The following is a 144179-nucleotide window of genomic DNA, read 5'->3' on the forward strand; positions in this document are numbered from 1 at the left end:
CTACTATACACTATGGAGAGTGGCAAGCAAAGTGCCTCTGCACACTCTTTCAGTACCCATGGCGAGATCCCGTCTGGACCAACAGCCTTTCTAACATCCAGGTCCAGCAGGTGTCACTTGACCTCCTCTCTCGTAATTTCAAACTCTTCCAAGGCCGCCTTGTTTACTTCCCTTTCTCCTAGCACAGTGACCTCACCTTGTTCTGTTGTGAAGACCTCTTGGAACCTCTTGTTGAGTTCATCACATACCTCTTTGTCATTCTCTGTATACCTGTCCTCGCCTGTTCTAAGTTTCACTACCTGTTCTTTCACTGTTGTTTTCCTTCTGATATGACTGTGGAGTAGCTTGGTTCGGTCTTGGCTTTGTTTGCTATATCATTTTCATAACTTTTCTCTGCTTTTCTTCTCACCCTGACATACTCATTCCTGGTTCTCTGGTATCTCTCTCTGCTTTCTGGTGTTCTGTTATTCCGGAAGTTCCTCCACGCCATTTTGTTCAGTACCTTTGCTTCCATACATGCCCTATTATACCATGGATTCTTCTTTTGCTTCTCGGATTTTTCCTTTTGGGCCGGGATGTATCTGCTTACTGCCTCCTGACACTTTTGGGTGACATAGTCCATCATATCTTGTACAGACTTAGCTCTGAGGTCTGTGTCCCAAGGTAGTTCCCTTAGGAAGCTTCTCATCTCCTCATAATTTCCCTTTCGGTATGCCAGCCTTTTGTTTCCTAGTTCTTTTTTTTTTGGGGGGGGGGGATAATTCCTAGCTCTACCAGGTACTCAAAGTTCAAAACACTGTGATCACTCATTCCCAAGGGCGCTTCCATCTTGACTTCCCTTATATCCCACTCATTTAGGGTAAATATCAGATCAAGCATTGCTGGTTCATCCTCTCCTCTCATTCTTGTTGGATCCTTGACGTGCTGGCTTAGAAAGTTTCTTGTTGCCACGTCCAGCAGCTTAGCTCTCCATGTTTCTGGTCCTCCATGCGGGTCTCTGCTCTCCCAATCTATCTTCCCATGGTTGAAGTCTCCCATGATTAGTAGTCCAGATCCATTCCTGCTCGCAACAGAAGCTGCTCTCTCCATTATGTTAATGGTGGCCATATTGTTTCTATCATATTCCTGTCTGGGTCTTTTGTCATTTGGTGGTGGATTATATATGACTACGACTATAATTTTTTGCCCTCCAGTTGTTATTGTTCCTATTATGTAGTCACTGAAACCTTCACATCCCTGAACAACCAACTCCTCGAAATCCTAGACTTTTCTTACCAGCAGAGCTACACCACCCCCACCTCTTCCTTCTCTCTCTTTCCTCATAACATAATAGTCCTGTGGGAACACTGCATTTGTTATTGGTCTCGTCAGCTTTGTTTCTGTGAGAGCTATTATGTCTGGGTTTTCCTCTAGTACCCATTCTCCAAGTTCATTTGCTTTATTTGTAATACCGTCTATGTTAGTGTACATTGCCTTGAGGCTCACTTTCCTCTGTCCCTTCTCAAATCTCCTCCTTGGTGAATGTTCTGCTGGTGGAGGAGAAACAAATAGATGATTGAAAATGAAGTATTTAAGGTTATTATCTAATCAATTATGTGTTTGCATCATTTTTATCGTATATATAATGAATTAATACCCATAGACTGAAAATTCACAAAAACGTGGAAAAACGGCAAAATATTGCCTAATTCGATGATATTTTGTTTAAATCACATAAAGGAAAAAGAGATGATAAACGTCAAAATATTGCTAAATTCGATGATTTTTCGTACGAAACAAAATACAAGAAAACTTGCTTAAAATGCAATATTATGCGAAATTCTGAGATTTGAAGGCCAAATCACATATCGTGATACTACATGAAATAGTATCGAAATATTGGTAAAAATGAATATATTTACGTAATATCAAACTCCATGATTAACGTGAAAAAGTCACTATTTTACCATATTTGAGGATTTTAGCTTCAAATCATAGAGCGAGGTTTTATTATTAAGATCAAAGAAAAGACATATGACAATGTTGTTTCCAATACAAATGATAAAAAACAATGTGTTTTCATTAGAATTAACTAAAATGATTTTGATTTTCCGTTTATATTACCGATGGAAGATGTACACGTAAAACCGCTCTAATCCGGCTGAAACGTCGATATATGCAATAAAAACCGAACTTCTCCCCTTTTCAATATCTTACTCAGTATTTTAACGAGAAACAAATGGTTGATTGAAAATGAAGTATTTAAGGTTAATTTCTAATCAATTATGTGTTTGCATCATTTTTATCGTATATTTATATTCGCAGTTTGAAATTACGAATTTTATACCGAAAATAAGCCAATTACTGAGAGCGGCGATGGGTCACAGTTTGCACAAACCCACCCTGCAGTTTTGAAAATATCCCAAACATCCCAAATTCGACTTTGAACCATATTTTGGAGCTAAATTCTGGCTCCCTGCACGTATTCGCATTTTGAAATTACAACTTTTAATACCGAAAATATGCCAATTACTGAAAGCGTCGATGGGTCACATTTTGCCCAAACCCCTCTGCAGTTTTCGAAATATCCCAAACATCCCAAATTCGACGCTTGAACCATATTTTGGAGCCAAATTCTGGATCTCTGCACGTATTCGCAGTAAGAAATTACGACTTTTTATACCGAAAATATGCCAGTTACTGAAGCGGCGATGGATGACATTTTGCCCGAGCCCTCTCTGCAGTTATCAAAATATCCAAACGTCCCAAATTCGACGCTTGAGCCATATTTTGGAGCCAGATTCTAGCTCTCGGCACGTTTTTGCAGTTTGAAATTACGAATTTTATACCGAAAATATGCCAATTACTGAGAGCGGCGATGGGTCACAGTTTGCCCAAATTCACCCTGCAGTTTTGAAAATATCTCAAACATCCCAAATTCGACTCTTGAGCCATATTTGGAGCCAAATTCTGGCTCTGCACGTTTTCGCAGTTTGAAATTACGAATTTTATACCGAAAAATGCCAATTACTGAGACAGCGATGGGTCACATTTGCCCAAATTCCCTGCAGTTTTGAAAATATCCAAACATCCCAAATTCGACGCTTGAGCCAATTTTGGAGCAAATTCTGGCTCTCTGCACGTATTCGCAGTTTGAAATTACGACTTTTTATACCAGAATATGCCAATTACTGGGATCAGCGATGGTCACATTTTGCCCAAACCCTCCCTGCAGTTTAAAAATATCAAAACATCCCAAATTCGACTCTTGAACCATATTTTGGAGCCAAATTCTGGCTCTCAGCACTTATTCGCAGTTTGAAATTACGACTTTTTATACAGAAAAAATGCCAATTACTGAAAGCGGCGATGGATCACATTTTGCGCAAACCTCCCTGAAGTTTTCAAAATATCCCAAACATCCCAAATTCGACGCTTGGGCCATATTAGGGACCCAAATTCTGACTCTCTGCACGTATTCGCAGTTTGAAATTACGAATTTTATACCGAAAATATGCCAATTACTGAGCGGCGATGGGTCACATTTGCCCAAACCCACCCTGCAGTTTTGAAAATATCCCAAACATCCCAAATTCGACGCTTGGCCATATTTTGGAGCCAAATTCTGGCTCTTGCACGTATTCGCAGTTTGAAATTACGACTTTTATACCGAAAATATGCCAATTACTGAACGCGCGATGAGTCACATTTGCCAAACCCTCCCTGCAGTTTTCAAAATATCCCAAACATCCCAAATTGACTATTGAGCATATTTTGGAGCCAAATTCTGGCTCTTGCACGTATTCGCAGTTTGAAATTACGACTTTTTATACCGAAAATACCAATTACTGAAAGCGCATGGGTCACATTTTGCCCAAACCCTCTGCAGTTTTCAAAATATCCAAACATCCCAAATTCGACCTTGAGGCCATATTTTGGAGCCAAATTCTGGCTCTCGGCACGTTTCGCAGTTTGAAATTACGATTTTATACCGAAAATATGCCAATTACTGAAGCAGCGATGGGTCACATTTTGCCCAAATTCACCCTGCAGTTTTGAAAATATCCAAACATCCCAAATTCGACTTTGAGCCATATTGGAACCAAACTCTGGCTCTCTGCACGTATTCGCAGTTTGAAATTACGACTTTTTATACGAAAAAATGCAATTACTGAAAGCGGCGATGGATCAAATTTTGCGCAAATCTCCCTGCAGTTTTCAAAATATCCCAAACATCCCAAATTCGACGCTTGGCCATATTGGAGCCAAATTCTGGCTCTCTGCACGTATTCGCAGTTTGAAATTACGACTTTTTATATCGAAAATATGCCAATTATTAACGCGCCGATGAGTCACATTTTGCCCAAACCCTCCCTGCAGTTTTCAAAATATCCCAAACATCCCAAATTCGACTATTGAGCAATATTTTGGAGCCAAATTCTGGCTCTCTGCACGTTTCGCAGTTTGAAATTACGACTTTTTATACCGAAAATATGCCAATTACTGGGATCAGCGATGGTCACGTTTTGCCCAAACCCTCCCTGCAGTTTTCAAAATATAACAAACATCCCAAATTACGCTTGAGCATATTTTGGAGCCAAATTCTAGCTCTCGGCACGTTTTTGCAGTTTGAAATTACGAATTTTATACCGAAAATATGCCAATTACTGAGAGCGGCGATGGGTCACAGTTTGCCCAAATTCACCCTGCTGTTTTGAAAATATCTCAAACATCCCAAATTCGACTCTTGAGCCATATTTTGGAGCTAAATTCTGGCTCTTTGCACGTTTCGCAGTTTGAAATTACAAATTTTATACCGAAAAGATGCCAATTAATGAGAACAGCGATGGGTCACAGTTTGCCCAAATTAACCCTGCAGTTTTGAAAATATCTCAAACATCCCAAATTCGACTCTTGAGCCACATTTTGGAACAAATTCTGGCTCTCTGCACTTATTCGCATTTGAAATTACGACTTTTTATATTGAATATATGCCAATTCCTGGGATCAGCGATGGATCACATTTTGCCCAAACCCTCATTGCAGATTTAAAATATCAGAAACATCCCAAATTCGACTCTTGAACCATATTTTGGAGCCAAATTCTGGCTCTCAGCACTTATTCGCAGTTTGAAATTACGACTTTTTATACAGAAAAAATGCCAATTACTGAAAGCGGCGATGGATCACATTTTGCGCAAAACCTCCCTGAAGTTTTCAAAATATCCCAAACATCCCAAATTCGACGCTTGGGCCATATTAGGGACCCAAATTCTGACTCTCTGCATGTATTCGCAGTTTGAAGTTACGAATTTTATACCGAAAATATGCCAATTACTGAGAGCGGCGATGGGTCACAGTTTGCCCAAACCCACCCTGCAGTTTTGAAAATATCCCAAACATCCCAAGTTCGACGCTTGGCCCATATTTTGGGGCCAAATTCTGGCTCTATGCACGTATTCGCAGTTTGAAATTACGACCTTTTATATCGAAAATATGCCAATTACTGAACGCGCCGATGAGTCACATTATGCACAAACCCTCCCTGCAGTTTTCAAAATATCCCAAACATCCCAAATTTGACTATTGAGCAATATTTTGGAGCCAAATTCTGGCTCTTTTCACGTATTCGCAGTTTGAAATTACGACTTTTTATACCGAAAATATACCAATTACTGAAAGCGTCAATGGGTCACATTTTGTCCAAACCCCTCTGCAGTTTTCGAAATATCCCAAACATCCCAAATACGACCCTTGAGGAATATTTTGGAGCCAAATTCTGGCTCTCGGCACGTTTTCGCAGTTTGAAATTACGAATTTTATACCGAAAATATGCCAATTACTGAGAGCAGCAATGGGTCACAGTTTGCCCAAATTCACCCTGCAGTTTTGAAAATATCTCAAACATCCCAAATTCGACTTTGAGCCGTATGTTGGAACCAAACTCTGGCTCTCTGCACGTATTCGCAGTTTGAAATTACGACTTTTTATACAGAAAAAATGCTAATTACTGAAAGCGGCGATGGATCAAATTTTGCGCAAAATCTCCCTGAAGTTTTCAAAATATCCCAAACATCCCAAATTCGACGCTTGGGCCATATTAAGGAGCCAAATTCTGGCTCTCTGCACGTATTCGCAGTTTGAAATTACGACTTTTTATATCGAAAATATGCCAATTACTTAACGCGCCGATGAGTCACATTTTGCCCAAACCCTCCCTGCAGTTTTCAAAATATCCCAAACATCCCAAATTCGACTATTGAGCAATATTTTGGAGCCAAATTCTGGCTCTCTGCACGTTTTCGCAGTTTGAAATTACGACTTTTTATACCGAATATATGCCAATTACTGGGATCAGCGATGGGTCACGTTTTGCCCAAACCCTCCCGGCAGTTTTCAAAATATAACAAACATCCCAAATTTTACGCTTGAGCAATATTTTGGAGCCAAATTCTAGCTCTCGGCACGTTTTGCAGTTTGAAATTACGATTTTATACCGAAATATGCCAATTACTGAGAGCGGCGATGGGTCACAGTTTGCCCAAATTCACCCTGCTGTTTTGAAAATATCTCAAACATCCCAAATTCGACTCTTGAGCCATATTTTGGAGCTAAATTCTGGCTCTTTGCACGTTTTCGCAGTTTGAAATTACAAATTTTATACCGAAAAGATGCCAATTAATGAGACAGCGATGGGTCACAGTTTGCCCAAATTAACCCTGCAGTTTTGAAAATATCTCAAACATCCCAAATTCGACTCTTAGCCACATTTTGGAACAAAATTCTGGCTCTCTGCACTTATTCGCAATTTGAAATTACGACTTTTTATATTGAATATATGCCAATTCCTGGGATCAGCGATGGATCACATTTTGCCCAAACCCTCATTGCAGATTTAAAAATATCAGAAACATCCCAAATTCGACTCTTGAACCATATTTTGGAGCCAAATTCTGGCTCTCAGCACTTATTCGCAGTTTGAAATTACGACTTTTTATACAGAAAAAATGCCAATTACTGAAAGCGGCGATGGATCACATTTTGCGCAAAACCTCCCTGAAGTTTTCAAAATATCCCAAACATCCCAAATTCGACGCTTGGGCCATATTAGGGACCCAAATTCTGACTCTCTGCATGTATTCGCAGTTTGAAGTTACGAATTTTATACCGAAAATATGCCAATTACTGAGAGCGGCGATGGGTCACAGTTTGCCCAAACCCACCCTGCAGTTTTGAAAATATCCCAAACATCCCAAGTTCGACGCTTGGCCCATATTTTGGGGCCAAATTCTGGCTCTATGCACGTATTCGCAGTTTGAAATTACGACCTTTTATATCGAAAATATGCCAATTACTGAACGCGCCGATGAGTCACATTATGCACAAACCCTCCCTGCAGTTTTCAAAATATCCCAAACATCCCAAATTTGACTATTGAGCAATATTTTGGAGCCAAATTCTGGCTCTTTTCACGTATTCGCAGTTTGAAATTACGACTTTTTATACCGAAAATATACCAATTACTGAAAGCGTCAATGGGTCACATTTTGTCCAAACCCCTCTGCAGTTTTCGAAATATCCCAAACATCCCAAATACGACCCTTGAGGAATATTTTGGAGCCAAATTCTGGCTCTCGGCACGTTTTCGCAGTTTGAAATTACGAATTTTATACCGAAAATATGCCAATTACTGAGAGCAGCAATGGGTCACAGTTTGCCCAAATTCACCCTGCAGTTTTGAAAATATCTCAAACATCCCAAATTCGACTTTTGAGCCGTATGTTGGAACCAAACTCTGGCTCTCTGCACGTATTCGCAGTTTGAAATTACGACTTTTTATACAGAAAAAATGCTAATTACTGAAAGCGGCGATGGATCAAATTTTGCGCAAAATCTCCCTGAAGTTTTCAAAATATCCCAAACATCCCAAATTCGACGCTTGGGCCATATTAAGGAGCCAAATTCTGGCTCTCTGCACGTATTCGCAGTTTGAAATTACGACTTTTTATATCGAAAATATGCCAATTACTTAACGCGCCGATGAGTCACATTTTGCCCAAACCCTCCCTGCAGTTTTCAAAATATCCCAAACATCCCAAATTCGACTATTGAGCAATATTTTGGAGCCAAATTCTGGCTCTCTGCACGTTTTCGCAGTTTGAAATTACGACTTTTTATACCGAATATATGCCAATTACTGGGATCAGCGATGGGTCACGTTTTGCCCAAACCCTCCCGGCAGTTTTCAAAATATAACAAACATCCCAAATTTTACGCTTGAGCAATATTTTGGAGCCAAATTCTCGCTCTCTGCACGTATTCGCAGTTTGAAATTACGACCTTTTTGTACCGAATATATGCCAATTACTGGGATCAGTGATGTGTCACATTTTGCCAAAACCCTCCCTGCAGTTTTAAAAATATCACAAACATCCCAAATTCTGCTCTTGAACCATATTTTCGAACCAAATTCTGGCTTTCTGCTCGTATTCGCAGTTTGAAATTACGACTTTTTATACAGAAAAAATGCCAATTACTGAAAGCGGCGATGGATCACATTTTGCCGAAACCCTCCCTGCAGTTTTCAAAATATTTCAAACATCCCAAATTCGACGCTTGGGCCATATTAAGGAGCCAAATTCTGGCTCTCTGTATGTATTCGCAGTTTGAAATTACAAATTTTATACCGAAAATATGCCAATTACTGATTGCGGCGATGGGTCACTGTTTGCCCAAACCCACCCTGCAGTTTTGAAATTATCCCAAACATCCCAAATTCGACGCTTGAACCATATTTTGGAGCCAAGTTCTGGCTCTCTGCACGTATTCGCTTTTTGAAATTACGAATTTTTATACCGAAAATATGCCAATTACTGAGCGCGCCGATGAGTCACATTGTGCCCAAGTCCTCCGTTGCAGTTTTCAAAATATCCCAAATATCCCAAATTCGACACTTGAACCATATTTTGAAGCCAAATTCTGGCTCTCGACACGTATTCGCAGTTTGAAATTACGACTTTTTATACCGAAAATATGCCGGTTACTGAAAGCAGCGATGGATCACATTTTGCCCAAGCTCTCCCTGCAGTTTTCCAAATATCCCAAACGTCCCAAATTCGACTCTTGAGCCGTATTTTGGCGCCAAATTCTGTCTCTGGACGTATTCGCAGTTTGAAATTACGACTTTTTTTTACCGAATATATGCCAATTCCTGGCATCAGCGATGGGTCACATTTTGCACAAACCCTCCCTGCAGTTTTAAAAATATCACAAACATTCCAAATTCGACGCTTGAACCATACTTTGTAGCCAAATTCTGGCTTTTGGCACTTATTCGCAGTTTGAAATTACGACTTTTTATACCAAAATATGCCAATTAACTAACGCCCTGATGAGTCACATTTTGCCCAAGTCTTCCCTGCAGTTTTCAAAATATCCCAAACATCCCAAATTCGACACTTGAACAATATTTTGAAGCCAAATTCTGGCTCTCTGCACGTATTCGCAGTTTGAAATTACTACTTTTTATACCGAAAATATGCCAAATACTGAAAGCAGCGATGGATCTCATTTTGGCCAAACCCCCCCTGCAGTTTCAAAAATATCCCAAACATCCCAAATACGACCCTTGAAGCATAACTTGGAGTCAAATTCTGGCTTTCTGCACGTATTCGCAGTATGAAATTACGACTTTTTATACAGAAGAAATGCCAATTACTGAAAGCGGAGATGGATCACATTTTGCCCAAAACATCCCTGAAGTTTTCAAAATATCCCAAACATCCCAAATTCGACGCTTGAGCCATATTAAGGAGCCAAATTCTGGCTCTCTTCATGTATTCGCAGTTTGAAATTACGAATTTTATACCAAAAATATGCCAATTACTGAGATCGGCGATGGGTCACAGTTTGCCCAAACCCACCATGCAGTTTTGAAAATATCCCAAACATCCCAAGTTCGACGCTTGAGCCATATTTTGGCGCCAATTCTTGCTCTCTGCATTTATTCGCAGTTTGAAATTAAGAATTTTTATACCGAAAATATGCCAATTACTGAGCGCGCCGATGAGCCACATTTTGCCCAAACCCTCCCTGCAGTTTTCAAAATATCCCAAAGATCCCAAATTCGACTATTGAGCAATATTTTGGAGCCAAATTCTGGCTCTCTGCATGTATTCGCAGTTTGAAATTACGACTTACGAAAATATGGTTCAAGAGTCGAATTTGGGATGTTTGTGATATTTTTAAAACTGCAAAGAGGGTTTTTGCAAAATGTGACACATCGCTGATCCCAGTAATTGGCATATATTCGGTATAAAAACTCGTAATTTCAAACTGCGAATACGTGCAGAGAGCGAGAATTTGGGTCCAAAATATTGCTCAAGCGTCAAATTTGGGATGTTTGGGATATTTTGAAAACTGCAGGGAGGGTTTGGGCAAAAGGTGACTCATCGGCGCGCTCAGTAATTGGCATATTTTCGGTATAAAAATTCGCAATTTCAAAAAGCGAATACTTGCAGAGAGCCAGAACGTGGCTCCAAAATATTGCTCAAGCGTCAAATTTGGGATGTTTGGGATATTTTGAAAACTGCAGGGAGGGTTTGGGCAAAATGTGACTCAGCGGGGCGTTAAGTAATTGGCATATTTTGGTATAAAAAGTCGTAATTTCAAACTGCGAATACGGGCAAAGAGCCAGAATTTGTCTACAAAATATGGTTCAAGCGTCGAATTTAGGATGTCTGTGATATTTTTAAAACTGCAGGGAGGGTTTGGGCAAAATGTGACCCATCGCTGATCCCAGGAATTGGCATATATTCGGTAAAAAAATCGTAATTTCAAACTGCGAATACGTGCAGAGAGCCAGAGTTTGGTTCCAAAATATGGCTCAAGAGTCGAATTTGGGATGTTTGAGATATTTTGAAAACTGCAGAGAGGGCTCGGCCAAAATGTGACCCCTCGCCGCTTTTAGTAATTGGCATATTTTCGGCATAAAAAGTTGTAATTTCAAACTGCGAATAAGTGCAGAGAGCCAGAATTTGGCTCCAAAATATGGTTCAAAGGTCGAAATTGGGATTTTTGGGATATTTTGAAAACTGCAGACAGGGTTTCGGCAAAATGTGATCCATCGCCGCTTTCAGTAATTGGCATTTTTTCTGTATAAAAAGTAGTAATATCAAACTGCGAATACGTGCAGAGAGCCAGAATTTGGCTCCAAAATATGGTTCAAGCGTCGAATTTGGGATGTTTGTGATATTTTTAAAACTGCAGAGGGGTTGGGCAAAATGTGACCCATCGCTGGTCCCAGTAATTGACATATATTCGGTATAAAAAGTCGTAATTTCAAACTGCGAATACGAGCAGAGAGCCAGAATTTGGCTCCAAAATATTGCTCAATTGTCGAATTTGGGATGTTTGGGATATTTTTAAAACTGCAGGGAGGGTTTGGGCAAAATGTAACTCATCGCCGCTTTCAGTATTTGGCATATTGTCGGTATAAAAAGTCGTAATTTCAAACTGCGAATACGTGCAAAGAGCCAGAATTTGGCTACAAAATATGGTTCAAGCGTCGAATTTGGGATATTTGTGATATTTTTAAAACTGCAGGGAGGGTTTGGGCAAAATGTGACCCATCGCTGATACCAGTAATTGGCATATATTCGGTATAAAAAGTTGTAATTTCAAACTGCGAATACGTGCAGAGAGCCAGAGTTTGGTTCCAAAATATAGCTCATGAGTCGAATTTGCGATGTTTGAGATATTTTTAAAACTGAAGGGTGAATTTGGGCAAACTGTGACCCATCGCCGCTCTCAGTAATTGGCATATTTTCGGTATAAAATTCTTAATTTCAAACTGCGATAACGTGCCGAGAGCCAGAATTTGGCTCCTAAATATGGATCAAGCGTCAAATTTGGGACGTTTGAGATATTTTGAAAACTGCAGAGAGGTCTTGGGCAAAATGTGATCCATCGCCGCTTTCAGTAACTGGCATATTTTCGGTATAAAAAGTCGTAATTTCAAACTGCGAATACGTGCAGAGAGCCAGAAATTGGCTCCAAAATATTCTCCAAGGGTCGTATTTGGGATGTTTGGGATATTTCGAAAACTGCAGAGAGGGTTTGGGCAAAATGTGACCCATCGCCGCTTTCAATAATTGGTATATTTTCGGTATAAAAAGTCGTAATATCAAACTGCGAATACGTGCAGAGAGCCAGAATTTGGCTCCAAAATATGGTTCAAGCGTCGAATTTGGGATGTTTGTGATATTTTTATAACTGCAGGGAGTGTTTGTGCAAAATATGACCCATCGTTGTTCCCAGTAATTGGCATAAATTCGGTATAAAAAGTCGTAATTTCAAACTGCGAATACGTGCAGAGAGCCAGAATTTTGCTCCAAAATATTGCTCAATAGTCGAATTTGGGATGTTTGGGATATTTTGAAAACTGCAGGGAGAGTTTAGGCAAAATGTGATTCATCGGCGCGTTCAGTAATTGGCATATTTTCGGTATAAAAAGTCGTAATTTCAAACTGCGAATACATGCAGAGAGCCAGAATTTGGCGTCAAAATATGTCTCAAGCGTCGAACGTGGGATGTTTGGGTTATTTTCAAAACTGAAGGGTGGGTTTGGGCAAACTGTGACCCATCGCCGCTCTCAGTAATTGGCATATTTTCGGTATAAAATTCGTAATTTCAAACTGCGAATACATGAATAGCGCCAGAATTTGGCTCCTTAATATGGCTCAAGCGTAGAATTTGGGATGTTTGGGATATTTTGAAAACTTCAGGGAGGTTTTGGGCAAAATGTGAGCCATCTCCGCTTTCAGTAATTGGCATTTTTTCTGTATAAAAAGTCGTAATTTCAAACTGCGAATACGTGCAGAGAGCCAGAATTTGGCTCCAAAATATGGTTCAAGAGTCGAATTAGGGATTTTCTGATATTTTTAAAACTGCAGGGAGGGTTTGGCAAAATGTGTCCCATCGCTGATCCCAGTAATTGGCATATATTCGGCATAAAAAGGCGTAATTCAAACTGCGAATACGGGCAGAGAGCCAGAGTTCTGGTTCCAAAATATTGTTCAAGAGTCGAATTTCGGATGTTTGAGATATTTTCAAAACTGCAGGGTGAATTTGGGCAAACTGTGACCCATCGCTGCTCTCAGTAATTGGCATAGTTTTCGTTATAAAATTCGTTATTTCAAACTGCGAAAACGTGCCGAGAGCCAGAATTTGGCTCCAAAAATATGGCTCAAGCGTCCAATTTGGGACGTTTGGGATATCCTTCCTTCAAATATCCCAAACATCCCAAGATTCGACGCTTGGGCCATATTAAGGAGCCAAATTCTGGCTCTCTGCATGTATTCGCAGTTTGAATTTACGAATTTCACGATATGTGAAAATCACGATATGTGATTTGGCCTTCAAATCTCAGAATTTCGAATAATATTGCCTTTTAAGCAAGTTTTCTTGCATTATGTTTCAACCGAAAAATCATCGAATTTAGCGATATTTTGACGTTTATCATCCCCTTTTCCTTCATGTGATATTAACAAAATATCATCGAATTAGGCAACATTTTCCCGTTTTTCCACGTTTTTTGTGAATTTTCAGTTTATTGTTATTATTTCATTATATATACGATAAAAATGATGCAAACACATAATTGATTAGAAATTAACCTCAAATACTTCATTTTCAATCAACCATTTGTTTCTCGTTAAAATACTGAGTAGGATATTGAAAAGGGGAGAGAAGTTCGGTTTTTATTGCATATATCGACGTTTCAGCAGGATTAGAGCGATTTTACGGTGTAACATCTTCCATCGGTAATATAAACGGAAAATCAAGAACAGTTTTAGTTAGTTCTAATGAAAACACATTGTTTTTATCATTTGTATGGAAAGGCAACAGTGTCTTATATTGTCTTTTCTTGGATCTAAATAATACGAAACCTCGCTCTATGATTGAAGTTAAAATCCTCAAATAACTGTTAAATAGTGACTTTTTTCACGTTTTTTCCTGAAGTTAAAATCCTCGTATATGGTAAAATAGTGACTTTTTCACGTTTTTCCTGTAGCTTGATATTACGTAAATATATTCATTTTTACCAATATTTCGATACTATTTCATGTAGTATCACGATACGTGATTTGGCCTTCAAATCTCAGAATTTTGCATTATATTGCATTTTAAGCAAGTTTTCTTGCATTTTGTTTCGTACGAAAAATCATCAAATTTAGGAATATTTTGACGTTTATCATCTCTTTTTCCTTTATGTGATTAAACAAAATATCATCGAATTAGGCAATATTTTGCCTTTTCCACGTTTTTGTGAATTGTTCAGTCTATGGGTATTAATTCATTATATTATACGATAAAAATGATGCAAAACACATAATTGATTAGATAATAACCTTAATACTTCATTTTGAATCAACTATTTGTTTCTCGTTAAAATACTGAGTAAGATATTGAAAAGGAGAAGAAGTTCTGTTTTTATTGCATATATCAACGTTTCAGCCGGAATAGAGCGGTTTTCGTGTACATCTTCCATCGGTAATATAAACGGAAAATCAGGAACATTTTAGTTAATTCAAATGAAAACACAATGATTTTTTTCATTTGTATTGAAAACAACATTGCCATATGTCTTTTCTTGGATCTAAATAATACGAAACCTCGCTCTATGATATGAAACTAAAATTCCTCAAATATGGTTAAATAGTGATTTTTCACGTTTTTCATGTAGTTTGATATTACGTAAATATATTCATTTTTACCAATATTTCGATACTATTTCATATAGTATCACGATATGTGATTTGGACTTCAAATCTCAGAATTTCGCATAATATTGCATTTTTAAGCAAGTTGTCTTGCATTTGTTTCGTACGAAAAATCATCAAATTTAGGAATATTTTGGACTTTATCATGCCCTTTTCCTTATGTGATTTAAACATAATATCATCGAATTAGGCAATATTTATGCCGTTTTCACACGTTTTTTGTGAATTTTCAGTTTATTGTTATTATTCATTATATATACGATAAAAATGATGCAAACACATAATTGATTAGAAATTTACCTCAAATACTTCATTTTCAATCAACATTTGTTTCTCGTATAAAATACTGAGTAGGATATTGAAAAGGGTGAGAATTCGGTTTTATTGCATATATCGACGATTCAGCAGGATTAGAGCGGGTTTACGTGTACATCTTCCATCGGTAATAATGAACGAAAATCAAGAACATTTTAGTTAGTTCTAATGAAAACACATTGTTTTTTATCATTTGTATTGGAAACAACATTGTCATATGTCTTTTCTTGGATCTAAAAATACGAAACGCTCGCTCTATGATTTGAAGTTAAAATCCTCATATATGGTAAAAATAGTGACTTTTTCACGTTAATCATGTAGTTTGATATTCACGTAAATATATTCATTTTTACCAATATTTCGATACTATTTCATGTAGTATCACGATATGTGATTTGGCTTCAAATCACAGAATTTCGCATAATATTGTATTTTAAGCAAGTTTTCTTGCATTTGTTTCATACGAAAAAAACATCGAATTTAGCAATATTTGACGTTCATCATCCCTTTTTCCTTATGATTTAAACAAAATATCATCGAATTAGGCAAAATATTTCCGTTTTTTCCCACGTTTTTGTGAATTTTCAGTTATGGGTATTTATTCATTATATATAGCGATAAAAATGATGCAAACAGATAATTAATTAGATAATAACCTTAAATACTTCATTTTCAATCAACTATTTGTTTCTCGGTAAAATACTGAGTAAGATATTAAAAGGGGAGAAGTTCTATTTTTATTGCATATATCGACGTTTCAGCTGGAATAGAGATGTTTTTCGTGTACAATCTTCCATCGGTAATATAAACGGAAAATCAAGAACATTTAGTTAATTCTAATGAAAACACATTGTTTTTTATCATTTGTATTGGAAAGAACATTGTCATATATCTTTTCTTGGATCTAAATAATACGAAACCTCGCTCTATGATTTGAAGTTAAAATCCTCAAATATGGTAAAATGAGTGACTTTTTCACGTTAATCATGTAGTTTGATAATTACGTAAATATATTCATTTTTACCAATATTTCGATACTATTCATGTAGTATCACGCATATGTGATTGGCCTTCAAATCTACTCAATTCGCATATTATTGCATTTTTAAGCAAGTTTTCTTGCATTTTGTTTCGTACGAAAAATCATCGAATTTAGCAATATTTTGACGTTTATCATCTATTTTCCTTTATGTGATTTAAACAAAATATCATCGAATTAGGCAATATTTAGCCGTATTTCCACGTTTTTGTGAATTTTCAGTTCATGGGCATTAATTCATTATATATACGATATAAATGATGCAAACACATAATTGATTAGAAATTAATCTTAAATACTTTATTTTCAATCAACCATTTGTTTCTCGTTAAAATACTAAGTAGGATATTGAAAAAGGGAGAAGTTCTGTTTTTATTGCATATATCGACGTTTCAGCCGGAATACAGATGTTTTCGTGTACATCTTCCATCGGTAATACTAACAGAAAATCAGGAACATTTTAGTTAATTCTATTGAAAACACATTGATTTTTATCGTTTGTATTGGAAACAACATTGTCAAATGTCTTTTTTTGGATCAAAATAATACGAAACCTCGCTCTATGATTTGAAGTTAAAATCCTCATATATGGTAAAATAGTGACTTTTTCACGTTAATCATGCAGTTTGATATTACGTATATATATTCATTTTTACCAATATTTCGATACTATTTCATGTAGTATCACGTATTCGCTTTTTGAAATTAGGATATTTTATACCGAAAATATGCCAAATACTGAGCGCGCCGATGAGTCACATTCTGCCCAAATCCTCCCTGCAGTTTTCAAAATATACCAAACATCCCAAATTCGACACTTGAACCATATTTTGAAGCCAAATTCTGGCTCTCTGCACGTATTCGCAGTTTGAAATTACGACATTTTATACTGAAATTATGCCAGTTACTGAAAGCAGCGATGGATCACATTTTGCCTAAGCCCTCCCTGCAGTTTTCCAAATTTCCCAAACGTCCCAAATTCGACTCTTGAGCCATATTTTGGGGCCAAATTCTGTCTCTCTGTACGTATTCGCAGTTCGAAATTACGAATTTTTATACCAAAATATGCCAATTACTGAACGCGCCGATGAGTCACATTTTGCCCAAACCCTCCCTGCAGTTTTCAAAATATCCAAAACATCCCAAACTTGACGCTTGAGCAATATTTTGGAGCAAAATTCTCGCTGTCAGCACGTAATCGCAGTTTGAAATTATGACTTTTTTTTACCGAATATATGCCAATTACTGGGATCAGCGATGGGTCACATTTTGCCCAAACCCTCCCTGCAGTTTTAATAATATCACAATCATCCCAATTTCGACTCTTGAACCATATTTTGGAGCCAAATTCTGGCTCTTTGCACGTATTTGCAGTTTTAAATTACGACTTTTTATACAGAAAAAATGCCAATTACTGAAAGCGGCGATGGATCACATTTTGCCCAAACCCTCCCTGCAGTTTTTAAAATATCCCAAACATCCCAAATTCGACGCTTGGGTCATATTAAGGAACCAAATTCTGGCTCTCTGCATGTATTCGCAGTTTGAAATTACGAATTTTATACCAAAAATATGCCAATTACTGAGAGCGGCGACGGGTCACAGTTTGCCCAAACCCACCTTGCAGTTTTGAAATTATCCCAAACATCCCAAATTCGATGCTTGAGCCATATTTTGGCGCCATATTTTGGCTCTCTGCACGTATTCGCAGTATGAAATTACGACTTTTTATACCGAAAATATGCCATTTACTGAAAGCAGCGATGGATCACATTTTGCCCAAGCCCTCTCTGAAGTTTTCAAAATATCCCAAAAGTCCCAAATTCGACTCTTGAGCCATATTTTGGAGCCAAATTCGGCCTCTATGCCCGTTTCCTCAGTTTGAAATTACGAATTTTATACCGAAAATATTCCAATTACTGAGAGCGGCGATGGGTCACAGTTTGCCCAAATTCACCCTGTAGTTTTGAAAATATCTCAAACATTCCAAATTCGACTCTTGAGCCATATTTTGGAACCAAACTCTGGCTCTCTGCACGTATTCGCAGTTTGAAATTTCGACTTTTTATACCGAATATATGCCAATTACTGGGATCAGCGATGGGTCACATTTTGCCCAAACCCTCCCTGCAGTTTTAAAAAATATCACAAACATCCGAAATTCGACGCTTGAACCATATTTTGTAGCCAATTCTCGCTCTTTGCACGTATTCGCAGTTTGAAATTACGACTTTTTATACCGACAATATGCCAAATACTGAAAGCGGCGATGAGTCACATTTTGCCCAAACCCCCCCTGCAGTTTTTAAAATATCCCCAACATCCCAAACTCGACCCTTGAGCCATATTTTGGAGCCAAATTCTGGCTCTCTGCACGTATTCACAGTTTGAAATTACGACTTTTTATACCAAAATATGCCCATTACTGAATGCGCCGATGAGTCACATTTTGCCCAAAACCCTCTCTGCAGTTTTCAAAATATCCCAAAAATCCCAAATTTGACCCTAGAGCAATATTTTGGAGCCAAATTCTCGCTCTCTGCACGTATTCGCAGTTTGAAATTATGACTTTTTATACCGAATATATGCCAATTACTGAAAGCAGCGATGGATCACATTTTGCCCAAGCCCTCCCTGCAGTTTTCCAAATATCCCAAACGTCAAAAATTCGACTCTTGAACCACATTTTGGCGCTAAATTCTGTCTCTCTGCACGTATTCGCAGTTTGAAATTACGAATTTTTATACCAAAATATGCCAATAACTGAACGCGCCGATGAGTCACATTTTGCCCAACCCTCCCTGCAGTTTTCAAAATATCCAAAACATCCCAAATTTGACGCTTGAGCAATATTTGGAGCAAAATTCCCGCTCTCTGCACGTATTCGCAGTTTGAAATTATGACTTTTTATACCGAATATATATGCCAATTACTGGGATCAGCGATGGTTCACATTTTGCCCAAACCCTCCGTGCAGTTTTAAAAATATCAGAAACATCCCAAATTCGACTCTTGAACCATATTTTGGAGCCAAATTCTGGCTCTCTGCACGTATTCGCAGTTTGAAATTACGACTTTTTATACAGAAAAAATGCCAATTACTGAAAGCGGCGATGGTTCACATTTTGCCCAAAACCTTCCTGATGTTTTCAAAATTTCGAAAACTTCCCAAATTCGACGCTAGGGATATTAAGGAGCCAAATTCTGGCTCTCTGCATGTATTCGCAATTTGAAATTACGAATTTTATACCGAAAATATGCCAATTACTGAGAGCGGCGATGGGTCTCAGTTTGCCCAAACCCACCCTGCAGTTTTGAAAATATCCCAAACATCCCAAGTTCGACGCTTCAGCCATATTTTGGCGCCAAATTCTGGCTCTTTGCACGTATTCGCAGTTTGAAATTACGACTTTTTATACCGAATATATGCCAATTACTGGGATCAGCGATGGGTCACATTTTGCCCAAACCCTCCCTGCAGTTTTAAAAATATCAGAAACATCCCAAATTCGACTCTTGAACCATATTTTGGAGCCAAATTCTGGCTCTCTGCACGAATTCGCAGTTTGAAATTACGAATTTTTATTTAGAAAAAATGCCAATTACTGAAAACGGCGATGGTTCACATTTTGCCCAAACCTTCCTGATGTTTTCAAAATTTTCGAAACTTCCCAAATTCGACGCTAGGGATATTAAGGAGCCAAATTCTGGCTCTCTGCATGTATTCGCAATTTGAAATTACGAATTTTATACCGAAAATATGCCAATTACTGAGAGCGGCGATGGGTCACAGTTTGCCCAAACCCACCCTGCAGTTTTGAAAATATCCCAACCATCCCAAGTTCGACGCTTCAGCCATATTTTGGCGCCAAATTCTGGCTCTTTGCACGTATTCGCAGTTTGAAATTACGACTTTTTATACCGAATATATGCCAATTACTGGGATCAGCGATGGGTCACATTTTGCCCAAACCCTCCCTGCAGTTTTAAAAATATCACAAACATCCCAAATTCAACGCTTGAACCATATTTTGGAGCCAAATTCTGGCTCTTTGCACGTATTCGCAGTGTGAAATTACAACTTTTTATACCAAAATATGCCAATTACTGAACACGCTGATGAGTCACATTTTGCCCAAACCCTCTCTCCAGTTTTCAAAATATCCCAAACATCCCAAATTTGACGCCTGAGCAATATTTTGGAGCCAAATTCTCGCTCTCTGCACGTATTCGCAGTGTGAAATTACGACATTTTATACCGAATATATGCCAAATACTGGGACCAGCGATGTGTCACATTTTGCCCAAACCTTCCCTGCAGTTTTAAAAATATCCCAAACATCCCAAATTCGACGCTTGGGCCATATTAAGGAGCCAAATTCTGGCTCTCTGCATGTATTCGCAGTTTGAAATTACGAATTTTATGCCGAAAATATGCCAATTACTGAGAGCGGCGATGGGTCACAGTTTGCTCAAACCCACCCTGCAGTTTTGAAAATATCCCAAACATCCCAAATTCGACGCTTGAGCCATATTTTGGAGCCAAGTTCTGGCTCTCTGCACGCATTCGCTTTTTGAAATTACGAATTTTTATACCGAAAATATGCAAATTACTGAGCGAGCCGTTGAGTCACATTTTGCCCAAGTCCTCCCTGCAGTTTTCGAAACATCCCAAAGAACCCAAATTCGACACTTGAACCATATTTTGAAGGCAAATTCTGGCTCTCTGCACGTATTCGAATTTTGAAATTACTACTTTTTATACCGAAAAAATGCCAAATACTGAAAGCAGCGATGGGTCACATTTTGCCCAAACCCCCCCTGCAGTTTTAAAAATATCCCAAACATCCCAAATACGACCCTTGAGGCATTGTTTGGAGCCAAATTCTGGCTTTCTGCACGTATTCGCAGTATAAAATAACGACATTTTATACCGAAAATATGCGTCAATGAAAGCGGGGATGGATCACATTTTGCCCAAGCCCTTCCCTGCAGTTTTCAAAATATCCAAACGTCCCAAATTCGATGCTTGATCCATATTTTGGGGCCAAATTCTGGCTCTCGGCACGTTTTCGCAGTTTGAAATTTCGACTTTTATACCGAAAATAAGCCAATTACTGAGAGCGGCGATGGGTCACAGTTTGCCGAAAACCTCCCTGCAGTTTTAAAAATATCCCAAACATCCCAAATTCGACTCTTGAGCCATATTTTGGAGCTAAATTCTGGCTCTCTGCACGTATTCGTATTTTGAAATTACAACTTTTTGTACCGAAAATATGCCAATTACTGAACGCGCCGATGAGTCACATTTTGCCCTAACCCTCCCCTGCAGTTTTCAAAATATCCCAAACATCCCAAATTTCACGCTTGAGCAATATTTTGGAGCAAAATTCTCGCTCACTGAACGTATTCGCAGTTTGAAATTACGAAATTTTATACCGACTATATGCCAATTAATGGGATCAGCGATGGGTTACATTTTGCCCAATCCCTCCCTGCAGTTTTAAAAATATCACAAACATCAAAAATTCGACGCTTGAACCATAATTTGGAGCCAAATTCTGGCTGGTTTTAGCACGTATTCGCAGTTTGAAATTACGACTTTTTATACAGAAAAAATGCCAATTACTGAAAGCGGCGATGGATCACGTTTTGCCCAAACCCTCTCTGCAGTTTTCAAAATATCCCAAATGTCCAAAATTCGACGCTTGAGCCATATTTTGAAGCCAAATTCTGGCTCTCGGCACGTTTTCGCTGTTTGAAATTACGAATTTTATACCGAAAATATCCAATTACTGAGACCAGCGATATGTCACAGTTTGCCCAAACCAACTCTGCAGTTTTGAAAATATCCCAAACATCCCAAATTCGACTATTAAACCATAATTTGGAGCCAAATTCTGGCTCTCTGCAAGTATTCGCAGTTTGAAATTACGACTTTTTATAACGGAAATATGCCAATTACTGAACGCGCAGATGAGTCACATTTTGCCCAAGTCCTCCCTGCAGTTTTCAAAATATCTAAAACATCCCAAATTCGACGCTTGAACCATAATTTGGAGTCAAATTCTGGCTCTCTGCACGTATTCGCAGTTTGAAATTACGACTTTTATACAGAATAAATGCCAATTACTGAAAGCGGCGATGGATCACGTTTTGCCCAAACCCTCCCTGCAGTTTTCAAAATATCCCAAACGTCCAAAATTCGACGCTTGAGCCATATTTTGGAGCCAAATTCTGGATCTCGGCACGATTTCGCTGTTTGAAATTACGAATTTTATACCGAAAATATCCAATTACTGAGACCAGCGATATGTCACAGTTTGCCCAAACCCACCCTGCAGTTTTGAAAATATCCCAAACATCCCAAATTCGACTATTGAACCATAATTTGGAGCCAAATTCTGGCTCTCTGCACGTATTCGCAGTTTGAAATTACGACGTTTTATACCAAAATATGCCAATTATTGAACGCGCCGATGAGTCACATTTTGCCCAAACCCTTCCTGCAGTTTTCAAAATATCCAAAACATCCCAAATTTGACGCTTGAGCAATATTTTGGAGCAAAATTCTCGCTCTCTGCCCGTATTCGCAGTGTGAAATTATGACTTTTTATACCGAATATATGCCAATAACTGGGATCAGCGATGGGTCATTTTGCCTAAACCCTCCCTGCAGTTTTCAAAAATATCACAAACATCCCAAATTCGACTCTTGAACCATATTTTGGAGCCAAATTCTAGCTCTCTGCACGTATTCGCAGTTTGAAATTACGACATTTTATACAGAAAAAATGCCAATTACTGAAAGCAGCGATGGATCACATTTTGCCGAAACCCTCTCTGCAGTTTTCAAAATATCCCAAACATCCCAAATTCGACGCTTGGGCCATATTAACGAGCCAAATTCTGGCTCTCTGCATGTATTCGCAGTTTGAAATTACGAATTTTATACCGAAAATATGCCAATTACTGAGAGCGGCGATGGGTCGCAGTTTGACCAAACCCACCCTGCAGTTTTGAAAATATCCCAAACATACCAAATTCGACTCTTGAACCATATTTTGGAGCCAAATTCTGGCTCTCTGCACGTATTCGCAGTTTGAAATTACGACTTTTTATACCGAAAATATACCAATAACTGAACGCGCCGATGAGTCACATTTTGCCCAAACCCCACTGCAGTTTTCGAAATAACAAAAACATCCCAAATACGACCCTTGAAGAAAATTTTGGAGCCAATTTCTGGTTCTCTGCACGTATTCGCAGTATGAAATTACGACTTTTTATACCGAAAATATGCCAGTTACTGAAAGCGGCGATGAATCACATTTTGCCCAAGCCCTCTTTGCAGTTTTCAAAATATCCCAAACGTCCCAAATTCGACGTTTGAGCCATATTTTGGAGCCAAATTCTGGCTCTCGGCACGTTTTCGCAGTTTGAAATTACGAATTTTATACCGAAAATATGCCAATTACTGAGAGCAGCGATGGAACACAGTTTTCCCAAATTCACCCTGCAGTTTTGAAAATATCTCAAACATCCCAAATTCGACTCTTGATGCCATATTTTGGAACCAAACTCTGGCTCTCTGCACGTATTCGCAGTTTGAAAATACGACTTTTTATACCGAATATATGCCAATTTCTGGGATCAGCGATGGGTCACATTTTGCCCAAACCCTCCCTGCAGTTTTAAAAATATCACAAACATCCCAAATTCGACTCTTGAACCATATTTCGTAGCCAAATTCTGGCTCTCTGCACGTATTCGCAGTTTGAAATTACGACTTTTTATACAGAAAAAATGCCAATTACTGAAAGCGGCGATGGATCACATTTTGCCCAAACCCTCCCTGCATTTTTCAAAATATCCCAAACATCCCAAATTCAACGTTTGGGCCATATTAAGGAGCCAAATTCTGGCTCTCTGCATGTATTCGCAGTTTGAAATTACGAATTTTATACCGAAAATATGCCAATTACTGAGAGCAGCGATGGGTCACAGTTTGACCAAACCAACCCTGCAGTTTTGAAAATATCCCAAACATCCCAAATTCGACACTTGAGCCATATATTGGCGCCAAATTCTGGCTCTCTGCACGTATTCGCAGTTTGGAATTATGACTTTTTATACCAAAAATATGCCAATTACTGAACGCACCGATGAGTCACATTTTGCCCAAACCCTCCCTGCAGTTTTGAAAATATCCCAAACATCCCAAATTCGACGCTTGAGCCATATATTGGCGCCAAATTCTGGCTCTCTACACGTATTCGCAGTTTGAAATTACGACTTTTTATACCGAAAATATGCCAGTTACTGAAAACGTCGATGGATCACATTTTGCCCAAGCCCTCTCTGCAGTTTTCAAAATATCCCAAACGTCCCAAATTCGACGCTTGAACCATATTTTGGAGCCAAATTCTGGCTCTCGGCGCGTTTTCGCAGTTTGAAATTACGACTTTTTATAACAAAATATGACAATTACTGAACGCGCCGAGGAGTCACATTTTGCCCAAACCCTCCCTGCAGTTTTCAAAATATCCCAAACATCCAAAATTCGACTATTGAGCAATACTTTTGAGCCAAATTCTGGCTCTCTGCACGTATTCGCAGTTTGAAATTACGACTTTTTATACCGAAAATATGCCAATTACTGAACGCGCCGATGAGTCACATTTTGCCCAAACCATCCCTGCAGTTTTCAAAATATCCCAAACATCCCAAATACGACCCTTGAGTAATATTTTGGAGCCAATTTCTGGCTCACTGCACGTATTCGCAGTATGAAATTACGACTTTTTATACCGAAAATATGTCAGTTACTGAAAGCTGCGATGGATCACATTTTGCCCAAGCCCTCTCTGAAGTTTTCAAAATATCCCAAAAGTCCCAAATTCGAATCTTGAGCCATATTTTGGAGCCAAATTCGGCCTCTCGGCCCGTTTTCGCAGTTCGAAATTATGAATTTTATACCGAAAATATGCCAATTACTGAGAGCGGCGATGGGTCACAGTTTGCCCAAATTCACCCTGCAGTTTTGAAAATATCTCAAACATCCCAAATTCGACTCTTGAGCCATATTTTGGAACCAAACTCTGGCTCTTTGCACGTATTCGCAGTTTGAAATTACGACTTTTTATACCGATTATATGCCAATTACTGGGATCAGCGATGGGTCACATTTTGCCCAAACCCTCCCTGCAGTTTTAAAAAATATCACAAACATCCCAAATTCGACGCTTGAACCATATTTTGTAGCCAAATTCTGGCTCTTTGCACGTATTCGCAGTTTGAAATTACGACTTTTTATATCGACAATATGCCAAATACTGAAAGCGGCGATGAGTCACATTTTGCCCAAACCCCCCCTGCAGTTTTCAAAATATCTCCAACATCCCAAATTCGACCCTTGAGCCATATTTTGGAGCCAAATTCTGGCTCTCTGCACGTATTCGCAGTTTGAAATTACAACTTTTTATACCAAAATATGCCAATTACTGAACATGCCGATGAGTCACATTTTGCCCAAGCCCTCTCTGCAGTTTTCAAAATATCCCAAACATCCCAAATTTGACGCCTGAGCAATATTTTGGAGCCAAATTCTCGCTCTCTGCACGTATTCGCAGTTTGAAATTACGACTTTTTATACCGAATATATGCCAAATACTGGGATCAGCGATGTGTCACATTTTGCCCAAACCTTCCCTGCAGTTTTAAAAATATCCCAAATATCCCAAATTCGACGCTTGTGCCATATTAAGGAGCCAAGTTCTGGCTCTCTTCATGTATTCGCAGTTTGAAATTACGAATTTTATGCCGAAAATATGCCAATTACTGAGAGCGGCGATGGGTCACAGTTTGCTCAAACCCACCCTGCAGTTTTGAAAATATCCCAAACATCCCAAATTCGACGCTTGAGCCATATTTTGGAGCCAAGTTCTGGCTCTCTGCACGCATTCGCTTTTTGAAATTACGAATTTTTATACCGAAAATATGCCAATTACTGAGCGAGCCGTTGAGTCACATTTTGCCCAAGTCCTCCCTGCAGTTTTCGAAACATCCCAAAGAACCCAAATTCGACACTTGAACCATATTTTGAAGCCAAATTCTGGCTCTCTGCACGTATTCGAATTTTGAAATTACTACTTTTTATACCGAAAAAATGCCAAATACTGAAAGCAGCGATGGGTCACATTTTGCCCAAACCCCCCCTGCAGTTTTAAAAATATCACAAACATCCCAAATACGACCCTTGAGGCATAGTTTGGAGCCAAATTCTGGCTTTCTGCACGTATTCGCAGTATAAAATAACGACATTTTATACCGAAAATATGCGTCAATGAAAGCGGGGATGGATCACATTTTGCCCAAGCCCTTCCCTGCAGTTTTCAAAATATCCAAACGTCCCAAATTCGATGCTTGAGCCATATTTTGGAGCCAAATTCTGGCTCTCGGCACGTTTTCGCAGTTTGAAATTTCGAATTTTATACCGAAAATAAGCCAATTACTGAGAGCGGCGATGGGTCACAGTTTGCCGAAAACCTCCCTGCAGTTTTAAAAATATCCCAAACATCCCAAATTCGACTCTTGATCCATATTTTGGAGCTAAATTCTGGCTCTCTGCACGTATTCGAATTTTGAAATTACAACTTTTTGTACCGAAAATATGCCAATTACTGAACGCGCCGATGAGTCACATTTTGCCCTAACCCTCCCTGCAGTTTTCAAAATATCCCAAACATCCCAAATTTCACGCTTGAGCAATATTTTGGAGCAAAATTCTCGCTCACTGCACGTATTCGCAGTTTGAAATTACGAAATTTTAAACCGACTATATGCCAATTAATGGGATCAGCGATGGGTTACATTTTGCCCAATCCCTCCCTGCAGTTTTAAAAATATCACAAACATCAAAAATTCGACGCTTGAACCATAATTTGGAGCCAAATTCTGGCTGGTTTTAGCACGTATTCGCAGTTTGAAATTACGACTTTTTATACAGAAAAAATGCCAATTACTGAAAGCGGCGATGGATCACGTTTTGCCCAAACCCTCTCTGCAGTTTTCAAAATATCCCAAATGTCCAAAATTCGACGCTTGAGCCATATTTTGAAGCCAAATTCTGGCTCTCGGCACGTTTTCGCTGTTTGAAATTACGAATTTTATACCGAAAATATCCAATTACTGAGACCAGCGATATGTCACAGTTTGCCCAAACCAACTCTGCAGTTTTGAAAATATCCCAAACATCCCAAATTCGACTATTAAACCATAATTTGGAGCCAAATTCTGGCTCTCTGCAAGTATTCGCAGTTTGAAATTACGACTTTTTATAACGGAAATATGCCAATTACTGAACGCGCAGATGAGTCACATTTTGCCCAAGTCCTCCCTGCAGTTTTCAAAATATCTAAAACATCCCAAATTCGACGCTTGAACCATAATTTGGAGTCAAATTCTGGCTCTCTGCACGTATTCGCAGTTTGAAATTACGACTTTTTATACAGAATAAATGCCAATTACTGAAAGCGGCGATGGATCACGTTTTGCCCAAACCCTCCCTGCAGTTTCCAAAATATCCCAAACGTCCAAAATTCGACGCTTGAGCCATATTTTGGAGCCAAATTCTGGATCTCGGCACGATTTCGCTGTTTGAAATTACGAATTTTATACCGAAAATATCCAATTACTTAGACCAGCGATATGTCACAGTTTGCCCAAACCCACCCTGCAGTTTTGAAAATATCCCAAACATCCCAAATTCGACTATTGAACCATAATTTGGAGCCAAATTCTGGCTCTCTGCACGTATTCGCAGTTTGAAATTACGACGTTTTATACCAAAATATGCCAATTATTGAACGCGCCGATGAGTCACATTTTGCCCAAACCCTTCCTGCAGTTTTCAAAATATCCAAAACATCCCAAATTTGACGCTTGAGCAATATTTTGGAGCAAAATTCTCGCTCTCTGCCCGTATTCGCAGTGTGAAATTATGACTTTTTATACCGAATATATGCCAATAACTGGGATCAGCGATGGGTCATTTTGCCTAAACCCTCCCTGCAGTTTCAAAAATATCACAAACATCCCAAATTCGACTCTTGAACCATATTTTGGAGCCAAATTCTAGCTCTCTGCACGTATTCGCAGTTTGAAATTACGACATTTTATACAGAAAAAATGCCAATTACTGAAAGCAGCGATGGATCACATTTTGCCGAAACCCTCTCTGCAGTTTTCAAAATATCCCAAACATCCCAAATTCGACGCTTGGGCCATATTAACGAGCCAAATTCTGACTCTCTGCATGTATTCGCAGTTTGAAATTACGAATTTTATACCGAAAATATGCCAATTACTGAGAGCGGCGATGGGTCGCAGTTTGACCAAACCCACCCTGCAGTTTTGAAAATATCCCAAACATACCAAATTCGACTCTTGAACCATATTTTGGAGCCAAATTCTGTCTCTCTGCACGTATTCGCAGTTTGAAATTACGACTTTTTATAACGAAAATATACCAATAACTGAACGCGCCGATGAGTCACATTTTGCCCAAACCCCTCTGCAGTTTTCGAAATATCAAAAACATCCCAAATACGACCCTTGAAGAAAATTTTGGAGCCAATTTCTGGTTCTCTGCACGTATTCGCTGTATGAAATTACGACTTTTTATACCGAAAATATGCCAGTTACTGAAAGCGGCGATGAATCACATTTTGCCCAAGCCCTCTTTGCAGTTTTCAAAATATCCCAAACGTCCCAAATTCGACGTTTGAGCCATATTTTGGAGCCAAATTCTGGCTCTCGGCACGTTTTCGCAGTTTGAAATTACGAATTTTATACCGAAAATATGCCAATTACTGAGAGCAGCGATGGAACACAGTTTTCCCAAATTCACCCTGCAGTTTTGAAAATATCTCAAACATCCCAAATTCGATTCTTGAGCCATATTTTGGAACCAAACTCTGGCTCTCTGCACGTATTCGCAGTTTGAAAATACGACTTTTTATACCGAATATATGCCAATTTCTGGGATCAGCGATGGGTCACATTTTGCCCAAACCCTCCCTGCAGTTTTAAAAATATCACAAACATCCCAAATTCGACTCTTGAACCATATTTCGTAGCAAAATTCTGGCTCTCTGCACGTATTCGCAGTTTGAAATTACTACTTTTTATACAGAAAAAATGCCAATTACTGAAAGCGGCGATGGATCACATTTTGCCCAAACCCTCCCTGCAGTTTTCAAAATATCCCAAACATCCCAAATTCGACACTTGAGCCATATATTGGCGCCAAATTCTGGCTCTCTGCACGCATTCGCAGTTTGGAATTATGACTTTTTATACCAAAAATATGCCAATTACTGAACGCACCGATGAGTCACATTTTGCCCAAACCCTCCCTGCAGTTTTGAAAATATCCCAAACATCCCAAATTCAACGCTTGAGCCATATATTGGCGCCAAATTCTGGCTCTCTGCACGTATTCGCAGTTTGAAATTACGACTTTTTATACCGAAAATATGCCAGTTACTGAAAACGGCGATGGATCACATTTTGCCCAAGCCCTCTCTGCAGTTTTCAAAATATCCCAAACGTCCCAAATTCGACGCTTGAACCATATTTTGGAGCCAAATTCTGGCTCTCGGCACGTTTTCGCAGTTTGAAATTACGACTTTTTATAACAAAATATGCCAATTACTGAACGCGCCGAGGAGTCACATTTTGCCCAAACCCTCCCTGCAGTTTTCAAAATATCCCAAACATCCAAAATTCGACTATTGAGCAATACTTTGGAGCCAAATTCTGGCTCTCTGCACGTATTCGCAGTTTGAAATTACGACTTTTTATACCGAATATATGCCAATTACTGGGATCTGCGATGGGTCACATTTTGGCCAAACACTCTCTGCAGTTCTAAAAATATCACTAACATCCCAAATTCGACGCTTGAACCATATTTTGGAGCCAAATTCTGGCTCTCTGCACGTATTCGCAGTTTGAAATTACTAATTTTATACCGAAAATATACCAATTACTGAAAGCGGCGATGGGTCACATTTTGCCCAAACCCCTCTGCAGTTTTCGAAATATCCCAAACATCCCAAATACGACCCTTGAAGAATATTTTGGAGCCAATTTCTGGCTCTCTGCACGTATTTGCAGTATGAAATTACGACATTTTATACCGAAAATATGCCAGTTACTGAAAGCGGCGATGGATCACATTTTGCCCAAGCCCTCTCTGCAGTTTTCAAAATATCCCAAAAGTCCCAAATTCGACGCTTGAGCCATATTCTGGAGCCAAATTCTGCCTCTCGGCACGTTTTCGCAGTTTGAAATTACGAATTTTATACCGAAAATATACTAATTACTGAGAGCGGCGATGGGTCACAGTTTGCCCAAATTCACCCTGCAGTTTTGAAAATATCTCAAACATCCCGAATTCGACTCCTGAGCCATATTTTGGAACCAAACTCTAGCTCTCTGCACTTATTCGCAGTTTGAAATTACGTCTTTTTATACCGAATATATGCCAATTACTGGGATCAGCGATGGGTCACATTTTGCGCAAACCCTCCCTGCAGTTTTAAAAAATATCACAAACATCCCAAATTCGACGCTTGAACCATATTTTGTAGTCAAATTCTGGCTCTTTGCACGTATTCGCAGTTTGAAATTATGACTTTTCATGAGTGATGCAGAGGTTTAAGAGAGGGATGCAGAGGCTCAAGAGAGGGATGCAGAGACTCAAGAGAGGGATGCAGAGGCTCAAGAGAGGGATGCAGAGGCTCAAGTGAGGGATGCAGAGGCACAAGAGAAAGATGCAGAGACACTTGAGAACGATGCAAAGGCTCAAAAGAGGGATGCAGACGCGTAAGAGAGTGATGCAAAGGCTCAAGAGAGGGATGCAGAGGCTCAAGAGAATGATGTAGAGGCTCAAGAGAGGGATGCAGAGGCTCAAGAGAATGATGCAGAGGCTCAAGAGAGTGATGCAGAGGATCAAGAGAGTGATGCAGAGACTGAAGAGAGAGATAAAGAGGCTTAAGTTAGTGATGCAGAGGCTCAAGAGAGTGATGCATGGGCTCAAGAGAATGATGTAGAGGCTTAAGAGAGTGATGTAGAAGCTCAAGAAATAGTCAAGGTACAAATAGTTGATTGAGAATCATGTATTTAAGGGTAATTTGCAATTCATTACGTGTGTGCATCATATTTATCGTAAATATCATGAATTAATGGCTTTAAACCGAAAAGGCTGGAAAACGTGGAAAAACGGTAAAATATTGCATAAATCGTTGATATTTGGTTTAAATCTCATACAGGAAACAAGGATGAAAAACCCCAAAATATTGCTAAATTCGATGATTTTAAGTACAAAGCACAATGCAAGAAAACTTGCTTGAAAAACGCCATATTATGTGAAATTCTGAGATTTGTAGGCCAAATCACATATATTTGGACAACATGAAGCAGTATCAAAAAATGAGTAAATTCAAACATTTTAACCTGATATCACTCAACATGAAAAACGTGAAAAAAGTCACTATAATACCATATTCGAGGACTTTTACATAGAATCATAGAGCGAGGATGCGTATTATTTTGATCAATAAAAAGGCATATGAAAACGTTGTTTCCAATTCAAATGATAAAAACCAATGTGTTTTCTATAGAATTACCTAAAGTGTTCCTGAATTTCTGTTTATATCATCGTAAGAAGAGGTACTCATAAAACTGCTTTACTCCGGCTGAAACTTCGAAATATGCAATAAAAACAGAAAATCTCCCCTAATCAATATCCTACTCACTATTTTAACGAGATACAAATAGTTGATTTAAAATCAAGTATTTAATTTTAATTTGCAATTAATTACGTGTTTGCATCATATTTATCGTAAATTTATTGAATTAATGGCAATAAACCGAAAAGGCTTGAAAACGCGGAAAAATGGCAAAATATTGCCTAAATCGTTGATATTTGGTTTAAATCATAAAGAAAACCAGGATGAAAAACCTCAAAATATTGCTAAATTCGATGATATTATGTACAAAGCACAATGCATGAAAACGCAATAAATATTGCTTAAAACGCAATATTATGCGAAATTCTGAGAATTGTAGGCTAAATTACCTTTTGCGAGACAACATGAAGTAGTATCAAAATATTAGTAAAATCGAACATATTTACCTAAAATTACTCTACATGAAAAACGTGAAAAAGTCACTAAAAATACAAAATTTGACGATTTTTACATCAAATCATATTTATTTCGATACTATTTCATGTAGTATCACGATATGTGATTTGGCCTTCAAATCTCAGAATTTCGCATCATATTGCTTTTTAAGCAAGTTTTCTTGCATTTTGTTTCGTACGAAAAAACATCGAATTTAGCAATATTTTGACGTTTATAATCTCTTGTTCCTTTATGTGATTTAAACAAAATATCATCGAATTAGGCAAAATTTTGCCGTTTTTCCACGTTTTTGTGAATTTTCAGTTTATTTGTATTAATTCATTATATATACGATAAAAATGATGCAAACACATAATTGATTAGATAATATCCTTAAATACTTAATTTTCAAACAACTATTTGTTTCTCGTTAAAATACTGAGTAGGATATTGAAAAGGGGAGAAGTTCTATTTTTATTGCATATATCGACGTTTCAGCTGGAATAGAGATGTTTTCGTGTACATCTTCCATCGGTTATATAAACGGAAAATCAAGAACATTTTAGTTAATTCTAATGAAAACACATTGTTTTTTATCATTTGTATTGGAAAGAACATTGTCATATGTCTTTTCTTTGATGTAAATAATACGAAACCTCGCTCTATGATTTGAAGTTAAAATTCTCAAATATGGTAAAATAGTGACTTTTTCACGTTAATCATGTAGGTTGATATTACGTAAATATATTCATTTTTACCAATATTTCGATACTATTTCATTTAGTATCACGATATGTGATTTGGCCTTCAGATCTCAGAATTTCGCATAATATTGCATTTTAAGCAAGTTTTCTTGCATTTTGTTTCGTACGAAAAAACATCGAATATAGCAATATTTTGACGTTTATCATACCCTTTTCCTTTATGTGATTTAAACAAAATATCATCGAATTAGGCAACATTTTCCCGTTTTTCCACGCTTTTGTGAATTTTCAGTTTATTGTTATTAATTCATTACATATACGATAAAAATGATGCAAACACATAATTGATTACAAATTAATCTTAAATACTTCATTTTCAATCAACCATTTGTTTCTCGTTAAAATACTGAGTAGGATATTTAAAAGGGGAGAAGTTCTGTTTTTATTGCATATATCGACGTTTCAGCCGGAATAGAGATGTTTTCGTGTACGTCTTCCATCGGTAAAATAAACGGAAAATCAGGAACATTTTAGTTAATTCTATTGAAAACACATTGATTTTTATCGTTTGTATTGGATAAAACATTGTCAAATGTCTTTTCTTGGATCTAAATAATACGAAACCTCGCTCTATGATTTGAAGGTAAAATCCTCATATATGGTAAAATAGTGACTTTTTCACGTTAATCATGTAGTTTGATATTACGTAAATATATTCATTTTTACCAATATTTCGATACTATTTCATGTAGTATCACGATATGTGATTTGGCCTTCAAATCTCAGAATTTCGAATAATATTGCATTTTAAGCAAGTTTTCTTGCATTATGTTTCGTACGAAAAATCATCGAAATTAGCAATATTTTGACGTTTATCATCCCCTTTTCCTTTATGTGATTTAAACAAAATATCATCGAATTAGGCAACATTTTGCCGTTTTTCCACGTTTTTGTGAATTATCAGTTTATTGTTAATAATTCATTATATATACGATAAAAATGATGCAAACACATAATTGATTAGAAATTAACCTAAAATACTTCGTTTTCAATCAACCATTTGTTTCTCGTTAAAATACTGAGTAGGATATTGAAAAGGAGAGAAGTTTTATTTTTATTGCATATATCGACGTTTCAGCTGGATTAGAGCGATTTTTTTTTTTTTTTTTTTTGAGATATATACAAGAGTTGTTACATTCTTGTACAGCCACTAGTACGCGTAGCGTTTCGGGCAAGTCCTTAATCCTATGGTCCCTGGAATACGATCCCCTGCCGTGATGAATCGTTTTTTTACGTGTACATCTTCCATCGGTAATATAAACGGAAAATCAAGAACATTTTAGTTAGTTCTAATGAAAACACATTGTTTTTTATCATTTGTATTGGAAAAAACATTGTCATATGTCTTTTCTTGGATCTAAATAATACGAAACCTCGCTCTATGATTTGAAGTTAAAATCCTCAAATATGGTAAAATAGTGACTTTTTCACGTTAATCATGTAGTTTCATATTACGTAAATATATTCATTTTTACCAATATTTCGATACTATTTCATGTAGTATCACGATATGTGATTTGGCGTTCAGATCTCAGAATTTCGCATAATATTGCATTTAAAACAAGTTTTCTTGCATTTTGTTTCGTACGAAAAATCATCGAATTTAGCAATATTTTGACGTTTATCATCCCCATTTTCTTTATGTGATTTAAACAAAATATCATCGAATTAGGCAATATTTTGCCGTATTTCCACGTTTTTGTGAATTTTCTGTTTATGGGTATTTATTCATTATATATAAGATAAAAATGATGCAAACACATAATTGATTAGATAATAACCTTAAATACTTCATTTTCAATCAACAATTTGTTTCTCGTTAAAATACTGAGTAAGATTTTGAAAAGGAGAGAAGTTTTATTTTTATTGCATATATCGACGTTTCAGCTGGAATAGAGATGTGTTCGTGTACATCTTCCATCGGTAATATAAACTGAAAATCAGGAACATTTTAGTTAATTCTATTGAAAACACATTGATTTTTATCGTTTTTATTGGAAACAACATTGTCAAATGTCTTTTCTTGGATCTAAATAATACGAAACCTCGCCCTATGATATGAAGTTAAAATCCTCAAATATGGTTAAATAGTGACTTTTTTAACGTTTTTCCTGTAGCTTGATATTACGTAAATATATTCATTTTTACCAATATTTCGATACTGTTTCATGTAGTATCAAGATATGTGATTTGGCCTTCAAATCTCAGAATTTTGCATTATATTGCATTTTAAGCAAGTTTTCTTGCATTTTGTTTCGTACGAAAAATCATCGAATTTAGCAATATTTTGTGGTATTTTCAAAACTGCAGGGTGAATTTGGGGAAACTGTGACCCATCGCCGCTCTCAGTAATTGGCATATTTTCGGTATGAAATTCGTAATTTCAAACTGCGAATACGTGCAAAGAGCCAGAGTTTGGCTACAAAATATGGTTCAAGCGTCGAATTTGGGATGTTTGTGATATTTTGAAAACTGCAGAGATGGCTTGGGCAAAATGTGATCTATCGCCGCTTTCAGTAACTGGCATATTTTCGGTATAAAAAGTCGGAATTTCATACTGCGAATACGTGCAGAGAGCCAGAAATTGGCTCCCAAAAATTCCTCAAGGGTTGTATTTGGGATGTTTGGGATATTTCGAAAACTGCACAGGGGTTTGGGCAAAATGTGACCCATCGCTGATCCCAGTAATTGGCATATATTCTTTATAAAAATTCGTAATTTCAAACTGCGAATACGTGCAGAGAGCCAGAGTTTTGCTCCAAAATATGGCTCAATTGTCGAATTTGGGATGTTTGGGATATTTTGAAAACTGCAGGGAGGATTGGGCAGAATGTGACTCTTCGGCGCGTTCAGTAATTGGCATATTTTCGGTATAAAAAGTCGTAATTTCAAACTGCGAATACGTGCAGAGAGCCAGAATTTTGCGCCAAAATATGGCTCAAGCGTCGAATTTGGGATGTTTGGGATAATTTCAAAACTGCAAGGTGGGTTTGGGCAAACTGTGACCTATCGCCGCTCTCAGTAATTGGCATATTTTCGGTATAAAATTCGTAATTTCAAACTGCGAATACATGCAGAGAACCAGAATTTGGTTCCTTAATATGACCCAAGCGTCGAACTTGGGTTGTTTGGGATATTTTAAAAACTGCAGGGAGGGTTTGGGCAAAATGTGATCCATCGCCGCTTTCAGTAATTGGCATTTTTTCTGTATAAAAAGTCGTAATTTCAAACTGCGAATACATGCAAAGAGCCAGAATTTGGCTCCAAAATATGGTTCAAGAGTCGAAATTGGGATGATTGTGATATTTTAAAAACTGCAGAGAGGGTTTGGGCAAAATGTGACCCATCGCTGTTCCCAGTAACTGGCATATATTCGGTAAAAAAAGTCATAATTTCAAACTGCGAATACGTGCTGACAGCTAGAATTTTGTTCCAAAATATTGCTCAAGCGTCAAATTTGGGAGGTTTTGGATATTTTGAAAACTGCAGGGAGGGTTTGGGCAAAATGTGACTCATCGGCGCGTTCAGTAATTGGCATATTTTGGTATAAAAATTCGTAATTTCAAACTGCGAATACGTTTAGAGAGACAGAATTTGGCGCCAAAATATGGCTCAAGAGTTGAATTTGGGACGTTTGGGAAATTTGGAAAACTGCAGGGAGGGCTTGGGCAAAATGTGATCCATCGCTGCTTTCAGTAACTGGCATAATTTCAGTATAAAAAGTCATATTTTCAAACTGCGAATACGTGCAGAGAGCCAGAATTTTGCTTCAAAATATGTTTCAAGTGTCGAATTTGGGATGTTTGGTATATTTTGAAAACTGCAGGGAGGATTTGGGCAGAATGTGACTCATCGGCGCGGTCAGTAATTGGCATATTTTCGGTATAAAATATCGTAATTTCAAAAAGCGAATACGTGATACTACATGAAATAGTATCGAAATATTGGTAAAAATGAATATATTTACGTAATATCAAACTGCATGATTAACGTGAAAAAGTAACTATTTTACCATATATGAGGATTTTAACTTCAAATCATAGAGCGAGGTTTCGTATTATTTTGATCCAAAATAAGACATTTGACAATGTTGTTTCCAATACAAACGATAAAAATCAATGTGTTTTCAATAGAATTAACTAAAATGTTCCTGATTTTCCGTTAGTATTACCGATGGAAGATGTTCACGAAAACATCTCTATTCCGGCTGAAACGTTGATATATGCAATAAAAACAGAACTTCTCCCCTTTTCAATATCCAACTCAGTATTTTAACGAGAAACAAATGGTTGATTGAAAATGAAGTATTTAAGATTAATTTCTAATCAATTATGTGTTTGCATCATTTTTATCGTATATTTAATGAATTAATAACAATAAACTGAAAATTCACAAAAACGTGGAAAAACGGCTAAATATTGCCTAATTCGATGATATTTTGTTTAAATCACATAAAGGAAAAAGAGATGATAAACGTCAAAATATTGCTAAATTCGATGATTTTTCGTACGAAATAAAATGCAAGAAAACTTGCCTAAAATGCAATATTATGCAAAATTCTGAGATTTGAAGGCCAAATCACATATCGTGATACTTCATGAAATAGTTTCGAAATATTGGTAAAAATGAATATATTTACGTATTATCAAACTACATGAAAAACGTGAAAAAGGTCACTATTTAACCATATTTGAGGATTTTAACTTCAAATCATAGGGCGAGGTTTCGTATTATTTAGATCCAAGAAAAGACATTTGACAATGTTGCTTCCAATACAAACGATAAAAATCAATGTGTTTTCAATAGAATTAACTAAAATGTTCCTGATTTTCCGTTTATATTACCGATGGAAAATGTACACGAACACATCTCTATTCCAGCTGAAACGTCGATATATGCAATAAAAATAGAACTTCCCCCCATTTAAATATCTTACTCAGTATTTTAACGAGAAACAAATAGTTGATTCAAAATGAAGTATTTAAGGTGATAATCTAATCAATTATGTGTTTGCATCATTTTTATCGTATATATAATGAATTAATAACAATAAACTGAAAATTCACAAAAACTTGGAAAAACGGCAAAATTTTGCCTAATTCGATGATATTTTGTTTAAATCACAAAGGAAAAAGGGATGATAAACATCAAAATATTGCTAAATTCGATGATTTTTCGTACGAAACATAATGCAAGAAAACTTGCTTAAAATGCAATATTATTCGAAATTCTGAGATTTGAAGGCCAAATCACATATCGTGATACTACATGAAATAGTATCGAAATATTGGTAAAAATGAATATATTTACGTAATATCAAACTACATGATTAACGTAAAAAAGTCACTACTTTACCATATTTGAGGATTTTAACTTCAAATCATAGAGCGAGGTTTCGTATTATTTAGATCCAAGAAAAGACATATGACAATGCTGTTTCCAATATAAATGATAAAAAACAATGTGTTTTCATTAGAATTAACTAAAATGTTCTTGATTTTCCGTTTATATTACCGATGGAAGACGTACACGAAAACATCTCTATTCCGGCTGAAACGTCGATATATGCAATAAAAACAGAACTTCTCCGCTTTTAAATATCCTACTCAGTATTTTAACGAGAAACAAGTGGTTGATTGAAAATGAAGTATTTAAGATTAATTTCTAATCAATTATGTGTTTGCATCCTTTTTATTGTTTATATAATGAATTAATAACAATAAACTGAAAATTCTCAAAAACGTGGAAAAACGGGAAAATGTTGCCAAATTCGATGATATTTTGTTTAAATCACATAAAGGAAAAGGGGATGATAAACGTCAAAATATTGCTAAATTCGATGTTTTTTCGTACGAAACAAAATGCAAGAAAACTTGCTTAAAATGCAATATTATGCGAATTTCTAAGATTTGAAGGCCAAATCACATATCGTGATACTACATAAAATAGTATCGAAATATTGGTAAAAATGAATATATTTACGTAATATCAAACTACATGATTAACGTGAAAAAGTCAATATTTTACCATATATGAGGATTTTAACTTCAAATCATACAGCGAGGTTCCGTATTATTTAGATCCAAAGAAAAGACATATGACAATGTTGTTTCTAATACAAATAATAAAAAACAATGTGATTTCATTAGAACTAACTAAAATGTTCTTGATTTTCCGTTTATTTTACCGATGGAAGATGTACACGTAAAACCGCTCTAATCCTGCTGAATCGTCTATATGCAATAAAAACCGAATTTCTCCCCTTTTCAATATCCTACTCAGTATTTTAACGAGAAACAAATGGTTGGTTGAAAATGAAGTATTTGAGGTTAATTTCTAATCAATTATGTGTTTGCATCATTTTTATCGTATATATAATGAATTAATAACAATAAACTGAAAATTCACAAAAACGTGGAAAACGGCAAAATATTGCCTGATTCGATGATATTATGTTTAAATCACATAAAGGAAAAGGGCATGTTAAACGTCAAAATATTCCTAAATTTGATGATTTTTCGTACGAAACAAAATGCAAGAAAACTTGCTTAAAATGAAATATTATGCGAAATTCTGAGATTTGAAGGCCAAATCACATATCGTGATACTACATGAAATAGTATCGAAATATTGGTAAAAATGAATATATTTACGTAATATCAAACTACATGATTAACGTAAAAAAGTCACTACTTTACCATATTTGAGGATTTTAACTTCAAATCATAGAGCGAGGTTTCGTATTATTTAGATCCAAGAAAAGACATATGACAATGCTGTTTCCAATATAAATGATAAAAAACAATGTGTTTTCATTAGAATTAACTAAAATGTTCTTGATTTTCCGTTTATATTACCGATGGAAGACGTACACGAAAACATCTCTATTCCGGCTGAAACGTCGATATATGCAATAAAAACAGAACTTCTCCGCTTTTAAATATCCTACTCAGTATTTTAACGAGAAACAAGTGGTTGATTGAAAATGAAGTATTTAAGATTAATTTCTAATCAATTATGTGTTTGCATCCTTTTTATTGTTTATATAATGAATTAATAACAATAAACTGAAAATTCTCAAAAACGTGGAAAAACGGGAAAATGTTGCCAAATTCGATGATATTTTGTTTAAATCACATAAAGGAAAAGGGGATGATAAACGTCAAAATATTGCTAAATTCGATGTTTTTTCGTACGAAACAAAATGCAAGAAAACTTGCTTAAAATGCAATATTATGCGAATTTCTAAGATTTGAAGGCCAAATCACATATCGTGATACTACATAAAATAGTATCGAAATATTGGTAAAAATGAATATATTTACGTAATATCAAACTACATGATTAACGTGAAAAAGTCAATATTTTACCATATATGAGGATTTTAACTTCAAATCATACAGCGAGGTTCCGTATTATTTAGATCCAAAGAAAAGACATATGACAATGTTGTTTCTAATACAAATAATAAAAAACAATGTGATTTCATTAGAACTAACTAAAATGTTCTTGATTTTCCGTTTATTTTACCGATGGAAGATGTACACGTAAAACCGCTCTAATCCTGCTGAATCGTCAATATGCAATAAAAACCGAATTTCTCCCCTTTTCAATATCCTACTCAGTATTTTAACGAGAAACAAATGGTTGGTTGAAAATGAAGTATTTGAGGTTAATTTCTAATCAATTATGTGTTTGCATCATTTTTATCGTATATATAATGAATTAATAACAATAAACTGAAAATTCACAAAAACGTGGAAAACGGCAAAATATTGCCTGATTCGATGATATTATGTTTAAATCACATAAAGGAAAAGGGCATGTTAAACGTCAAAATATTCCTAAATTTGATGATTTTTCGTACGAAACAAAATGCAAGAAAACTTGCTTAAAATGAAATATTATGCGAAATTCTGAGATTTGAAGGCCAAATCACATATCGTGATACTACATGAAATAGTATCGAAATATTAGTAAAAATGAATATATTTACGTAATATCAAACTACATGAAAAACGTGAAAAAAGTCACTATTTAACCATATTTGAGGATTTTAACTTCATATCATAGAGCGAGGTTTCGTATTATTTAGATCCAAGAAAAGACATATGACAATGTTGTTTCCAATACAAATGATAAAAATCAATGTGTTTTCATTAGAATTAACTAAAATGTTCCTGATTTTCCGTTTATATTACCGATGGAAGATGTACACGAAAACCGCTCTATTCCGGCTGAAACGTTGATATATGCAATAAAAACAGAACTTCTTCCCTTTTCAATATCTTACTCAGTATTTTAACGAGAAACAAATAGTTGATTCAAATTGAAGTATTTAAGGTTATTATCTAATCAATTATGTGTTTGCATCATTTTTATCGTATATATAATGAATAAATACCCATAAACTGAAAATTCACAAAAACATGGAAATACGGCAAAATATTGCCAAATTCTATGATATTTTGTTTAAATCACAAAGGAAATGGGGATGATAAACGTCAAAATATCGATAAATTCGATGATTTTTCGTACGAAATAAAATGCAAGAAAACTTGTTTTAAATGCAATATTATGCAAAATTCTGAGATCTGAAGGCCAAATCACATATCGTGATACTACATGAAATAGTATCGATATATTGGTAAAAATGAATATATTTACGTAATATGAAAATAAATGATTTACGTGAAAAAGTAATATTACCATATTTTACCATATACGAGGTATGTACCATATACGAAATTTTACCATATACGAGGATTTTAACTTCAAATCATAGAGCGAGGTTTCGTATTATTTAGATCCAAGAAAAGACATTTGACAATGTTTTATCCAATACAAACGATAAAATTCAATGTATTTTCAATAGAATTAACTAAAATGTTCCTGATTTTCCGTTTATTTTACCGATGGAAGACGTACACGAAAACATCTCTATTCCGGCTGAAACGTCGATATATGCAATAAAAACAGAACTTCTCCCCTTTTCAATATCCTACTCAGTTTTTTAACGAGAAACAAATGTTTGATTGAAAATGAAGTATTTAAGACTAATTTCTAATCAATTATGTGTTTGCATCATTTTTATCGTATATATAATGAATTAATAACAATAAACTGAAAATTCACAAAAACGTGGAAAAACGGGAAAATGTTGCCTAATTCGATGATATTATGTTTAAATCACATAAAGGAAAAGGGCATGATAAACGTCAAAATATTCCTAAATTTGATGATTTTTCGTACGAAACAAAATGCAAGAAAACTTGCTTAAAATGCAATATAATGCAAAATTCTGAGATTTGAAGGCCAAATCACATATCGTGATACTACATGAAATAGTATCGAAATATTGGTAAAAATGAATATATTTACGTAATATCAAGCTACAGGAAAAACGTGAAAAAAGTCACTATTTAACCATATTTGAGGATTTTAACTTTAAATCATAGGGCGAGGTTTCGTATTATTTAGATCCTACAAAAGACATTTGACAATGTTGTTTCCAATACAAATGATAAAAATCAATGTGTTTTCATTAGAATTAACTAAAATGTTCCTGATTTTCCGTTTATATTACCGATGGAAGATGTACACGAAACACAGCTCTATTCCAGGCTGAAACGTTGATATATGCAATAAAAACAGAACTTCTTCCCCTTTTCTAATATCTTACTCAGTATTTTAACGAGAAACAAATAGTTGATTCAAATTGAAGTATTTAAGGTTATTATCTAATCAATTATGTGTTTGCATCATTTTTATCGTATATATAATGAATAAATACCCATAAACTGAAAATTCACAAAAACATGGAAATACGGCAAAATATTGCCAAATTCTATGATATTTTGTTTAAATCACAAAGGAAATGGGGATGATAAACGTCAAAATATTGATAAATTCGATGATTTTTCGTACGAAACAAACTGCAAGAAAACTTGTTTTAAATGCAATATTATGCAAAATTCTGAGATCTGAAGGCCAAATCACATATCGTGATACTACATGAAATAGTATCGATATATTGGTAAAAATGAATATATTTACGTAATATGAAAATACATGATTTACGTGAAAAAGTAATATTACCATATTTTACCATATACGAGGTATATACTATATACGAAATTTTACCATATACGAGGATTTTAACTTCAAATCATAGAGCGAGGTTTCGTATTATTTAGATCCAAGAAAAGACATATGACAATGTTGTTTCCAATACAAATGATAAAAAACAATGTGTTTTCATTAGAACTAACTAAAATGTTCTTGATTTTCCGTTTATATTACCGATGGAAGATGTACACGCAAAATCGCTCTAATCCTGCTGAAACGTCGATATATGCAATAAAAACCGAACTTCTCCCCATTTCAATATCCTACTCAGTATTTTAACGAGAAACAAATGGTTGATTGAAAATGAAGTATTTGAGGTTAATTTCTAATCAATTATGTGTTTGCATCATTTTTATCGTATATATAATGAATTAATAACAATAAACTGAAAATTCACAAGGACGTGGAAAAACGGGAAAATGTTGCCTAATTCGATGATAATTTGTTTAAATCACATAAAGGAAAAGGGGATGATAAACGTCAAAATATTGCTAAATTCGATGATTTTTCGTACGAAACATAATGCAAGAAAACTTGCTTAAAATGCAATATTATTCGAAATTCTGAGATTTGAAGGCCAAATCACATATCGTGATACAACATGAAATAGTATCGAAATTTTGGTAAAAATGAATATATTTACGTAATATGAAACTACATGATTAACGTGAAAAAGTCACTATTTTACCATATATGAGGATTTTAACTTCAAATCATAGAGCGAGGTTTCGTATTATTTAGATCCAAGAAAAGACATTTGACAATGTTTTATCCAATACAAACGATAAAATTCAATGTATTTTCAATAGAATTAACTAAAATGTTCCTGATTTTCCGTTTATTTTACCGATGGAAGACGTACACGAAAACATCTCTATTCCGGCTGAAACGTCGATATATGCAATAAAAACAGAACTTCTCCCCTTTTCAATATCCTACTCAGTTTTTTAACGAGAAACAAATGTTTGATTGAAAATTAAATATTTAAGACTAATTTCTAATCAATTATGTGTTTGCATCATTTTTATCGTATATATAATGAATTAATAACAATAAACTGAAAATTCACAAAAACGTGGAAAAACGGGAAAATGTTGCCTAATTCGATGATATTATGTTTAAATCACATAAAGGAAAAGGGCATGATAAACGTCAAAATATTCCTAAATTTGATGATTTTTCGTACGAAACAAAATGCAAGAAAACTTGCTTAAAATGCAATATAATGCAAAATTCTGAGATTTGAAGGCCAAATCACATATCGTGATACTACATGAAATAGTATCGAAATATTGTTAAACATGAATATATTTACGTAATATCAAGCTACAGGAAAAACGTGAAAAAAGTCACTATTTAACCATATTTGAGGATTTTAACTTTAAATCATAGGGCGAGGTTTCGTATTATTTAGATCCTACAAAAGACATTTGACAATGTTGTTTCCAATACAAACGTTAAAAATCAATGTGTTTTCAATAAAATTAACTAAAATGTTCCTGATTTTCAGTTTACATTACCGATGGAAGATGTACACAAACACATCTCTATTCCAGCTGAAACGTCGATATATGCAATAAAAATATAACTTCTCCCCTTTTCTATATCTTACTCAGTATTTTAACGAGAAACAAATTGTTGATTGAAAATGAAGTATTTAAGGTTATTATCTAATCAATTATGTGTTTGCATCATTTTTATCGTATATATAATGAATAAACACCCATAAACTGAAAATTCACAAAAACATGGAAATACGGCAAAATATTGCCAAATTCTATGATATTTTGTTTAAATCACAAAGGAAATGGGGATGATAAACGTCAAAATATTGATAAATTCGATGATTTTTCGTACGAAACAAAATGCAAGAAAACTTGTTTTAAATGCAATATTATGCAAAATTCTGAGATCTGAAGGCCAAATCACATATCGTGATACTACATGAAATAGTATCGATATATTGGTAAAAATGAATATATTTACGTAATATGAAAATACATGATTTACGTGAAAAAGTAATATTACCATATTTTACCATATACGAGGTATATACTATATACGAAATTTTACCATATACGAGGATTTTAACTTCAAATCATAGAGCGAGGTTTCGTATTATTTAGATCCAAGAAAAGACATATGACAATGTTGTTTCCAATACAAATGATAAAAAACAATGTGTTTTCATTAGAACTAACTAAAATGTTCTTGATTTTCCGTTTATATTACCGATGGAAGATGTACACGCAAAATCGCTCTAATCCTGCTGAAACGTCGATATATGCAATAAAAACCGAACTTCTCCCCATTTCAATATCCTACTCAGTATTTTAACGAGAAACAAATGGTTGATTGAAAATGAAGTATTTGAGGTTAATTTCTAATCAATTATGTGTTTGCATCATTTTTATCATATATATAATGAATTAATAACAATAAACTGAAAATTCACAAGGACGTGGAAAAACGGGAAAATGTTGCCTAATTCGATGATAATTTGTTTAAATCACATAAAGGAAAAGGGGATGATAAACGTCAAAATATTGCTAAATTCGATGATTTTTCGTACGAAACATAATGCAAGAAAACTTGCTTAAAATGCAATATTATTCGAAATTCTGAGATTTGAAGGCCAAATCACATATCGTGATACAACATGAAATAATATCGAAATTTTGGTAAAAATGAATATATTTACGTAATATGAAACTACATGATTAACGTGAAAAAGTCACTATTTTACCATATATGAGGATTTTAACTTCAAATCATAGAGCGAGGTTTCGTATTATTTAGATCCAAGAAAAGACATTTGACAATGTTTTATCCAATACAAACGATAAAATTCAATGTATTTTCAATAGAATTAACTAAAATGTTCCTGATTTTCCGTTTATTTTACCGATGGAAGACGTACACGAAAACATCTCTATTCCGGCTGAAACGTCGATATATGCAATAAAAACAGAACTTCTCCCCTTTTCAATATCCTACTCAGTTTTTTAACGAGAAACAAATGTTTGATTGAAAATGAAATATTTAAGACTAATTTCTAATCAATTATGTGTTTGCATCATTTTTATCGTATATATAATGAATTAATAACAATAAACTGAAAATTCACAAAAACGTGGAAAAACGGGAAAATGTTGCCTAATTCGATGATATTATGTTTAAATCACATAAAGGAAAAGGGCATGATAAACGTCAAAATATTCCTAAATTTGATGATTTTTCGTACGAAACAAAATGCAAGAAAACTTGCTTAAAATGCAATATAATGCAAAATTCTGAGATTTGAAGGCCAAATCACATATCGTGATACTACATGAAATAGTATCGAAATATTGGTAAAAATGAATATTTTACGTAATATCAAGCTACAGCAAAAACGTGAAAAAAGTCACTATTTAACCATATTTGAGGATTTTAACTTTAAATCATAGGGCGAGGTTTCGTATTATTTAGATCCTACAAAAGACATTTGACAATGTTGTTTCCAATACAAACGTTAAAAATCAATGTGTTTTCAATAAAATTAACTAAAATGTTCCTGATTTTCAGTTTACATTACCGATGGAAGATGTACACGAACACATCTCTATTCCAGCTGAAACGTCGATATATGCAATAAAAATATAACTTCTCCCCTTTTCTATATCTTACTCAGTATTTTAACGAGAAACAAATTGTTGATTGAAAATGAAGTATTTAAGGTTATTATCTAATCAATTATGTGTTTGCATCATTTTTATCGTATATATAATGAATAAATACCCATAAACTGAAAATTCACAAAAACATGGAAATACGGCAAAATATTGCCAAATTCTATGATATTTTGTTTAAATCACAAAGGAAATGGGGATGATAAACGTCAAAATATTGATAAATTCGATGATTTTTCGTACGAAACAAAATGCAAGAAAACTTGTTTTAAATGCAATATTATGCAAAATTCTGAGATCTGAAGGCCAAATCACATATCGTGATACTACATGAAATAGTATCGATATATTGGTAAAAATGAATATATTTACGTAATATGAAAATACATGATTTACGTGAAAAAGTAATATTACCATATTTTACCATATACGAGGTATATACCATATACGAAATTTTACCATATACGAGGATTTTAACTTCAAATCATAGAGCGAGGTTTCGTATTATTTAGATCCAAGAAAAGACATATGACAATGTTGTTTCCAATACAAATGATAAAAAACAATGTGTTTTCATTAGAACTAACTAAAATGTTCTTGATTTTCCGTTTATATTACCGATGGAAGATGTACACGCAAAATCGCTCTAATCCTGCTGAAACGTCGATATATGCAATAAAAACCGAACTTCTCCCCTTTTCAATATCCTACTCAGTATTTTAACGAGAAACAAATAGTTGATTGAAAATGAAGTATTTGAGGTTAATTTCTAATCAATTATGTGTTTGCATCATTTTTATCGTATATATAATGAATTAATAACAATAAACTGAAAATTCACAAAGACGTGGAAAAACGGGAAAATGTTGCCTAATTCGATGATAATTTGTTTAAATCACATAAAGGAAAAGGGGATGATAAACGTCAAAATATTGCTAAATTCGATGATTTTTCGTACGAAACATAATGCAAGAAAACTTGCTTAAAATGCAATATTATTCGAAATTCTGAGATTTGAAGGCCAAATCACATATCGTGATACAACATGAAATAGTATCGAAATTTTGGTAAAAATGAATATATTTACGTAATATGAAACTACATGATTAACGTGAAAAAGTCACTATTTTACCATATATGAGGATTTTAACTTCATATCATAGGGCGAGGTTTCGTATTATTTAGATCCAAGAAAAGACATATGACAATGTTGTTTCCAATACAAATGATAAAAAACAATGTGTTTTCATTAGAATTAACTAAAATGTTCCTGATTTTCCGTTTATATTACCGATGGAAGATGTACACGAAAATCGCTCTATTCCGGCTGAAACGTTGATATATGCAATTAAAACAGAACTTCTTCCCTTTTTAATATCTTACTCAGTATTTTAACGAGAAACAAATAGTTGATTCAAAATGAAGTATTTAAGGTTATTATCTAATCAATTATGTGTTTGCATCATTTTTATCGTATATATAGTGAATTAATAACAATAAACTGAAAATTCACAAAAAACGTGGAAAAACGGCAAAATTTTGCCTAATTCGATGATATTTTGTTTAAATCACAAAGGAAAAGGGGATGATAAACGTCAAAATATTCCTAAATTTGATGATTTTTCGTACGAAACAAAATGCAAGAAAACTTGCTTAAAATGCAATATTATGCAAAATTCTGAGATTTGAAGGCCAAATCACATATCGTGATACTACATGAAATAGTATCGAAATATTAGTAAAAATGAATATATATACGTAATATCAAACTACATGAAAAACGTGAAAAAAGTCACTATTTAACCATATTTGAGGATTTTAACTTCATATCATAGGGCGAGGTTTCGTATTATTTAGATCCAAGAAAAGACATATGACAATGTTGTTTCCAATACAAATGATAAAAAACAATGTGTTTTCATTAGAATTAACTAAAATGTTCCTGATTTTCCGTTTATATTACCGATGGAAGATGTACACGAAAACCGCTCTATTCCGGCTGAAACGTTGATATATGCAATAAAAACAGAACTTCTTCCCTTATTAATATCTTACTCAGTATTTTAACGAGAAACAAATAGTTGATTCAAAATGAAGTATTTAAGGTTATTATCTAATCAATTATGTGTTTGCATCATTTTTATCGTATATATAATGAATACCATAGACTGAATACCCATAGACTGAAAATTCACAAAAACGTGGAAAAACGGCTAAATATTGCCTAATTCGATGATATTTTGTTTAAATCACATAAAGGAAAAAGAGATGATAAACGTCAAAATATTGCTAAATTCGATGTTTTTTCGTATGAAACAAAATGCAAGAAAACTTGCTTAAAATGTAATATTATGCAAAATTCTGAGATTTGAAGGCCAAATCACATATCGTGATACTACATGAAATAGTATCGAAATATTTTTAAAAATGAATATATTTGCGTAATATCAAACTACATGATTAACGTGAAAAAGTCACTATTTTACCATATTTCAGGATTTTAACTTCAAATCATAGAGCGAGGTTTCGTATTATTTAGATCCAAGAAAAGACAAATGATAATGCTGTTTCCAATACAAATGATAAAAAACAATGTGTTTTCCTTAGAATTAACTAAAATGTTCTTGATTTTCCGTTTATATTACCGATGGAAGATGTACACGTAAAACCGCTCTAATCCGGCTGAAACGTCGATATATGCAATAAAACCGAACTTCTCCCCTTTTCAATATCTTACTCAGTATTTTAAGGAGAAAAAAATAGATAATTGAAAATGAAATATTTAAGGTTATTATCTAATCAATTATGTGTTTGCATCATTTTTATCGTATATATAATGAATTAATACCCATAGACTGAAAATTCACAAAAACGTGGAAAAACGGCTAAATATTGCCTAATTCGATGATATTTTGTTTAAATCACATAAAGGACAAAGAGATGATAAACGTCAAAATATTGCTAAATTCGATGATTTTTCGTACGAAATAAAATGCAAGAAAACTTGCTTAAAATGCAATATAATGCAAAATCCTGAGATTTGAAGGCCAAATCACATATCGTGATACTACATGAAATAGTATCGAAATATTTTTAAAAATGAATATATTTACGTAATATCAAGCTACAGGAAAAACGTGAAAAAAGTCACTATTTAACCATATTTGAGGATTTTAACTTCAAATCATAGGGCGAGGTTTCGTATTATTTAGATCCAAGAAAAGACATATGACAATGTTGTTTCCAAATCAAATGATAAAAAACAATGTGTTTTCAATAGAATTAACTAAAAGGTTCCTGATTTTCAGTTTATATTACCGATGGAAAATGTACACGAACACATCTCTATTCCAGCTGAAACGTCGATATATGCAATAAAAATAGAACTTCTCCCCTTTTAAATATCTTACTCAGTATTTTAGCGACAAACAAATAGTTGATTCAAAATGAAGTATTTAAGGTTATTATCTAATCAATTATGTGTTTGCATTATTTTTATCGTATATATAATGAATTAATAACAATAAATTGAAAATTCACAAAAACGTGGAAAACGGCAAAATATTGCCTGATTCGATGATATTATGTTTAAATCACATAAAGGAAAAGGGCATGATAAACGTCAAAATATTCCTAAATTTGATGATTTTTCGTACGAAACAAAATGCAAGAAAACTTGCTTAAAATGAAATATTATGCGAAATTCTGAGATTTGAAGGCCAAATCACATATCGTGATACTACATGAAATAGTATCGAAATATTAGTAAAAATGAATATATTTACGTAATATCAAACTACATGAAAAACGTGAAAAAAGTCACTATTTAACCATATTTGAGGATTTTAACTTCATATCATAGAGCGAGGTTTCGTATTATTTAGATCCTAGAAAAGACATATGACGATGTTGTTTCCAATACAAATGATAAAAATCAATGTATTTTCATTAGAATTAATTAAAATGTTCCTGATTTTCCGTTTATATTACCGATGGAAGATGTACACGAAAACCGCTCTATTCCGGCTGAAACGTTGATATATGCAATAAAAACAGAACTTCTTCCCTTTTCAATATCTTACTCAGTATTTTAACGAGAAACAAATAGTTGATTCAAATTGAAGTATTTAAGGTTATTATCTAATCAATTATGTGTTTGCATCATTTTTATCGTATATATAATGAATTAATACCCATAGACTGAAAATTCACAAAAACGTGGAAAAACGGCAAAATATTGCCTAATTCGATGATATTTTGTTTAATTCACATAAAGGAAAAAGAGATGATAAACGTCAAAATATTCCTAAATTTGATGATTTTTCGTACGAAACAAAATGCAAGAAAACTTGCTTAAAATGCAATATAATGCAAAATTCTGAGATTTGAAGGCCAAATCACATATCGTGATACTACATGAAATAGTATCGAAATATTGGTAAAAATGAATATATTTACGTAATATCAAGCTACAGGAAAAACGTGGAAAAAGTCACTATTTACCCATATTTGAGGATTTTAACTTTAAATCACAGGGCGAGGTTTCGTATTATTTAGATCCTACAAAAGACATTTGACAATGTTGTTTCCAATACAAACGTTAAAAATCAATGTGTTTTCAATAAAATTAACTAAAATGTTCCTGATTTTCAGTTTACATTACCGATGGAAGATGTACACGAACACATCTCTATTCCAGCTGAAACGTCGATATATGCAATAAAAATATAACTTCTCCCCTTTTCTATATCTTACTCAGTATTTTAACGAGAAACAAATTGTTGATTGAAAATGAAGTATTTAAGGTTATTATCTAATCAATTATGTGTTTGCATCATTTTTATCGTATATATAATGAATAAATACCCATAAACTGAAAATTCACAAAAACATGGAAATACGGCAAAATATTGCTAAATTCTATGATATTTTGTTTAAATCACAAAGGAAATGGGGATGATAAACGTCAAAATATTGATAAATTCGATGATTTTTCGTACGAAACAAAATGCAAGAAAACTTGTTTTAAATGCAATATTATGCAAAATTCTGAGATCTGAAGGCCAAATCACATATCGTGATACTACATGAAATAGTATCGATATATTGGTAAAAATGAATATATTTACGTAATATGAAAATACATGATTTACGTGAAAAAGTAATATTACCATATTTTACCATATACGAGGTATATACCTTATACGAAATTTTACCATATACGTGGATTTTAACTTCAAATCATAGAGCGAGGTTTCGTATTATTTAGATCCAAGAAAAGACATATGACAATGTTGTTTCCAATACAAATGATAAAAAACAATGTGTTTTCATTAGAACTAACTAAAATGTTCTTGATTTTCCGTTTATATTACCGATGGAAGATGTACACGTAAAATCGCTCTAATCCTGCTGAAACGTCGATATATGCAATAAAAACCGAACTACTCCCCTTTTCAATATCATACTCAGTATTTTAACGAGAAACAAATGGTTGATTGAAAATGAAGTATTTGAGGTTAATTTCTAATCAATTATGTGTTTGCATCATTTTTATCGTATATATAATGAATTAATAACAATAAACTGAAAATTCACAAAAACGTGGAAAACGGCAAAATATTGCCTGATTCGATGATATTATGTTTAAATCACATAAAGGAAAAGGGCATGATAAACGTCAAAATATTCCTAAATTTGATGATTTTTCGTACGAAACAAAATGCAAGAAAACTTGCTTAAAATGAAATATTATGCGAAATTCTGAGATTTGAAGGCCAAATCACATATCGTGATACTACATGAAATAGTATCGAAATATTAGTAAAAATGAATATATTTACGTAATATCAAACTACATGAAAAACGTGAAAAAAGTCACTATTTAACCATATTTGAGGATTTTAACTTCATATCATAGGGCGAGGTTTCGTATTATTTAGATCCAAGAAAAGACATATGACAATGTTGTTTCCAATACAAATGATAAAAAACAATGTGTTTTCATTAGAATTAACTAAAATGTTCCTGATTTTCCGTTTATATTACCGATGGAAGATGTACACGAAAATCGCTCTATTCCGGCTGAAACGTTGATATATGCAATTAAAACAGAACTTCTTCCCTTTTTAATATCTTACTCAGTATTTTAACGAGAAACAAATAGTTGATTCAAAATGAAGTATTTAAGGTTATTATCTAATCAATTATGTGTTTGCATCATTTTTATCGTATATATAGTGAATTAATAACAATAAACTGAAAATTCACAAAAAACGTGGAAAAACGGCAAAATTTTGCCTAATTCGATGATATTTTGTTTAAATCACAAAGGAAAAGGGGATGATAAACGTCAAAATATTCCTAAATTTGATGATTTTTCGTACGAAACAAAATGCAAGAAAACTTGCTTAAAATGCAATATTATGCAAAATTCTGAGATTTGAAGGCCAAATCACATATCGTGATACTACATGAAATAGTATCGAAATATTAGTAAAAATGAATATATATACGTAATATCAAACTACATGAAAAACGTGAAAAAAGTCACTATTTAACCATATTTGAGGATTTTAACTTCATATCATAGGGCGAGGTTTCGTATTATTTAGATCCAAGAAAAGACATATGACAATGTTGTTTCCAATACAAATGATAAAAAACAATGTGTTTTCATTAGAATTAACTAAAATGTTCCTGATTTTCCGTTTATATTACCGATGGAAGATGTACACGAAAACCGCTCTATTCCGGCTGAAACGTTGATATATGCAATAAAAACAGAACTTCTTCCCTTATTAATATCTTACTCAGTATTTTAACGAGAAACAAATAGTTGATTCAAAATGAAGTATTTAAGGTTATTATCTAATCAATTATGTGTTTGCATCATTTTTATCGTATATATAATGAATACCATAGACTGAATACCCATAGACTGAAAATTCACAAAAACGTGGAAAAACGGCTAAATATTGCCTAATTCGATGATATTTTGTTTAAATCACATAAAGGAAAAAGAGATGATAAACGTCAAAATATTGCTAAATTCGATGTTTTTTCGTATGAAACAAAATGCAAGAAAACTTGCGTAAAATGTAATATTATGCAAAATTCTGAGATTTGAAGGCCAAATCACATATCGTGATACTACATGAAATAGTATCGAAATATTTTTAAAAATGAATATATTTGCGTAATATCAAACTACATGATTAACGTGAAAAAGTCACTATTTTACCATATTTCAGGATTTTAACTTCAAATCATAGAGCGAGGTTTCGTATTATTTAGATCCAAGAAAAGACAAATGACAATGCTGTTTCCAATACAAATGATAAAAAACAATGTGTTTTCCTTAGAATTAACTAAAATGTTCTTGATTTTCCGTTTATATTACCGATGGAAGATGTACACGTAAAACCGCTCTAATCCGGCTGAAACGTCGATATATGCAATAAAACCGAACTTCTCCCCTTTTCAATATCTTACTCAGTATTTTAAGGACAAAAAAATAGATAATTGAAAATGAAATATTTAAGGTTATTATCTAATCAATTATGTGTTTGCATCATTTTTATCGTATATATAATGAATTAATACCCATAGACTGAAAATTCACAAAAACGTGGAAAAACGGCTAAATATTGCCTAATTCGATGATATTTTGTTTAAATCACATAAAGGACAAAGAGATGATAAACGTCAAAATATTGCTAAATTCGATGATTTTTCGTACGAAATAAAATGCAAGAAAACTTGCTTAAAATGCAATATAATGCAAAATCCTGAGATTTGAAGGCCAAATCACATATCGTGATACTACATGAAATAGTATCGAAATATTTTTAAAAATGAATATATTTACGTAATATCAAGCTACAGGAAAAACGTGAAAAAAGTCACTATTTAACCATATTTGAGGATTTTAACTTCAAATCATAGGGCGAGGTTTCGTATTATTTAGATCCAAGAAAAGACATATGACAATGTTGTTTCCAAATCAAATGATAAAAAACAATGTGTTTTCAATAGAATTAACTAAAAGGTTCCTGATTTTCAGTTTATATTACCGATGGAAAATGTACACGAACACATCTCTATTCCAGCTGAAACGTCGATATATGCAATAAAAATAGAACTTCTCCCCTTTTAAATATCTTACTCAGTATTTTAGCGACAAACAAATAGTTGATTCAAAATGAAGTATTTAAGGTTATTATCTAATCAATTATGTGTTTGCATTATTTTTATCGTATATATAATGAATTAATAACAATAAATTGAAAATTCACAAAAACGTGGAAAACGGCAAAATATTGCCTGATTCGATGATATTATGTTTAAATCACATAAAGGAAAAGGGCATGATAAACGTCAAAATATTCCTAAATTTGATGATTTTTCGTACGAAACAAAATGCAAGAAAACTTGCTTAAAATGAAATATTATGCGAAATTCTGAGATTTGAAGGCCAAATCACATATCGTGATACTACATGAAATAGTATCGAAATATTAGTAAAAATGAATATATTTACGTAATATCAAACTACATGAAAAACGTGAAAAAAGTCACTATTTAACCATATTTGAGGATTTTAACTTCATATCATAGAGCGAGGTTTCGTATTATTTAGATCCTAGAAAAGACATATGACGATGTTGTTTCCAATACAAATGATAAAAATCAATGTATTTTCATTAGAATTAATTAAAATGTTCCTGATTTTCCGTTTATATTACCGATGGAAGATGTACACGAAAACCGCTCTATTCCGGCTGAAACGTTGATATATGCAATAAAAACAGAACTTCTTCCCTTTTCAATATCTTACTCAGTATTTTAACGAGAAACAAATAGTTGATTCAAATTGAAGTATTTAAGGTTATTATCTAATCAATTATGTGTTTGCATCATTTTTATCGTATATATAATGAATTAATACCCATAGACTGAAAATTCACAAAAACGTGGAAAAACGGCAAAATATTGCCTAATTCGATGATATTTTGTTTAAATCACATAAAGGAAAAAGAGATGATAAACGTCAAAATATTCCTAAATTTGATGATTTTTCGTACGAAACAAAATGCAAGAAAACTTGCTTAAAATGCAATATAATGCAAAATTCTGAGATTTGAAGGCCAAATCACATATCGTGATACTACATGAAATAGTATCGAAATATTGGTAAAAATGAATATATTTACGTAATATCAAGCTACAGGAAAAACGTGGAAAAAGTCACTATTTAACCATATTTGAGGATTTTAACTTTAAATCACAGGGCGAGGTTTCGTATTATTTAGATCCTACAAAAGACATTTGACAATGTTGTTTCCAATACAAACGTTAAAAATCAATGTGTTTTCAATAAAATTAACTAAAATGTTCCTGATTTTCAGTTTACATTACCGATGGAAGATGTACACGAACACATCTCTATTCCAGCTGAAACGTCGATATATGCAATAAAAATATAACTTCTCCCCTTTTCTATATCTTACTCAGTATTTTAACGAGAAACAAATTGTTGATTGAAAATGAAGTATTTAAGGTTATTATCTAATCAATTATGTGTTTGCATCATTTTTATCGTATATATAATGAATAAATACCCATAAACTGAAAATTCACAAAAACATGGAAATACGGCAAAATATTGCTAAATTCTATGATATTTTGTTTAAATCACAAAGGAAATGGGGATGATAAACGTCAAAATATTGATAAATTCGATGATTTTTCGTACGAAACAAAATGCAAGAAAACTTGTTTTAAATGCAATATTATGCAAAATTCTGAGATCTGAAGGCCAAATCACATATCGTGATACTACATGAAATAGTATCGATATATTGGTAAAAATGAATATATTTACGTAATATGAAAATACATGATTTACGTGAAAAAGTAATATTACCATATTTTACCATATACGAGGTATATACCTTATACGAAATTTTACCATATACGTGGATTTTAACTTCAAATCATAGAGCGAGGTTTCGTATTATTTAGATCCAAGAAAAGACATATGACAATGTTGTTTCCAATACAAATGATAAAAAACAATGTGTTTTCATTAGAACTAACTAAAATGTTCTTGATTTTCCGTTTATATTACCGATGGAAGATGTACACGTAAAATCGCTCTAATCCTGCTGAAACGTCGATATATGCAATAAAAACCGAACTACTCCCCTTTTCAATATCCTACTCAGTATTTTAACGAGAAACAAATGGTTGATTGAAAATGAAGTATTTGAGGTTAATTTCTAATCAATTATGTGTTTGCATCATTTTTATCGTATATATAATGAATTAATAACAATAAACTGAAAATTCACAAAAACGTTGAAAACGGCAAATTATTGCCTGATTCGATGATATTATGTTTAAATCACATAAAGGAAAAGGGCATGATAAACGTCAAAATATTCCTAAATTTGATGATTTTTCGTACGAAACAAAATACAAGAAAACTTGCTTAAAATGAAATATTATGCGAAATTCTGAGATTTGAAGGCCAAATCACATATCGTGATACTACATGAAATAGTATCGAAATATTAGTAAAAATGAATATATTTACGTAATATCAAACTACATGAAAAACGTGAAAAAAGTCACTATTTACCATATTTGAGGATTTTAACTTCATATCATAGGGCGAGGTTTCGTATTATTTAGATCCAAGAAAAGACATATGACAATGTTGTTTCCAATACAAATGATAAAAAACAATGTGTTTTCATTAGAATTAACTAAAATGTTCCTGATTTTCCGTTTATATTACCGATGGAAGATGTACACGAAAACCGCTCTATTCCGGCTGAAACGTTGATATATGCAATTAAAACAGAACTTCTTCCCTTTTTAATATCTTACTCAGTATTTTAACGAGAAACAAATAGTTGATTCAAAATGAAGTATTTAAGGTTATTATCTAATCAATTATGTGTTTGCATCATTTTTATCGTATATATAGTGAATTAATAACAATAAACTGAAAATTCACAAAAACGTGGAAAAACGGCAAAATTTTGCCTAATTCGATGATATTTTGTTTAAATCACAAAGGAAAAGGGGATGATAAACGTCAAAATATTCCTAAATTTGATGATTTTTCGTACGAAACAAAATGCAAGAAAACTTGCTTAAAATGCAATATTATGCAAAATTCTGAGATTTGAAGGCCAAATCACATATCGTGATACTACATGAAATAGTATCGAAATATTAGTAAAAATGAATATATTTACGTAATATCAAACTACATGAAAAACGTGAAAAAAGTCACTATTTAACCATATTTGAGGATTTTAACTTCATATCATAGGGCGAGGTTTCGTATTATTTAGATCCAAGAAAAGACATATGACAATGTTGTTTCCAATACAAATGATAAATAACAATGTGTTTTCATTAGAATTAACTAAAATGTTCCTGATTTTCCGTTTATATTACCGATGGAAGATGTACACGAAAACCGCTCTATTCCGGCTGAAACGTTGATATATGCAATAAAAACAGAACTTCTTCCCTTTTTAATATCTTACTCAGTATTTTAACGAGAAACAAATAGATGATTGAAAATGAAATATTTAAGGTTATTATCTAATCAATTATGTGTTTGCATCATTTTTATCGTATATATAATGAATTAATACCCATAGACTGAAAATTCACAAAAACGTGGAAAAACGGCTAAATATTGCCTAATTCGATGATATTTTGTTTAAATCACATAAAGGAAAAAGAGATGATGAACGTCAAAATATTGCTAAATTCGATGTTTTTTCGTATGAAACAAAATGCAAGAAAACTTGCTTAAAATGTAATATTATGCAAAATTCAGAGATTTGAAGGCCAAATCACATATCGTGATACTACATGAAATAGTATCGAAATGTTTTTAAAAATGAATATATTTGCGTAATATCAAACTACATGATTAACGTGAAAAAGTCACTATTATACCATATTTGAGGATTTTAACTTCAAATCATAGAGCGAGGTTTCGTATTATTTAGATCCAAGAAAAGACAAATGACAATGCTGTTTCCAATACAAATGATAAAAAACAATGTGTTTTCCTTAGAATTAACTAAAATGTTCTTGATTTTCCGTTTATATTACCGATGGAAGATGTACACGTAAAACCGCTCTAATCCGGCTGAAACGTCGATATATGCAATAAAACCGAACTTCTCCCCTTTTCAATATCTTACTCAGTATTTTAACGAGAAACAAATAGATGATTGAAAATGAAATATTTAAGGTTATTATCTAATCAATTATGTGTTTGCATCATTTTTATCGTATATATAATGAATTAATACCCATAGACTGAAAATTCACAAAAACGTGGAAAAACGGCTAAATATTGCCTAATTCGATGATATTTTGTTTAAATCACATAAAGGACAAAGAGATGATAAACGTCAAAATATTGCTAAATTCGATGATTTTTCGTACGAAATAAAATGCAAGAAAACTTGCTTAAAATGCAATATAATGCAAAATCCTGAGATTTGAAGGCCAAATCACATATCGTGATACTACATGAAATAGTATCGAAATATTTTTAAAAATGAATATATTTACGTAATATCAAGCTACAGGAAAAACGTGAAAAAAGTCACTATTTAACCATATTTGAGGATTTTAACTTCAAATCATAGGGCGAGGTTTCGTATTATTTAGATCCAAGAAAAGACATATGACAATGGTGTTTCCAAATCAAATGATAAAAAACAATGTGTTTTCAATAGAATTAACTAAAAGGTTCCTGATTTTCAGTTTATATTACCGATGGAAAATGTACACGAACACATCTCTATTCCAGCTGAAACGTCGATATATGCAATAAAAATAGAACTTCTCCCCTTTTAAATATCTTACTCAGTATTTTAGCGACAAACAAATAGTTGATTCAAAATGAAGTATTTAAGGTTATTATCTAATCAATTATGTGTTTGCATTATTTTTATCGTATATATAATGAATTAATAACAATAAACTGAAAATTCACAAAAACGTGGAAAACGGCAAAATATTGCCTGATTCGATGATATTATGTTTAAATCACATAAAGGAAAAGGGCATGATAAACGTCAAAATATTCCTAAATTTGATGATTTTTCGTACGAAACAAAATGCAAGAAAACTTGCTTAAAATTAAATATTATGCGAAATTCTGAGATTTGAAGGCCAAATCACATATCGTGATACTACATGAAATAGTATCGAAATATTAGTAAAAATGAATATATTTACGTAATATCAAACTACATGAAAAACGTGAAAAAAGTCACTATTTAACCATATTTGAGGATTTTAACTTCATATCATAGAGCGAGGTTTCGTATTTTTTAGATCCTAGAAAAGACATATGACGATGTTGTTTCCAATACAAATGATAAAAATCAATGTATTTTCATTAGAATTAACTAAAATGTTCCTGATTTTCCGTTTATATTACCGATGGAAGATGTACACGAAAACCGCTCTATTCCGGCTGAAACGTTGATATATGCAATAAAAACAGAACTTCTTCCCTTTTCAATATCTTACTCAGTGTTTTAACGAGAAACAAATAGTTGATTCAAATTGAAGTATTTAAGGTTATTATCTAATCAATTATGTGTTTGCATCATTTTTATCTTATATATAATGAATTAATACCCATAGACTGAAAATTCACAAAAACGTGGAAAAACGGCAAAATATTGCCTAATTCGATGATATTTTGTTTAAATCACATAAAGGAAAAAGAGATGATAAACGTCAAAATATTCCTAAATTTGATGATTTTTCGTACGAAACAAAATGCAAGAAAACTTGCTTAAAATGCAATATAATGCAAGATTCTGAGATTTGAAGGCCAAATCACATATCGTGATACTACATGAAATAGTATCGAAATATTGATAAAAATGAATATATTTACGTAATATCAAGCTACAGGAAAAACGTGAAAAAAGTCACTATTTAACCATATTTGAGGATTTTAACTTTAAATCACAGGGCGAGGTTTCGTATTATTTAGATCCTATAAAAGACATTTGACTATGTTGTTTCCAATACAAACGTTAAAAATCAATGTGATTTCAATAAAATTAACTAAAATGTTCCTGATTTTCAGTTTACATTACCGATGGAAGATGTACACGAACACATCTCAATTCCAGCTGAAACGTCGATATATGCAATAAAAATATAACTTCTCCCCTTTTCTATATCTTACTCAGTATTTTAACGAGAAACAAATTGTTGATTGAAAATGAAGTATTTAAGGTTATTATCTAATCAATTATGTGTTTGCATCATTTTTATCGTATATATAATGAATAAATACCCATAAACTGAAAATTCACAAAAACATGGAAATACGGCAAAATATTGCTAAATTCTATGATATTTTGTTTAAATCACAAAGGAAATGGGGATGATAAACGTCAAAATATTGATAAATTCGATGATTTTTCGTACGAAACAAAATGCAAGAAAACTTGTTTTAAATGCAATATTATGCAAAATTCTGAGATCTGAAGGCCAAATCACATATCGTGATACTACATGAAATAGTATCGATATATTGGTAAAAATGAATATATTTACGTAATATGAAAATACATGATTTACGTGAAAAAGTAATATTACCATATTTTACCATATACGAGGTATATACCTTATACGAAATATTACCATATACGAGGATTTTAACTTCAAATCATAGAGCGAGGTTTCGTATTATTTAGATCCAAGAAAAGACATATGACAATGTTGTTTCCAATACAAATGATAAAAAACAATGTGTTTTCATTAGAACTAACTAAAATGTTCTTGATTTTCCGTTTATATTACCGATGGAAGATGTACACGTAAAATCGCTCTAATCCTGCTGAAACGTCGATATATGCAATAAAAACCGAACTACTCCCCTTTTCAATATCCTACTCAGTATTTTAACGAGAAACAAATGGTTGATTGAAAATGAAGTATTTGAGGTTAATTTCTAATCAATTATGTGTTTGCATCATTTTTATCGTATATATAATGAATTAATAACAATAAACTGAAAATTCACAAAAACGTTGAAAACGGCAAAATATTGCCTGATTCGATGATATTATGTTTAAATCACATAAAGGAAAAGGGCATGATAAACGTCAAAATATTCCTAAATTTGATGATTTTTCGTACGAAACAAAATGCAAGAAAACTTGCTTAAAATGAAATATTATGCGAAATTCTGAGATTTGAAGGCCAAATCACATATCGTGATACTACATGAAATAGTATCGAAATATTAGTAAAAATGAATATATTTACGTAATATCAAACTACATGAAAAACGTGAAAAAAGTCACTATTTAACCATATTTGAGGATTTTAACTTCATATCATAGGGCGAGGTTTCGTATTATTTAGATCCAAGAAAAGACATATGACAATGTTGTTTCCAATACAAATGATAAAAAACAATGTGTTTTCATTAGAATTAACTAAAATGTTCCTGATTTTCCGTTTATATTACCGATGGAAGATGTACACGAAAACCGCTCTATTCCGGCTGAAACGTTGATATATGCAATTAAAACAGAACTTCTTCCCTTTTTAATATCTTACTCAGTATTTTAACGAGAAACAAATAGTTGATTCAAAATGAAGTATTTAAGGTTATTATCTAATCAATTATGTGTTTGCATCATTTTTATCGTATATATAGTGAATTAATAACAATAAACTGAAAATTCACAAAAACGTGGAAAAACGGCAAAATTTTGCCTAATTCGATGATATTTTGTTTAAATCACAAAGGAAAAGGGGATGATAAACGTCAAAATATTCCTAAATTTGATGATTTTTCGTACGAAACAAAATGCAAGAAAACTTGCTTAAAATGCAATATTATGCAAAATTCTGAGATTTGAAGGCCAAATCACATATCGTGATACTACATGAAATAGTATCGAAATATTAGTAAAAATGAATATATTTACGTAATATCAAACTACATGAAAAACGTGAAAAAAGTCACTATTTAACCATATTTGAGGATTTTAACTTCATATCATAGGGCGAGGTTTCGTATTATTTAGATCCAAGAAAAGACATATGACAATGTTGTTTCCAATACAAATGATAAATAACAATGTGTTTTCATTAGAATTAACTAAAATGTTCCTGATTTTCCGTTTATATTACCGATGGAAGATGTACACGAAAACCGCTCTATTCCGGCTGAAACGTCGATATATGCAATAAAAATATAACTTCTCCCCTTTTCTATATCTTACTCAGTATTTTAACGAGAAACAAATTGTTGATTGAAAATGAAGTATTTAAGGTTATTATCTAATCAATTATGTGTTTGCATCATTTTTATCGTATATATAATGAATAAATACCCATAAACTGAAAATTCACAAAAACATGGAAATACGGCAAAATATTGCTAAATTCTATGATATTTTGTTTAAATCACAAAGGAAATGGGGATGATAAACGTCAAAATATTGATAAATTCGATGATTTTTCGTACGAAACAAAATGCAAGAAAACTTGTTTTAAATGCAATATTATGCAAAATTCTGAGATCTGAAGGCCAAATCACATATCGTGATACTACATGAAATAGTATCGATATATTGGTAAAAATGAATATATTTACGTAATATGAAAATACATGATTTACGTGAAAAAGTAATATTACCATATTTTACCATATACGAGGTATATACCTTATACGAAATATTACCATATACGAGGATTTTAACTTCAAATCATAGAGCGAGGTTTCGTATTATTTAGATCCAAGAAAAGACATATGACAATGTTGTTTCCAATACAAATGATAAAAAACAATGTGTTTTCATTAGAACTAACTAAAATGTTCTTGATTTTCCGTTTATATTACCGATGGAAGATGTACACGTAAAATCGCTCTAATCCTGCTGAAACGTCGATATATGCAATAAAAACCGAACTACTCCCCTTTTCAATATCCTACTCAGTATTTTAACGAGAAACAAATGGTTGATTGAAAATGAAGTATTTGAGGTTAATTCCTAATCAATTATGTGTTTGCATCATTTTTATCGTATATATAATGAATTAATAACAATAAACTGAAAATTCACAAAAACGTTGAAAACGGCAAAATATTGCCTGATTCGATGATATTATGTTTAAATCACATAAAGGAAAAGGGCATGATAAACGTCAAAATATTCCTAAATTTGATGATTTTTCGTACGAAACAAAATGCAAGAAAACTTGCTTAAAATGAAATATTATGCGAAATTCTGAGATTTGAAGGCCAAATCACATATCGTGATACTACATGAAATAGTATCGAAATATTAGTAAAAATGAATATATTTACGTAATATCAAACTACATGAAAAACGTGAAAAAAGTCACTATTTAACCATATTTGAGGATTTTAACTTCATATCATAGGGCGAGGTTTCGTATTATTTAGATCCAAGAAAAGACATATGACAATGTTGTTTCCAATACAAATGATAAAAAACAATGTGTTTTCATTAGAATTAACTAAAATGTTCCTGATTTTCCGTTTATATTACCGATGGAAGATGTACACGAAAACCGCTCTATTCCGGCTGAAACGTTGATATATGCAATTAAAACAGAACTTCTTCCCTTTTTAATATCTTACTCAGTATTTTAACGAGAAACAAATAGTTGATTCAAAATGAAGTATTTAAGGTTATTATCTAATCAATTATGTGTTTGCATCATTTTTATCGTATATATAGTGAATTAATAACAATAAACTGAAAATTCACAAAAACGTGGAAAAACGGCAAAATTTTGCCTAATTCGATGATATTTTGTTTAAATCACAAAGGAAAAGGGGATGATAAACGTCAAAATATTCCTAAATTTGATGATTTTTCGTACGAAACAAAATGCAAGAAAACTTGCTTAAAATGCAATATTATGCGAAATTCTGAGATTTGAAGGCCAAATCACATATCGTGATACTACATGAAATAGTATCGAAATATTAGTAAAAATGAATATATTTACGTAATATCAAACTACATGAAAAACGTGAAAAAAGTCACTATTTAACCATATTTGAGGATTTTAACTTCATATCATAGGGCGAGGTTTCGTATTATTTAGATCCAAGAAAAGACATATGACAATGTTGTTTCCAATACAAATGATAAAAAAAAATGTGTTTTCATTAGAATTAACTAAAATGTTCCTGATTTTCCGTTTATATTACCGATGGAAGATGTACACGAAAACCGCTCTATTCCGGCTGAAACGTTGATATATGCAATAAAAACAGAACTTCTTTCCTTTCGCCCTTTCGCGCTCTCGGCGAAGGTCACTCAGCCAACCGTATGTGCGCGCGGCGTTTTTATTGCTTAAGCGTAAAAACAAAAATGTGTATACTCTTTTTACTTTTCTGACCTTAGTTTTCATGCTACGTATTTCATTTTGATACCAACGTGTTCGCAATAAAATTCTCTAGAAGAACATCAGTAAAAAAAGTCACGAAAGCTATAGAGATACCAGCATGAAATAAATAACTACGAAGATGAGTCGCCGTGAGCGCTCAACAGCAACAAAATGTTTTTACTCTTGGGATTATTATCACCTCTACAATTGTCCTACAGCCTTAATTTTGGTATCAATGGACTCCCAATAAAATTCCCAACACGGTGATATGAATATAATCGTAGAATAATGGTCCCGGCCCACCCGCAAGAGTGTGGGAAGTGGGCACACTGTTACCCGGTAATGGTGACCAGACGACACACGCGCGAAACGTTGCTTTGAAAGTTTATACTTATTTCACTGTTCTGATATTATTATTGTATGTATGTCATTCATTTTTGTGGCAATGTTTTCGCAATAGAATGTTCTATGAGCTAAATTATACTACACAAACTTGGACCAAATAGGTGTACTTACCAAGGGAAGGCTGGTTGTGGAACAGTAAGTTGAGCATTTGTTCTTCACTCCACCTTCTTCAGGTTCTTCATTCCTGAAGTTGCTCAACAGATGGTTTGTAGGTGGAGTGAAGCTGTTGCGGGTGGTTACTTCTTCACCACCCAATACACCTTTTTCCGGTGGTAATTGGTGTAGCAGGGAACAACACAGAGTGCAACACCACAGGTCTTGCATCCATAGTTCGTGTCCTTCCTTTTACCAGACCGTGCGCATGCATGACACTTGAGACGTTTTGGCAGTCTGTAAATTTCATGTTTCAGTTTGTAGTTCATGCGATTTTCTGAATCAACAATAGGGCCAGGTCTTCTCGCTGGAGGTGTAACAGGAGTTGCAGGAGAGTCAGATTCATCTGACAAAACAGTTTCGTCAACTGGCAGTGTGGCAGACATGTCGGGTTCAGATTCGTTGTCTGTTTCATCTTGAGGTGGTGTAGTGAACAAAGGCCGCCTCACACCAGATGGTCCGGGAGTTGGCATGGCGTCAGCATTGGCAGGAGCTGTGTCATCATTTATGTCTGGAGCGTGCCGCAAGTGTTGAGATGATGATGTTGTTTTAGGCCACTCCTCTGTGTCCCAGTGCAATAGGGCCCAGATTGCCACTTCGTAGAACTGTAGCAATGTTAGCTTTTTTCGATCAGTTGTGTTGTATTTGTACAAAACATAGGCATTATGCAATGCCATTTGCAGGAAATAAAAGGTAATCTTTTTGGTCCACTTGTGAGTTTTCCTGGTAAAATGGTAATATTTAACCATTTGATCGAAGTGGTCCACACCTTTCATGAACTTATTGTACTCGCAAATTGCAGTCGGTTTGTTCACTGTTACCTGTTGTATTCCACTTGTTCCGTCTCGGTTGCGAATTAGCTTCCTTCGCTGAACTCGCTGAGTGTCTGCATTGTGGATGTTGGTAATGATTGAAACCACTCGCTTGTCTTTCCACAGGAGAATGAAGGTGTTATCTTTGCGGCGGTATACTGTGGTATCCAGTGGAAGTTTACCCTTGGCTAGAGCTTGCAATACCTTTGGGGCACCACGTAGCATTCTAATTGTGCCACATGTGTACACCCCAAGTTCTCTCAATGTTTCTGTCAGGGTAACCGAGTTGTAGTAATTATCCATGTACAAATGGTAACCCTGGTTCACTAAAGGCTGCATCAACCCCGTTACTGTATCCACTATCGTCTTACCAATACCTGAGTATACGTCAAAGTCATATATGTACCCAGAGACAGATTCAGCAAGCATATAAAGTTTCACACCATACTTGTCTGGTTTGTTTGGATTGTACACTTTGAAGGATAGTCGGCCTCGCCATGCCATTGTACCCTCATCCAAACACAACTCTTTCTTGGGGATGTAAACTTGAGCAAACCTCTCTTTCAAGTAATCCATCACTGGTCTCACTTTTATCAACTTATCACGATTGTTCACGGGCACTGCATTGGTATTGAATGTGTGGAAAAACTGGTTTATATGCTGGAATCGTCTGGACGGCATGAACAAGCTGAAGAAACGAGCATGCCATGGCTTTGCTGTTTGCCAATACATCCTCATAGTTGGGAGCCTAATTATGCCCATCAATATGAACAGTCCTAGGAATCGCGCCATTTCACTCACCTTCACTGGGGTCCAAATATCTGATACATTTTCATTGGCCATCCGGAATAACTGCGAGGCGTACAAATTTGTTTCAACGGTAAAGAGCTCAAGGAGGGCACGCATGATGAACAATTGAATATAAGCCAGTGCACTAGTAGGCTTGGGAATTTTCAGTCCAGGATCTCCAGTAAAATCATCAACAACTGGAGAAGTATTGCTACGACTCCAGCCCTCACCAGCCCCAGCCTGCCGAGTACGTACTGTACGTGTACGCCTTTCAGCAGGCTCGAATGAATCCTCATCACTTTCCTCATCACTTATACTTTCAGAATCACTTGGCGCAATTTGTCGTGTGTTCCTACGACGAGTAACATGTCTGGTAGCTACTTTTCTAGGTAGCCTAGATGCACCACGTGTGCGCCGAGATGGAGGAGGAGGAGGGGGTCGCGGTGCCTCCTCTTCCTCAGTGAGGGCCTCAGTCTCCTCATCACTCGTTGCCGTATCATTCCCTCTAGCTCTAGGTACACTATAATCGTTGTGGGTTCCAAAATCTTCCTCCAATACCTCTACATCACCTTCAGCTTCTGATAAATCCTCCACAAGGCCTGGATATTTCGTTGGTGTGAGCTTCACTCCGCTCCACTTCTTAAAAATTTGGGTTATTTTGTCCACTCTCGATGACCTGGAGGCTTCCTTGGGCGTAGAAGTGCTTGGGCCTTGACCTGGATCCATTTTTGATGAAGTAATTGGGTATAATCCACACGGAAACGGGTAAAAATGCTCGAGTTTGGCGCGCGAGGGGAGCGTGATCGACTCACGACACGTGACACGAAAACAATAGGCCCGTCACGTGACCGGGTAGGCCAACGCGCCAGGCGGCCTAGTGGTGAGAAAGAGAACTTCATGGCGCGTCGTTTGAAACAAACCCCAATGAAATCGGATTAAAATTGAATTTTATACAAATATTTTAAAAGAGGACATAACTTTATGTCCACTATGCGTTTACGTTAGACGAAACAGGACGCGCCGGCGCGTCCAGATAGCGCGAAAGTGTATTGGAAACAACATTGTCAAATGTCTTTTCTTGGATTTAAATAATACGAAACCTCGCCCTATGATTTGAAGTTAAAATCCTCAAATATGGTTAAATAGTGACTTTTTTCACGTTTTTCCTGTAGCTTGATATTACGTAAATATATTCATTTTTTAAAATATTTCGATACTATTTCATGTAGTATCACGATATGTGATTTGGCCTTCAAATCTCAGGATTTTGCATTATATTGCATTTTAAGCAAGTTTTCTTGCATTTTATTTCATACGAAAAATCATCGAATTTAGCAATATTTTGACGTTTATCATCTCTTTTTCCTTTATGTGATTTAAACAAAATATCATCGAATTAGGCAATATTTAGCCGTTTTTCCACGTTTTTGTGAATTTTCAGTCTATGGGTATTAATTCATTATATATACGATAAAAATGATGCAAACACATAATTGATTAGATAATAACCTTAAATATTTCATTTTCAATCATCTATTTGTTTCTCGTTAAAATACTGAGTAAGATATTGAAAAGGGGAGAAGTTCGGTTTTATTGCATATATCGACGTTTCAGCCGGATTAGAGCGGTTTTACGTGTACATCTTCCATCGGTAATATAAACGGAAAATCAAGAACATTTTAGTTAATTCTAAGGAAAACACATTGTTTTATATCATTTGTATTGGAAACAGCATTGTCATTTGTCTTTTCTTGGATCTAAATAATACGAAACCTCGCTCTATGATTTGAAGTTAAAATCCTCAAATATGGTAAAATAGTGACTTTTTCACGTTAATCATGTAGTTTGATATTACGCAAATATATTCATTTTTACCAATATTTCGATACTATTTCATGTAGTATCACGGTATGTGATTTGGCCTTCAAATCTCAGAATTTTGCATAATATTACATTTTAAGCAAGTTTTCTTGCATTTTGTTTCGTACGAAAAAACATCGAATTTAGCAATATTTTGACATTTATCATCCCTTTTTCCTTTGTGATTTAAACAAAATATCATCGAATTAGGCAAAATTTTGCCGTTTTTCCACGTTTTTGTGAATTTTCAGTTTATTGGTATTTATTCATTATATATACGATAAAAATGATGCAAACACATAATTGATTAGATAATAACCTTAAATACTTCATTTTCAATCAACTATTTGTTTCTCGTTAAAAATACTGAGTAGGATATTTAAAAGGGGAGAAGTTCTGTTTTTATTGCATATATCGACGTTTCAGCAGGATTAGAGATGTTTTCGTGTACGTCTTCCATCGGTAAAATAAACGGAAAATCAGGAACATTTTAGTTAATTCTATTGCAAACACATTGATTTTTATCGTTTGTATTGGATAAAACATTGTCAAATGTCTTTTCTTGGATCAAAATAATACGAAACCTCGCTCTATGATTTGAAGTTAAAATCCTCATATATGGTAAAATAGTGACTTTTTTACGTTAATCATGTAGTTTGATATTACGTAAATATATTCATTTTTACCAATATTTCGATACTATTTCATGTAGCATCACGATATGTGATTTGGCCTTCAAATCTCAGAATTTCGAATAATATTGCATTTTAAGCAAGTTTTCTTGCATTTTGTTTCGTACGAAAAATCATCGAATTTAGCAATATTTTGACGTTTATCATCTCTTTTTCCTTTATGTGATTTAAACAAAATATCATCGAATTAGGCAATATTTAGCAGTTTTTCCACGTTTTTGTGAATTTTCAGTCTATGGGTATTAATTCATTATATATACGATAAAAATGATGCAAACACATAATTGATTAGATAATAACCATAAATATTTTATTTTCAATCATCTATTTGCTTCTCGTTAAAATACTGAGTAAGATATTGAAACGGGGAAAAGTTCGGTTTTTATTGCATATATCGACGTTTCAGCCGGATTAGAGCGGTTTTACGTGTAAATCTTCCATCGGTAATATAAACGGAAAATCAAGAGCATTTTAGTTAATTCTAAGGAAAACACATTGTTTTTTATCATTTGTATTGGAAACAGCATTGTCATATGTCTTTTCTTGGATCTAAATAATACGAAACCTCGCTCTATGATTTGAAGTTAAAATCCTCAAATATGGTAAAATAGTGACTTTTTCACGTTAATCATGTAGTTTGATATTACGTAAATATATTCATTTTTACCAATATTTCGATACTATTTCATGTAGTATCACGATATGTGATTTGGCCTTCAAATCTCAGAATTTTGTATAATATTGCATTTTAAGCAAGTTCCCTTGCATTTTGTTTCGTACGAAAAAACATCGAATTTAGCAATATTTTGACGTTTATCATCCCTTTTTCCTTTGTGATTTAAACAAAATATAATCGAATTAGGCAAAATTTTGCCGTTTTTCCACGTTTTTGTGAATTTTCAGTTTATTTTTATTAATTCATTATATATACGATAAAAATGATGCAAACACAAAATTGATTAGAAATTAATCTTAAATACTTCATTTTCAATCAACCATTTGTTTCTCGTTAAAATACTGAGTAGGATATTTAAAAGGGGAGAAGTTCTGTTTTTATTGCATATATCGACGTTTCAGCCGGAATAGAGATGTTTTCGTGTACGTCTTCCATCGGTAAAATAAACGGAAAATCAGGAACATTTTAGTTAATTCTATTGCAAACACATTGATTTTTATCGTTTGTATTGGATAAAACATTGTCAAATGTCTTTTCTTGGATCAAAATAATACGAAACCTCGCTCTATGATTTGAAGTTAAAATCCTCATATATGGTAAAATAGTGATTTTTTTACGTTAATCATGTAGTTTCATATTACGTAAATATATTGATTTTTACCAATATTTCGATACTATTTCATGTAGTATCACGATATGTGATTTGGCCTTCAAATCTCAGAATTTCGAATAATATTGCATTTTAAGCAAGTTTTCTTGCATTATGTTTCGTACGAAAAATCATCGAATTTAGCAATATTTTGACGTTTATCATCCCCATTTCCTTTATGTGATTTAAACAAAATATCATCGAATTAGGCAATATTTAGCCGTTTTTCCACGTTTTTGTGAATTTTCAGTCTATTGGTATTAATTCATTATATATACGATAAAAATGATGCAAACACATAATTGATTAGATAATAACCTTAAATATTTTATTTTCAATCATCTATTTGTTTCTCGTTAAAATACTGAGTAAGATATTGAAAAGGGGAAAAGTTCGGTTTTTATTGCATATATCGACGTTTCAGCCGGATTAGAGCGGTTTTACGTGTAAATCTTCCATCGGTAATATATACGGAAAATCAAGAACATTTTAGTTAATTCTAAGGAAAACACATTGTTTTTTATCATTTGTATTGGAAACAGCATTGTCATATGTCTTTTCTTGGATCTAAATAATAAGAAACCCCGCTCTATGATTTGAAGTTAAAATCCTCAAATATGGTAAAATAGTGACTTTTTCACGTTAATCATGTAGTTTGATATTACGTAAATATATTCATTTTTACCAATATTTCGATACTATTTCATGTAGTATCACGATATGTGATTTGGCCTTCAAATCTCAGAATTTTGCATAATATTGCATTTTAAGCAAGTTTTCTTGCATTTTGTTTCGTTCGAAAAATCATCGAATTTAGCAATATTTGGACGTTTATCATCCCTTTTTCCTTTGTGATTTAAACAAAATATCATCGAATTAGGCAAAATTTTGCCGTTTTTCCACATTTTTGTGAATTTTCAGTTTATTGTTATTAATTCATTATATATACGATAAAAATGATGCAAACACAAAATTGATTAGAAATTAATCTTAAATACTTCATTTTCAATCAACCATTTGTTTTTCGTTAAAATACTGAGTAGGATATTTAAAAGGGGAGAAGTTCTGTTTTTATTGCATATATCGCCGTTTCAGCCGGAATAGAGATGTTTTCGTGAACGTCTTCCATCGGTAAAATAAACGGAAAATCAGGAACATTTTAGTTAATTCTATTGCAAACACATTGATTTTTATCGTTTGTATTGGATAAAACATTGTCAAATGTCTTTTCTTGGATCAAAATAATACGAAACCTCGCTCTATGATATGAAGTTAAAATCCTCATATATGGTAAAATAGTGACTTTTTTACGTTAATCATATAGTTTGATATTACGAAAATATATTCATTTTTACCAATATTTCGATACTATTTCATGTAGTATCACGATATGTGATTTGGCCTTCAAATCTCAGAATTTCGAATAATATTGCATTTTAAGCAAGTTTTCTTGCATTATGTTTCGTACGAAAAATCATCGAATTTAGCAATATTTTGACGTTTATCATCCCCTTTTCCTTTATGTGATTCAAACAATATATCATCGTATTAGGCAACATTTTCCCGTTTTTCCACGTTTTTGTGAATTTTCAGTTTATTGTTATTAATTCATTATATATACGATAAAAATGATGCAAACACATAATTGATTAGAAATTAACCTCAAATACTTCATTTTCAATCAACCATTTGTTTCTCGTTAAAATACTGAGTAGGATATTGAAAAGGGGAGAAGTTCGGTTTTTATTGCATATATCGACGTTTCAGCAGGATTAGAGCGATTTTACTTGTACATCTTCCATCGGTAATATAAACGGAAAATCATGAACATTTTAGTTTGTTCTAATGAAAACACATTGTTTTTTATCATTTGTATTGGAAACAACATTGTCATATGTCTTTTCTTGGATCTAAATAATACGAAACCTCGCTCTATAATTTGAAGTTAAAATCCTCGTATATGGTAAAATAGTGACTTTTTCACGTTAGTCACGTAGTTTCATATTACGTAAATATATTCATTTTTTCCAATATTTCGATACTATTTCATGTAGTATCACGCTACGTGATTTGGCCTTCAGATCTCAGAATTTCGCATAATATTGCATTTAAAACAAGTTTTCTTGCATTTTGTTTCGTACGAAAAATCATCGAATTTAGCAATATTTTGACGTTTATCATCCCCATTTCCTTTATGTGATTTAAACAAAATATCATCGAATTAGGCAATATTTAGCCGTTTTTCCACGTTTTTGTGAATTTTCAGTCTATTGGTATTAATTCATTATATATACGATAAAAATGATGCAAACACATAATTGATTAGATATTAACCTCAAATATTTTATTTTCAATCATCTATTTGTTTCTCGTTAAAATACTGAGTAAGATATTGAAAAGGGGAAAAGTTCGGTTTTTATTGCATATATCGACGTTTCAGCCGGATTAGAGCGGTTTTACGTGTAAATCTTCCATCGGTAATATATACGGAAAATCAAGAACATTTTAGTTAATTCTAAGGAAAACACATTGTTTTTTATCATTTGTATTGGAAACAGCATTGTCATATGTCTTTTCTTGGATCTATATAATAAGAAACCTCGCTCTATGATTTGAAGTTAAAATCCTCAAATATGGTAAAATAGTGACTTTTTCATGTTAATCATGTAGTTTCATATTACGTAAATATATTCATTTTTACCAATATTTCGATACTATTTCATGTAGTATCACGATATGTGATTTGGCCTTCAAATCTCAGAATTTTGCATAATATTGCATTTTAAGCAAGTTTTCTTGCATTTTGTTTCGTACGAAAAATCATCGAATTTAGCAATATTTGGACGTTTATCATTCCTTTTTCCTTTGTGATTTAAACAAAATATCATCGAATTAGGCAAAATTTGGCCGTTTTTCCACATTTTTGTGAATTTTCAGTTTATTGTTATTAATTCATTATATATACGATAAAAATGATGCAAACACAAAATTGATTAGAAATTAATCTTAAATACTTCATTTTCAATCAACCATTTGTTTTTCGTTAAAATACTGAGTAGGATATTTAAAAGGGGAGAAGTTCTGTTTTTATTGCATATATCGACGTTTCAGCCGGAATAGAGATGTTTTCGTGTACGTCTTCCATCGGTAAAATAAACGGAAAATCAGGAACATTTTAGTTAATTCTATTGCAAACACATTGATTTTTATCGTTTGTATTGGATAAAACATTGTCAAATGTCTTTTCTTGGATCAAAATAATACGAAACCTCGCTCTTTGATATGAAGTTAAAATCCTCATATATGGTAAAACAGTGACTTTTTTACGTTAATCATGTAGTTTCATATTACGTAAATATATTCATTTTTACCAATATTTCGATACTATTTCATGTAGTATCACGATATGTGATTTGGCCTTCAGATCTCAGAATTTCGCATAATATTGCATTTAAAACAAGTTTTCTTGCATTTAGTTTCGTACGAAAAATCATCGAATTTAGCAATATTTTGACGTTTATCATCCCCATTTCCTTTATGTGGTTTAAACAAAATATCATCGAATTAGGCAATATTTAGCCGTTTTTCAACGTTTTTGTGAATTTTCAGTCTATGGGTATTAATTCATTATATATACGATAAAAATGATGCAAACACATAATTGATTAGATAATAACCTTAAATATTTCATTTTCAATCATTTATTTGTTTCTTGTTAAAATACTGAGTAAGATATTGAAAAGGGGAGAAGTTCGGGTTTTATTGCATATATCGACGTTTCAGCCGGATTAGAGCGGTTTTACGTGTACATCTTCCATCGGTAATATAAACGGAAATCAAGAACATTTTAGTTAATTCTATTGAAAACACATTGATTTTTATCGTTTGTATTGGATAAAACATTGTCAAATGTCTTTTCTTGGATCTAAATAATACGAAACCTCGCTCTATGATTTGAAATTAAAATCCTCATATATGGTAAAATAGTGACTTTTTTACGTTAATCATGTAGTCTTTTCTTGGATCTAAATAATACGAAACCTCGCTCTATGATATGAAGGTAAAATCCTCAAATATGGTAAAATAGTGACTTTTTTCACGTTTTTCATGTAGTTTGATAATACGTAAATATATTCATTTTTACCAATATTTCGATACTATTTTATGTAGTATCACGATATGTGATTTGGCCTTCAAATCTCAGAATTTCGCATAATATTGCATTTTAAGCAAGTTTTCTTGCATTTTGTTTCGTACGAAAAATCATCAAATTTAGGTATATTTTGACGTTTATCATGCCCTTTTCCTTTATGTGATTTAAACATAATATCATCGAATTAGGCAATATTTTGCCGTTTTCCACGTTTATGTGAATTTTCAGTTTATTGATATTAATTCATTATATATACGATAAAAATGATGCAAACACATAATTGATTAGAAATTAATCTTAAATACTTCATTTTCAATCAACCATTTGTTTCTCGTTAAAATACAGAGTAGGATATTTAAAAGGGGAAAAGTTCTGTTTTTATTGCATATATCGACGTTTCAGCCGGAATAGAGATGTTTTCGTGTACGTCTTCCATCGGTAAAAAAACGGAAAATCAGGAACATTTTAGTTAATTCTATTGAAAACATATTGATTTTTATCGTTTGTATTGGATAAAACATTGTCAAATGTCTTTTCTTGGATCTAAATAATACGAAACCTCGCTCTATGATTTGAAGTTAAAATTCTCATATATGGTAAAATAGTGACTTTTTTACGTTAATCATGTAGTTTGATATTACGTAAATATATTCATTTTTACCAATATTTCGATACTATTTCATGTAGTATCACGATATGTGATTTGGCCTTCAAATCTCAGAATTTTGCATAATATTCATTTTAAGCAAGTTTTCTTGCATTTTGTTTCGTACGAAAAAACATCGAATTTAGCAATATTTTGACGTTTATCATCCCTTTTTCCTTTGTGATTTAAACAAAATATCATCGAATTAGGCAAAATTTTGCCGCATTTCCACGTTTTTGTGAATTTTCAGTTTATTGTAATTAATTCATTATATATACGATAAAAATGATGCAAACACAAAAATGATTAGAAATTAATCTTAAATACTTCATTTTCAATCAACCATTTGTTTCTCATTAAAATACTGAGTAGGATATTTAAAAGGGGAGAAGTTCTGTTTTTATTGCATATATCGACGTTTCAGCCGGAATAGAGATGTTTTCGTGTACGTCTTCCATCGGTAAAATAAACGGAAAATCAGGAACATTTTAGTTAATTCTTTTGCAAACACATTGATTTTTATCGTTTGTATTGGATAAAACATTGTCAAATGTCTTTTCTTGGATCTAAATAATACGAAACCTCGCTCCATGATTTGAAGGTAAAATCCTCGTATATGGTAAAATAGTGACTTTTTCACGTTAATCATGTAGTTTCATATTACGTAAATATATTCATTATTACCAATATTTCGATACTATTTCATGTAGTATCACGATATGTGATTTGGCCTTCAGATCTCAGAATTTCGTATAATATTGCATTTAAAACAAGTTTTCTTGCATTTTGTTTCGTACGAAAAATCATCGAATTTAACAATATTTTGACGTTTATCATCCCCATTTCCTTTATGTGATTTAAACAAAATATCATCGAATTAGGCAATATTTAGCAGTTTTTCCACGTTTTTGTGAATTTTCAGTCTATGGGTATTATTTCATTATATATACGATAAAAATGATGCAAACACATAATTGATTAGATAATAACCTTAAATATTTCATTTTCAATCATCTATTTGTTTCTCGTTAAAATACTGAGTAAGATATTGAAAAGGGGAGAAGTTCGGTTTTTATTGCATATATCGACGTTTCAGCCGGATCGGTAATATAAACGGAAAATCAAGAACATTTTAGTTAATTCTAAGGAAAACACATTGTTTTTTATCATTTGTATTGGAAACATTCATTGGAACTAACTAAAATGTTCTTGATTTTCAGTTTATATTACCGATGGAAGATGTACACGAAAACATCTCTATTCCGGCTGAAACGTCGATATATGCAATAAAAACCGGACTTCTCCCCTTTTCAATATCCTACTCAGTATTTTAACGAGAAACAAATGGTTGATTGAAAACGAAGTATTTGAGGTTAATTTCTATTCAATTATGTGTTTGCATCATTTTTATCGTATATATAATGAATTAGTAACAATAAACTGAAAATTCACAAAAACGTGGAAAAACGGGAAAATGTTGCCTAATTCGATGATAATTTGTTTAAATCACATAAAGGAAAAGGGGATGATGAACGTCAAAATATTGCTAAATTCGATGATTTTTCGTACGAAACATAAAGCAAGAAAACTTGCTTAAAATGCAATATTATTCGAAATTCTGAGATTTGAAGGCCAAATCACATATCGTGATACAACATGAAATAGTATCGAAATTTTGGTAAAAAGGAATATATTTACGTAATATGAAACTACATGATTAACGTAAAAAAGTCACTATTTTACCATATATGAGGATTTAACTTCAAATCATAGAGCGAGGTTTCGTATTATTTAGATCCAAGAAAAGACATTTGACAGTGTTTTATCCAATACAAACGATAAAATTCAATGTATTTTCAATAGAATTAACTAAAATGTTCCTGATTTTCCGTTTATTTTACCGATGGAAGACGTACACGAAAACATCTCTATTCCGGCTGAAACGTCGATATATGCAATAAAAACAGAACTTCTCCCCTTTTCAATATCCTACTCAGTATTTTACCGAGAAACAAATGGTTGATTGAAAATGAAGTATTTAAGACTAATTTCTAATCAATTATGTGTTTGCATCATTTTTATCGTATATATAATGAATTAATAACAATAAACTGAAAATTCACAAAAACGTGGAAAAACGGGAAAATGTTGCCTAATTCGATGATATTATGTTTAAAACACATAAAGGAAAAGGGCATGATAAACGTCAAAATATTCCTAAATTTGATGATTTTTCGTACGAAACAAAATGCAAGAAAACTTGCTTAAAATGCAATATTATGCGAAATTCTGAGATTTGAAGGCCAAATCACATATCGTGATACTACATGAAATAGTATCGAAATATTAGTAAAAATGAATATATTTACGTAATATCAAACTACATGAAAAACGTGAAAAAAGTCACTATTTAACCATATTTGAGGATTTTAACTTCATATCATAGGGCGAGGTTTCGTATTATTTAGATCCAAGAAAAGACATATGACAATGTTGTTTCCAATACAAATGATAAAAAACAATGTGTTTTCATTAGAATTAACTTAAATGTTCCTGATTTTCCGTTTATATTACCGATGGAAGATGTACACGAAAACCGCTCTATTCCGGCTGAACCGTTGATATATGCAATAAAAACAGAACTTCTTCCCTTAATAATATCTTACTCAGTATTTTAACGAGAAACAAATAGTTGATTCAAAATGAAGTATTTAAGGTTATTATCTAATCAATTATGTGTTTGCATCATTTTTATCGTATATATAGTGAATTAATAACAATAAACTGAAAATTCACAAAAACGTGGAAAAACGGCAAAATTTTGCCTAATTCGATGATATTTTGTTTAAATCACAAAGGAAAAAGGGATGATAAACGTCAAAATATTGCTAAATTCGATTTTTTTTCGTACTAAACAAAATGCAAGAAAACTTGCTTAAAATGTAATATTAAAGCAAAATTCTGAGATTTGAAGGCCAAATCACATATCGTGATACTACATGAAATAGTATCGAAATATTGGTAAAAATGAATATATTTGCGTAATATCAAACTACATGATTAACGTGAAAAAGTCACTATTTTACCATATTTGAGGATTTTAACTTCAAATCATAGAGCGAGGTTTCGTATTATTTAGATCCAAGAAAAGACAAATGACAATGCTGTTTCCAATACAAATGATAAAAAATAATGTGTTTTCCTTAGAATTAACTAAAATGTTCTTGATTTTCCGTTTATATTACCGATGGAAGATGTACACGTAAAACCGCTCTAATCCGGCTGAAACGTCGATATATGCAATAAAACCGAACTTTTCCCCTTTTCAATATCTTACTCAGTATTTTAACGAGAAACAAATAGATGATTGAAAATGAAATATTTAAGGTTATTATCTAATCAATTATGTGTTTGCATCATTTTTATCGTATATATAATGAATTAAAACCCATAGACTGAAAATTCACAAAAACCTGGAAAAACGGCTAAATATTGCCTAATTCGATGATATTTTGTTTAAATCACATAAAGGAAAAAGAGATGATAAACGTCAAAATATTGCTAAATTCGATGATTTTTCGTACGAAATAAAATGCAAGAAAACTTGCTTAAAATGCAATATAATGCAAAATCCTGAGATTTGAAGGCCAAATCACATATCGTGATACTACATGAAATAGTATCGAAATATTTTTAAAAATGAATATATTTACCTAATATCAAGCTACAGGAAAAACGTGAAAAAAGTCACTATTTAACCATATTTGAGGATTTTAACTTCAAATCATAGGGCGAGGTTTCGTATTATTTAGATCCAAGAAAAGACATATGACAATGTTGTTTCCAATACAAATGATAAAAAACAATGTGTTTTAAATAGAATTAACTAAAAGGTTCCTGATTTTCAGTTTATATTACCGATGGAAAATGTACACGAACACATCTCTATTCCAGCTGAAACGTCGATATATGCAATAAAAATAGAACTTCTCCCCTTTTAAATATCTTACTCAGTATTTTAGCGACAAACAAATAGTTGATTCAAAATGAAGTATTTAAGGTTATTATCTAATCAATTATGTGTTTGCATTATTTTTATCGTATATATAATGAATTAATAACAATAAACTGAAAATTCACAAAAACGTGGAAAACGGCAAAATATTGCCTGATTCGATGATATTATGTTCAAATCACATAAAGGAAAAGGGCATGATAAACGTCAAAATATTCCTAAATTTGATGATTTTTCGTACGAAACAAAATGCAAGAAAACTTGCTTAAAATGAAATATTATGCGAAATTCTGAGATTTGAAGGCCAAATCACATATCGTGATACTACATGAAATAGTATCGAAATATTAGTAAAAATGAATATATTTACGTAATATCAAACTACATGAAAAACGTGAAAAAAGTCACTATTTAACCATATTTGAGGATTCTAACTTCATATCATAGAGCGAGGTTTCGTATTATTTAGATCCAAGAAAAGACATATGACAATGTTGTTTCCAATACAAATGATAAAAATCAATGTGTTTTCATTAGAATTAAGTAAAATGTTCCGGATTTTCCGTTTATATTACCGATGGAAGATGTACACGAAAACCCTCTCTATTCCGGCTGAAACGTTGATATATGCAATAAAAACAGAACTTCTTCCCTTTTCAATATCTTACTCAGTATTTTAACGAGAAACAAATAGTTGATTCAAATTGAAGTATTTAAGGTTATTATCTAATCAATTATGTGTTTGCATCATTTTTATCGTATATATAATGAATTAATACCCATAGACTGAAAATTCACAAAAAACGTGGAAAAACGGCAAAATATTGCCTAATTCGATGATATTTTGTTTAAATCACATAAAGGAAAAAGAGATGATAAACGTCAAAATATTCCTAAATTTGATGAGTTTTCGTACGAAACAAAATGCAAGAAAACTTGCTTAAAATGCAATATAATGCAAAATTCTGAGATTTGAAGGCCAAATCACATATCGTGATACTACATGAAATAGTATCGAAATATTGGTAAAAATGAATATATTTACGTAATATCAAGCTACAGGAAAAACGTGAAAAAAGTCACTATTTAACCATATTTGAGGATTTTAACTTTAAATCATAGGGCGAGGTTTCGTATTATTTAGATCCTACAAAAGACATTTGACAATGTTCTTTCCAATACAAACGTTAAAAATCAATGTGTTTTCAATAAAATTAACTAAAATGTTCCTGATTTTCAGTTTATATTACCGATGGAAGATGTACACGAACACATCTCTATTCCAGCTGAAACGTCGATATATGCAATAAAAATATAACTTCTCCCTTTTTCTATATCTTACTCAGTATTCTAACGAGAAACAAATTGTTGATTGAAAATGAAGTATTTAAGGTTATTATCTAATCAATTATGTGTTTGCATCATTTTTATCGTATATATAATGAATTAATACCCATAGACTGAAAATTCACAAAAAACGTGGAAAAACGGCAAAATATTGCCTAATTCGATGATATTTTGTTTAAATCACATAAAGGAAAAAGAGATGATAAACGTCAAAATATTCCTAAATTTGATGAGTTTTCGTACGAAACAAAATGCAAGAAAACTTGCTTAAAATGCAATATAATGCAAAATTCTGAGATTTGAAGGCCAAATCACATATCGTGATACTACATGAAATAGTATCGAAATATTGGTAAAAATGAATATATTTACGTAATATCAAGCTACAGGAAAAACGTGAAAAAAGTCACTATTTAACCATATTTGAGGATTTTAACTTTAAATCATAGGGCGAGGTTTCGTATTATTTAGATCCTACAAAAGACATTTGACAATGTTCTTTCCAATACAAACGTTAAAAATCAATGTGTTTTCAATAAAATTAACTAAAATGTTCCTGATTTTCAGTTTATATTACCGATGGAAGATGTACACGAACACATCTCTATTCCAGCTGAAACGTCGATATATGCAATAAAAATATAACTTCTCCCTTTTTCTATATCTTACTCAGTATTCTAACGAGAAACAAATTGTTGATTGAAAATGAAGTATTTAAGGTTATTATCTAATCAATTATGTGTTTGCATCATTTTTATCGTATATATAATGAATAATTATCCATAAACTGAAAATTCACAAAAACATGGAAATACGGCAAAATATTGCCAAATTCTATGATATTTTGTTTAAATCACATAAAGGAAATGGGGATGATAAACGTCAAAATATTGATAAATTCGATGATTTTTCGTACGAAACAAAATGCAAGAAAACTTGTTTTAAATGCAATATTATGCAAAATTCTGAGATCTGAAGGCCAAATCACATATCGTGATACTACATGAAATAGTATCGATATATTGGTAAAAATGAATATATTTACGTATTATGAAAATACATGATTAACGTGAAAAAGTAATATTACCATATTTTACCATATACGAGGTATATACCATATACGAAATTTTACCATATACGAGGATTTTAACTTCAAATCATAGAGCGAGGTTTCGAATTATTTAGATCCAAGAAAAGACATATGACAATGTTGTTTCCAATACAAATGATAAAAAACAATGTGTTTTCATTAGAACTAACTAAAATGTTCTTGATTTTCCGTTTATATTACCGATGGAAGATGTACACGTAAAATCGCTCTAATCCTGCTGAAACGTCGATATATGCAATAAAAGCAGAACTTCTCCCCTTTTCAATATCCTACTCAGTATATTAACGAGAAACAAATGGTTGATTGAAAATGAAGTATTTAAGACTAATTTCTAATCAATTATGTGTTTGCATCATTTTTATCGTATATATAATGAATTAATAACAATAAACTGAAAATTCACAAAAACGTGGAAAAACGGGAAAATGTTGCCTAATTCGATGATATTATGTTTAAATCACATAAAGGAAAAGGGCATGATAAACGTCAAAATATTCCTAAATTTGATGATTTTTCGTACGAAACAAAATGCAAGAAAACTTGCTTAAAATGCAATATTATGCGAAATTCTGAGATTTGAAGGCCAAATCACATATCGTGATACTACATGAAATAGTATCGAAATATTAGTAAAAATGAATATATTTACGTAATATCAAACTACATGAAAAACGTGAAAAAAGTCACAATTTAACCATATTTGAGGATTTTAACTTCATATCATAGGGCGAGGTTTCGTATTATTTAGATCCAAGAAAAGACATATGACAATGTTGTTTCCAATACAAATGATAAAAAACAATGTGTTTTCATTAGAATTAACTAAAATGTTCCTGATTTTCCGTTTATATTACCGATGGAAGATGTACACGAAAACCGCTCTATTCCGGCTGAAACGTTGATATATGCAATAAAAACAGAACTTCTTCCCTTTTTAATATCTTACTCAGTATTTTAACGTAAACAAATAGTTGATTCAAAATGAAGTATATAAGGTTATTATCTAATCAATTATGTGTTTGCATCATTTTTATCGTATATATAATGAATTAATACCCATAGACTGAAAATTCACAAAAACGTGGAAAAACGGCTAAATATTGCCTAATTCGATGATATTTTGTTAAAATCACATAAAGGAAAAAGAGATGATAAACGTCAAAATATTGCTAAATTCGATGATTTTTCGTACGAAATAAAATGCAAGAAAACTTGCTTAAAATGCAATATAATGCAAAATCCTGAGATTTGAAGGCCAAATCACATATCGTGATACTACATGAAATAGTATCGAAATATTTTTAAAAATGAATATATTTACGTAATATCAAGCTACAGGAAAAACGTGAAAAAAGTCACTATTTAACCATATTTGAGGATTTTAACTTCAAATCATAGGGCGAGGTTTCGTATTATTTAGATCCAAGAAAAGACATATGACAATGCTGTTTCCAATACAAATGATAAAAAACAATGTGTTTTCATTAGAATTAACTAAAATGTTCTTGATTTTCCGTTTATATTACCGATGGAAGACGTACACGAAAACATCTCTATTCCGGCTGAAACGTCGATATATGCAATAAAAACAGAACTTCTCCGCTTTTAAATATCCTACTCAGTATTTTAACGAGAAACAAATGGTTGATTGAAAATGAAGTATTTAAGATTAATTTCTAATCAATTATGTGTTTGCATCCTTTTTATTGTTTATATAATGAATTAATAACAATAAACTGAAAATTCTCAAAAACGTGGAAAAACGGGAAAATGTTGATATGTTGAAAATGTTGAAAATGTTGATGATATTTTGTTTAAATCACATAAAGGAAAAGGGGATGATAAACGTCAAAATATTGCTAAATTCGATGTTTTTTCGTACGAAACAAAATGCAAGAAAACTTGCTTAAAATGCAATATTATGCGAAATTCTTAGATTTGAAGGCCAAATCACATATCGTGATACAACATGAAATAGTATCGAAATATTGGTAAAAATGAATATATTTACGTAATATCAAACTACATGATTAACGTGAAAAAGTCACTATTTTACCATATATGAAGATTTTAACTTCAAATCATAGAGCGAGGTTCCGTATTATTTAGATCCAAGAAAAGACATATGACAATGTTGTTTCCAATACAAATGATAAAAAACAATGTGATTTCATTAGAACTAACAAAAATGTTCTTGATTTTCCGTTTATATTACCTATGGAAGATGTACACGTAAAACCGCTCTAATCCTGCTGAATCGTCTATATGCAATAAAAACCGAATTTCTCCCTTTTTCAATATCCTACTCAGTATTTTAACGAGAAACAAATGGTTGGTTGAAAATGAAGTATTTGAGGTTAATTTCTAATCAATTATGTGTTTGCATCATTTTTATCGTATATATAATGAATAAATAACAATAAACTGAAAATTCACAAAAACGTGGAAAACGGCAAAATATTGCCTAATTCGATGATATTATGTTTAAATCACATAAAGGAAATGGGGATGATAAACGTCAAAATATTGCTAAATTCGATGATTTTTCGTACGAAACAAAATGCAAGAAAACTTGTTTTAAATGCAATATTATGCAAAATTCTGAGATCTGAAGGCCAAATCTCATATCGTGATACTACATGAAATAGTATCGAAATATTGGTAAAAATGAATATATTTACGTAATATGAAACTACATGATTTACGTGAAAAAGGAATATTTCCATATTTTACCATATACGAGGTGTATACCATATACGAAATTTTACCATATACGAGGATTTTAACTTCAAATCATAGAGCTAGGTTTCGTATTATTTAGATCCAAGAAAAGACATATGACAATGTTGTTTCCAATACAAATGATAAAAAACAATGTTTTTTCATTAGAACTAACTAAAATGTTCTTGATTTTCCGTTTACATTACCGATGGAAGATGTACACGTAAAATCGCTCTAATCCTGCTGAAACGTCGATATATGCAATAAAAATCGAACTTCTCCCCTTTTCAATATCCTACTCAGTATTTTAACGAGAAACAAATGGTTGATTGAAAATGAAGTATTTGAGGTTAATTTCTAATCAATTATGTGTTTGCATCATTTTTATCGTATATATAATGAAATAATAACAATAAACTGAAAATTCACAAAAACGTGGAAAAACGGCAAAATTTTGCCTAATTCGATGATATTTTGTTTAAATCACATAAAGGAAAAGGAGATGATAAACGTCAAAATATTGCTAAATTCGATGATTTTTCGTACGAAACATAATGTAAGAAAACTTGCTTAAAATGCAATATTATTCGAAATTCTGAGATTTGAAGGCCAAATCACATATCGTGATACTACATGAAATAGTATCGAAATATTGGTAAAAATAAATATATTTATGTAATATCAAACTACATGATTAACGTAAAAAAGTCACTATTTTACCATATGTGAGGATTTTAACTTCAAATCATAGAGCGAGGTTTCGTATTATTTAGATCCAAGAAAAGACATTTGACAATGTTTTATCCAATACAAACGATAAAAATCAATGTGTTTTCAATAGAATTAACTAAAATGTTCCTGATTTTCCGTTAATTTTACCGATGGAAGACGTACACGAAAACATCTCTATTCCGGCTGAAACGTCGATATATGCAATAAAACCGAACTTCTCCCCTTTTCAATATCTAACTCAGTATTTTAATGAGAAACAAATAGATGATTGAAAATGAAATATTTAAGGTTATTATCTAATCAATTATGTGTTTGCATCATTTTAATCGTATATATAATGAATTAATACCCATAGACTGAAAATTCACAAAAACGTGGAAAAACGGGAAAATGTTGCCTAATTCGATGATATTATGTTTAAATCACATAAAGGAAAAGGGCATGATAAACGTCAAAATATTCCTAAATTTGATGATTTTTCGTACGAAACAAAATGCAAGAAAACTTGCTTAAAATGCAATATTATGCGAAATTCTGAGATTTGAAGGCCAAATCACATATCGTGATACTACATGAAATAGTATCGAAATATTAGTAAAAATGAATATATTTACGTAATATCAAACTACATGAAAAACGTGAAAAAAGTCACTATTTAACCATATTTGAGGATTTTAACTTCATATCATAGGGCGAGGTTTCGTATTATTTAGATCCAAGAAAAGACATATGACAATGTTGTTTCCAATACAAATGATAAAAAACAATGTGTTTTCATTAGAATTAACTAAAATGTTCCTGATTTTCCGTTTATATTACCGATGGAAGATGTACACGAAAACCGCTCTATTCCGGCTGAAACGTTGATATATGCAATAAAAACCGAACTTCTCCCCTTTTTAATATCTTACTCAGTATTTTAACGTAAACAAATAGTTGATTCAAAATGAAGTATTTAAGGTTATTATCTAATCAATTATGTGTTTGCATCATTTTTATCGTATATATAATGAATTAATACCCATAGACTGAAAATTCACAAAAACGTGGAAAAACGGCTAAATATTGCCTAATTCGATGATATTTTGTTTAAATCACATAAAGGAAAAGAAGATGATAAACGTCAAAATATTGCTAAATTCGATGATTTTTCTTACGAAATAAAATGCAAGAAAACTTGCTTAAAATGCAATATAATGCAAAATCCTGAGATTTGAAGGCCAAATCACATATCGTGATACTACATGAAATAGTATCGAAATATTTTTAAAAATGAATATATTTACGTAATATCAAGCTACAGGAAAAACGTGAAAAAAGTCACTATTTAACCATATTTGAGGATTTTAACTTCAAATCATAGGGCGAGGTTTCGTATTATTTAGATCCAAGAAAAGACATATGACAATGCTGTTTCCAATACAAATGATAAAAAACAATGTGTTTTCATTAGAATTAACTAAAATGTTCTTGATTTTCCGTTTATATTACCGATGGAAGACGTACACGAAAACATCTCTATTCCGGCTGAAACGTCGATATATGCAATAAAAACAGAACTTCTCCGCTTTTAAATATCCTACTCAGTATTTTAACGAGAAACAAATGGTTGATTGAAAATGAAGTATTTAAGATTAATTTCTAATCAATTATGTGTTTGCATCCTTTTTATTGTTTATATAATGAATTAATAACAATAAACTGAAAATTCTCAAAAACGTGGAAAAACGGGAAAATGTTGATATGTTGAAAATGTTGAAAATGTTGATGATATTTTGTTTAAATCACATAAAGGAAAAGGGGATGATAAACGTCAAAATATTGCTAAATTCGATGTTTTTTCGTACGAAACAAAATGCAAGAAAACTTGCTTAAAATGCAATATTATGCGAATTTCTGAGATTTGAAGGCCAAATCACATATCGTGATACAACATGAAATAGTATCGAAATATTGGTAAAAATGAATATATTTACGTAATATCAAACTACATGATTAACGTGAAAAAGTCACTATTTTACCATATATGAAGATTTTAACTTCAAATCATAGAGCGAGGTTCCGTATTATTTAGATCCAAGAAAAGAAATATGACAATGTTGTTTCCAATACAAATGATAAAAAACAATGTGATTTCATTAGAACTAACTAAAATGTTCTTGATTTTCCGTTTATATTACCTATGGAAGATGTACACGTAAAACCGCTCTAATCCTGCTGAATCGTCTATATGCAATAAAAACCGAATTTCTCCCTTTTTCAATATCCTACTCAGTATTTTAACGAGAAACAAATGGTTGGTTGAAAATGAAGTATTTGAGGTTAATTTCTAATCAATTATGTGTTTGCATCATTTTTATCGTATATATAATGAATAAATAACAATAAACTGAAAATTCACAAAAACGTGGAAAACGGCAAAATATTGCCTAATTCGATGATATTATGTTTAAATCACATAAAGGAAATGGGGATGATAAACGTCAAAATATTGCTAAATTCGATGATTTTTCGTACGAAACAAAATGCAAGAAAACTTGTTTTAATTGCAATATTATGCAAAATTCTGAGATCTGAAGGCCAAATCTCATATCGTGATACTACATGAAATAGTATCGAAATATTGGTAAAAATGAATATATTTACGTAATATGAAACTACATGATTTACGTGAAAAAGGAATATTTCCATATTTTACCATATACGAGGTGTATACCATATACGAAATTTTACCATATACGAGGATTTTAACTTCAAATCATAGAGCTAGGTTTCGTATTATTTAGATCCAAGAAAAGACATATGACAATGTTGTTTCCAATACAAATGATAAAAAACAATGTTTTTTCATTAGAACTAACTAAAATGTTCTTGATTTTCCGTTTACATTACCGATGGAAGATGTACACGTAAAATCGCTCTAATCCTGCTGAAACGTCGATATATGCAATAAAAATCGAACTTCTCCCCTTTTCAATATCCTACTCAGTATTTTAACTAGAAACAAATGGTTGATTGAAAATGAAGTATTTGAGGTTAATTTCTAATCAATTATGTGTTTGCATCATTTTTATCGTATATATAATGAAATAATAACAATAAACTGAAAATTCACAAAAACGTGGAAAAACGGCAAAATTTTGCCTAATTCGATGATATTTTGTTTAAATCACATAAAGGAAAAGGGGATGATAAACGTCAAAATATTGCTAAATTCGATGATTTTTCGTACGAAACATAATGTAAGAAAACTTGCTTAAAATGCAATATTATTCGAAATTCTGAGATTTGAAGGCCAAATCACATATCGTGATACTACATGAAATAGTATCGAAATATTGGTAAAAATAAATATATTTATGTAATATCAAACTACATGATTAACGTAAAAGTCACTATTTTACCATATGTGAGGATTTTAACTTCAAATCATAGAGCGAGGTTTCGTATTATTTAGATCCAAGAAAAGACATTTGACAATGTTTTATCCAATACAAACGATAAAAATCAATGTGTTTTCAATAGAATTAACTAAAATGTTCCTGATTTTCCGTTAATTTTACCGATGGAAGACGTACACGAAAACATCTCTATTCCGGCTGAAACGTCGATATATGCAATAAAACCGAACTTCTCCCCTTTTCAATATCTAACTCAGTATTTTAACGAGAAACAAATAGATGATTGAAAATGAAATATTTAAGGTTATTATCTAATCAATTATGTGTTTGCATCATTTTTATCGTATATATAATGAATTAATACCCATAGACTGAAAATTCACAAAAACGTGGAAAAACGGGAAAATGTTGCCTAATTCGATGATATTATGTTTAAATCACATAAAGGAAAAGGGCATGATAAACGTCAAAATATTCCTAAATTTGATGATTTTTCGTACGAAACAAAATGCAAGAAAACTTGCTTAAAATGCAATATTATGCGAAATTCTGAGATTTGAAGGCCAAATCACATATCGTGATACTACATGAAATAGTATCGAAATATTAGTAAAAATGAATATATTTACGTAATATCAAACTACATGAAAAACGTGAAAAAAGTCACTATTTAACCATATTTGAGGATTTTAACTTCATATCATAGGGCGAGGTTTCGTATTATTTAGATCCAAGAAAAGACATATGACAATGTTGTTTCCAATACAAATGATAAAAAACAATGTGTTTTCATTAGAATTAACTAAAATGTTCCTGATTTTCCGTTTATATTACCGATGGAAGATGTACACGAAAACCGCTCTATTCCGGCTGAAACGTTGATATATGCAATAAAAACCGAACTTCTCCCCTTTTTAATATCTTACTCAGTATTTTAACGTAAACAAATAGTTGATTCAAAATGAAGTATTTAAGGTTATTATCTAATCAATTATGTGTTTGCATCATTTTTATCGTATATATAATGAATTAATACCCATAGACTGAAAATTCACAAAAACGTGGAAAAACGGCTAAATATTGCCTAATTCGATGATATTTTGTTTAAATCACATAAAGGAAAAGGAGATGATAAACGTCAAAATATTGCTAAATTCGATGATTTTTCTTACGAAATAAAATGCAAGAAAACTTGCTTAAAATGCAATATAATGCAAAATCCTGAGATTTGAAGGCCAAATCACATATCGTGATACTACATGAAATAGTATCGAAATATTTTTAAAAATGAATATATTTACGTAATATCAAGCTACAGGAAAAACGTGAAAAAAGTCACTATTTAACCATATTTGAGGATTTTAACTTCAAATCATAGGGCGAGGTTTCGTATTATTTAGATCCAAGAAAAGACATATGACAATGCTGTTTCCAATACAAATGATAAAAAACAATGTGTTTTCATTAGAATTAACTAAAATGTTCTTGATTTTCCGTTTATATTACCGATGGAAGACGTACACGAAAACATCTCTATTCCGGCTGAAACGTCGATATATGCAATAAAAACAGAACTTCTCCGCTTTTAAATATCCTACTCAGTATTTTAACGAGAAACAAATGGTTGATTGAAAATGAAGTATTTAAGATTAATTTCTAATCAATTATGTGTTTGCATCCTTTTTATTGTTTATATAATGAATTAATAACAATAAACTGAAAATTCTCAAAAACGTGGAAAAACGGGAAAATGTTGATATGTTGAAAATGTTGAAAATGTTGATGATATTTTGTTTAAATCACATAAAGGAAAAGGGGATGATAAACGTCAAAATATTGCTAAATTCGATGTTTTTTCGTACGAAACAAAATGCAAGAAAACTTGCTTAAAATGCAATATTATGCGAATTTCTGAGATTTGAAGGCCAAATCACATATCGTGATACAACATGAAATAGTATCGAAATATTGGTAAAAATGAATATATTTACGTAATATCAAACTACATGATTAACGTGAAAAAGTCACTATTTTACCATATATGAAGATTTTAACTTCAAATCATAGAGCGAGGTTCCGTATTATTTAGATCCAAGAAAAGAAATATGACAATGTTGTTTCCAATACAAATGATAAAAAACAATGTGATTTCATTAGAACTAACTAAAATGTTCTTGATTTTCCGTTTATATTACCTATGGAAGATGTACACGTAAAACCGCTCTAATCCTGCTGAATCGTCTATATGCAATAAAAACCGAATTTCTCCCTTTTTCAATATCCTACTCAGTATTTTAACGAGAAACAAATGGTTGGTTGAAAATGAAGTATTTGAGGTTAATTTCTAATCAATTATGTGTTTGCATCATTTTTATCGTATATATAATGAATAAATAACAATAAACTGAAAATTCACAAAAACGTGGAAAACGGCAAAATATTGCCTAATTCGATGATATTATGTTTAAATCACATAAAGGAAATGGGGATGATAAACGTCAAAATATTGCTAAATTCGATGATTTTTCGTACGAAACAAAATGCAAGAAAACTTGTTTTAATTGCAATATTATGCAAAATTCTGAGATCTGAAGGCCAAATCTCATATCGTGATACTACATGAAATAGTATCGAAATATTGGTAAAAATGAATATATTTACGTAATATGAAACTACATGATTTACGTGAAAAAGGAATATTTCCATATTTTACCATATACGAGGTGTATACCATATACGAAATTTTACCATATACGAGGATTTTAACTTCAAATCATAGAGCTAGGTTTCGTATTATTTAGATCCAAGAAAAGACATATGACAATGTTGTTTCCAATACAAATGATAAAAAACAATGTTTTTTCATTAGAACTAACTAAAATGTTCTTGATTTTCCGTTTACATTACCGATGGAAGATGTACACGTAAAATCGCTCTAATCCTGCTGAAACGTCGATATATGCAATAAAAATCGAACTTCTCCCCTTTTCAATATCCTACTCAGTATTTTAACTAGAAACAAATGGTTGATTGAAAATGAAGTATTTGAGGTTAATTTCTAATCAATTATGTGTTTGCATCATTTTTATCGTATATATAATGAAATAATAACAATAAACTGAAAATTCACAAAAACGTGGAAAAACGGCAAAATTTTGCCTAATTCGATGATATTTTGTTTAAATCACATAAAGGAAAAGGGGATGATAAACGTCAAAATATTGCTAAATTCGATGATTTTTCGTACGAAACATAATGTAAGAAAACTTGCTTAAAATGCAATATTATTCGAAATTCTGAGATTTGAAGGCCAAATCACATATCGTGATACTACATGAAATAGTATCGAAATATTGGTAAAAATAAATATATTTATGTAATATCAAACTACATGATTAACGTAAAAAAGTCACTATTTTACCATATGTGAGGATTTTAACTTCAAATCATAGAGCGAGGTTTCGTATTATTTAGATCCAAGAAAAGACATTTGACAATGTTTTATCCAATACAAACGATAAAAATCAATGTGTTTTCAATAGAATTAACTAAAATGTTCCTGATTTTCCGTTAATTTTACCGATGGAAGACGTACACGAAAACATCTCTATTCCGGCTGAAACGTCGATATATGCAATAAAACCGAACTTCTCCCCTTTTCAATATCTAACTCAGTATTTTAACGAGAAACAAATAGATGATTGAAAATGAAATATTTAAGGTTATTATCTAATCAATTATGTGTTTGCATCATTTTTATCGTATATATAATGAATTAATACCCATAGACTGAAAATTCACAAAAACGTGGAAAAACGGCTAAATATTGCCTAATTCGATGATATTTTGTTTAAATCACATAAAGGAAAAAGAGTTGATAAACGACAAAGATCAATAAAAAGGCATATGAAAACGCCGTTTCCAATTCAAATTATAAAAACCAATGTGTTTTCTATAGAATTACCTAAGTGTTCCTGAATTTCTGTTTATATCATCGTAAGAAGAGGTACTCATAAAACTGCTTTACTCCGGCTGAAACTTCGAAATATGCAATAAAAACAGAAAATCTCCCCTAATCAATATCCTACTCACTATTTTAACGAGATACAAATAGTTGATATAAAATCAAGTATTTAATTTTAATTTTCAATTAATTACGTGATTGCATCATATATATCATAAATTTATTGAATTAATGGCAATAAACCGAAAAAGGCTTGAAAACGCGGAAAAATGGCAAAATATTGCCTAAATCGTTGATATTTGGTTTAAACCTTAAAGAAAACAAGGATGAAAAACCTCAAAATATTGCTAAATTCGATGATATTATGTACAAAGCACAATGCATGAAAACGCAATAAATATTGCTTAAAACGCAATATTATGCGAAATTCTGAGATTTGTAGGCTAAATTACCTTTTGCGAGACAACATGAAGTAGTATCAAAATATTAGTAAAATCGAACATATTTACCTAAAATTACTCTACATGAAAAACGTGAAAAAGTCACTAAAAATACAAAATTTGACGATTTTTACATTAAATCATATTTATTTCGATACTATTTCATGTAGTATCACGATATGTGATTTGGCCTTCAAATCTCAGAATTTCGCATAATATTGCTTTTTAAGCAAGTTTTCTTGCATTTTGTTTCGTACGAAAAATCATCGCATATAGCAATATTTTGACGTTTATCATCTCCTTTTCCTTCATGTGATTTAAACAAAATATCATCGAATTAGGCAATATTTAGCCGTTTTTCCACGTTTTTGTGAATTTTCAGTCTATGGGTATTAATTCATTATATATACGATAAAAATGATGCAAACACATAATTGATTAGGTAATAACCTTAAATACTTCATTTTCAATCATCTATTTGTTTCTCGTTAAAATACTGAGTAAGATATTGAAAAGGGGAGAAGTTCGGTTTTTATTGCATATATCGACGTTTCAGCCGGATTAGAGCGGTTTTACGTGTACATTGGTATATACAAAATGCATCTTCCATCGGTAATATAAACGGAAAATCAAGAACATTTTAGTTAATTCTAAGGAAAACACATTGTTTTTTATCATTTGTATTGGAAACAGCATTGTCATATGTCTTTTCTTGGATCTAAATAATACGAAATCTCGCTCTATGATTTGAAGTTAAAATCCTCAAATATGGTAAAATAGTGACTTTTTCACGTTAATCATGTAGTTTGATATCATGTAGTTTGATATTCATTTTTACCAATATTTCGATACTATTTCATGTAGTATCACGATATGTGATTTGGCCTTCAAATCTCAGAATTTTGCATAATATTGCATTTTAAGCAAGTTTTCTTGCATTTTGTTTCGTACGAAAAAACATCGAATTTAGCAATATTTTGACATTTATCATCCCTTTTTCCTTTGTGATTTAAACAAAATATCTTCGAATTACGCAAAATTTTACCGTTTTTCCACGTTTTTGTGAATTTTCAGTTTATTGGTATTTATTCATTATATATACGATAAAAATGATGCAAACACATAATTGATTAGATAATAACCTTAAATACTTCATTTTGAATCAACTATTTGTTTCTCGTTAAAATACTGAGTAGGATATTTAAAAGGGGAGAAGTTCTGTTTTTATTGCATATATCGACGTTTTAGCAGGATTAGAGATGTTTTCGTGTGCGTCTTCCATCGGTAAAATAAACGGAAAATCAGGAACATTTTAGTTAATTCTATTGCAAACACATTGATTTTTATCGTTTGTATTGGATAAAACATTGTCAAATGTCTTATCTTGGATCAAAATAATACGAAACCTCGCTCTATGATTTGAAGTTAAAATCCTCATATATGGTAAAATAGTGACTTTTTTACGTTAATCATGTAGTTTGATATTACGTAAATATATTCATTTTTACCAATATTTCGATACTATTTCATGTAGCATCACGATATGTGATTTGGCCTTCAAATTTCAGAATTTCGAATAATATTGCATTTTAAGCAAGTTTTTGCATTTTGTTTCGTACGAAAAATCATCGAATTTAGCAATATTTTGACGTTTATCATCTCTTTTTCCTTTATGTGATTTAAACAAAATATCATCGAATTAGGCAATATTTAGCCGTTTTTCCACGTTTTTGTGAATTTTCAGTCTATGGGTATTAATTCATTATATATACGATAAAAATGATACAAACACATAATTGATTAGATAATAACCTTAAATATTTCATTTTCAATCATCTATTTGTTTCTCGTTAAAATACTGAGTAAGATATTGAAAAGGGGAGAAGTTCGGTTTTTATTGCAAATATCGACGTTTCAGCCGGATTAGAGCGGTTTTACGTGTACATCTTCCATCGGTAATATAAACGGAAAATCAAGAACATTTTAGTTAATTCTAAGGAATACACATTGTTTTTTATCATTTGTATTGGAAACAGCATTGTCATATGTCTTTTCTTGGATCTAAATAATACGAACCTCGCTCTATGATTTGAAGTTAAAATCCTCAAATATGGTAAAATAGTGACTTTTTCACGTTAATCATGTAGTTTGATATTACGTAAATATATTCATTTTTACCAATATTTCGATACTATTTCATGTAGTATCACGATATGTGATTTGGCCTTCAAATCTCAGAATTTTGTATAATATTGCATTTTAAGCAAGTTTTCTTGCATTTTGTTTCGTACGAAAAAACATCGAATTTAGCAATATTTTGACGTTTATCATCCCTTTTTCCTTTGTGATTTAAACAAAATATCATCGAATTAGGCAAAATTTTGCCGTTTTTCCACGTTTTTGTGAATTTTCAGTTTATTGTTATTAATTCATTATATATACGATAAAAATGATGCAAACACAAAATTGACTAGAAATTAATCTTAAATACTTCATTTTCAATCAACCATTTGTTTCTCGTTAAAATACTGAGTAGGATATTTAAAAGGGGAGAAGTTCTGTTTTTATTGCATATATCGACGTTTCAGCCGGAATAGAGATGTTTTCGTGTACGTCTTCCATCGGTAAAATAAACGGAAAATCAGGAACATTTTAGTTAATTCTATTGCAAACACATTGATTTTTATCGTTTGTATTGGATAAAACATTGTCAAATGTCTTTTCTTGGATCAAAATAATACGAAACCTCGCTCTATGATTTGAAGTTAAAATCCTCATATATGGTAAAATAGTGATTTTTTTACGTTAATCATGTAGTTTCATATTACGTAAATATATTCATTTTTACCAATATTTCGATACTATTTCATGTAGTATCTCGATATGTGATTTGGCCTTCAAATCTCAGAATTTCGAATAATATTGCATTTTAAGCAAGTTTTCTTGCATTATGTTTCGTACGAAAAATTATCGAATTTAGCAATATTTTGACGTTTATCATCCCCTTTTCCTTTATGTGATTCAAACAATATATCATCGTATTAGGCAACATTTTCCCGTTTTTCCACGTTTTTGTGAATTTTCAGTTTATTGTTATTAATTCATTATATATACGATAAAAATGATGCAAACACATAATTGATAAGAAATTAACCTCAAATGCTTCATTTTTAATCAACCATTTGTTTCTCGTTAAAATACTGAGTAGGATATTGAAAAGGGGAGAAGTTCGGTTTTTATTGCATATATCGACGTTTCAGCCGGATTAGAGCGGTTTTACGTGTACATCTTCCATCGGTAATATAAACGGAAAATCAAGAACATTTTAGTTAATTCTAAGGAAAACACATTGTTTTTTATCATTTGTATTGGAAACAGCATTGTCATTTGTCTTTTCTTGGATCTAAATAATACGAAACCTCGCTCTATGATTTGAAGTTAAAATCCTCATATATGGTAAAATAGTGACTTTTTCACGTTAATCATGTAGTTTGATATTACGCAAATATATTCATTTTTACCAATATTTCGATACTATTTCATGTTGTATCACGATATGTGATTTGGCCTTCAAATCTCAGAATTTTGCATAATATTACATTTTAAGCAAGTTTTCTTGCATTTTGTTTCGTACGAAAAAACATCGAATTTAGGAATATTTTGACGATTATCATCCCTTTTTCCTTTGTGATTTAAACAAAATATCATCGAATTAGGCAAAATTTTGCCTAATTCGATGATATTTTGTTTAAATCACAAAGGAAAAAGGAATGATAAACGTCAAAATATTCCTAAATTCGATGTTTTTTCGTACGAAACAAAATGCAAGAAAACTTGCTTAAAATGTAATATTATGCAAAATTCTGAGATTTGAAGGCCAAATCACATATCGTGATACAACATGAAATAGTATCGAAATATTGGTAAAAATGAATATATTTGCGTAATATCAAACTACATGATTAACGTGAAAAAGTCACTATTTTACCATATATGAGGATTTTAACTTCAAATCATAGAGCGAGGTTTCGTATTATTTAGATCCAAGAAAAGACAAATGACAATGCTGTTTCCAATACAAATGATAAAAAACAATGTGTTTTCCTTAGAATTAACTAAAATGTTCTTGATTTTCCGTTTATATTACCGATGGAAGATGTACACGTAAAACCGCTCTAATCCGGCTGAAACGTCGATATATGCAATAAAACCGAACTTCTCCCCTTTTCAATATCTTACTCAGTATTTTAACGAGAAACAAATAGATGATTGAAAATGAAATATTTAAGGTTATTATCTAATCAATTATGTGTTTGCATCATTTTTATCGTATATATAATGAATTAATACCCATAGACTGAAAATTCACAAAAACCTGGAAAAACGGCTAAATATTGCCTAATTCGATGATATTTTGTTTAAATCACATAAAGGAAAAAGAGATGATAAACGTCAAAAAATTGCTAAATTCGATGATTTTTCGTACGAAATAAAATGCAAGAAAACTTGCTTAAAATGCAATATAATGCAAAATCCTGAGATTTGAAGGCCAAATCACATATCGTGATACTACATGAAATAGTATCGAAATATTTTTAAAAATGAATATATTTACGTAATATCAAGCTACAGGAAAAACGTGAAAAAAGTCACTATTTAACCATATTTGAGGATTTTAACTTCAAATCATAGGGCGAGGTTTCGTATTATTTAGATCCAAGAAAAGACATATGACAATGTTGTTTCCAATACAAATGATAAAAAACAATGTGTTTTAAATAGAATTAACTAAAAGGTTCCTGATTTTCAGTTTATATTACCGATGGAAAATGTACACGAACACATCTCTATTCCAGCTGAAACGTCGATATATGCAATAAAAATAGAACTTCTCCCCTTTTAAATATCTTACTCAGTATTTTAGCGACAAACAAATAGTTGATTCAAAATGAAGTATTTAAGGTTATTATCTAATCAATTATGTGTTTGCATTATTTTTATCGTATATATAATGAATTAATAACAATAAACTGAAAATTCACAAAAACGTGGAAAACGGCAAAATATTGCCTGATTCGATGATATTATGTTCAAATCACATAAAGGAAAAGGGCATGATAAACGTCAAAATATTCCTAAATTTGATGATTTTTCGTACGAAACAAAATGCAAGAAAACTTGCTTAAAATGCAATATTATGCGAAATTCTGAGATTTGAAGGCCAAATCACATATCGTGATACTACATGAAATAGTATCGAAATATTAGTAAAAATGAATATATTTACGTAATATCAAACTACATGAAAAACGTGAAAAAAGTCACTATTTAACCATATTTGAGGATTTTAACTTCATATCATAGAGCGAGGTTTCGTATTATTTAGATCCAAGAAAAGACATATGACAATGTTGTTTCCAATACAAATGATAAAAATCAATGTGTTTTCATTAGAATTAACTAAAATGTTCCTGATTTTCCGTTTATATTACCGATGGAAGATGTACACGAAAACCGCTCTATTCCGGCTGAAACGTTGATATATGCAATAAAAACAGAACTTCTTCCCTTTTCAATATCTTACTCAGTATTCTAACGAGAAACAAATTGTTGATTGAAAATGAAGTATTTAAGGTTATTATCTAATCAATTATGTGTTTGCATCATTTTTATCGTATATATAATGAATAACTATCCATAAACTGAAAATTCACAAAAACATGGAAATACGGCAAAATATTGCCAAATTCTATGATATTTTGTTTAAATCACATAAAGGAAATGGGGATGATAAACGTCAAAATATTCCTAAATTTGATGAGTTTTCGTACGAAACAAAATGCAAGAAAACTTGCTTAAAATGCAATATAATGCAAAATTCTGAGATTTGAAGGCCAAATCACATATCGTGATACTACATGAAATAGTATCGAAATATTGGTAAAAATGAATATATTTACGTAATATCAAGCTACAGGAAAAACGTGAAAAAAGTCACTATTTAACCATATTTGAGGATTTTAACTTTAAATCATAGGGCGAGGTTTCGTATTATTTAGATCCTACAAAAGACATTTGACAATGTTCTTTCCAATACAAACGTTAAAAATCAATGTGTTTTCAATAAAATTAACTAAAATGTTCCTGATTTTCAGTTTATATTACCGATGGAAGATGTACACGAACACATCTCTATTCCAGCTGAAACGTCGATATATGCAATAAAAATATAACTTCTCCCTTTTTCTATATCTTACTCAGTATTCTAACGAGAAAGAAGTTGTTGATTGAAAATGAAGTATTTAAGGTTATTATCTAATCAATTATGTGTTTGCATCATTTTTATCGTATATATAATGAATAATTATCCATAAACTGAAAATTCACAAAAACATGGAAATACGGCAAAATATTGCCAAATTCTATGATATTTTGTTTAAATCACATAAAGGAAATGGGGATGATAAACGTCAAAATATTGATAAATTCGATGATTTTTCGTACGAAACAAAATGCAAGAAAACTTGTTTTAAATGCAATATTATGCAAAATTCTGAGATCTGAAGGCCAAATCACATATCGTGATACTACATGAAATAGTATCGATATATTGGTAAAAATGAATATATTTACGTATTATGAAAATACATGATTTACGTGAAAAAGTAATATTACCATATTTTACCATATACGAGGTATATACCATATACGAAATTTTACCATATACGAGGATTTTAACTTCAAATCATAGAGCGAGGTTTCGAATTATTTAGATCCAAGAAAAGACATATGACAATGTTGTTTCCAATACAAATGATAAAAAACAATGTGTTTTCATTAGAACTAACTAAAATGTTCTTGATTTTCCGTTTATATTACCGATGGAAGATGTACACGTAAAATCGCTCTAATCCTGCTGAAACGTCGATATATGCAATAAAAGCAGAACTTCTCCCCTTTTCAATATCCTACTCAGTATATTAACGAGAAACAAATGGTTGATTGAAAATGAAGTATTTAAGACTAATTTCTAATCAATTATGTGTTTGCATCATTTTTATCGTATATATAATGAATTAATAACAATAAACTGAAAATTCACAAAAACGTGGAAAAACGGGAAAATGTTGCCTAATTCGATGATATTATGTTTAAATCACATAAAGGAAAAGTTCATGATAAACGTCAAAATATTCCTAAATTTGATGATTTTTCGTACGAAACAAAATGCAAGAAAACTTGCTTAAAATGCAATATTATGCGAAATTCTGAGATTTGAAGGCCAAATCACATATCGTGATACTACATGAAATAGTATCGAAATATTAGTAAAAATGAATATATTTACGTAATATCAAACTACATGAAAAACGTGAAAAAAGTCACAATTTAACCATATTTGAGGATTTTAACTTCATATCATAGGGCGAGGTTTCGTATTATTTAGATCCAAGAAAAGACATATGACAATGTTGTTTCCAATACAAATGATAAAAAACAATGTGTTTTCATTAGAATTAACTAAAATGTTCCTGATTTTCCGTTTATATTACCGATGGAAGATGTACACGAAAACCGCTCTATTCTGGCTGAAACGTTGATATATGCAATAAAAACTGAACTTCTTCCCTTTTTAATATCTTACTCAGTATTTTAACGTAAACAAATAGTTGATTCAAAATGAAGTATATAAGGTTATTATCTAATCAATTATGTGTTTGCATCATTTTTATCGTATATATAATGAATTAATACCCATAGACTGAAAATTCACAAAAACGTGGAAAAACGGCTAAATATTGCCTAATTCGATGATATTTTGTTAAAATCACATAAAGGAAAAAGAGATGATAAACGTCAAAATATTGCTAAATTCGATGATTTTTCGTACGAAATAAAATGCAAGAAAACTTGCTTAAAATGCAATATAATGCAAAATCCTGAGATTTGAAGGCCAAATCACATATCGTGATACTACATGAAATAGTATCGAAATATTTTTAAAAATGAATATATTTACGTAATATCAAGCTACAGGAAAAACGTGAAAAAAGTCACTATTTAACCATATTTGAGGATTTTAACTTCAAATCATAGGGCGAGGTTTCGTATTATTTAGATCCAAGAAAAGACATATGACAATGTTGTTTCCAATACAAATGATAAAAAACAATGTGTTTTAAATAGAATTAACTAAAAGGTTCCTGATTTTCAGTTTATATTACCGATGGAAAATGTACACGAACACATCTCTATTCCAGCTGAAACGTCGATATATGCAATAAAAATAGAACTTCTCCCCTTTTAAATATCTTACTCAGTATTTTAGCGACAAACAAATAGTTGATTCAAAATGAAGTATTTAAGGTTATTATCTAATCAATTATGTGTTTGCATTATTTTTATCGTATATATAATGAATTAATAACAATAAACTGAAAATTCACAAAAACGTGGAAAACGGCAAAATATTGCCTGATTCGATGATATTATGTTCAAATCACATAAAGGAAAAGGGCATGATAAACGTCAAAATATTCCTAAATTTGATGATTTTTCGTACGAAACAAAATGCAAGAAAACTTGCTTAAAATGAAATATTATGCGAAATTCTGAGATTTGAAGGCCAAATCACATATCGTGATACTACATGAAATAGTATCGAAATATTAGTAAAAATGAATATATTTACGTAATATCAAACTACATGAAAAACGTGAAAAAAGTCACTATTTAACCATATTTGAGGATTTTAACTTCATATCATAGAGCGAGGTTTCGTATTATTTAGATCCAAGAAAAGACATATGACAATGTTGTTTCCAATACAAATGATAAAAATCAATGTGTTTTCATTAGAATTAACTAAAATGTTCCTGATTTTCCGTTTATATTACCGATGGAAGATGTACACGAAAACCGCTCTATTCCGGCTGAAACGTTGATATATGCAATAAAAACAGAACTTCTTCCCTTTTCAATATCTTACTCAGTATTTTAACGAGAAACAAATAGTTGATTCAAATTGAAGTATTTAAGGTTATTATCTAATCAATTATGTGTTTGCATCATTTTTATCGTATATATAATGAATTAATACCCATAGACTGAAAATTCACAAAAACGTGGAAAAACGGCAAAATATTGCCTAATTCGATGATATTTTGTTTAAATCACATAAAGGAAAAAGAGATGATAAACGTCAAAATATTCCTAAATTTGATGAGTTTTCATACGAAACAAAATGCAAGAAAACTTGCTTAAAATGCAATATAATGCAAAATTCTGAGATTTGAAGGCCAAATCACATATCGTGATACTACATGAAATAGTATCGAAATATTGGTAAAAATGAATATATTTACGTAATATCAAGCTGCAGGAAAAACGTGAAAAAAGTCACTATTTAACCATATTTGAGGATTTTAAATTTAAATCATAGGGCGAGGTTTCGTATTATTTAGATCCTACAAAAGACATTTGACAATGTTCTTTCCAATACAAACGTTAAAAATCAATGTGTTTTCAATAAAATTATCTAAAATGTTCCTGATTTTCAGTTTATATTACCGATGGAAGATGTACACGAACACATCTCTATTCCAGCTGAAACGTCGATATATGCAATAAAAATATAACTTCTCCCTTTTTCTATATCTTACTCAGTATTCTAACGAGAAACAAATTGTTGATTGAAAATGAAGTATTTAAGGTTATTATCTAATCAATTATGTGTTTGCATCATTTTTATCGTATATATAATGAATAATTATCCATAAACTGAAAATTCACAAAAACATGGAAATACGGCAAAATATTGCCAAATTCTATGATATTTTGTTTAAATCACATAAAGGAAATGGGGATGATAAACGTCAAAATATTGATGAATTCGATGATTTTTCGTACGAAACAAAATGCAAGAAAACTTGTTTTAAATGTAATATTATGCAAAATTCTGAGATCTGAAGGCCAAATCACATATCGTGATACTACATGAAATAGTATCGAAATATTAGTAAAAATGAATATATTTACGTAATATCAAACTACATGAAAAACGTGAAAAAAGTCACTATTTAACCATATTTGAGGATTTTAACTTCATATCATAGGGCGAGGTTTCGTATTATTTAGATCTAAGAAAAGACATATGACAATGTTGTTTCCAATACAAATGATAAAAAACAATGTGTTTTCATTAGAATTAACTAAAATGTTCCTGATTTTCCGTTTTTATTACCGATGGAAGATGTACACGAAAACCGCTCTATTCCGGCTGAAACGTTGATATATGCAATAAAAACAGAACTTCTTCCCTTTTTAATATCTTACTCAGTATTTTAACGTAAACAAATAGTTGATTCAAAATGAAGTATTTAAGGTTATTATCTAATCAATTATGTGTTTGCATCATTTTTATCGTATATATAATGAATTAATACCCATAGACTGAAAATTCACAAAAACGTTGAAAAACGGCTAAATATTGCCTAATTCGATGATATTTTGTTTAAATCACATAAAGGAAAAGGAGATGATAAACGTCAAAATATTGCTAAATTCGATGATTTTTCTTACGAAATAAAATGCAAGAAAACTTGCTTAAAATGCAATATAATGCAAAATCCTGAGATTTGAAGGCCAAATCACATATCGTGATACTACATGAAATAGTATCGAAATATTTTTAAAAATGAATATATTTACGTAATATCAAGCTATAGGAAAAACGTGAAAAAGTCACTATTTAACCATATTTGAGGATTTTAACTTCAAATCATAGGGCGAGGTTTCGTATTATTTAGATCCAAGAAAAGACATATGACAATGCTGTTTCCAATACAAATGATAAAAAACAATGTGTTTTCATTAGAATTAACTAAAATGTTCTTGATTTTCCGTTTATATTACCGATGGAAGACGTACACGAAAACATCTCTATTCCGGCTGAAACGTCGATATATGCAATAAAAACAGAACTTCTCCGCTTTTAAATATCCTACTCAGTATTTTAACGAGAAACAAATGGTTGATTGAAAATGAAGTATTTAAGATTAGTTTCTAATCAATTATGTGTTTGCATCCTTTTTATTGTTTATATAATGAATTAATAACAATAAACTGAAAATTCTCAAAAACGTGGAAAAACGGGAAAATGTTGATATGTTGAAAATGTTGAAAATGTTGATGATATTTTGTTTAAATCACATAAAGGAAAAGGGGATGATAAACGTCAAAATATTGCTAAATTCGATGTTTTTTCGTACGAAACAAAATGCAAGAAAACTTGCTTAATATGCAATATTATGCGAATTTCTGAGATTTGAAGGCCAAATCACATATCGTGATACAACATGAAATAGTATCGAAATATTGGTAAAAATGAATATATTTACGTAATATCAAACTACATGATTAACGTGAAAAAGTCACTATTTTACCATATATGAAGATTTTAACTTCAAATCATAGAGCGAGGTTCCGTATTATTTAGATCCAAGAAAAGACATATGACAATGTTGTTTCCAATACAAATGATAAAAAACAATGTGATTTCATTAGAACTAACTAAAATGTTCTTGATTTTCCGTTTATATTACCTATGGAAGATGTACACGTAAAACCGCTCTAATCCTGCTGAATCGTCAATATGCAATAAAAACCGAATTTCTCCCCTTTTCAATATCCTACTCAGTATTTTAACGAGAAACAAATGGTTGGTTGAAAATGAAGTATTTGAGGTTAATTTCTAATCAATTATGTGTTTGCATCATTTTTATCGTATATATAATGAATAAATAACAATAAACTGAAAAATCACAAAAACGTGGAAAACGGCAAAATATTGCCTAATTCGATGATATTATGTTTAAATCACATAAAGGAAATGGGGATGATAAACGTCAAAATATTGCTAAATTCGATGATTTTTCGTACGAAACAAAATGCAAGAAAACTTGTTTTAAATGCAATATTATGCAAAATTCTGAGATCTGAAGGCCAAATCTCATATCGTGATACTACATGAAATAGTATCGAAATATTGGTAAAAATGAATATATTTACGTAATATGAAACTACATGATTTACGTGAAAAAGGAATATTTCCATATTTTACCATATACGAGGTGTATACCATATACGAAATTTTACCATATACGAAATTTTACCATATACGAGGATTTTAACTTCAAATCATAGAGCTAGGTTTCGTATTATTTAGATCCAAGAAAAGACATATGACAATGTTGTTTCCAATACAAATGATAAAAAACAATGTTTTTTCATTAGAACTAACTAAAATGTTCTTGATTTTCCGTTTACATTACCGATGGAAGATGTACACGTAAAATCGCTCTAATCCTGCTGAAACGTCGATATATGCAATAAAAATCGAACTTCTCCCCTTTTCAATATCCTACTCAGTATTTTAACGAGAAACAAATGGTTGATTGAAAATGAAGTATTTGAGGTTAATTTCTAATCAATTATGTGTTTGCATCATTTTTATCGTATATATAATGAAATAATAACAATAAACTGAAAATTCACAAAAACGTGGAAAAACGGCAAAATTTTGCCTAATTCGATGATATTTTGTTTAAATCACATAAAGGAAAAGGGGATGATAAACGTCAAAATATTGCTAAATTCGATGATTTTTCGTACGAAACATAATGTAAGAAAACTTGCTTAAAATGCAATATTATTCGAAATTCTGAGATTTGAAGGCCAAATCACATATCGTGATACTACATGAAATAGTATCGAAATATTGGTAAAAATAAATATATTTATGTAATATCAAACTACATGATTAACGTAAAAAAGTCACTATTTTACCATATATGAGGATTTTAACTTCAAATCATAGAGCGAGGTTTCGTATTATTTAGATCCAAGAAAAGACATTTGACAATGTTTTATCCAATACAAACGATAAAAATCAATGTGTTTTCAATAGAATTAACTAAAATGTTCCTGATTTTCCGTTAATTTTACCGATGGAAGACGTACACGAAAACATCTCTATTCCGGCTGAAACGTCGATATATGCAATAAAACCGAACTTCTCCCCTTTTCAATATCTAACTCAGTATTTTAACGAGAAACAAATAGATGATTGAAAATGAAATATTTAAGGTTATTATCTAATCAATTATGTGTTTGCATCATTTTTATCGTATATATAATGAATTAATACCCATAGACTGAAAATTCACAAAAACGTGGAAAAACGGCTAAATATTGCCTAATTCGATGATATTTTGTTTTTGATTTGAAGTTAAAATCCTCAAATATGGTTATATAGTGACTTTTTTCACGTTTTTCATGTAGTTTGATATTACGTAAATATATTCATTTTTACCAATATTTCGATACTATTTCATGTAGTATCACGATATGTGATTTGGCCTTCAAATCTCAGAATTTCGCATAATATTGCTTTTTAAGCAAGTTTTCTTGCATTTTGTTTCGTACGAAAAAACATCGAATTTAGCAATATTTTGACGTTTATCATCTCTTTTTCCTTTATGTGATTTAAACAAAATATCATCGAATTAGGCAATATTTAGCCGTTTTTCCACGTTTTTGTGAATTTTCAGTCTATGGGTATTAATTCATTATATATACGATAAAAATGATGCAAACACATAATTGATTAGGTAATAACCTTAAATACTTCATTTTCAATCATCTATTTGTTTCTCGTTAAAATACTGAGTAAGATATTGAAAAGGGGAGAAGTTCGGTTTTTATTGCATATATCGACGTTTCAGCCGGATTAGAGCGGTTTTACGTGTACATTGGTATATACAAAATGCATCTTCCATCGGTAATATAAACGGAAAATCAAGAACATTTTAGTTAATTCTAAGGAAAACACATTGTTTTTTATCATTTGAATTGGAAACAGCATTGTCATATGTCTTTTCTTGGATCTAAATAATACGAAATCTCGCTCTATGATTTGAAGTTAAAATCCTCAAATATGGTAAAATAGTGACTTTTTCACGTTAATCATGTAGTTTGATATCATGTAGTTTGATATTCATTTTTACCAATATTTCGATACTATTTCATGTAGTATCACGATATGTGATTTGGCCTTCAAATCTCAGAATTTTGCATAATATTGCATTTTAAGCAAGTTTTCTTGCATTTTGTTTCGTACGAAAAACATCGAATTTAGCAATATTTTGACATTTATCATCCCTTTTTCCTTTGTGATTTAAACAAAATATCTTCGAATTACGCAAAATTTTGCCGTTTTTCCACGTTTTTGTGAATTTTCAGTTTATTGGTATTTATTCATTATATATACGATAAAAATGATGCAAACACATAATTGATTAGATACTAACCTTAAATACTTCATTTTGAATCAACTATTTGTTTCTCGTTAAAATACTGAGTAGGATATTTAAAAGGGGAGAAGTTCTGTTTTTATTGCATATATCGACGTTTTAGCAGGATTAGAGATGTTTTCGTGTGCGTCTTCCATCGGTAAAATAAACGGAAAATCAGGAACATTTTAGTTAATTCTATTGCAAACACATTGATTTTTATCGTTTGTATTGGATAAAACATTGTCAAATGTCTTATCTTGGATCAAAATAATACGAAACCTCGCTCTATGATTTGAAGTTAAAATCCTCATATATGGTAAAATAGTGACTTTTTTACGTTAATCATGTAGTTTGATATTACGTAAATATATTCATTTTTACCAATATTTCGATACTATTTCATGTAGCATCACGATATGTGATTTGGCCTTCAAATTTCAGAATTTCGAATAATATTGCATTTTAAGCAAGTTTTTGCATTTTGTTTCGTACGAAAAATCATCGAATTTAGCAATATTTTGACGTTTATCATCTCTTTTTCCTTTATGTGATTTAAACAAAATATCATCGAATTAGGCAATATTTAGCCGTTTTTCCACGTTTTTGTGAATTTTCAGTCTATGGGTATTAATTCATTATATATACGATAAAAATGATACAAACACATAATTGATTAGATAATAACCTTAAATATTTCATTTTCAATCATCTATTTGTTTCTCGTTAAAATACTGAGTAAGATATTGAAAAGGGGAGAAGTTCGGTTTTTATTGCAAATATCGACGTTTCAGCCGGATTAGAGCGGTTTTACGTGTACATCTTCCATCGGTAATATAAACGGAAAATCAAGAACATTTTAGTTAATTCTAAGGAATACACATTGTTTTTTATCATTTGTATTGGAAACAGCATTGTCATATGTCTTTTCTTGGATCTTAATAATACGAAACCTCGCTCTATGATTTGAAGTTAAAATCCTCAAATATGGTAAAATAGTGACTTTTTCACGTTAATCATGTAGTTTGATATTACGTAAATATATTCATTTTTACCAATATTTCGATACTATTTCATGTAGTATCACGATATGTGATTTGGCCTTCAAATCTCAGAATTTTGTATAATATTGCATTTTAAGCAAGTTTTCTTGCATTTTGTTTCGTACGAAAAAACATCGAATTTAGCAATATTTTGACGTTTATCATCCCTTTTTCCTTTGTGATTTAAACAAAATATCATCGAATTAGGCAAAATTTTGCCGTTTTTCCACGTTTTTGTGAATTTTCAGTTTATTGTTATTAATTCATTATATATACGATAAAAATGATGCAAACACAAAATTGACTAGAAATTAATCTTAAATACTTCATTTTCAATCAACCATTTGTTTCTCGTTAAAATACTGAGTAGGATATTTAAAAGGGGAGAAGTTCTGTTTTTATTGCATATATCGACGTTTCAGCCGGAATAGAGATGTTTTCGTGTACGTCTTCCATCGGTAAAATAAACGGAAAATCAGGAACATTTTAGTTAATTCTATTGCAAACACATTGATTTTTATCGTTTGTATTGGATAAAACATTGTCAAATGTCTTTTCTTGGATCAAAATAATACGAAACCTCGCTCTATGATTTGAAGTTAAAATCCTCATATATGGTAAAATAGTGATTTTTTTACGTTAATCATGTAGTTTCATATTACGTAAATATATTCATTTTTACCAATATTTCGATACTATTTCATGTAGTATCTCGATATGTGATTTGGCTTTCAAATCTCAGAATTTCGAATAATATTGCATTTTAAGCAAGTTTTCTTGCATTATGTTTCGTACGAAAAATTATCGAATTTAGCAATATTTTGACGTTTATCATCCCCTTTTCCTTTATGTGATTCAAACAATATATCATCGTATTAGGCAACATTTTCCCGTTTTTCCACGTTTTTGTGAATTTTCAGTTTATTGTTATTAATTCATTATATATACGATAAAAATGATGCAAACACATAATTGATAAGAAATTAACCTCAAATGCTTCATTTTTAATCAACCATTTGTTTCTCGTTAAAATACTGAGTAGGATATTGAAAAGGGGAGAAGTTCGGTTTTTATTGCATATATCGACGTTTCAGCAGGATTAGAGCGATTTTACGTGTACATCTTCCATCGGTAATATAAACGGAAAATCATGAACATTTTAGTTTGTTCTAATGAAAACACATTGTTTTTTATCATTTGTATTGGAAACAACATTGTCATATGTCTTTTCTTGGATCTAAATAATACGAAACCTCGCTCTATGATTTGAAGTTAAAATCCTCGTATATGCTAAAATAGTGACTTTTTCACGTTAGTCATGTAGTTTCAAATTACGTAAATATATTCATTTTTACCAATATTTCGATACTATTTCATGAAGTATCACGCTATGTGATTTGGCCTTCAGATCTCAGAATTTCGCATAATATTGCATTTAAACAAGTTTTCTTGCATTTTGTTTCGTACGAAAAATCATCGAATTTAGCAATATTTTGACGTTTATCATCCTCATTTCCTTTATGTGATTTAAACAAAATATCATCGAATTAGGCAATATTTAGCCGTTTTTCCACGTTTTTGTGAATTTTCAGTCTATGGGTATTAATTCATTATATATACGACAAAAATGATGCAAACACATAATTGATTAGATAATACCCTTAAATATTTTATTTTCAATCATCTATTTGTTTCTCGTTAAAATACTGAGTAAGATATTGAAAAGGGGAGAAGTTCGGTTTTTATTGCATATATCGACGTTTCAGCCGGATTAGAGCGGTTTTACGTGTACATCTTCCATCGGTAATATAAACGGAAAATCAAGAACATTTTAGTTAATTCTAAGGAATACACATTGTTTTTTATCATTTGTATTGGAAACAGCATTGTCATATGTCTTTTCTTGGATCTAAATAATACGAAACCTCGCTCTATGATTTGAAGTTAAAATCCTCAAATATGGTAAAATAGTGACTTTTTCACGTTAATCATGTAGTTTGATATTACGTAAATATATTCATTTTTACCAATATTTCGATACTATTTCATGTAGTATCACGATATGTGATTTGGCCTTCAAATCTCAGAATTTTGTATAATATTGCATTTTAAGCAAGTTTTCTTGCATTTTGTTTCGTACGAAAAAACATCGAATTTAGCAATATTTTGACGTTTATCATCCCTTTTTCCTTTGTGATTTAAACAAAATATCATCGAATTAGGCAAAATTTTGCCGTTTTTCCACGTTTTTGTGAATTTTCAGTTTATTGTTATTAATTCATTATATATACGATAAAAATGATGCAAACACAAAATTGATTAGAAATTAATCTTAAATACTTCATTTTCAATCAACCATTTGTTTCTCGTTAAAATACTGAGTAGGATATTTAAAAGGGGAGAAGTTCTGTTTTTATTGCATATATCGACGTTTCAGCCGGAATAGAGATGTTTTCGTGTACGTCTTCCATCGGTAAAATAAACGGAAAATCAGGAACATTTTAGTTAATTCTATTGCAAACACATTGATTTTTATCGTTTGTATTGGATAAAACATTGTCAAATGTCTTTTCTTGGATCAAAATAATACGAAACCTCGCTCTATGATTTGAAGTTAAAATCCTCATATATGGTAAAATAGTGATTTTTTTACGTTAATCATGTAGTTTCATATTACGTAAATATATTCATTTTTACCAATATTTCGATACTATTTCATGTAGTATCACGATATGTGATTTGGCCTTCAAATCTCAGAATTTCGAATAATATTGCATTTTAAGCAAGTTTTCTTGCATTATGTTTCGTACGAAAAATTATCGAATTTAGCAATATTTTGACGTTTATCATCCCCTTTTCCTTTATGTGATTCAAACAATATATCATCGTATTAGGCAACATTTTCCCGTTTTTCCACGTTTTTGTGAATTTTCAGTTTATTGTTATTAATTCATTATATATACGATAAAAATGATGCAAACACATAATTGATAAGAAATTAACCTCAAATGCTTCATTTTTAATCAACCATTTGTTTCTCGTTAAAATACTGAGTAGGATATTGAAAAGGGGAGAAGTTCGGTTTTTATTGCATATATCGACGTTTCAGCAGGATTAGAGCGATTTTACGTGTACATCTTCCATCGGTAATATAAACGGAAAATCATGAACATTTTAGTTTGTTCTAATGAAAACACATTGTTTTTTATCATTTGTATTGGAAACAACATTGTCATATGTCTTTTCTTGGATCTAAATAATACGAAACCTCGCTCTATGATTTGAAGTTAAAATCCTCGTATATGCTAAAATAGTGACTTTTTCACGTTAGTCATGTAGTTTCATATTACGTAAATATATTCATTTTTACCAATATTTCGATACTATTTCATGTAGTATCACGCTATGTGATTTGGCCTTCAGATCTCAGAATTTCGCATAATATTGCATTTAAACAAGTTTTCTTGCATTTTGTTTCGTACGAAAAATCATCGAATTTAGCAATATTTTGACGTTTATCATCCTCATTTCCTTTATGTGATTTAAACAAAATATCATCGAATTAGGCAATATTTAGCCGTTTTTCCACGTTTTTGTGAATTTTCAGTCTATGGGTATTAATTCATTATATATACGACAAAAATGATGCAAACACATAATTGATTAGATAATAACCTTAAATATTTTATTTTCAATCATCTATTTGTTTCTCGTTAAAATACTGAGTAAGATATTGAAAAGGGGAGAAGTTCGGTTTTTATTGCATATATCGACGTTTCAGCCGGATTAGAGCGGTTTTACGTGTACATCTTCCATCGGTAATATAAACGGAAAATCAAGAACATTTTAGTTAATTCTAAGGAATACACATTGTTTTTTATCATTTGTATTGGAAACAGCATTGTCATATGTCTTTTCTTGGATCTAAATAATACGAAACCTCGCTCTATGATTTGAAGTTAAAATCCTCAAATATGGTAAAATAGTGACTTTTTCACGTTAATCATGTAGTTTCATATTACGTAAATATATTCATTTTACCAATATTTCGATACTATTTCATGTAGTATCACGATATGTGATTTGGCCTTCAAATCTCAGAATTTTGTATAATATTGCATTTTAAGCAAGTTTTCTTGCATTTTGTTTCGTACGAAAAAACATCGAATTTAGCAATATTTTGACGTTTATCATCCCTTTTTCCTTTGTGATTTAAACAAAATATCATCGAATTAGGCAAAATTTTGCCGTTTTTCCACGTTTTTGTGAATTTTCAGTTTATTGTTATTAATTCATTATATATACGATAAAAGTGATGCAAACACAAAATTGATTAGAAATTAATCTTAAATACGTCATTTTCAATCAACCATTTGTTTCTCGTTAAAATACTGAGTAGGATATTTAAAAGGGGAGAAGTTCTGTTTTTATTGCATATATCGACGTTTCAGCCGGAATAGAGATGTTTTCGTGTACGTCTTCCATCGGTAAAATAAACGGAAAATCAGGAACATTTTAGTTAATTCTATTGCAAACACATTGATTTTTATCGTTTGTATTGGATAAAACATTGTCAAATGTCTTTTCTTGGATCAAAATAATACGAAACCTCGCTCTATGATTTGAAGTTAAAATCCTCATATATGGTAAAATAGTGATTTTTTTACGTTAATCATGTAGTTTCATATTACGTAAATATATTCATTTTTACCAATATTTCGATACTATTTCATGTAGTATCACGATATGTGATTTGTCCTTCAAATCTCAGAATTTCGAATAATATTGCATTTTAAGCAAGTTTTCTTGCATTATGTTTCGTACGAAAAATTATCGAATTTAGCAATATTTTGACGTTTATCATCCCCTTTTCCTTTATGTGATTCAAACAATATATCATCGTATTAGGCAACATTTTCCCGTTTTTCCACGTTTTTGTGAATTTTCAGTTTATTGTTATTAATTCATTATATATACGATAAAAATGATGCAAACACATAATTGATAAGAAATTAACCTCAAATGCTTCATTTTTAATCAACCATTTGTTTCTCGTTAAAATACTGAGTAGGATATTGAAAAGGGGAGAAGTTCGGTTTTTATTGCATATATCGACGTTTCAGCAGGATTAGAGCGATTTTACGTGTACATCTTCCATCGGTAATATAAACGGAAAATCATGAACATTTTAGTTTGTTCTAATGAAAACACATTGTTTTTTATCATTTGTATTGGAAACAACATTGTCATATGTCTTTTCTTGGATCTAAATAATACGAAACCTCGCTCTATGATTTGAAGTTAAAATCCTCGTATATGCTAAAATAGTGACTTTTTCACGTTAGTCATGTAGTTTCATATTACGTAAATATATTCATTTTTACCAATATTTCGATACTATTTCATGTAGTATCACGCTATGTGATTTGGCCTTCAGATCTCAGAATTTCGCATAATATTGCATTTAAACAAGTTTTCTTGCATTTTGTTTCGTACGAAAAATCATCGAATTTAGCAATATTTTGACGTTTATCATCCTCATTTCCTTTATGTGATTTAAACAAAATATCATCGAATTAGGCAATATTTAGCCGTTTTTCCACGTTTTTGTGAATTTTCAGTCTATGGGTATTAATTCATTATATATACGACAAAAATGATGCAAACACATAATTGATTAGATAATAACCTTAAATATTTTATTTTCAATCATCTATTTGTTTCTCGTTAAAATACTGAGTAAGATATTGAAAAGGGGAGAAGTTCGGTTTTTATTGCATATATCGACGTTTCAGCCGGATTAGAGCGGTTTTACGTGTACATCTTCCATCGGTAATATAAACGGAAAATCAAGAACATTTTAGTTAATTCTAAGGAATACACATTGTTTTTTATCATTTGTATTGGAAACAGCATTGTCATATGTCTTTTCTTGGATCTAAATAATACGAAACCTCGCTCTATGATTTGAAGTTAAAATCCTCAAATATGGTAAAATAGTGACTTTTTCACGTTAATCATGTAGTTTGATATTACGTAAATATATTCATTTTTACCAATATTTCGATACTATTTCATGTAGTATCACGATATGTGATTTGGCCTTCAAATCTCAGAATTTTGTATAATATTGCATTTTAAGCAAGTTTTCTTGCATTTTGTTTCGTACGAAAAAACATCGAATTTAGCAATATTTTGACGTTTATCATCCCTTTTTCCTTTGTGATTTAAACAAAATATCATCGAATTAGGCAAAATTTTGCCGTTTTTCCACGTTTTTGTGAATTTTCAGTTTATTGTTATTAATTCATTATATATACGATAAAAATGATGCAAACACAAAATTGATTAGAAATTAATCTTAAATACTTCATTTTCAATCAACCATTTGTTTCTCGTTAAAATACTGAGTAGGATATTTAAAAGGGGAGAAGTTCTGTTTTTATTGCATATATCGACGTTTCAGCCGGAATAGAGATGTTTTCGTGTACGTCTTCCATCGGTAAAATAAACGGAAAATCAGGAACATTTTAGTTAATTCTATTGCAAACACATTGATTTTTATCGTTTGTATTGGATAAAACATTGTCAAATGTCTTTTCTTGGATCAAAATAATACGAAACCTCGCTCTATGATTTGAAGTTAAAGTCCTCATATATGGTAAAATAGTGATTTTTTTACGTTAATCATGTAGTTTCATATTACGTAAATATATTCATTTTTACCAATATTTCGATACTATTTCATGTAGTATCACGATATGTGATTTGGCCTTCAAATCTCAGAATTTCGAATAATATTGCATTTTAAGCAAGTTTTCTTGCATTATGTTTCGTACGAAAAATTATCGAATTTAGCAATATTTTGACGTTTATCATCCCCTTTTCCTTTATGTGATTCAAACAATATATCATCGTATTAGGCAACATTTTCCCGTTTTTCCACGTTTTTGTGAATTTTCAGTTTATTGTTATTAATTCATTATATATACGATAAAAATGATGCAAACACATAATTGATAAGAAATTAACCTCAAATGCTTCATTTTTAATCAACCATTTGTTTCTCGTTAAAATACTGAGTAGGATATTGAAAAGGGGAGAAGTTCGGTTTTTATTGCATATATCGACGTTTCAGCAGGATTAGAGCGATTTTACGTGTACATCTTCCATCGGTAATATAAACGGAAAATCATGAACATTTTAGTTTGTTCTAATGAAAACACATTGTTTTTTATCATTTGTATTGGAAACAACATTGTCATATGTCTTTTCTTGGATCTAAATAATACGAAACCTCGCTCTATGATTTGAAGTTAAAATCCTCGTATATGCTAAAATAGTGACTTTTTCACGTTAGTCATGTAGTTTCATATTACGTAAATATATTCATTTTTACCAATATTTCGATACTATTTCATGTAGTATCACGCTATGTGATTTGGCCTTCAGATCTCAGAATTTCGCATAATATTGCATTTAAACAAGTTTTCTTGCATTTTGTTTAGTACGAAAAATCATCGAATTTAGCAATATTTTGACGTTTATCATCCTCATTTCCTTTATGTGATTTAAATAAAATATCATCGAATTAGGCAATATTTAGCCGTTTTTCCACGTTTTTGTGAATTTTCAGTCTATGGGTATTAATTCATTATATATACGACAAAAATGATGCAAACACATAATTGATTAGATAATAACCTTAAATATTTTATTTTCAATCATCTATTTGTTTCTCGTTAAAATACTGAGTAAGATATTGAAAAGGGGAGAAGTTCGGTTTTTATTGCATATATCGACGTTTCAGCCGGATTAGAGCGGTTTTACGTGTACATCTTCCATCGGTAATATAAACGGAAAATCAAGAACATTTTAGTTAATTCTAAGGAATACACATTGTTTTTTATCATTTGTATTGGAAACAGCATTGTCATATGTCTTTTCTTGGATCTAAATAATACGAAACCTCGCTCTATGATTTGAAGTTAAAATCCTCAAATATGGTAAAATAGTGACTTTTTCACGTTAATCATGTAGTTTCATATTACGTAAATATATTCATTTTTACCAATATTTCGATACTATTTCATGTAGTATCACGATATGTGATTTGGCCTTCAAATCTCAGAATTTTGTATAATATTGCATTTTAAGCAAGTTTTCTTGCATTTTGTTTCGTACGAAAAAACATCGAATTTAGCAATATTTTGACGTTTATCATCCCTTTTTCCTTTGTGATTTAAACAAAATATCATCGAATTAGGCAAAATTTTGCCGTTTTTCCACGTTTTTGTGAATTTTCAGTTTATTGTTATTAATTCATTATATATACGATAAAAATGATGCAAACACAAAATTGATTAGAAATTAATCTTAAATACTTCATTTTCAATCAACCATTTCTTTCTCGTTAAAATACTGAGTAGGATATTTAAAAGGGGAGAAGTTCTGTTTTTATTGCATATATCGACGTTTCAGCCGGAATAGAGATGTTTTCGTGTACGTCTTCCATCGGTAAAATAAACGGAAAATCAGGAACATTTTAGTTAATTCTATTGCAAACACATTGATTTTTATCGTTTGTATTGGATAAAACATTGTCAAATGTCTTTTCTTGGATCAAAATAATACGAAACCTCGCTCTATGATTTGAAGTTAAAATCCTCATATATGGTAAAATAGTGATTTTTTTACGTTAATCATGTAGTTTCATATTACGTAAATATATTCATTTTTACCAATATTTCGATACTATTTCATGTAGTATCACGATATGTGATTTGGCCTTCAAATCTCAGAATTTCGAATAATATTGCATTTTAAGCAAGTTTTCTTGCATTATGTTTCGTACGAAAAATTATCGAATTTAGCAATATTTTGACGTTTATCATCCCCTTTTCCTTTATGTGATTCAAACAATATATCATCGTATTAGGCAACATTTTCCCGTTTTTCCACGTTTTTGTGAATTTTCAGTTTATTGTTATTAATTCATTATATATACGATAAAAATGATGCAAACACATAATTGATAAGAAATTAACCTCAAATGCTTCATTTTTAATCAACCATTTGTTTCTCGTTAAAATACTGAGTAGGATATTGAAAAGGGGAGAAGTTCGGTTTTTATTGCATATATCGACGTTTCAGCAGGATTAGAGCGATTTTACGTGTACATCTTCCATCGGTAATATAAACGGAAAATCATGAACATTTTAGTTTGTTCTAATGAAAACACATTGTTTTTTATCATTTGTATTGGAAACAACATTGTCATATGTCTTTTCTTGGATCTAAATAATACGAAACCTCGCTCTATGATTTGAAGTTAAAATCCTCGTATATGCTAAAATAGTGACTTTTTCACGTTAGTCATGTAGTTTCATATTACGTAAATATATTCATTTTTACCAATATTTCGATACTATTTCATGTAGTATCACGCTATGTGATTTGGCCTTCAGATCTCAGAATTTCGCAAAATATTGCATTTAAACAAGTTTTCTTGCATTTTGTTTAGTACGAAAAATCATCGAATTTAGCAATATTTTGACGTTTATCATCCTCATTTCCTTTATGTGATTTAAATAAAATATCATCGAATTAGGCAATATTTAGCCGTTTTTCCACGTTTTTGTGAATTTTCAGTCTATGGGTATTAATTCATTATATATACGACAAAAATGATGCAAACACATAATTGGTTAGATAATAACCTTAAATATTTTATTTTCAATCATCTATTTGTTTCTCGTTAAAATACTGAGTAAGATATTGAAAAGGGGAGAAGTTCGGTTTTTATTGCATATATCGACGTTTCAGCCGGATTAGAGCGGTTTTACGTGTAAATCTTCCATCGGTAATATAAACGGAAAATCAAGAACATTTTAGTTAATTCTAAGGAAAACACATTGTTTTTTATCATTTGTATTGGAAACAGCATTGTCATATATCTTTTCTTGGATCTAAATAATACGAAACCTCGCTCAATGATTTGAAGTTAGAATCCTCAAATATGGTAAAATAGTGACTTTTTCACGTTAATCATGTAGTTTGATATTACGTAAATATATTCATTTTTACCAATATTTCGATACTATTTCATGTAGTATCACGATATTTGATTTGGCCTTCAAATCTCAGAATTTTGTATAATATTGCATTTTATGCAAGTTTTCTTGCATTTTGTTTCGTACGAAAAAACATCGAATTTAGCAATATTTTGACGTTTATCATCCCCTTTTCCTTTATGTGATTCAAACAATATATCATCGTATTAGGCAACATTTTCCCGTTTTTCCACGTTTTTGTGAATTTTCAGTTTATTGTTATTAAATCATTATATATACGATAAAAATGATGCAAACACATAATTGATAAGAAATTAACCTCAAATGCTTCATTTTTAATCAACTATTGGTTTCTCGTTAAAATACTGAGTAGGATATTGAAAAGGGGAGAAGTTCGGTTTTTATTGCATATATCGACGTTTCAGCAGGATTAGAGCGATTTTACGTGTACATCTTCCATCGGTAATATAAACGGAAAATCATGAACATTTTAGTTTGTTCTAATGAAAACACATTGTTTTTTATCATTTGTATTGGAAACAACATTGTCATATGTCTTTTCTTGGATCTAAATAATACGAAACCTCGCTCTATGATTTGAAGTTAAAATCCTCGTATATGGTAAAATAGTGACTTTTTCACGTTAGTCATGTAGTTTCATATTACGTAAATATATTCATTTTTACCAATATTTCGATACTATTTCATGTAGTATCACGCTATGTGATTTGGCCTTCAGATCTCAGAATTTCGCATAATATTGCATTTAAAACAAGTTTTCTTGCATTTTGTTTCGTACGAAAAATCATCGAATTTAGCAATATTTTGACGTTTATCATCCCCATTTCCTTTATGTGATTTAAACAAAATATCATCGAATTAGGCAATATTTAGCCGTTTTTCCACGTTTTTGTGAATTTTCAGTCTATTGGTATTAATTCATTATATATACGATAAAAATGATGCAAACACATAATTGATTAGATAATAATCTTAAATATTTTATTTTCAATCATCTATTTGTTTTTCGTTAAAATACTGAGTAAGATGTTGAAAAGGGGAAAAGTTCGGTTTTTATTGCATATATCGACGTTTCAGCCGGATTAGAGCCGTTTTACGTGTAATTTTTCCATCGGTAATATAAACGGAAAATCAAGAACATTTTAGTTAATTCTAAGGAAAACACATTGTTTTTTATCATTTGTATTGGAAACAGCATTGTCATATGTCTTTTCTTGGATCTAAATAATAAGAAACCTCGCTCTATGATTTGAAGTTAAAATCCTCAAATATGGTAAAATAGTGACTTTTTCACGTTAATCACGTTAATATTACGTAAATATATTCATTTTTACCAATATTTCGATACTATTTCATGTAGTATCACGATATGTGATTTGGCCTTCAAATCTCAGAATTTCGAATAATATTGCATTTTAAGCAAGTTTTCTTGCATTATGTTTCGTACGAAAAATTATCGAATTTAGCAATATTTTGACGTTTATCATCCCCTTTTCCTTTATGTGATTCAAACAATATATCATCGTATTAGGCAACATTTTCCCGTTTTTCCACGTTTTTGTGAATTTTCAGTTTATTGTTATTAATTCATTATATATACGATAAAAATGATGCAAACACATAATTGATAAGAAATTAACCTCAAATGCTTCATTTTTAATCAACCATTTGTTTCTCGTTAAAATACTGAGTAGGATATTGAAAAGGGGAGAAGTTCGGTTTTTATTGCATATATCGACGTTTCAGCAGGATTAGAGCGATTTTACGTGTACATCTTCCATCGGTAATATAAACGGAAAATCATGAACATTTTAGTTTGTTCTAATGAAAACACATTGTTTTTTATCATTTGTATTGGAAACAACATTGTCATATGTCTTTTCTTGGATCTAAATAATACGAAACCTCGCTCTATGATTTGAAGTTAAAATCCTCGTATATGCTAAAATAGTGACTTTTTCACGTTAGTCATGTAGTTTCATATTACGTAAATATATTCATTTTTACCAATATTTCGATACTATTTCATGTAGTATCACGCTATGTGATTTGGCCTTCAGATCTCAGAATTTCGCATAATATTGCATTTAAACAAGTTTTCTTGCATTTTGTTTCGTACGAAAAATCATCGAATTTAGCAATATTTTGACGTTTATCATCCTCATTTCCTTTATGTGATTTAAACAAAATATCATCGAATTAGGCAATATTTAGCCGTTTTTCCACGTTTTTGTGAATTTTCAGTCTATGGGTATTAATTCATTATATATACGACAAAAATGATGCAAACACATAATTGATTAGATAATAACCTTAAATATTTTATTTTCAATCATCTATTTGTTTCTCGTTAAAATACTGAGTAAGATATTGAAAAGGGGAAAAGTTCGGTTTTTATTGCATATATCGACGTTTCAGCCGGATTAGAGCGGTTTTACGTGTAAATCTTCCATCGGTAATATAAACGGAAAATCAAGAACATTTTAGTTAATTCTAAGGAAAACACATTGTTTTTTTATCATTTGTATTGGAAACAGCATTGTCATATATCTTTTCTTGGATCTAAATAATACGAAACCTCGCTCAATGATTTGAAGTTAGAATCCTCAAATATGGTAAAATAGTGACTTTTTCACGTTAATCATGTAGTTTGATATTACGTAAATATATTCATTTTTACCAATATTTCGATACTATTTCATGTAGTATCACGATATTTGATTTGGCCTTCAAATCTCAGAATTTTGTATAATATTGCATTTTATGCAAGTTTTCTTGCATTTTGTTTCGTACGAAAAAACATCGAATTTAGCAATATTTTGACGTTTATCATCCCCTTTTCCTTTATGTGATTCAAACAATATATCATCGTATTAGGCAACATTTTCCCGTTTTTCCACGTTTTTGTGAATTTTCAGTTTATTGTTATTAAATCATTATATATACGATAAAAATGATGCAAACACATAATTGATAAGAAATTAACCTCAAATGCTTCATTTTTAATCAACTATTGGTTTCTCGTTAAAATACTGAGTAGGATATTGAAAAGGGGAGAAGTTCGGTTTTTATTGCATATATCGACGTTTCAGCAGGATTAGAGCGATTTTACGTGTACATCTTCCATCGGTAATATAAACGGAAAATCATGAACATTTTAGTTTGTTCTAATGAAAACACATTGTTTTTTATCATTTGTATTGGAAACAACATTGTCATATGTCTTTTCTTGGATCTAAATAATACGAAACCTCGCTCTATGATTTGAAGTTAAAATCCTCGTATATGCTAAAATAGTGACTTTTTCACGTTAGTCATGTAGTTTCATATTACGTAAATATATTCATTTTTACCAATATTTCGATACTATTTCATGTAGTATCACGCTATGTGATTTGGCCTTCAGATCTCAGAATTTCGCATAATATTGCATTTAAACAAGTTTTCTTGCATTTTGTTTCGTACGAAAAATCATCGAATTTAGCAATATTTTGACGTTTATCATCCTCATTTCCTTTATGTGATTTAAACAAAATATCATCGAATTAGGCAATATTTAGCCGTTTTTCCACGTTTTTGTGAATTTTCAGTCTATGGGTATTAATTCATTATATATACGACAAAAATCATGCAAACACATAATTGATTAGATAATAACCTTAAATATTTTATTTTCAATCATCTATTTGTTTCTCGTTAAAATACTGAGTAAGATGTTGAAAAGGGGAAAAGTTCGGTTTTTATTGCATATATCGACGTTTCAGCCGGATTAGAGCGGTTTTACGTGTAAATCTTCCATCGGTAATATAAACGGAAAATCAAGAACATTTTAGTTAATTCTAAGGAAAACACATTGTTTTTTATCATTTGTATTGGAAACAGCATTGTCATATCTTTTCTTGGATCTAAATAATACGAAACCTCGCTCAATGATTTGAAGTTAGAATCCTCAAATATGGTAAAATAGTGACTTTTTCACGTTAATCATGTAGTTTGATATTACGTAAATATATTCATTTTTACCAATATTTCGATACTATTTCATGTAGTATCACGATATTTGATTTGGCCTTCAAATCTCAGAATTTTGTATAATATTGCATTTTATGCAAGTTTTCTTGCATTTTGTTTCGTACGAAAAAACATCGAATTTAGCAATATTTTGACGTTTATCATCCCTTTTTCCTTTGTGATTTAAACAAAATGTCATCGAATTAGGCAAAATTTTGCCGTTTTTCCACGTTTTTGTGAATTTTCAGTTTATTGTTATTAATTCATTATATATACGATAAAAATGATGCAAACACAAAATTGATTAGAAATTAATCTTAAATACTTCATTTTCAATCAACCATTTGTTTCTCGTTAAAATACTGAGTATGATATTTAAAAGGGGAGAAGTTCTGTTTTTATTGCATATATCGACGTTTCAGCCGGAATAGAGATGTTTTCGTGTACGTCTTCCATCGGTAAAATAAACGGAAAATCAGGAACATTTTAGTTAATTCTATTGCAAACACATTGATTTTTATCGTTTGTATTGGATAAAACATTGTCAAATGTCTTTTCTTGGATCAAAATAATACGAAACCTCGCTCTATGATTTGAAGTTAAAATCCTCATATATGGTAAAATAGTGATTTGTTTACGTTAATCATGTAGTTTCATATTACGTAAATATATTCATTTTTACCAATATTTCGATACTATTTCATGTAGTATCACGATATGTGATTTGGCCTTCAAATCTCAGAATTTCGAATAATATTGCATTTTAAGCAAGTTTTCTTGCATTATGTTTCGTACGAAAAATCATCGAATTTAGCAATATTTTGACGTTTATCATCCCCTTTTCCTTTACGTGATTCAAACAATATATCATCGTATTAGGCAACATTTTCCCGTTTTTCCACGTTTTTGTGAATTTTCAGTTTATTGTTATTAATTCATTATATATACGATAAAAATGATGCAAACACATAATTGATTAGTAATTAACCTCAAATACTTCATTTTCAATCAACCATTCTTTCTCGTTAAAATACTGAGTAGGATATTGAAAAGGGGAGAAGTTCGGTTTTTATTGCATATATCGACGTTTCAGCAGGATTAGAGCGATTTTACGTGTACATCTTCCATCGGTAATATAAACGGAAAATCATGAACATTTTAGTTTGTTCTAATGAAAACACATTGTTTTTTATCATTTGTATTGGAAACAACATTGTCATATGTCTTTTCTTGGATCTAAATAATACGAAACCTCGCTCTATGATTTGAAGTTAAAATCCTCGTATATGGTAAAATAGTGACTTTTTCACGTTAGTCATGTAGTTTCATATTACGTAAATATATTCATTTTTACCAATATTTCGATACTATTTCATGTAGTATCACGCTATGTGATTTGGCCTTCAGATCTCAGAATTTCGCATAATATTGCATTTAAAACAAGTTTTCTTGCATTTTGTTTCGTACGAAAAATCATCGAATTTAGCAATATTTTGACGTTTATCATCCCCATTTCCTTTATGTGATTTAAACAAAATATCATCGAATTAGGCAATATTTAGCCGTTTTTCCACGTTTTTGTGAATTTTCAGTCTATTGGTATTAATTCATTATATATACGATAAAAATGATGCAAACACATAATTGATTAGATAATAATCTTAAATATTTTATTTTCAATCATCTATTTGTTTTTCGTTAAAATACTGAGTAAGATATTGAAAAGGGGAAAAGTTCGGTTTTTATTGCATATATCGACGTTTCAGCCGGATTAGAGCCGTTTTACGTGTAATTTTTCCATCGGTAATATAAACGGAAAATCAAGAACATTTTAGTTAATTCTAAGGAAAACACATTGTTTTTTATCATTTGTATTGGAAACAGCATTGTCATATGTCTTTTCTTGGATCTAAATAATAAGAAACCTCGCTCTATGATTTGAAGTTAAAATCCTCAAATATGGTAAAATAGTGACTTTTTCACGTTAATCACGTTAATATTACGTAAATATATTCATTTTTACCAATATTTCGATACTATTTCATGTAGTATCACGATATGTGATTTGGCCTTCAAATCTCAGAATTTTGCATAATATTGCATTTTAAGCAAGTTTTCTTGCATTTTGTTTCGTACGAAAAATCATCGAATTTAGCAATATTTTGACGTTTATCATCCCCATTTCCTTTATGTGATTTAAACAAAATATCATAGAATTAGGCAATATTTTGCCGTATTTTCCATGACTTTGTGAATTTTCAGTTTATGGGTATCTTTTTATTATATATACGATAAAAATGATGCAAACACATAATTGATTAGATAATAACCTTAAATACTTCATTTTCAATCAACAATTTGTTTCTCGTTAAAATACTGAGTAGGATATTTAGAAGGGGAGAAGTTCTGTTTTTATTGCATATATCGACGTTTCAGCCGGAATAGAGATGTTTTCGTGTACGTCTTCCATCGGTAAAAAAACGGTAAATCAGGAACATTCTAGTTAATTCTATTGAAAACACATTGATTTTTATCGTTTGTATTGGAAACAACATTGTCAAATGTCTTTTTTTGGATCGAATATTTATTGGATCGAATATTTTTGGATCGAATTTTTAATACGAAACCTCGCCCTATGATTTGAAGTTAAAATCCTCAAATATGGTTAAATAGTGACTTTTTCACGTTTTTCCTGTAGCTTGATATTATGTAAATAAATTCATTTTTACCAATATTTCGATACTATTTCATGTAGTATCACGATATGTGACTTGGGTTTCAAATCTCAGAATTTTGCATTATATTGCATTTTAAGCAAGTTTTCTTGCATTTTGTTTCGTACAAAAAATCATCGAATTTAGCAATATTTTGACGTTTATCATCTTTTTTTCCTTTATGTGATTTAAACAAAATATCATCGAATTAGGCAATATTTAGCCGTTTTTCCACGTTTTTGTGAATTTTCAGTCTACGGGTATTATTTCATTATATATACGATAAAAATGATGCAAACACATAATTGATTAGATAATAACCTTAAATATTTAATTTTCAATCATCTATTTGTTTCTCGTTAAAATACTGAGTAAGATATTGAAAAGGGGAGAAGTTCGGTTTTTATTGCATATATCGACGTTTCAGCCGGATTAGAGCGGTTTTACGTGTACATCTTCCATCGGTAATATAAACGGAAAATCAAGAACATTTTAGTTAATCCTAAGAAAAACACATTGTTTTTTATCATTTGTATTGGAAACAGCATTGTCATATGTCTTTTCTTGGATCTAAATAATACGAAACCTCGCTCTATTATTTGAAGTTAAAATCCTCAAATATGGTAAAATAGTGACTTTTTTCACGTTAATCATGTAGTTTGATATTAGGCAAATATATTCATTTTTACCAATTTTCGATACTATTTCATGTAGTATCACGATATGTGATTTGGCCTTCAAATCTCAGAATTTTGCATAATATTGCATTTTAAGCAAGTTTTCTTGCATTTTGTTTCGTACGAAAAATCATCAAATTTAGGAATATTTTGACGTTTATCATGCCCTTTTCCTTTATGTGATTTAAACATAATATCATCGAATTAGGCAATATTTTGCCGCTTTTCCACGTTTATGTGAATTTTCAGTTTATTGATATTAATTCATTATATATACGATAAAAATGATGCAAACACATAATTGATTAGAAATTAATCTTAAATACTTCATTTTCAATCAACCATTTGTTTCTCGTTAAAATACTGAGTAGGATATTTAAAAGGGGAGAAGTTCTGTTTTTATTGCATATATCGACGTTTCAGCCGGAATAGAGATGTTTTCGTGTACGTCTTCCATCGGTAAAATAAACGGAAAATCAGGAACATTTTAGTTAATTCTATTGAAAACACATTGATTTTTATCGTTTGTATTGGATAAAACATTGTCAAATGTCTTTTCTTGGATCTAAATAATACGAAACCTCGCTCCTTGATTGGAAGTTAAAATCCTCATATATGGTAAAATAGTGACTTTTTTACTTTAATCATGTAGTTTGATATTACGTAAATATATTCATTTTTTACCAATATTTCGATACTATTTCCTGTAGTATCACGATATGTGATTTGGCCTTCAAATATCAGAATTTTGCATAATATTGCATTTTAAGCAAGTTTTCTTGCATTTTGTTTCGTACGAAAAAACATCGAATTTAGCAATATTTTGACGTTTATCATCCCTTTTTCCTTTGTGATTTAAACAAAATATCATCGAATTAGGCAAAATTTTGCCGCTTTTCCACGTTTTTGTGAATTTTCAGTTTATTGTTATTAATTCATTATATATACGATAAAAATGATGCAAACACAAAATTGATTAGAAATTAATCTTAAATACTTCATTTTCAATCAACCATTTGTTTCTCGTTAAAATACTGAGTAGGATATTTAAAAGGGGAGAAGTTCTGTTTTTATTGCATATATCGACGTTTCAGCCGAAATAGAGATGTTTTCGTGTACGTCTTCCATCGGTAAAATAAACGGAAAATCAGGAACATTTTAGTTAATTCTATTGCAAACACATTGATTTTTATCGTTTGTATTGGATAAAACATTGTCAAATGTCTTTTCTTGGATCAAAATAATACGAAACTTCGCTCTATGATTTGAAATTAAAATCCTCATATATGGTAAAATAGTGACTTTTTTACGTTATTCATGTAGTTTGATATTACGTAAATATATTCATTTTTACCAATATTTCGATACTATTTCATGTAGTATCACGATATGTGATTTGGCCTTCAAATCTCAGAATTTCGAATAATATTGCATTTTAAGCAAGTTTTCTTGCATTATGTTTCGTACGAAAAATCATCGAATTTAGCAATATTTTGACGTTTATCATCCCCTTTTCCTTTATGTGATTCAAACAATATACCATCGAAATAGGCAACATTTTCCCGTTTTTCCACGTTTTTGTGAATATTCAGTTTATTGGTATTAATTCATTATATATACGATAAAAATGATGCAAACACATAATTGATTAGAAATTAACCTCAAATACTTCATTTTCAATCAACCATTTGTTTCTCGTTAAAATACTGTGTAGGATATTGAAAAGGGGAGAAGTTCGGTTTTTATTGCATATATCGACGTTTCAGCAGGATTAGAGCGATTTTACGTCTACATCTTCCATCGGTAATATAAACGAAAAATCATGAACATTTTAGTTTGTTCTAATGAAAACACATTGTTTTTTATAATTTGTATTGGAAACAACATTGTCATATGTCTTTTCTTCGATATAAATAATACGAAACCTCGCTCCATGATTTGAAGTTAAAGTCCTCGTATATGGTAAAATATTGACTTTTTCACGTTAATCATGTAGTTTCATATTACGTAAATATATTCATTTTTACCAATATTTCGATACTATTTCATGTAGTATCACGCTATGTGATTTGGCCTTCAGATCTCAGAATTTCGCATAATATTGCATTTAAACAAGTTTTCTTGCATTTTGTTTCGTACGAAAAATCATCGAATTTAGCAATATTTTGACGTTTATCATCCTCATTTCCTTTATGTGATTTAAACAAAATATCATCGAATTAGGCAATATTTAGCCGTTTTTCCACGTTTTTGTGAATTTTCAGTCTATGGGTATTAATTCATTATATATACGACAAAAATCATGCAAACACATAATTGATTAGATAATAACCTTAAATATTTTATTTTCAATCATCTATTTGTTTCTCGTTAAAATACTGAGTAAGATGTTGAAAAGGGGAAAAGTTCGGTTTTTATTGCATATATCGACGTTTCAGCCGGATTAGAGCGGTTTTACGTGTAAATCTTCCATCGGTAATATAAACGGAAAATCAAGAACATTTTAGTTAATTCTAAGGAAAACACATTGTTTTTTATCATTTGTATTGGAAACAGCATTGTCATATATCTTTTCTTGGATCTAAATAATACGAAACCTCGCTCAATGATTTGAAGTTAGAATCCTCAAATATGGTAAAATAGTGACTTTTTCACGTTAATCATGTAGTTTGATGTTACGTAAATATATTCATTTTTACCAATATTTCGATACTATTTCATGTAGTATCACGATATTTGATTTGGCCTTCAAATCTCAGAATTTTGTATAATATTGCATTTTATGCAAGTTTTCTTGCATTTTGTTTCGTACGAAAAAACATCGAATTTAGCAATATTTTGACGTTTATCATCCCTTTTTCCTTTGTGATTTAAACAAAATGTCATCGAATTAGGCAAAATTTTGCCGTTTTTACACGTTTTTGTGAATTTTCAGTTTATTGTTATTAATTCATTATATATACGATAAAAATGATGCAAACACAAAATTGATTAGAAATTAATCTTAAATACTTCATTTTCAATCAACCATTTGTTTCTCGTTAAAATACTGAGTATGATATTTAAAAGGGGAGAAGTTCTGTTTTTATTGCATATATCGACGTTTCAGCCGGAATAGAGATGTTTTCGTGTACGTCTTCCATCGGTAAAATAAACGGAAAATCAGGAACATTTTAGTTAATTCTATTGCAAACACATTGATTTTTATCGTTTGTATTGGATAAAACATTGTCAAATGTCTTTTCTTGGATCAAAATAATACGAAACCTCGCTCTATGATTTGAAGTTAAAATCCTCATATATGGTAAAATAGTGATTTGTTTACGTTAATCATGTAGTTTCATATTACGTAAATATATTCATTTTTACCAATATTTCGATACTATTTCATGTAGTATCACGATATGTGATTTGGCCTTCAAATCTCAGAATTTCGAATAATATTGCATTTTAAGCAAGTTTTCTTGCATTATGTTTCGTACGAAAAATCATCGAATTTAGCAATATTTTGACGTTTATCATCCCCTTTTCCTTTACGTGATTCAAACAATATATCATCGTATTAGGCAACATTTTCCCGTTTTTCCACGTTTTTGTGAATTTTCAGTTTATTGTTATTAATTCATTATATATACGACAAAAATGATGCAAACACATAATTGATTAGTAATTAACCTCAAATACTTCATTTTCAATCAACCATTTGTTTCTCGTTAAAATACTGAGTAGGATATTGAAAAGGGGAGAAGTTCGGTTTTTATTGCATATATCGACGTTTCAGCCGGATTAGAGCGGTTTTACGTGTACATCTTCCATCGGTAATATAAACGGAAAATCAAGAACATTTTAGTTAATTCTAAGGAAAACACATTGTTTTTTATCATTTGTATTGGAAACAGCATTGTCATATGTCTTTTCTTGGATCTAAATAATACGAAACCTCGCTCTATGATTTGAAGTTAAAATCCTCAAATATGGTAAAATAGTGACTTTTTCACGTTAATCATGTAGTTTGATATTACGTAAATATATTCATTTTTACCAATATTTCGATACTATTTCATGTAGTATCACGATATGTGATTTGGCCTTCAAATCTCAGAATTTTGCATAATATTCCATTTTAAACAAGTTTTCTTGCATTTTGTTTCGTACGAAAAAACATCGAATTTAGCAATATTTTGACGTTTATCATCCCATTTTCCTTTGTGATTTAAACAAAATATCATCGAATTAGGCAAAATTTTGCCGTTTTTCCACGTTTTTGTGAATTTTCAGTTTATTGTTATTAATTCATTATATATACGATAAAAATGATGCAAACACAAAATTGATTAGAAATTAATCTTAAATACTTCATTTTCAATCAACCATTTGTTTCTCGTTAAAATACTGAGTAGGATATTTGAAAGGGAGAAGTTTTGTTTTTATTGCATATATCGACGTTTCAGCCGGAATAGAGATGTTTTCGTGTACGTCTTCCATCGGTAAAATAAACGGAAAATCAGGAACATTTTATTTAATTCTATTGCAAACACATTGATTTTTATCGTTTGTATTGGATAAAACATTGTCAAATGACTTTTCTTGGATCAAAATAATACGAAACCTCGCTCTATGATTTGAAGTTAAAATCCTCATATATGGTAAAATAGTGACTTTTTTACGTTAATCATGTAGTTTGATATTACGTAAATATATTCATTTATACCAATATTTCGATACTATTTCATGTAGTATCACGATATGTGATTTGGACTTCAAATCTCAGAATTTCGAATAATATTGCATTATATGCAAGTTTTCTTGCATTATGTTTCGTACGAAAAATCATCGAATTTAGCAATATTTTGACGTTTACCATCCCCTTTTCCTTGATGTGATTCAAACAATATACCATCGAATTAGGCAACATTTTGCCGTTTTTCCACGTTTTTGTGAATTTTCAGTTTATTGGTATTAATTCATTATATATACGATAAAAATGATGCAAACACATAATTGATTAGATAATAACCTTAAATATTTAATTTTCAATCATCTATTTGTTTCTCGTTAAAATACTCAGTAAGATATTGAAAAGGGGAGAAGTTCGGTTTTTATTGCATATATCGACGCTTCAGCCGGATTAGAGCGGTTTTACATGTACATCTTCCATCGGTAATATAAACGGAAAATCAAGAACATTTTAGTTAATTCTAAGGAAAACACATTGTTTTTTATCATTTGTATTGGAAACAGCATTGTCATATGTCTTTTCTTGGATCTAAATAATACGAAACCTCGCTCTATGATATGAAGTTAAAATCCTCAAATATGGTAAAATAGTGATTTTTTTCAAGTTTTTCATGTAGTTTGATAATACTTAAATATATTCATTTTTACCAATATTTCGATACTATTTCATGTAGTATCACGATATGTGATTTGGCCTTCAAATCTCAGAATTTCGCATAATGTTGCATTTTAAGCAAGTTTTCTTGCATTTTGTTTCGTACGAAAAATCATCAAATTTAGGAATATTTTGACGTTTATCATGCCCTTTTCCTTTATGTGATTTTATCATAATATCATCGAATTAGGCAATATTTTGCCGTTTTCCACGTTTATGTGAATTTTCAGTTTATTGATATTAATTCATTATATATACGATAAAAATGATGCAAACACATAATTGATTAGAAATTAATCTTAAATACTTCATTTTCAATCAACCATTTGTTTCTCGTTAAAATACTGAGTAGGATATTTAAAAGGGGAGAAGTTCTGTTTTTATTGCATATATCGACGTTTCAGCCGGAATAGAGATGTTTTCGTGTACGTCTTCCATCGGTAAAATAAACGGAAAATCAGGAACATTTTAGTTAATTCTATTGAAAACACATTGATTTTTATCGTTTGTATTGGATAAAACATTGTCAAATGTCTTTTCTTGGATCTAAATTATACGAAACCTCGCTCTATGATTTGAAGTTAAAATCCTCATATATGGTAAAATTGTGACTTTTTTACGTTAATCATGTAGTTTGATATTACGTAAATATATTCATTTTTACCAATATTTCGATACTATTTCATGTAGTATCACGATATGTGATTTGGCCTTCAAATCTCAGAATTTTGCATAATATTGCATTTTAAGCAAGTTTTCTTGCATTTTGTTTCGTACGAAAAAACATCGAATTTAGCAATATTTTGACGTTTACTATCCCTTTTTCCTTTGTGATTTAAACAAAATATCATCGAATTATGCAACATTTTGCCGCTTTTCAACGTTTTTGTGAATTTTCAGTTTATTGTTATTAATTCATTATATATACGATAAAAATGATGCAAACACGTAATTGATTAGAAATTAACCTCAAATACTTCATTTTCAATCAACCATTTGTTTCTCGTTAAAATACTGAGTAGGATATTGAAAAGGGGAGAAGTTCGGTTTTTATTGCATATATCGACGTTTCAGCAGGATTAGAGCGATTTTACGTGTACATCTTCCATCGGTAATATAAACGGAAAATCATGAACATTTTAGTTTGTTCTAATGAAAACACATTGTTTTTTATCATTTGTATTGGAAACAACATTGTCATGTCTTTTCTTGGATCTAAATAATACGAAACTTCGCTCTATGATTTGAAGTTAAAATCCTCGTATATGGTAAAATAGTGACTTTTTCATGCTAATCATGTAGTTTCATATTACGTAAATATATTCATTTTTACCAATATTTCGATACTATTTCATGTAGTATCACGATATGTGATTTGGCCTTCAGATCTCAGAATTTCGAATAATATTGCATTTAAAACAAGTTTTCTTGCATTTTGTTTCGTACGAAAAATCATCGAATTTAGCAATATTTTGACGTTTATCATCCCCATTTCCTTTATGTGATTTAAACAAAATATCATCGAATTAGGCAATATTTAGCCGTTTTTCCACGTTTTTGTGAATTTTCAGTCTATGGGTATTAATTCATTATATATACGATAAAAATGATGCAAACACATAATTGATTAGATAATAACCTTAAATATTTCATTTTCAATCATCTATTTGTTTCTCGTAAAAATACTGAGTAAGATATTGAAAAGAGGAGAAGTTCGGTTTTTATTGCATATATCGACGTTTCAGCCGGATTAGAGCGGTTTTACGTGTACATCTTCCATCGGTAATATAAACGGAAAATCAAGAACATTTTAGTTAATTCTAAGGAAAACACATTGTTTTTTATCATTTGAATTGGAAACAGCATTGTCATATGTCTTTTCTTGGATCTAAATAATACGAAACCTCGCTCTATGATTTGAAGTTAAAATCCTCAAATATGGTAAAATAGTGACTTTTTCACGTTAATCATGTAGTTTGATATTACGTAAATATATTCATTTTTACCAATATTTCGATACTATTTCATGTAGTATCACGATATGTGATTTGGCCTTCAAATCTCAGAATTTTGCATAATATTCCATTTTAAGCAAGTTTTCTTGCATTTTGTTTCGTACGAAAAAACATCGAATTTAGCAATATTGTGACGTTTATCATCCCTTTTTCCTTTGTGATTTAAACAAAATATCATCGAATTTGGCAAAATTTTGCCGTTTTTCCAGTTTTTGTGAATTTTCAGTTTATTGTTATTAATTCATTATATATACGATAAAAATGATGCAAACACAAAATTGATTAGAAATTAATCTTTAATACTTCATTTTCAATCAACCATTTGTTTCTCGTTAAAATACTGAGTAGGATATTTAAAAGGGGAGAAGTTCTGTTTTTATTGCATATATCGACGTTTCAGCCGGAATAGACATGTTTTCGTGTACCTCTTCCATCGGTAAAATAAACGGAAAATCAGGAACATTTTAGTTAATTCTATTGAAAACACATTGATTTTTATCGTTTGTATTGGATAAAACATTGTCAAATGTCTTTTCTTGGATCTAAATAATATGAAACCTCGCTCTATGATTTGAAGTTAAAATCCTCATATATGGTAAAATAGTGACTTTTTTACGTTAATCATGTAGTTTGATATTACGTAAATATATTCATTTTTACCAATATTTCGATACTATTTCATGTAGTATCACGATATGTGATTTGGCCTTCAAATCTCAAAATTTCGAATAATATTGCATTTTAAGCAAGTTTTCTTGCATTATGTTTCGTACGAAAAATCATCGAATTTAGCAATATTTTGACGTTTATCATCCCCTTTTCCTATATGTGATTCAAACAATATATCATCGAATTATGCAACATTTTCCCGTTTTTTCACGTTTTTGTGAATTTTCAGTTTATTGTTATTAATTCATTATATATACGATAAAAATGATGCAAACACGTAATTGATTAGAAATTAACCTCAAATACTTCATTTTCAATCAACCATTTGTTTCTCGTTAAAATACTGAGTAGGATATTGAAAAGGGGAGAAGTTCGGTTTTTATTGCATATATCGACGTTTCAGCAGGATTAGAGCGATTTTACTTGTACATCTTCCATCGGTAATATAAACGGAAAATCATGAACATTTTAGTTTGTTCTAATGAAAACACATTGTTTTTTATCATTTGTATTGGAAACAACATTGTCATGTCTTTTCTTGGATCTAAATAATACGAAACTTCGCTCTATGATTTGAAGTTAAAATCCTCGTATATGGTAAAATAGTGACTTTTTCATGTTAATCATGTAGTTTCATATTACGTAAATATATTCATTTTTACCAATATTTCGATACTATTTCATGTAGTATCACGATATGTGATTTGGCCTTCAGATCTCAGAATTTCGAATAATATTGCATTTAAAACAAGTTTTCTTGCATTTTGTTTCGTACGAAAAATCATCGAATTTAGCAATATTTTGACGTTTATCATCCCCATTTCCTTTATGTGATTTAAACAAAATATCATCGAATTAGGCAATATTTAGCCGTTTTTCCACGTTTTTGTGAATTTTCAGTCTATGGGTATTAATTCATTATATATACGATAAAAATGATGCAAACACATAATTGATTAGATAATAACCTTAAATATTTCATTTTCAATCATCTATTTGTTTCTCGTTAAAATACTGAGTATTTTATTGAAAAGGGGAGAAGTTCGGTTTTTATTGCATATATCGACGTTTCAGCCGGATTAGAGCGGTTTTACGTGTACATCTTCCATCGGTAATATAAACGGAAAATCAAGAACATTTTAGTTAATTCTAAGGAAAACACATTGTTTTTTATCATTTGTATTGGAAACAGCAATGTCATATGTCTTTTCTTGGATCAAAATAATACGAAACCTCGCTCTAAGATTTGAAGTTAAAATCCTCAAATATGGTAAAATAGTGACTTTTTCACGTTAATCATGTAGTTTGATATTACGTAAATATATTCATTTTTACCAATATTTCGATACTATTTCATGTAGTATCACGATATGTGATTTGGCCTTCAAATCTCAGAATTTTGCATAATATTCCATTTTAAGCAAGTTTTCTTGCATTTTGTTTCGTACGAAAAATCATCAAATTTAGGAATATTTTGACGTTTATCATGCCCTTTTCCTTTATGTGATTTTATCATAATATCATCGAATTAGGCAATATTTTGCCGTTTTCCACGTTTATGTGAATTTTCAGTTTATTGATATTAATTCATTATATATACGATAAAAATGATGCAAACACATAATTGATTAGAAATTAATCTTAAATACTTCATTTTCAATCAACCATTTGTTTCTCGTTAAAATACTGAGTAGGATATTTAAAAGGGGAGAAGTTCTGTTTTTATTGCATATATCGACGTTTCAGCCGGAATAGAGATGTTTTCGTGTACGTCTTCCATCGGTAAAATAAACGGAAAATCAGGAACATTTTAGTTAATTCTATTGAAAACACATTGATTTTTATCGTTTGTATTGGATAAAACATTGTCAAATGTCTTTTCTTGGATCTAAATTATACGAAACCTCGCTCTATGATTTGAAGTTAAAATCCTCATATATGGTAAAATTGTGACTTTTTTACGTTAATCATGTAGTTTGATATTACGTAAATATATTCATTTTTACCAATATTTCGATACTATTTCATGTAGTATCACGATATGTGATTTGGCCTTCAAATCTCAGAATTTTGCATAATATTGCATTTTAAGCAAGTTTTCTTGCATTTTGTTTCGTACGAAAAAACATCGAATTTAGCAATATTTTGACGTTTACTATCCCTTTTTCCTTTGTGATTTAAACAAAATATCATCGAATTATGCAACATTTTGCCGCTTTTCAACGTTTTTGTGAATTTTCAGTTTATTGTTATTAATTCATTATATATACGATAAAAATGATGCAAACACGTAATTGATTAGAAATTAACCTCAAATACTTCATTTTCAATCAACCATTTGTTTCTCGTTAAAATACTGAGTAGGATATTGAAAAGGGGAGAAGTTCGGTTTTTATTGCATATATCGACGTTTCAGCAGGATTAGAGCGATTTTACGTGTACATCTTCCATCGGTAATATAAACGGAAAATCATGAACATTTTAGTTTGTTCTAATGAAAACACATTGTTTTTTATCATTTGTATTGGAAACAACATTGTCATGTCTTTTCTTGGATCTAAATAATACGAAACTTCGCTCTATGATTTGAAGTTAAAATCCTCGTATATGGTAAAATAGTGACTTTTTCATGCTAATCATGTAGTTTCATATTACGTAAATATATTCATTTTTACCAATATTTCGATACTATTTCATGTAGTATCACGATATGTGATTTGGCCTTCAGATCTCAGAATTTCGAATAATATTGCATTTAAAACAAGTTTTCTTGCATTTTGTTTCGTACGAAAAATCATCGAATTTAGCAATATTTTGACGTTTATCATCCCCATTTCCTTTATGTGATTTAAACAAAATATCATCGAATTAGGCAATATTTAGCCGTTTTTCCACGTTTTTGTGAATTTTCAGTCTATGGGTATTAATTCATTATATATACGATAAAAATGATGCAAACACATAATTGATTAGATAATAACCTTAAATATTTCATTTTCAATCATCTATTTGTTTCTCGTAAAAATACTGAGTAAGATATTGAAAAGAGGAGAAGTTCGGTTTTTATTGCATATATCGACGTTTCAGCCGGATTAGAGCGGTTTTACGTGTACATCTTCCATCGGTAATATAAACGGAAAATCAAGAACATTTTAGTTAATTCTAAGGAAAACACATTGTTTTTTATCATTTGAATTGGAAACAGCATTGTCATATGTCTTTTCTTGGATCTAAATAATACGAAACCTCGCTCTATGATTTGAAGTTAAAATCCTCAAATATGGTAAAATAGTGACTTTTTCACGTTAATCATGTAGTTTGATATTACGTAAATATATTCATTTTTACCAATATTTCGATACTATTTCATGTAGTATCACGATATGTGATTTGGCCTTCAAATCTCAGAATTTTGCATAATATTCCATTTTAAGCAAGTTTTCTTGCATTTTGTTTCGTACGAAAAAACATCGAATTTAGCAATATTGTGACGTTTATCATCCCTTTTTCCTTTGTGATTTAAACAAAATATCATCGAATTTGGCAAAATTTTGCCGTTTTTCCAGTTTTTGTGAATTTTCAGTTTATTGTTATTAATTCATTATATATACGATAAAAATGATGCAAACACAAAATTGATTAGAAATTAATCTTTAATACTTCATTTTCAATCAACCATTTGTTTCTCGTTAAAATACTGAGTAGGATATTTAAAAGGGGAGAAGTTCTGTTTTTATTGCATATATCGACGTTTCAGCCGGAATAGACATGTTTTCGTGTACCTCTTCCATCGGTAAAATAAACGGAAAATCAGGAACATTTTAGTTAATTCTATTGAAAACACATTGATTTTTATCGTTTGTATTGGATAAAACATTGTCAAATGTCTTTTCTTGGATCTAAATAATATGAAACCTCGCTCTATGATTTGAAGTTAAAATCCTCATATATGGTAAAATAGTGACTTTTTTACGTTAATCATGTAGTTTGATATTACGTAAATATATTCATTTTTACCAATATTTCGATACTATTTCATGTAGTATCACGATATGTGATTTGGCCTTCAAATCTCAAAATTTCGAATAATATTGCATTTTAAGCAAGTTTTCTTGCATTATGTTTCGTACGAAAAATCATCGAATTTAGCAATATTTTGACGTTTATCATCCCCTTTTCCTATATGTGATTCAAACAATATATCATCGAATTATGCAACATTTTCCCGTTTTTTCACGTTTTTGTGAATTTTCAGTTTATTGTTATTAATTCATTATATATACGATAAAAATGATGCAAACACGTAATTGATTAGAAATTAACCTCAAATACTTCATTTTCAATCAACCATTTGTTTCTCGTTAAAATACTGAGTAGGATATTGAAAAGGGGAGAAGTTCGGTTTTTATTGCATATATCGACGTTTCAGCAGGATTAGAGCGATTTTACTTGTACATCTTCCATCGGTAATATAAACGGAAAATCATGAACATTTTAGTTTGTTCTAATGAAAACACATTGTTTTTTATCATTTGTATTGGAAACAACATTGTCATGTCTTTTCTTGGATCTAAATAATACGAAACTTCGCTCTATGATTTGAAGTTAAAATCCTCGTATATGGTAAAATAGTGACTTTTTCATGTTAATCATGTAGTTTCATATTACGTAAATATATTCATTTTTACCAATATTTCGATACTATTTCATGTAGTATCACGATATGTGATTTGGCCTTCAGATCTCAGAATTTCGAATAATATTGCATTTAAAACAAGTTTTCTTGCATTTTGTTTCGTACGAAAAATCATCGAATTTAGCAATATTTTGACGTTTATCATCCCCATTTCCTTTATGTGATTTAAACAAAATATCATCGAATTAGGCAATATTTAGCCGTTTTTCCACGTTTTTGTGAATTTTCAGTCTATGGGTATTAATTCATTATATATACGATAAAAATGATGCAAACACATAATTGATTAGATAATAACCTTAAATATTTCATTTTCAATCATCTATTTGTTTCTCGTTAAAATACTGAGTATTTTATTGAAAAGGGGAGAAGTTCGGTTTTTATTGCATATATCGACGTTTCAGCCGGATTAGAGCGGTTTTACGTGTACATCTTCCATCGGTAATATAAACGGAAAATCAAGAACATTTTAGTTAATTCTAAGGAAAACACATTGTTTTTTATCATTTGTATTGGAAACAGCAATGTCATATGTCTTTTCTTGGATCAAAATAATACGAAACCTCGCTCTAAGATTTGAAGTTAAAATCCTCAAATATGGTAAAATAGTGACTTTTTCACGTTAATCATGTAGTTTGATATTACGTAAATATATTCATTTTTACCAATATTTCGATACTATTTCATGTAGTATCACGATATGTGATTTGGCCTTCAAATCTCAGAATTTTGCATAATATTCCATTTTAAGCAAGTTTTCTTGCATTTTGTTTCGTACGAAAAAACATCGAATTTAGCAATATTTTGACGTTTATCATCCCTTTTTCCTTTGTGATTTAAACAAAATATCATCGAATTAGGCAAAATTTTGCCGTTTTTCCACGTTTTTGTGAATTTTCAGTTTATTGTTATTAATTCATTATATATACGATAAAAATGATGCAAACACAAAATTGATTAGAAATTAATCTTAAATACTTCATTTTCAATCAATTATTTGTTTCTCGTTAAAATACTGAGTTGGATATATAAAAGGGGAGAAGTTCTGTTTTTATTGCATATATCGACGTTTCAGCCGGAATAGAGATGTTTTCGTGTACGTCTTCCATCGGTAAAATAAACGGAAAATCAGGAACATTTTAGTTAATTCTATTGCAAACACATTGATTTTTATCGTTTTTATTGGATAAAACATTGTCAAATGACTTTTCTTGGATCAAAATAATACGAAACCTCGCTCTATGATTTGAAGATAAAATCCTCATATATGGTAAAATAGTAACTTTTTTACGTTAATCATGTAGTTTGATATTACGTAAATATATTCATTTTTACCAATATTTCGATACTATTTCATGTAGTATCACGATATGTGATTTGGCCTTCAAATCTCAGAATTTCGAATAATATTGCATTTTAAGCAAGTTTTCTTGCATTATGTTTCGTACGAAAAATCATCGAATTTAGCAATATTTTGACGTTTATCATCCCCTTTTCCTTTATGTGATTCAAACAATATATCATCGAATTAGGCAACATTTTCCCGTTTTTCCACGTTTTTGTGAATTTTCAGTTTATTGTTATTAATTCATTATATATACGATAAAAATGATGCAAACACATAATTGATTAGAAATTAACCTCAAATACTTCATTTTCAATCAACCATTTGTTTCTCGTTAAAATACTGAGTAGGATATTGAAAAGGGGAGAAGTTCGGTTTTTATTGCATATATCGACGTTTCAGCAGGATTAGAGCGATTTTACGTGTACATCTTCCATCGGTAATATAAACGGAAAATCATGAACATTTTAGTTTGTTCTAATGAAAACACATTGTTTTTTATCATTTGTATTGGAAACAACATTGTCATATGTCTTTTCTTGGATCTAAATAATACGAAACCTCGCTCTATGATTTGAAGTTAAAATCCTCGTATATGGTAAAATAGTGACTTTTTCACGTTAATCATGTAGTTTCATATTACGTAAATATATTCATTTTTACCAATATATCGATACTATTTCATGTAGTATCACGATATGTGATTTGGCCTTCAGATCTCAGAATTTCGAATAATATTGCATTTAAAACAAGTTTTCTTGCATTTTGTTTCGTACGAAAAATCATCGAATTTAGCAATATTTTGACGTTTATCATCCCCATTTCCTTTATGTGATTTAAACAAAATACCATCGAATTAGGCAATATTTAGCCGTTTTTCCACGTTTTTGTGAATTTTCAGTCTATGGGTATTAATTCATTATATATACGATAAAAATGATGCAAACACATAATTGATTAGATAATAACCTTAAATATTTCATTTTCAATCATCTATTTGTTTTTCGTTAAAATACTGAGTAAGATATTGAAAAGGGGAGAAGTTCGGTTTTTATTGCATATATCGACGTTTCAGCCGTATTAGAGCGGTTTTACGTGTACATCATCCATCGGTAATATAAACGGAAAATCAAGAACATTTTAGTTAATTCTAAGGAAAACACATTGTTTTTTATCATTTGTATTGGAAACAGCATTGTCATATGTCTTTTCATGGATCTAAATAATACGAAACCTCGCTCTATGATTTGAAGTTAAAATCCTCAAATATGGTAAAATAGTGACTTTTTCACGTTAATCATGTAGTTTGATATTACGTAAATATATTCATTTTTACCAATATTTCGATACTATTTCATGTAGTATCACGATATGTGATTTGGCCTTCAGATCTCAGAATTTCGAATAATATTGCATTTAAAACAAGTTTTCTTGCATTTTGTTTCGTACGAAAAATCATCGAATTTAGCAATATTTTGACGTTTATCATCCCCATTTCCTTTATGTGATTTAAACAAAATACCATCGAATTAGGCAATATTTAGCCGTTTTTCCACGTTTTTGTGAATTTTCAGTCTATGGGTATTAATTCATTATATATACGATAAAAATGATGCAAACACATAATTGATTAGATAATAACCTTAAATATTTCATTTTCAATCATCTATTTGTTTTTCGTTAAAATACTGAGTAAGATATTGAAAAGGGGAGAAGTTCGGTTTTTATTGCATATATCGACGTTTCAGCCGTATTAGAGCGGTTTTACGTGTACATCATCCATCGGTAATATAAACGGAAAATCAAGAACATTTTAGTTAATTCTAAGGAAAACACATTGTTTTTTATCATTTGTATTGGAAACAGCATTGTCATATGTCTTTTCATGGATCTAAATAATACGAAACCTCGCTCTATGATTTGAAGTTAAAATCCTCAAATATGGTAAAATAGTGACTTTTTCACGTTAATCATGTAGTTTGATATTACGTAAATATATTCATTTTTACCAATATTTCGATACTATTTCATGTAGTATCACGATATGTGATTTGGCCTTCAAATCTCAGAATTTAGAATAATATTGCATTTTAAGCAAGTTTTCTTGCATTTTGTTTCGTACGAAAAATCATCGAATATAGCAATATTTTGACGTTTATCATCTCCTTTTCCTTCATGTGATTTAAACAAAATATCATCGAATTAGGCAATATTTTGCCGTTTTCCACGTTTTTGTGAATTTTCAGTCCATGGGTTTTAATTCATATATATATACGATAAAAATGATGCAAACACATAATTGATTAGATAATAACCTTAAATACTTCATTTTCAATCAACTATTTCCTTCTCGTTAAAATACTGAGTAAGATATTGAAAGGCGGAGAAGTTCTGATTTTATTGCATATATCGACGTTTCAGCCGGAATAGAGCGGTTTTCGTGTACATCTTCCATCGGTAATATAAACGGAAAATCAGGAACATTTTAGTTAATTCTAATGAAAACACATTGATTTTTATCATTTGTATTGGAAACAACATTGTCATATGTCTTTTCTTGGATCCAAATAATACGAAACCTCGCTGTATGATTTGAAGTTAAAATCCTCAAATATGGTTAAATAGTGACTTTTTTCACGTTTTTCATGTAGTTTGATATTACGTAAATATATTCATTTTTACCAATATTTCGATACTATTTCATGTAGTATCACGATATGTGATTTGGCCTTGAAATCTCAGAATTTCGCATAATATTGCATTTTAAGCAAGTTTTCTTGCATTTTGTTTCTAACGGAAAATCATCGAATTTAGCAATATTTTGACGTTTATCATCCCCTTTTCCTTCATGTGATTTAAACAAAATATCATCGAATTAGGCAATATTTTGCCGTTTTCCACGTTTTTGTGAATTTTCAGTCCATGGGTTTTAATTCATATATATACGATAAAAATGATGCAAACACATAATTGATTAGATAGTAACCTTAAATACTTCATTTTCAATCATCTATTTGTTTCTCGTTAAAATACTGAGTAAGATATTGAAAAGGGGAGAAGTTCGGTTTTTATTGCATATATCGACGTTTCAGCCGGATTAAAGCGGTTTTACGTGTACATCTTCCCTCGTTAATATAAACGGAAAATCAAGAACATTATAGTTAATTCTAATGAAAACACATTGTTTTTTATCATTTGTATTGGAAACAACATTGTCATATGTCTTTTCTTGGATCTAAATAATACGAAACCTCGCTCCATGATTTGAAGTTAAAATC

The sequence above is a fragment of the Procambarus clarkii genome, chromosome 51, assembly GCF_040958095.1.
Source record: "Procambarus clarkii isolate CNS0578487 chromosome 51, FALCON_Pclarkii_2.0, whole genome shotgun sequence".
NCBI lineage: Eukaryota > Metazoa > Arthropoda > Malacostraca > Decapoda > Cambaridae > Procambarus > Procambarus clarkii.